The sequence below is a fragment of the Nerophis ophidion genome, linkage group LG20 (assembly GCF_033978795.1).
Source record: "Nerophis ophidion isolate RoL-2023_Sa linkage group LG20, RoL_Noph_v1.0, whole genome shotgun sequence".
NCBI lineage: Eukaryota > Metazoa > Chordata > Actinopteri > Syngnathiformes > Syngnathidae > Nerophis > Nerophis ophidion.
The window spans coordinates 31,543,280-31,666,596 of record NC_084630.1 but is presented as its reverse complement, the minus strand read 5'-3'; the positions used below and the strand labels follow the sequence as shown (position 1 = coordinate 31,666,596).

Below are 123,317 nucleotides of genomic sequence, written 5' to 3'. Positions count from 1 at the left end.
GTAAAAAAATGAAAATAAATAAAAATACGCCATTACAGTAAAATGATGGTGGCTGAGTTGCCAATTTAACTGTAACTTTCAGTGCACATAAAAAAAAAAATGCTTAGGCAAATTAATATATTATTTGCTGCAACAAGTGGCTCTCTCATGGTAGCTTTAACTGCAATGTGACCCTCAATGGAAACAATTTTGACACCCCTGTGTTAGGGTAACACCACAGAGTGAATTTAAACTTAAGTGTGATTTTGTTTAGACAATACTCTCCAAGTACAGTGGGAAAAAGGAGTAACAAAAATATTCACAAAACAAAACAATCCAAATAATTTAAATGTGTATTTTAGGTAGCTGGGACAGGGAACACATGTTAGTTTTCCAACGCTTAATGTAGTTGACATTACATCTGTTATTTTTTATTTATTAAACACACAATCAGATCTATGTATGTGCAGGACATTATTTTACAGTAAATTGAATTGTTATCTTCGGGACACAAATGGCATTCACCCTCCCCAGTGGACACAGACAAGAGCCAGGACTCCGAAAAGCACTCTCATTTTACATGTATATGCCTGTTTTAGTTGGACTAACATTAGGGGTGTAACGGTACACAAAAATTTTGGTTCGGTACGTAACTCAGTTTAGAGGTCACGGTTCGGTTCATTTTCGGTACAGTAAGAAAACAACAAAATATAAATTTTTGGGTTATTTGTTTACCAAATTTGTAAACAATGGCTTTATTCTTTTAACACTGGGAACACTATACGCTCATTAAACTCCCTCAAGTTGTTGCTTTGATGAAATAAAATAACAAAACCTTTCTTCTACAAATAAAAAGTGCAACATTAAACAGTTTCAAGTCAACTCATCATGCTTAATTTATTACAGCATTTGGGAAGCCTGTAGTTGATTTGTTATTATGTAAATGTTATATTTTTGTCAACATGATAGCAGGGACCCTGCCATTCAAAACTAGGCTGCTACATTACTAATGATTAATATAACTATAGCTGAAAAAATAGTACAATAGCAATAGGGGAGACTATTCATCCTTGAAATCTATGGAGTTCATGTGAAATAACAGACAGACAGGGCTTTGCTGCCCCTAACACACGCACACGCACTCACGCACACACAGCAAAATGAGCTAACGTTACGCAAAAAGCTAATTAGCCTTCACCTCAAGCCAGAACTGCGAGAAGTTTAAGTTTCTAAAAAGACAACAGGCTCATAGTGATGATAGCAGTAGTTGTGACTGAGAGGGGTTTTTTATAATTTGGGGAAAGTACAATGTCCGCTGCTAAACACATATCTGCTCGACGCTGAAGCATTGACTACATCGCTCCGAATACGCACTGCTGATTGGCTTTGTATATAACCAATTAGATGGCTGTGTGGGCGGGACAATGCTGGGTGCTCAGACAGAGGCAGAAAGCAGAGCAGCTTGTTAAGACTATAGGTTACAAACTCGTTCGATACACCTCCGCACCGGACCGAAACCCCCGTACCGAAACGGTTCAATACAAGTACACGTACCGTTACACCCCTAACTAACACGCAAACAACCATTCATCTCTAGAGCAGTGGTTCTCAAACTGTGGGCTCCATATAGTGGTACACCAAAGAATCCCTAATTGAAACATTCAAACAGTCTTACTGTTCAACCTGAGCGTAATGTTAGAGTAGCCAAACATATTACAAACACTTGTTAAAAAACATTTGCCTTGTTTTTAATGAATATTTAGGCCTACCATCCTACTGTATTTTAACGTTGGTCATTGTGATGGTACTTGGACAGCCAAGTGTTTTCTGGGTTGGTACTTGGTGAATTTAAAAACCAGAGTAAATTTTATAGGCAGGTTGAAAATGAGTTGAGGACTTTCTGAACCCACATTGCCCCCTTGAGGTGAGATTATACACCAGCCAAGTTTTCTTCCAATTCAACTTTATGAAAATAACAGTTGACTATTACAAGCCTTTTGATAAATTCCCCTTTCCAATCCCAACCAAACCAATCAAGTCATAATAGATGTGCATCATTAGAACATGTTTGAAAACGTTGGTTTAAAAAGTCAAGTGGTTTGGAACTTTCAGCAACCTTCCATCACTACAGTGAACAGACGGTTGGAAAAACAGCAACATTTTCATAAGTGAGACAAACGTATGATGAATTCATTTTAATCTATTGTGACAGAACGTAGAGATAATTTACTGTTCAGGGTTCTCAACCTCAACATAATTATTAAAACAGCTATTAACAGAACACACAGTCACATTTAATCAGTCATTGTAATAAATTATATCAGGCCCGTTTTCTTCTTAGAATCCCCTCCCTTACCCCAAAAAAAGAGAAAAAAAAATCAGTTAATGAAAAGCAGCCTTTCTGTGAAACCTGACAACTAAGGGGAGTGCATCTCAATGTTCAGTTTTTACGTCAGTCAAGTGTGAATATTAGGAATCATTTGTGGTAGGATTATTGAGATGGGTGTTAATTTAGTTGAGGCGTAAATTAGTTTAAATCATACAATGTATTCAACAACACCTTTGTATTCAATGAGTTCGAATCCAGCAGAGGACATGGCGGTCTGAGTGGATATTTGATCAATGGAGGTGCAAAACGTCCGGTCTATTAAGTTAAATGTAAGTGAATAACATATGCATATGTCCAAAAATTCCTTAACTAACGTTCTAATGGAAAGTTTTTACAAATCTCTAAACATATAATGAAATCTCATCTATCCTCCATGTCAAAACAGCCAATTATGTTCACTTGGACTGGTCAGATCCTGAAATGAGCACCACAGAGCCATTTATTTTTATTTTTTGCATTGGACAATCTGCAAAAATTCAGAAAAAAAATATTGTTTTGTTTAAGTTGACCCGTTTGCAGGTACAGTAAATGTATTCCAGTGTTTACAGATGACTTTTTTGAGTTGACTCATTCCATGATTAATATTTTCTTATAAAAAGTAGAAATTTGCCCCAGAACAACTGATGAAGTGTTTTTTTGGGTGGGGCACTTTAATTGAATAAACCCCACCAAGCTAAACAGCTATTGAGAATTACGGTTGAAAACTGCCAAATGATGTCATGTGGACATCAAGTGCTGTGACCAGGATTACCTCTGGACTATTGAACACATGACCATGTGGTGTGAGGCACGTCATGTGCGCCGGGCCTTCTGCCTCTTGGCCTGACGTTTGGCCTCGTCCAAGGCAGCACTATCACTGCTGGCTTGTGTAATGCTCCTCACACCCTGGATACGATTCCCCAATTGCAACAGGAAGGGGATGACCTGGAAGACAAGTCAGGAGGGACGTGCACAGGTGAACAGCTACGTTTAAGGTTATGGGAAGTTGAAGGTGGCATACCTTTTCGTGGTTGTACGCCGCTAACAGGAGCAGCAGAGTAAGGGGGAGAGCAATGTAGGAGCCCTGGGCGACATCTTGGTCAGGCACTTTGCGCTGCGGGGGAACACATGGCATTCGTCAATGGCTACAAAACTACTTCTTTATAGTCTAATATCTAACCTCCCGCAAAATATGGAAAAAGCCTTGCTTACAGTAGGATTGAAGGTAAGAGTGACGTGCTTATGGTAGCCCGTTGAAGTGAAGGAGACCTGAGGCAGCGTGAAGTCGTATTGCGTGCGGGACAAGGTGGAGTACAGCATCAGCACGTAGCCCTGAACCAGGAGAGGGCAACAACAGGACATCACATTAAAAAAAGTATATATCATCACACCCACAGAGATCACGGACGAGGAGTGAGGAAGAATATTTAACATAAGCACAAAAGCAAAGTAACAACCACGATTAATCAGATCAGACATCCTCTGTATTCCGATAGAGGATGAACATGCAATTTAAAAGTAGTTAAGAAATGTGGGTAAATTAGTGGTCAACACACACAAATGTCATACATTTACTGATTCTGAAAGAGAGTTTTTAATATCATTTACTTTATAATACACAAACATGTTTTGCATAAAACCCTGACTTTGTACTGCAAACAAATATTTCTATGATTGTTGAGCCTCAATAAAAATTGTGTTTTTTGGTGTAAAATAATAAATATAATTTGGCTAATGACTTTTAACTAAAGATGTCTGATAATAGCTTTTTTGGCGATTCTCCAACTCCTAATTACCGATATCAACCGATACCGATATATACAGTCGTGGAATTAACACATTATTTTGCCTAATTTTGTTGTGATGCATTAAACAATGTAACAATGTTTTCCAAAATAAATCAACTCAAGTTATGGAAAAAAATGCCAACATGGCACTGCAATATTTATTATTGAAGTCACAAAGTGCATTTTTTTTTAACATGCCTCAAAACAGCAGCTTGGAATGTGGGACATGCTCTACCTGAGAGAGCATAATGAGGTTGTGGGGGCAGGGTTTAGGTGTGTGCGTGTGTGTGTGTGTGTGTGGGGGGGGGGGGGGGGGGGAGTTAGTGCTGCGTTCTGTGTATTTGTTCTGTTGTGTTTATGTTGTGTTACAGTGCAGATCCATCCATCCATTTCCTACCGCTTATTCCCTTTGGGGTCGCTGGTGCCTATCTCAGCTACAATCGGGCGGAAGGCGGCGTACACCCTGGACAAGTCGCCATCTCATCACAGGGCCAACACAGATAGACGGACAACATTCACACTCACGTTCACACACTAGGGCCAATTTAGTGTTGCCAATCAACCTATCCCCAGGTGCATGTCTTTGGAAGTGGGAGAAAGCCGGAGTACCCAGAGGGAACCCACGCATTCACGGGGAGAACATGCAAACTCCACACAGAAAGATCCCGAGCCTGGGATTAAACCCAGGACTACTCGGGACCTTCGTATTGTGAGAAAGACGCACTAACCCCTCTTCCGTCGTGAAGCCTACGGTGCAGATGTTCTCCTGAAATGTGTTTGTCATTCTTGTTTGGTGTGGGTTCACAGTGTGGCGCATATTTGTAATAGTGTTAAAGTTGCATTCACGTGAGTGTGTGAAAAGCCGTAGATATTATGTCACTGGGCCGGCACGCAAAGGCTGTGCCTTTAAGGTTTATTGGCGCTCTGTACTTCTCCCCATGTCCGTGTACGCAGCGGTGTTTTGAAAAGTCATACATTTTACTTATTGAAACCGGTACCGATAATTTTGAAATCGGTACCGATAATTTTGAAATCGGTACCGATAATTTCCGATATTACATTTCAAAGCATTTATCCCTACTTTTAACCCAACATTACCTAAAGCCTTATGAATCGGGTTCCATTCGTACTGCTCATGGCTTAACAAAGCCATGAAAGTTTATAGACTCATTAAAAAACTAATTATATAAAGTTTAACACTTTATTACATATATGGGAATCTGTGGTGGACTCTCCTATTTCTGGGGCTGAGGTAGTTCAAAAGCTCCTCGGCGGCAAGGCCCACGGGGTGGACGAGACCCGCCCGGAGTTCCTTAAGGCTCTGGATGTTGTGGGGCTGTCTTGGTTGACAAGACTTTGCAGCATCGCGTGGACATCGGGGGCGGTACCACTGGATTGGCAGACCGGGGTGGTGGTTCCTCTCTTTAAGAAGGGGGACCGGAGGGTGTGTTCCAACTATCGTGGGATCAAACTCCTCAGCCTTCCCGGTAAGGTTTATTCAGGTGTACTGGAGAGGAGGCTACGCCGGATAGTCGAACCTCGGATTCAGGAGGAACAGTGTGGTTTTTGTCCTGGTCGTGGAACTGTGGACCAGCTCTATGCTCTCGGCAGGGTTCTTGAGGGTGCATGGGAGTTTGCCCAACCAGTCTACATGTGCTTTGTGGACTTGGAGAAGGCATTCGACCGTGTCCCTCGGGAAGTCCTGTGGGGAGTGCTCAGAGAGTATGGGGTATCGGACTGTCTTATTGTGGCGGTCCGCTCCCTGTACGATCAGTGTCAGAGCTTGGTCCGCATTGCCGGCAGTAAGTCGAACACATTTCCAGTGAAGGTTGGACTACGCCAAGGCTGTCCTTTGTCACCGATTCTGTTCATAACTTTTATGGACAGAATTTCTAGGCGCAGTCAAGGCGTTGAGGGGTTCCGGTTTGGTAACCGCAGGATTAGGTCTCTGCTTTTTGCAGATGATGTGGTCCTGATGGCTTCATATGACCGGGATCTTCAGCTCTCGCTGGATCGGTTCGCAGCAGAGTGTGAAGCGACCGGAATGAGAATCAGCACCTCCAAGTCCGAGTCCATGGTTCTCGCCCGGAAAAGGGTGGAATGCCATCTCCGGGTTGGGGAGGAGACCCTGCCCCAAGTGGAGGAGTTCAAGTACCTAGGAGTCTTGTTCACGAGTGAGGGAAGAGTGGATCGTGAGATCGACAGGCGGATCGGTGCGGCGTCTTCAGTAATGCGGACGTTGTATCGATCCGTTGTGGTGAAGAAGGAGCTGAGCCGGAAGGCAAAGCTCTCAATTTACCGGTCGATCTACGTTCCCATCCTCACCTATGGTCATGACCGAAAGGATAAGATCACGGGTACAAGCGGTCGAAATGAGTTTCCTCCGCCGTGTGGCGGGGCTCTCCCTTAGAGATAGGGTGAGAAGCTCTGCCATCCGGGAGGAACTCAAAGTAAAGCCGCTGCTCCTTCACATCGAGAGGAGCCAGATGAGGTGGTTCGGGCATCTGGTCAGGATGCCACCCGAACGCCTCCCTAGGGAGGTGTTTAGGGCACGTCCAACCGATAGGAGGCCACGGGGAAGACCCAGGACACGTTGGGAAGACTATGTCTCCCGGCTGGCCTGGGAACGCCTCGGGATCCCCCGGGAAGAGCTAGACGAAGTGGCTGGGGAGAGGGAAGTCTGGGTTTCCCTGCTTAGGCTGTTGCCCCCGCGACCCGACCTCGGATAAGCGGAAGATGATGGATGGATGGATGGATACATATATGAATACAAATCAATACACATAACCAATGACATACAATAATTAACCCTGAATGTTTCAAGGTTAGTTACAAATAGAGCCTAAACCGTAACCTCGTTATTACCAAACAATGTTGTAAGTTTGGACTGTTGCTGCAACAATAAACACATTTGAGTTCCTCTAATCAGTCCATGGAGGATTTTTGTTGTAATATGTATATGTTCAGTATATGTAAATAAGGAAGTTAGGATTTGGGTAAGCAATAAAGGGACATAATTGGGTTGTTTGGAAACATTTGAGTACTGCTCAAGGACACATTAGACGATGATTGGCTAAAATTTGCAAAGTCATTGCTGGGAATGAAAAAAAAAACGAGGTCACACATATTTTGTGGGGATTGGTAGAATTTTCATGAGTTGGCAGGACTGCAACATTGCATAATCCCGAAGGTTCTGTCTAATACGTTTCGAAACAAAGTGCATGGTGTTACCTCTCCATCTCTGTCCAGTGGAGGGAAATGGAAGAAGAGGGACTGGCCCAGACAAACACTATTGATGGGGTTGTCTAAATTGTCACTCTTATACAGCTTCACCTGAGCAGAGGAGAGAGAGAAATAAGTTGCTTAACCTTGCTTATCTCATACTTTCCTTCTATGTAAAGCCAAGGAAGTTTACATAATAATTAAATAACGGGCCTACCGATAGAGTTGCTAAATGTTCCGGAGATGTGATGACATTCCCGCTCAGGTCAAACTGATTGATTTGTCTGAAGGCGATGATGTTGATTCCTTCAATGTCACTGCTGCCGACCTGAAAAGAAGGGTGGACATGGTGCAGAATGTAGATCTGCAGGCTTGGACTCCAAATGTAGTTAAAGCTGGGAGCAAATCACACGGAGTGAGTGAATAACAGAGAATTAGCTAGAATTAAGGCCTTTTCAGTTTTGCAAATTAGATTAGGGGGCCTGCACATCTCAAAAGGAGGACACATTACAAAGTGAAAGGTTTTTAACTTGCAGTGGGATTATCTCTGCTTTTGTTTCCTGTTCAGAATGCACCCATGTGATTGGTCAAACTCTATGTTCCCACACTGACGATTTAAGAAGGAAAGAGTTCAGTCTTCCTGGCAGGAATGCGTCCAGAAAACATCGCTATGACAAAGGGACAAAAACAGCTTTTTATGTAAGAACTGGAATTTAACTGGGATTGATTTAGTCATCATAGTTACGAACAATAACATTTATTAAACTATTAGCGGCCACCTTTATTTATACAGACATATTTTCACAGTGATGATATAGAAAATAGTTCCCCACCCATTACAACAAATTATATTGGTCCAAATAGGTATACATCAAGCACAAGAGTGCTATAATACCTTCCTACAACATAAACTTGGACACACAAAACCTAGCGGAGCGAGCATATGAGTCTATGGGTCGCTAAATCCTGCTAAATGACTTTATACACGAAACGCATGATTCATGCAATGCAACATTCTGTACGTTATTTGACTTGAAAGGTGCTGCTTTTTTGGTTAGCAAGAAGTTTAAAGGCCTACTGAAACCCACTACTACCAACCACGCACTCTGATAGTTTATATATCAATGATGAAATATTAACACTGCAACACATTCCAATGTGCCCCGTTTAGTTTACTAAATTACAATTTTAAATTTACCGTGGAGTTTCTTGTTGAAAACGTCGCGGAATGATGACGCGTACGCGTGACGTCACGTGTTGGAGGGGACATATTAGCGCAGCACCTTTCGCTGTTAAAAGTTGTCTCTTTTCATCGCGCAATTAAACAGTATTCTGGACATCTGTGTTGCTGATTCTTTTGCAATTTGTTCAATTAATAATGGAGAAGGGACGGCGTGGCGCAGTGGGGAGAGTGGCCGTGCGCAACCCGAGCGTCCCTGGTTCAATTCCCACCTAGTACCAACCTCGTCACGTCCGTTGTGTCCTGAGCAAGACACTTCACCCTTGCTCCTGATGGGTGCTGGTTGGCGCCTTGCATGGCAGCTCCCTCCATCAGTGTGTGAATGTGTGTGTGAATGGGTAAATGTGGAAGTAGTGTCAAAGCGCTTTGAGTACCTTGAAGGTAGAAAAGCGCTACACAAGTGCAACCCATTTATCATTATTTTATCATTTAAGTCAAAGTAGAAAGATGTAGTTGGTAAGCTTTAGCCTTTAGCCACACAAACACAAGGTGTTTCCTTGTTTAAAATGCCCGGAGGTGAAGCTTTATTATGGATCCGAGTGGTCAAGCGAACATGGATCCCGACCACTTGTCAACCGGCAGGTTTCGGTGAGAAAATTGTGGTAAAACGTCGCCTCTTACCGGATATCGGCTGAGCATGCGCCGTCCATGCAGCTGCCGTCGACTTCCCTCAGAGACTGGCATCAAGACATCCGTGGACACACCCCTCCGACTATCAGGTACTATTTAATCTCACTAAAACACTAGCAACACAATAGAAAGATAAAGGATTTCCCAGAATTATCCTAGTAAATGTGTCTAAAAACATCTGAATCCGTCCCAATGCAATCGCCTTTTTTTTTTCTTTTCTAGTCCTTCGCTAGATATCTTTCCGTTCTCTCGGTCCGAATAGTTCTTGCTGCTGGAGGCTCCCATTAAAAACAATGTGAGGACGTGAGGAGCCCTCACCCTTGTGATGTCATCGTCTGCGACTTTCGGTACAGGCAAGGCTTTTTTATTAGCGACCAAAAGTTGCGAACTTTATCGTAAATGTTCTCTACTAAATCCTTTCAGCAAAAATATGGCAATAACGCGAAATGATCAAGTATGACCCATAGAATGGACCTGCTATCCCCGTTTAAATAAGAAAATCTCATTTCAGTAGGCCTTTAAATGACCTCTTTATTGTGAGTGCCAGGTAAGGACAGTTACAGCACTACTCCTGGTGATCAAAACATAGATTAGGATGCTCATAAAGCCCCCGTTCTTTGGAGATTAGATTAGCATGCTCTATTTATAGCAGGGGTAGGGAACCTGTGGCTCTTTTGATGACTGCATCGGGCTCTCGGATAAATCTTAGCTGACATTGCTTGACACGATAAGTAATGAATAATTCCGCTGGTAATCCATCCATTTTCTACCGCTTGTCCCATTCGGGTCGCGGGGGGTGATGGAGCCTATCTCAGCTGCATTCACAGTGTTAAAAATAGCGTTCAAAATATAAAACATTCTCATGCATTTTAATTCATCCATCCGTTTTCTATAAGTCACATTCATGGTAAGAAGTATTCAGAAGAATACACTTCAGAATAACAATGTTATCAAAAAGAACAAGAGACATTTTATAGTCTAAAAATGTTGGTCTTACTTAAAAATGCACGCATTTAGTTGTATTCAGTGTTGAAAAAAATACTGTATGGCTCTCACGGAAATACATTTTAAAATATTAGGCTCTCATGGCTCTCTCAGCCAAAAAGGTTCCCGACCCCTGATTTATAGCATGAACATGAACAAATATATTTTAAATGATCCTTTATTTTATGCATCCATAGAGTCAGCCATTGTGTCCTTGGAAAAAGAAGCATATAATAAATGTGTTGCTTACCTCTATGGCTCTTTGCTGAGGTAGAGCTCTCTCTATGTGGTCGTTGCCTTCAGCTCGCAGTTGAATCAGGTATTTGCAGTCAGGCTGTGGAAAAGTAGTGAATAATAGCCAATTCATTTTAGTGAATAACAGACAAAATACAAAACATAATTCAGAGCATCATGTGACACCTGATCTTGAGAGGTTGTGTTGATTTAAGTAAATTATTAATCACTGCACCTCTTCTCTGTCTAGGCATGGGTGATATGGCCTAAAATCTATAACACAATAATTATTGCAGCACCTACATACATACATACATATATATATATATATATATATATATATATATATATATATATATATATATATATATATATATATATATATATATATATATATATATATATATATATTGTGTCACATCCGGTTGTAATATTTTGTCAAAAATATTACTAATCTACTATTTAATTTATTGTTAATGGCTGATTACTTTCTGTTGTAACATGGTTCTACCTAGACTTATGTTAAAAAATACTAGGCACTTATTGATTTTATTATTTGGCTACTATATATCAGTTTTGGGAGACACTACAAATTTAAGTATTCAATACCAAATAATTAAGGGACCGTATTGGTCAAGCCAATGCTGATACTTAAAATTATCAAGAGCATTGAATGATAACAATTTGATCTCAATTATAATCCGACAAAAAGAAAGGATGGCGGTGTAAAAAAATGAATTATTGAATTTGTGTCCGACTTTTGGCTAGGATTTAAATCCTTTGGTATTTGCCATTAAAGTCCTCCTGTATCCAGGGACTTATTTCCTGAGTATGAAAACAATAACAAAAACAACAAAAGGTGTTTTGATATGAAAAATACATCAATCTAACCTCTGCAGTATTGACTATATACTGATACTGCACTTTGTATTGTTACAGTTGATATTTGTATCTATCCGTCCACCTCTGTTTACAATTCAAGAGCTCTAGCTTACAGTTAGCGTATCCTTCTAAACGGTTTAAAGGCCTACTGAAACCCACTACTACCCACCACGCAGTCTGATAGTTTATATATCAATGATGAAATATTAACATTGCAACACATGCCAATACGGCCTTTTTAGTTTACTAAATTGCAATTTTAAATTTCCCGGGAGTTTCTTCTTGAAAACGTGTAATGATGACGTGTACGTGTGACGTCACGGACAGTTAGGAAATATGAGCGCTGCACACACACACAGCTAAAAGTCGTCTGCTTTAATCACATAATTATACAGTATTTTGGAGATCTGTGTTGCTGAATCTTTTGCAATTTGTTCAATTAATATTGGAGGAGTCAAAGTAGAAAAATGGAGTTGGAAAGCTTTAGCCTTTGGCCACACAAACACACGGTGATTCCTTGTTTAAAATTCCCGGAGGTGAAGCTTTACTATGGATCACAGTGGTCAAGCGAACATGGATCCCGACTGAATGTCAAACAGCAGGTTTCGGTGAGTAAAAGTCGCTTCTTACCGGAGATCAGCTGAGCTTGCGCCGTCCATAAAGCTGCGTACGACTTCCCTGAGACACTGGCGTCAAGACACCCGTGGACACATTCCTCCGACTATCTGGTACTGTTAAACTCATTAAAACACTAGCAACACAATAGAACGATAAGGGATTTCCCAGAATTACCCTAGTAAATGTGTCTAAAAACATCTGAATCCGTCCCAACGCAATCGCCTTTTTTTTTTTCTAATCCGTCGCTATCAATATCCTCAAACATGAATCTTTCATCCTCGCTCAAATTAATGGGGAAATTGTCGTCATCTCGGTCCGAATAGCTCTTTTTGTTGGAGGCTCCCATTAAAAACAATGTAAGGACGTGAGGAGCCATCAACGAGTGACGTCATCGTCTGCGACTTCCGGTAAAGGCAGGGCTTTTCTGTTAGCGAACAAAAGTTGCGAACTTTATCGTCGATGTTCTCTACAAAATCCTTTCAGCTAAAATATGGCAATATTGCGAAATGATCAAGTATGACACATAGAATGGATCTGCTATCCTTGTTTGAATAAGAAAATCTAAATTTCAGTAGGCCTTTAATAAGGCTGTAGTGATATCAAAATCTTACGATATTATCACGGTATTAAGTCCACGATACTATATTATTGTGGAATTGTCCGAAAAAGAAACTTAGTAAAAAGGCCGTAGTGTGTAAAATGAAGTGGCAGGAATGTTTAGAATAAACATAATTACTGAAATTGAGCACAAACGTAATGCGCAAATGTATTAATCATATTTATTACTACAAACATGTATTTTTTTAATCAGTGCCTACTCTAAAACTACAAAATTGTCTCCCACCAGCAGACCCCTGAGCCTGAAGCGACCTTCCTCATCAGTGACAGTGTCCTCGCTGTAGAGGCTACAGTCTCCTTGGCCCACCGCTTCCACAGCAACATCCCTCTCAGCATCACCACTCAGAGACTGAACTGCCCCATAGCAGCTGGACATTAAAAGGTAGAGTTAGATTATAATATCTTTGGCATATCGACGACAAACAGAACTTTATAGTACCTGTATGCAGTCTTAATGCCAGTGATATCAATACTGAGGAGTTGACCCTCTTCTACTGTAATCATCTGGGATGACGGCTCAAAGCGAAACTCTTTCATCATAGGTTTGAAGTAGTACTGACCTGGACTCTGGAGGGAAGAAAAACATTGTTTAGATCACGCAGAAAGTTTGAAATCACAAAAGAAAACACTTAATGTGCCTCAAATGAATGCACCCCTGACGAGCAGTATGTAATTATAAATCAGTGGAGCTCTCGTTCTGATATTGAACAATAATTCTTGAATGTGTAACGGAGACAGGCGCAAATCTCAGGGTGCCTCACGATACGATACAACATGCAAAAAATGGCTTGCTATGGTAAGACTTTGACGGGGATGAAACAAAAAAAAAATCTGTCTAGATTTTGCATCATAATTTAGCACATTTATCAAATTTAAATCTAATCCTACATTCAACAACAAAATAAGGCACCGATGACTACATTTTTCTGGTTTGGTTACTATCACTTATATTAACAATGTTGCCTATATGAAACAGAGTTTTGATACCCATACCTACTTCTTGGTACATTGGCACATATGAGGGCTAATAAAGGATTGAACCGCCCAGAGTGTTGGCTGTTTAAAAAACACTTACTTTAGAATACTCTGATGAATAAATATAAGAGCTGTGGAATAAAACTACTTCTATTTTTCTAAATCAAAGTTTTATTACATCAGTAAAGCACATAAGTAAGCTAAAGTGCCTCAACTCACTAATGACGAACAAAATACGTTTATAGCAGAAAGAAAAAAAATGTTACATGGCCAGAGCGTATTATCCTTTTGTAATGCTAAATATTGAGATAATTTGACATATGGTGACACTTGAAATCATCATCGTGAAAAAATTTGCTCCCTACCAGGTTGTTGAAGTGGAGGATGCCAGTGTCCTGAGTCAACAGATTTGAGCGAAACTGTCCACCACTTAGAGACAGTAGGACACCTGACAGCGGATGGCCGTCCTCTGACTTGATCTACAACATGAGGAAATAAGGTTAACAGGTTTAGTGGTCCCATTTGATTACTTCATTTAGCACCACAGGTTGCAATTTAGTAGTTTTTAAACTCAGTGATGAACAGTAGACATAGCTAATATCAAGAGAGATCAAGATCAATAGAGAAGATAGTAACCTGCATTTAAGAGTCTGTCAACCAAATATCCACAAATAGTGTCACAATAATTTTCAACTGTTATCCACCAACTATTCAAGTAAATATTTAGTGATACCGTTGGTCAAAGTGAGACGTTTTTTCAGAGATGCTGTCACACAAAGCCACTAAAACAGGCGTGTCCAAAGTGCGGCCATTTGCGGCTCGCAGCTATTTTTTAACGGCCCGTAGCACATTGAAATAATACTATTAAAAATAACATGGAACAAAAAAACTAAGAATTTGAATAAAAGAGCAAACAGGTGAAAAGTAATGAGAAAAAGTTACAAACTGCCATGCAAGCTGTTTTTTTTATTTAAAACTGCCATTGCTAAAAAAAAAATCAATGTTATCAATATTTGAGATATTCAAAACTCACATCAAATATTCCACTTTAAAATTTCTCTTGGGTTTAACATATATAACAAACTTTTTCTTTGACTAAAAGAACTGTCTATGTCACTGTTTTAACTGGCATTATATTTGTTATTGACATCATAATTACACTTTGACATTTTTTGGGGGAAAACATATCGCATACTTTGTGTTTTTGCCATAAAAAAACAGTTTTCTTTGACAAAAGAGCATGAAACACACACACATATATATTATATATATATTATATATATATATATATATATATATATATACTGTATCCATATATATATATATATATATATATATTTTTTTACTCCAGAGATTTCAACATTGAATATTATTAATACAGAAAATAATATGGAACTCTTTTTTTTTTTTAACATTTGGTATGACTGAGACCAAACTTGACGGAAACCCTGCTTTGACCTTTTAGTTTGTGGCTGTCAGTGGGAAAATTTTGGACACACATTTACCTTAAATTGTGCATATATAAACAACACACAAGACTGTTTAAAACAATTTATCACAGTTAGAGAAAGAACACTGATTAATTAATGATGGCTAATTGCAGGTCTGACATCACTCTGCAGTAACAGAATGTTGTTTTTATTTACCAAAATTATAGGAAAAAAAACCCTAATGTGACCGACTATGATGATGAAGTTAATGTTAAAGTGCTCAGGATAAAAGCATCAGCTAAGTACAGCAAAAAAAAAAAAAAGCACGACAATAGTACCTTGAAGGTGATTCCAGCCAGAGCAAAGGCCTTGAAATCCCCCTGACTTCCTGCCACGTGACTAAGGACAAAACCTTCTCTGCTGGCACTTATGTCGTACTGTCGGTCGCTGTGGAGTGGACCAACACTGCACGGATATACAGAAGTGGTGGAAAAAAGGTGATTGGGATGTTCATATATCTTTACAAATTATAATGCAGAGGAGAGTGATATAGGTTGAAAGCTGGAAAGAGTTAAATATATTGAGACTTCCTGGATCAAATGTCTACTTTTTCTGACAAATGTAAATGTTAAAGAAGTATTGGTATATTTAATTAAATATCAGTCAAGAACCGTGACTGACAGAGGAACAACACATCTACAGTTCAGACCGATAATACAATTGTATATAATCCTAATGCAACTGAAAACATAGAAACACAAAATAATTCTAGAGCCCATGCATCCATCCATTTTCTACCACTTATTCACTTAAGGGTCACTGGTGCCTATCTCAGCTGCATTCGGGCGGAAGGTGGGGTACACCCTGGAGAAGTCACCACCTCATCACAGGGCCAACACAGATAGACAGACAACATTCACACTCACATTCACACACTAGGGCCAATTTAGTTTTGCCAATCAACCTATCCCCAGGTGCATGTCTTTGGAGGTGGGAGGAAGCCGGAGAACCCGGAGGGAACACACGCAGTCACGGGGAGGACATGCAAACTCCACACAGAAAGATCCTGAGCCTGGGATTGAACCCAGGACTATACTCTGAGCCATTTCACGCTAAAAAAAGGCTTTCAATTTATTGTCCACCGTCCAAAACACCACATGAAAGAGCCACTTAATTTAAGGCCTCAATATAACAACTGAACAGCTACATGTGATCAAAGCTTTATCAGGTGTGGATTCTGGATTTATTTTCTTCTTACTAGACATTTTGAAGACAAGTACATTTGTTAGGATGTAAACACATCCATCAGATGTAACATCAAAATGCTCACTGTCGGTGTATAACTGTCAACTATCACTAAGCAGTGTCTTGTGACAAAGGGAAGTCATGGACAAAAATGTTGATTGACTAAAATGTTTTGCTTCAATAAATTTCCTGCTTCATTTTTTATTTCTCTGACCACCAATATATTTGCTTATTTTTTCCAGTAGATAATAATGATGTGATTTCTAAAAAAAAAAATACTGAGGTTTTGATACATAGAAGCTAAAAAAAGTCCCAAAACATTTCCTCATTCATCAGGTAAACATTGGAAATGGGCTGATGTAAAATGACCAAAGATCACTGCAGTCACCACAACACGTCCCGGGAGGAGACTCGAATGGATGCTACAAATCTAATGAGGATCCTTTCAAACAAATGTCAAAGTTACTAATGTGATTAGGAAAGATCATTTGACCGCGTACACGTCTGTACAGAATGTTTATCCAATTCATCACATAGCTTCAGTATCCATCCATCCATTTTCTACTGCTTATTCCCTTTGGGGTTGCGGGGGGCGCTGGTGCCTATCTCAGCTACAATCGGGCGGAAGGCGGTGTACATCCTGGAAAAGTCGCCACCTCATCGCAGAGCTTCAGTATCTCAGTGATTACAAAGTTGGAAAAGACAGACACTATAAATCCCGTATCCTCTGGGAAGGAATTCGGAGCCAGTTTTGATGGTAATTTGTATGTGGTTAAAATACACACAACTAAGTTAACTATGCTTAAAATCAACTAAACATTGCCTTTGTCCATGGTTGTGACATGAAATGCTGCCAATGTCGTCATTTATATAACTGTATACCATGTACAGTACACTGAGTACAATATGGCTTATAGTGCCTTGTTTATGGAATAGAACAAAATGCTTTATTGTAATCAAACATGAGTCATTAATTTGAATAATATTGTAGTGTTGATGTTCCCATCATGCCTCAAAGCACATACTAATGAAGTAGATGTTATAGTTTAGTTCTAATTTGTTTGTGAGTGTATTTGTTGCACTAAGTTACTTCTTGTATGTCTTCCCTCATTCAGTAATGTAGCCTTTGTGTTTTTGTACCCTTTTTGATGATGTGCCTTGTGTGCTTGATTGATGTTCTGTGTCACGACCTACCTGCTGATTCTCCCTCTATGTAGAGCTAGCTCTTAGTAAGTCATTGTTTGTTTGTTTTTTGCTTATGCAATAAACAGCATTTCCATCCAAGCAAACAAAAGTACCTCCGAGCAATCTCTTGATGGCTCAAAATTGACACAATTTATTTGCACTTTTGAAACTGCATATCAACCAAAAAGTATGACTGTTGTTGACCATGTATGTATGTATGAATGTATGTACGTATAACTGTTGCCAACTGGAACATTTTTTACCTCACTCCCTGACCAAAGAAGAGTTCACAGCGGACAACGAGCTAACAGCTCAGGCTTAGGGCTTGTCGCCTTGCGTTCTTGATTTTAAAGCTACAGACCCTTGTTCCATCTTCAAATGCATGACTACGTCGACGTTAATGGGTTAATGAATGTGTCTTTATGGGAGCTCAAGTATGCCTTATCTGAGCCTGGCTCCCATATCACTCAGACCCTGAATCCAACAAACTTTTTTTGCTGGCTTGAAAAATTAGGTTGTTTCTTTCTCAAGTTAAGATTTGGGTTCCTGTACCTGTATGCTCCCATCTCATTAGTGGCCACAGTGATGAGTGGTGCAGCAGCTCCTCGCTCACTGATTGAGATCTCAACCCCTTGTAGCTCCGGAGATACTTTTCCTTCCAGGAAAAGCCCTGCACGGCCCATGATGTTCACCATGCGACCCGGACACGACTCTGCAGAATTAATGGAATAATGCAATAGCATGGGGATTTGAAAGTACACTAAATTGGAAAGTTTTAACGGTGCTTAAAAAAGTGACTTCAATCACTGTAGATTATTGGATTGCAATATGCATTAAGAAACATACCTCCTGTGATAGTGGCCTCTACTTCAGGGGGGTAGAAGAGCAGCTCTTTAGAGGAAGGAGTCACTGTAATCTTCTCCCCAGCCCTGTGGTTTGTTGAGAAAACACCAAACGGTAAAACTTCTTTAAACAAAGCTGTACTTTACAATTCTGTAAATTCAAAACAGTTGGAGGCCAAGAGGAGCTGATATAACCATGAAAATGATAACACTGAATTATTCAATTTTAAGAGGCAAATAACATTCATTATCAGACTATCAACATGAACGTCAATTGTAATTTACCTAGCCCAGTAAGAGAACTCATAGTGGAAAGGGCCGGTCAGGTCGTCAGCCTTCTCTTGAATAGGGGGACTATCACTCTTGGAAGCCCCGTCTTCTTCGGCAGCTCGCCGCTCTCGTTCCAGGCGGCGCAGCTGAATCTCCTGCAGCTGCTGCTCCTGCCTTTGCTCCTGCAGACTCCGCAAAGGGCCAAGAACCAATGCCGGTTCACTCTCAATGGATGATCTGACGGGCAACAGAGGTGAGAAGTAAAAGACGGACACTGACACAATGATGACGCATAGCACAATAGTCATTCTGACAACTCTTACAGTGTAAATATCCTCCATAAACATGTTTATAATATTTAAATGTATCTACTGTAAACGTTGACGTATACAATTTATTTATAATGTGAGTGTGAATGTTGTCTGTCTATCTGTGTTGGCCCTGCGATGAGTTGGCGACTTGTCCAGGGTGTACCCCGCCTTCCGCCCGATTGTAGCTGAGAGAGGCGCCAGCGCCCCCCGTGACCCCGAAAGGGAATAAGCGGTAGAAAATGGATGGATGGATGCTTTACACAGTCCCTACATAAGGCATACATGTACATCTAAATCCAAACCAAGAGATGCTATGTCTTTTTAAAATTATTAATTTGTTATGTAGTTTATTTAGGAAATCGCCACAATTTGTCGAAAATTCTAAAACATTAAAAAAGAAAATGTGCAAAATTCTAAAGTTGTTAATCCCATTGCATGTCTGTATTTTAAGTACCTTGTTGTTAAGTTGTTAACTCCACCCCTAAAATGGCTACTTTTCAAGAAAAAGGTAAATGTGTACCTCGGTTTATTGAAAGAAAATAGGAAAGTACAAACATCCACTATCACAGCCGTCATTTCGTGCAATTTGTGCAGTGTTGGATAATGGGGAGGAGTGGATGCGGAAGACTAAGAACACCTCAGGAAAACATTGAGTGTTTAAGACAACCAAAGTCTATAAAGTGAGACGGATAAACCTTCAATATTTACTCTTCATTTTCTTATGTTCATCTTTTCATTTGCTTTAGTTAAATAGTAAAAGTATTTCCCTGTAAAGAGAATTAATGGACAACCAGTCCAAGTATCATAAACCATTCATGCCGTTAGCCCTGCACTGTACTTGACGAGATGTTAATTATTGAAGAGCATGAAATGATACTTGAATTTAAATAAGTCCATTGTGATCCTACCCTTGCATAAATGAATGGGCCTTACTTGATGGTAACTGTGACGTCTAGAATCTTGTCAGTGGTGATGAGCCCTGTCATGTGATGGCGCACTGCAGTAAGAGTCAGGATACTCGGTGCTGAGCTGTTAGGGAAAAATAACTTAAAATGTCAAATGACTGAACTGTATGCAATAAAACCACATTTTGGTAGTTTTACTTACGTATCATAAGTGTAAAAATCCTGCTCAAACTGGTGGCAGGAGCGAGGGGTGACTTTGTAAACACCTGTAGGTGACATTCGTAGTTCATTACTTTGATTAAGTAATCATAGATGTGCAGCAGCAGTGTTTATGGATCTAACTAAAGCATTTGACACAATTAATCACAATATTTTAATACAAAAATTATAACAGTATGGGATCAGAGGGTTGGTCTTAAACTGGATTAGAAGCAATTTAACCAACAGGAAACAATACATGAAGCTAGAGAAACACATCTACAACGCTAAATATATCCTGTGGTGTGCCCCAGGGATCAATTTAGGATAAAAAAATGTTCAATCTTTATATAAATAACATCTGTAAAGTTACAAAAGATTTAAAGTTAGTGTTATACGCGGATATTAAAAATGTGTTTTGTTCAGAACACACAGAAGCTAATACAAATAACAAAATAAAAAGATGGTTGGACAAAAACAGACTATCCTTAAACCTCAGTAAAACTAAAATAATGTTATTCAGTAACAGTAGAAGGGAAGGTCAAACACAAATACAAATAGACAGAATAGAAATTAAAAGAGTAAATGAAATCAAGTTTCTAGGTATAATGATTGATGATAAAATGAACTGAAAATCTCAAATAAAAATATACAACAAGGTGGCAAGAAACACGTCAATAATAAATAAAGCTAAACATGCATTGGACCAAAAATTACTCCATATTCTCTACTGCTTGCTAGTGTTACCATATCTGAATTATTATGAAGCAACATGGGGAAATATTTACAAAAATACACTTCATTCATTAACCATGTTACAAAAAAATTCTGTTAGAATATTTTGGATATAGAAAACATTGAAACCCTTTAGTCATTGAATCGAAAATACAGAAATTCCACCACACAGTGAATTTGCAAACAGCTAAAATTATGCACAGAGCAAACTATAATCTGCTACCCAAGAATATACAACAACTCTTCTCAATAAAAGAGGAGAAATATAATCTTAGTGAAAAATGTAATTTAAAACATGTGTATGCATGTACGACACTTAAGTCCTTTAGTAGATCTGTATGTGGAATTAAATGAAGGAATGGACTAAGGGAAAAAATCAAACAACGTATTAATATGATCAAATTCAAGAAACTCTTCAAACTTAAAAGTGTTTACAAAGTACAAAGAAGACAAACCATGATAAACATTCTGAATGTATTCCATCCAAGCATTCAATTTCTAGATAATCTTATTTATCTCACCATATGAAATATAACTTGCTTCACCAATCATTATTTATGTATTTATTTTTAATGTTATTACTTATCGAGATTATTGTGAATAAATTGAGAACAGTAAGTGAACAAACGTGTTAGCAACTGCTATGTAAAATAAAAGCATGGGTGGGATTAAATGAGCTCTGTTTTTTCCTACTCCTTTTCGCACATGTTGAATAGAGAAACTGGAAATTGTGATGTATCATGTTGTATGCATGCATGTTCGAAATAAACTCAAACTTTTAATAAAACTGACCTCAATGGTACACGGCTTTCATCATTTCTCGATTATTACAATTTGAGTAATATGAGAAAAAATTAAATAATAATCTTACCAGGTTTGGACAGGCAGAAGCGGTTGACTCCCTTAGAGAGATTGTATATGCCTACATTCTCAGGTTTGCTGCCGTCTTGGAAGAACTCCTGCAAAGAAACACATTAAATGTAGAAGTAAAAATGTGTAATTGAAGAGGTTTACCTACAACACATCCAGCCACTATGAGTTAGTAGTTACTGACCAGAGTAATGGCGTGGGACAGGGAGCAGCGTAGAATGTAGCCGATCTGTCGGAATTCCACTCCCAATATGTCCGAGTCCAGGACCTCAACTTCTAGAGATTTATGTTTCCAACACCACTCTTCGTGAGAGATGCTCACTGCAGCAAGCAACAGATAAAAATATGTAAAAAAGCTAAAGCATAAAAGTACTGTGGGGCCAGTGAATTCGGAGCTTTAAAGGGGCTGTTTACTACTTTCCAATGTATTTTACACAGCTTATCCCGCCCTCTCGTGGCTTCTAGGACATAATGACGTAACTACGTACGTACATAACACATGCATTAGCTATGGGTGTTGTTAGCTAATAATATTGATTTGGATAGTTAGTGTTCACTGTCATTGAATCAGAATCAGAATCAGAATCGTTTTATTGCCATTGTTTGAGAACGGGTTCACAAACTAGGAATTTTTCTTGGTACAATCGTGCAACATAAAACATTGATTGATTGATTGAAACTTTTATTAGTAGATTGCACAGTTCAATACATATTCTGTACAATTGACCACTAAATGGTAACACCTAAATCATTTTTAAACTTGTATAAGTCGGGGTCCACGTTAATCAATTCATGGTAAACATAACAGGTAATAAAAATGAGCTGTAACTGGGCTATCAGATCTTGTATTGAATGTATATTCTATCATAACAGAACAACATGACAGCAAATTGCTCGCCGCTTCTTTTGGACTATTTTGTGCAAGCGCTCTCTGCGTGTATGCGTTGATGAGACAGGGTGAGTGACCACTCCCTAAAAAAAAAATCATTTTATTTGAGCCGGTAAAGAAATTTACTACACAAACTTAGTAATTTTGAAAAATATAGATTGTTTTAACACAAATGTCTTCTTTAAACCAGTAATGGTAAGGCAAGCTAGGCAATGGTGTTCTTGTTACATTTTTTGCTTTCAAAAATGTAACTGTGATCAAGTTACAAAAAGCCCTTTAAAAAAACAAAAACAATACATTTTTATAATAACTTGTAAAACATTGTAGCCAGTGCAGAGAGGCAATAATTGCAGTGATGCAGTCCTTTTTCTGGTTCCTTTTAAAAGCTGTACTGCAGAGTTATGAACTAACTGTAGGAGTGCATGGTGACCTATTCCACTATAAAGTGCATTACAGTGTTACACATTCGGACGCAATAAAGGCTTGCATGACTTATTTAAATGTCAAAAAGATAAAAATAATTAGATTTTATACGGAAGCCAAGGATGATAAAGAATTGATTTTGCAATAGTGTTAATTATAATATTCTCCCATCTTAAAATAGCTGTCTGTATCAATTCCAGGGCTGGTGGCTGCGGGACACATAATTCAAGTTCTGCAGGGTACCTGTGTGACTTAACATAACCTCAGTCACCCCCTCAATGATCTTGACTAAAAGGTTTTAGCCAACCAAGCATTGACGTGATTTAAACATTGTGTCAAGTATATTTAGCGGTCATCTGCATAAATATGATTTGAGAGAGAGAAGATAGAGCCACAGGTTGGGCCAAAGAATTGACCATTAGGGGACTCCACATGGGAGTAGGATAGTGGACAAAGTGTCGTCCTCAAGTTTAACAAAAAGGCACCCCTGACACCCACAGGGTATTCCAATCTAGATAAACAAAAAGTTGTGTCAGGTCTAAAACACTAAAATGGTTGCACCACAAGAATCAGTCTCAAAAACAAATCATTAAAAACCTTAAGAAATGCAGACTCACTTGTCATCCAGAATGTGTGTTTGGGCTAAGTATAATGTTGAAAGACTGCCCTGCAGCCTGTCTTCTTAAAATGTCACATTGAATGTTTGAATTCTCGTTTATGTCTCAAAAGACCACAGCTCCCCAGTGCCGGCAGTACTTATGCAGTCCCAAACTATGACGCTACCACAACAATGCTTGATTTTAGGCAAGCCACAAATGATCTTTGCGCTCACTTGCGTGGGAGTTATTTAGACAAAAATCCCTTTTTGGATAATTTTCATGAAAAAGTACATTTATACTGCTATACAAGCTGTACACTGACTACACCTAAGCATATCCAAGTTTAATTTCTATATTGTTGTTCCTTAAGAAGATAATAAAAGGTTACTGTTCTGTGGTTTATCAAGAAATAACCGCACGTCGATCACGTCTGATGATCGACATACAAGTAGTTTCTGACCTTTGTATTTCCCAGGTAGAACGTTGTCAAAAGAGAAGCTCAGGATGTCACTGCTGCCAGACAAAGGCACAACCCTTCTCTCTCCTTGACGGCTTACTGCTTGAAGTGTTACTGACAGGTCATCACAGGAAGCTACAGGTCAGAAAGACAACATATGGTCAAGTCGGGTCAAAACTCCAGTATAAAAGGCAGCCATTGCTTCAGATATTACAACAAGCAAATAGGCATACATTACCTAAACAGTAAACCTTTCCAGAGACAGAAGCCATGAATTGGATAAAGAGTAGGTCTGTGATGGGCTTGTCCACAACTGAAAACTCCAGAGAAGGAGGCTGCAAAGCCAGACCTGCTTTTACATCGGCCTCAGGGAGAGACACCTGCACAAACAGAGGTCTTATCAACAAGTGTAACGTATTTATTCATTGAATGAGATAAATCGGTGTCAAAAAAAATGTTTTCAAGTATTAATTTTCAACGGTTGTCGTACATGGACACTGTAGTCTCCAGGTTTAGCCGGAAAACAGAAAGCTCCCTGGATGTCCGAGTCAATGACACGTCCTGAAGTTTTGTCTTGGCCCTGGTGTGTCAAGGTGATCTTGTAGCGACCCTGCTGCTTCATGCCTTCAGGCAAGCGGCTAATGGCGATTTGTCCACAAACACTGAACCTGCATGAAAAACAACATACATTCATGAAGATCCACATGTACTCTACAAACAGAATTAGATGAACATACGCAATCTACAGTAACAAGATCTAATATAAACACAAAAAGGCCTCTGAAAAGAAAGTGAAGCGTAAGTTTGCCTCACATTGATAATCATGCATGTTAGTTAAAAAAAAAATCGGATTCACATGGGTTAGTTCAATAAAAAGTTGCATGCCTTGAGAAAAATGCAAATCAGGGAATTTTTTTGCTATTTTGAGTCATTATGTCCACTTCCAGATCAAAATGGTAGCATATGTTGGACTGTAGGAGAAATAGAATACAGCAAAGTAAATTTTTTGTGTACTGTGCAAGCAATCCCTTACATTGTAATTTTGCACCAAAGTAGAGAAAAAGCATCCTTGTTTGTGCATGTTCTCTCTTAAAGAGGATCAATTCTATGGATGCAGTACCAGGCCCTTACATAAGAGCTGGCCTGTCCAAGTCTGAGCATAAACTAATGAAGAATGCTCAGATAAGGTGAGAGGTTTAAGACAATCCAAACAGTCTAGTCGTGTGTGATTCAAAGCCCTCTGAAAATACAATGACCTGGATGAATGTGAATATTCACAGAAAATTGCATAAATGGTTTTGGCTTAGTTTTAACGCAGAAGGTCCTTCTTGACGCAACTTTAACAGAAAACAAACCAATGGCTTCTGCAATTAAAAGCAAATAGCCTGCTGTACAACAGACACATACTTTTTAGTAGTCCAAAATGGGGTGTCATGGTAGCGATTCCAATCATCCATGAGAGGTGGGCCGATACCAATAGCAATCCATCCATCCATTTCCTACCGCTTATTCCCTTTTGAGGTCGCGGGGGGCGCTGGCGCCTATCTCAAGTACAATCGGGCAGAAGGCGGGGTACACCCTGGACAAGTCGCCACATCATCGCAGGGCCCACACAGATAGACAGATACCATTCACACTCAAATTCACACTCTAGGGCCAATTTAGTGTTGCCAATCAACCTATCCCCATGTGCATGTCTTTGGAAGTGGGAGGAAGCCGGAGTACCCACGCATTCACGGGGAGAACATGCAAACTCCACACAGAAAGATCCCGAGCCTTGGATTGAACCCAGGACTGCAGGACCTTTGTATTGTGAGACAGACGCACTAACCCCTCTTCCACCGTGAAGCCCAATAGCAATACCGATTATATGTATTAACTGTAAATGTTTCTATTTATAGTGAGTGCTAAACAATATCAGCACAATATTTAAACCACTTTCGTAGTCTCTTTTATTACATACAATTGTTTGAGCAAAACAAAGTCAACAGTACACAATAAAGAAACAATTAAAAAACACTATCGACTACTTACAAAAACCCTTTGGTTTTTGCCCACAAAAGAGAACTCTGCGTTTGTGATCGGCATTGAAAGGCATTAATTGACAACGGCAAATTACTTGTTTCTTTGGATCTCATTAGATTGTGAGAGTGTACCTAATAAAGTGATTTAAAGCTACACTGCAATCACCTGTAAAAAGGGTAAGTGAAAATAAAAATATTTTAAAAAAGGAGCATTTCAGTAAAGTAACATTTGTTCAAGCAGACGGACGCACCCTGCTGTAATGATGTCAGGAAGTTGTGGCGTGTTGGGGGCGATTTTGACCGTTATTGGCTCGAAGAACATGAGCTCCTTGTGGACGCGGATTGTGTAAGTACCAGCTGTCATGTTCTCAAGCCTGTAAGAACCATCCTCTTTGCTGACAACTGTGGGGGAAAAAAAGGCGATGAAACACTTTATGCACAATAGCTTTTGAAAAAAAAAGTATGTAGCCATAACTATCTACTTGAGTCACCTTTGATCAGATTATTGAGGGAGACTGTGGCATCATTTACTCCCTCCCCATCCACACTGTTCAGAACTCGTCCAGTCACAGAGAAACCCATAACGCGAAAGATGGGCTATATAAATGACAAAGTGTTGTGTTGTTATTACTAATAGAACATTAATATGACATTGAAAAGTAGATATGTTATTAGACATTATACCTCCAGGGTCAAACTGCTGTGCTCCACCTTGAAATTCATTCTGGAAGGAGCAACATCAAAAGTGATCCTTTCTCCCCTGTAGAAGGGCACCTGAAGAAAATAGGTTATCTTATGAGAAGGAAGTAAAAATTTAAATGCTTTTAACAGGGATTGCTATACACAGCAAGCGTACCACAGTGTACTCGCCACTAGCCAGTGATGGAAAATTGAAGGTGCCGTCCTCTCTGGAGAGAGCACTGCATAGGTAGACAAGCGAGCTGTCCCCAGAATCAGCACCCTCCACAGGAGAAAAATTGCAGCCCTTTACATCCTGGGGAACCAAGGAAACATAGCAATTACATAGTTGTTAATCAACACATTATGCAAGCATGAACATGTTGACATCTGCCTGTTTCTGGAGAAATAATGTTGGTTTACCTCTCTTTTCACTGCGGCCGAATAAAGCAGGAAGGTGACCTCTTTCATGGGCTCTCCATCACTGCGGACCTCCCCTGAGACGTCGTAGCCTCCGACCACCAGATGGTCAGCGGCCGGCGCGTTGGCATTGGAAATGTGCACTGAGGTAGTGCTCTGTGAGGAGAAGGCAAAAGGTCACCAGCAACTACAAGGAAGGTCATAGTGATTAGGTATGTAGGTAAGTAGGTATTGCTGACCGGGAACCTTGTAGGCTGTTTTCACACTGAAAAACTGATGCCGGATAAAGCCTATGTGCTCATTCAAATAAGGGGTGCAGTGACATTGTCGACAACACGCTACAATAACATTTTTCCATGACATCAATGCTTGTGTATTTCCGAACGGAAACAAACATACCGTATTTCTTTGAATAGCAGCCGGGGCGCTAATTGATTTAAAACCTCTTCTCACTCCTGCGCTTATTCAAGGGATGCGGTAAAAGTAAGCAGGCGCGAATAATTTTAAAACCTCTTCTCGCCCCTGCGCTTACCAATGGCATGCAGTAAAAAATAGAGTGTGATGAAAATAAAAATTAATAAAAAGTTATCCTGCGGCCGCGGCCCGGTGGTTGGGGACCACTGCTCTACAACATGTCATCGCGCCCACCTTTACAGTATGCTATCTGTGTGACGGCCGGACACATGCATTTCGCTGCTTCTCATACGAGATTGCAATCCATACTTGGTCAACAGCCATACCTTTTACACTGATGGTTGTGATATAAACAACTTTAAAACTCTTACTAATATGCGCCACACTCTGTGAACCCTAACCAAACAAGAATAACAAACACATTTCTGGAGAACATTGGCTCTGTAACACATTATAAACCCAAAATAAGAATTACCCAGAATTCCAATGCATCCATGACTCTTGGCTATATTACACACGCGCCCCCAACCCCGCGCCTACCTCAACCGACGCACGGAGGGGCTGTGGGGGGGTTGGTGCTAGCGGGTGTATAATATAGCCAAGAGTCATGGATGCATTGGAATTCTGGCTAATTCTTATGTTGCATTTATAATATGTTACAGAGCCAATATTCTCCAGAAATGTGTTTGTTATTCTTGTTTGGTTAGGGTTCACAGAGTGTGGCACGTATTAGTAAGAGTTTTAAAATTGTTTTATACCACAACCATTAGTGTGATCTGTATGGCTGTGGAACAAGACCCCTGGTTTACGCACAGTTAAAGCAAAAAAAAACTCGTCTGCCATTTTGAAAATGACGGCAGGGGAAGAGTCACTCATGACGTCAAGAATTTGACCTGGCGGTAAAAGTACGCATGCGCTAATAAAATTGGTGAATGAATTTTACCCGGCAGTTATTCAAGGCAGGCGCATATTACATGCCCAGCGGCTATTCAAGGAAATACGGTATGCAAGTTAGTTTGAACCGTGACCCGCAACAACAGTACAGGAAGATCATTATCAACACAAAATGCACTTTCCTTATTGCAGAAGTTAGATAGCTTTGCTGTTGTTTTGTTTTGATTGCTGCTATTGACTGTCTTTTGTTTACATACAAATCGGTACTTTGTTTTTATCAGCATTTTGCCCGTCCTTGCTTCAAAATGGACAAAAGTTTAGAATTATTATGTTTTTAACAGCCTAATGACCAGCACAGTTATAGAATAGATTTATTAAAAGTCAAAGAAATTTGATTACCAATTTCACTGGGTATTTCAGTACCCAAGAGAACCATGAATTGATTAACGTGGACCCTGACTTAAACAAGTTGAAAAACTTATTCGGGTGTTACCATTTAGTGGTCAATTGTACGGAATATGTACTGTACTGTGCAATCTACTAATACAAGTCTCAATCAATCAATCAAAATAAACAAATTCCGTTTTCCAATCAGTGACTACAATGCAAGTAAAAACATGCATTAATTAGTATACAGTGGTCTTCCGCCACATCGCGCTTCAAATTTCTTTTTTTTTGCTTTATCACAGATTTGTTATAATTTTTTTAAAGCATACTCAACATTTTTGGCCCAAACCAGTGCTTCTAAATTATGTTCTGTTATACCCCAAAAGAAGAAGAAGATTATGCACCAGTCAATCTCCATCGCTACCATAAATTGTGAAATTTGTCTAAAATTGTTGCAAGTACAAATTTGCAAAACATTGCATAATTAACATTAACGACAACAACAGGAGGGGACTAAAAACAAGACTTACCACAAAGATACTGATAAAGCATGACCCCTGGCATTATGTGACCCCTAGGCCCCCCACAGGAGCCCGCTCTATTATTTGAGACGAGCTGGCCTAAATTAAAAATTTTCATGCATAAAATGGCTAAATAAAATTATAAAAATATCCATTCTACAACAGTATTGGCCACTAGAGGGGACCAAACCGATCCGAATGCGCTGTTTAGGATCATGGCCAGATATTGGCTTAACCTCAAGCAGCATTACTTTGTTGTAGTAGAATAATTATGAGTGTAAAGGTGACTTAAAAGTTTTATTTCATGTCTAGAGGACTATTGATAAATGCATTTTAAAAGTTTTAAACAGGTTTTAAATGATATAGCTGTGAAAATATTTAATTCATAACTCATTATTCATACTTTGCGAAAATGTGTCATGCCCGAAACCAATTAACATTTAAGGTAGGATAACTGTACATTATAGTAAAATACAAACATAGTAAACTAATAAATAGAACTTCTGAAAAGAACATAAGAATATTGCTGTATTCATTTTTATTGTTAGTACATAGCTAAAATATTTCAAGATGATTTTAAGAGAGCTAAATAATCATAATCTTTAAAATAGTCGTTGACTAGCTGACTACCAAAGTATGCTGTGGTTGCAGCCCTAATTTAAATAATGAAATATGGCTTGAAATAAGAAATTTCTAACTAAATAATTACAATTGACAAATTTCATAAATGAGGATTCTCAATCTCCGATGAAAATGTAATCTCTATTGGTGTTGACCATAATACAACATTTTTACTTGGACAATTCCCCAAAAATTAAAAAGTATGATGTAGGTTGGCTTTGGAAACACACTTTTTATGTTCCCGAGTCTTCACACACAGGAAATTTCGAATTTACGACAAAACGTAATTTCATTACAGACCTATAAATCGTAGATGAAGTGAGACATGTTTTATTGTCTGAATGCAATAGTTAAACATGCCTGAAAGATACAAACCTGTTCCAAGATCCAGGAAGGATGAGACGCAATGATGTCATAGGTTCCAGGGAGCACTTTGTGAAAGGTGTAGCTGTGTTATAAGGACGGGAACCCAAGGTGGAACAATTAAGATCCGTTCATGATCATCAGAATAAAAGCATGATTGGTCAAAAATGTCAAATCTACTTACGTTCCTCCGGGCTGTGTGATGACACTCAGGATTTTCTCGTCTGTTCCTGATCGGGTCAACTTCACTTCTACTCCAGCTGGGCCAAGGAGATGGCCTTTACTTAGAATCTGTAAATGAAAAGATCCCCAGAAGAATAAATTAGGATTATAATTATATTTTACAAGTAGTGAATTATGTTGTTGTTGATCGACACATCAACGTTGAAATATTGCCTTTATTTTTAAAAAGTGTAAAAAAATATTGCATGAAGAAAGAAAAGATAAAGAAATCTCACCGTCCCAGACACGGAAAAGCCAGTGAAAACAAAGTTGATGTCCTCTTCTTTTGTACATATGTCCGTGACTCCATCCACATGGAGATCTACACTGGTAGGCTCTGGCGAATTTTAAAGAAACCAAAACCATAATAAGATTTACAGTATGCATACAAAGATAAGTGTACAGTCGTCCCTCGCCATATCACGCTTCGAAGTTAGTGGCTTTACTCTGTTGCAGATTTTTTTAGGCATATTCTACATAACCATATATCCAGCTTCTACCGCTTGACCCTCTCGGAGTTGTGGGGGTGGCTGGAGCCTATCCCAACTGTATTCTGGCGGAAGGCACGGTACGCCCTGGACAAGTCGCCATCTCATCGCAGGGCCAATAGATAGACATACAAGCTTTCACACTCACATTCACACACTAGGGCTTATTTAGTGTTGCCTAACTATCTCCAAGTGCATGTATTTTGGACTAAATTGCGCATTGAAGTAATAAAAAAAAGCTAAATCAAATACAAATACCGTATTTTTCGGATTATAAGTCGCTCCGGAGTACACGTCGCACCAGCCGAAAATGCATAATAAAGAAGGAAAAAAACATATATAAGTCGCACTGGAGTATAAGTCACATTTTTGGGGGAAATTTATTTGAAAAAATCCAACACCAAGAATAGACATTTGAAAGGCAATTTAAAATAAATAAAGAATAGTGAACAACAGGCTGAATAAGTGTACGTTATATGAGGCATAAATAACCAACTGAGAAGGTGCCTGGTATGTTAACCTAACATATTATGGTAAGAGTCATTCAAATAACTATAACATATAGAACATGCTATAAATTTATCCGTCACTCCTAGTCGATAAATCCCATGAAATCTTCCTCCTCGATGTCGCTTCTAAACAACTCTGCCAACTCCAAAGGTATGTGCCGCTTCCTCTTGTTGTTTTCTGCTGCATATTTCACTACGTCCAGCTTGTAATCTGCAGTACATGATTCCCTTTTCGGCGCCATTTTTTTTCAGCCCTTTCCAGTTTTGTGGGGCGGTACAGCTCGGTTGGTAGAGTGGCCGTGCCAGCAACTTGAGGGTTGCAGGTTCGATTCCCGCTTCCGCCATCCTAGTCACTACCGTTGTGTCCTTGGGCAAGACACTTCACCCTTGCTCCTGATGGGCCACCTGCTCCCAGTGCCACCCACACTGGTTTAAATGCAACTTAGATATTGGGTTTCACTATGAAAAACGCTTTGAGTCACTAGAGAAAAGCGCTATATAAACATAATTCACTAATTCACTTCACTTATAAGTTATCGCCAACGTTGAAATTATCTATTTTAATAGCTACGGCAGTAGCATATAGCAGTTAGCATCCCATGACCCACAATGCACTCCTGCCATGACCCTCCCCTGCCGAATTCTATTTGGTTGACGTGTGTGTGACGATTGCTGAAGTGTGAGCGACGATTGCTGACATTTTCTTCGTCTCTTCCACGAATGAGATAAATATTATTATTTGATATTATACGGTAATGTGTAAATAATTTCACACATAAGTCGTTCCGGAGTATATGACGCACCCCCGACCAAACTATGAAAAAAATTGCGACTTATAGTCCGAAAAATACGGTATTAAACGGCAGTAGAGGTCGGGGAAATAATGCATTTTTAGATGCATCACAATTTGGACATGGACCATTATAGAATCGATTAGTAAACGTCAATAATCGATCATTTACTTATTGTAAACAAAGTAATGCAGACCATTCAAACATTTGTCTAAATTGCAGCGAGCCACCTAACCAGCTCCTTCAGTATAGGGCACTTATGTTCCAGTTTTACACACATTTCTGTTAATTCAATCACTGTGGGAATTAGTTTAACTGTTACTTATTACAAATAGTTTTTTTTAATCATGCAAGTGATAAACACGTATTTAGTGAAACGAAAAGAAATGTAAAACTGCATCCATCCATCCATCCATTTTCTACCGCTTATTCCCTTTCGGGGTCGCGGGGGGCGCTGGCGCCTATCTCAGCTACAATCGGGCGGAAGGCGGGGTACACCCTAGACAAGTCGCCACCTCATCACAGGGCCAACACAGATAGACGGACAACATTCACACTCACATTCACACACTAGGGCCAATTTAGTGTTGCCCAATCAACTTATCCCCAGGTGCATGTTTTTGGAAGTGGGAGGAAGCCGGAGTACCCGGAGGGAACCCACGCATTCACGGGGAGAACATGCAAACTCCACACAGAAAGATCCCGAGCCTGGATTTGAACCCAGGACTGCAGGACCTTCGTATTGTGAGGCAGACGCACTAACCCCTCTGCCACCGTGAAAACTGCATCAATATACTTAAATCAAAGATGCTTCAATAATCGATTCTTAATCGAATTGTAGCTCCTGATTCGTAATCGGGATCGAATCGTGAGGTGCCCAAAGATTTGCACCTCTACACAGCAGTATTGGCGACCAGATGAGACCAAACCAATCCAATTTGTGTCCAAGCAGTGTTGAAATGCGCACGTCAACAGTCTAATTAAAACATAGGTCTGTTTCTTGTTTCGGTACAAAGCGGGATCAGCAACATGCTACAATAACTCAACTCTTTATTCTTCAAACTACACAATTGTCGTTCTATAAAGCTTAGACTTCCTGTTCCTGTCTATGGCGTTAAGCCTTCTGGGTATTATAGTATGTAAACATTTACGTCCTAGTTTACATGTATTTATATAACCTTTAATTTATCCAGAGTAAGGCAATTATAAGAACATATTTTCTTTTGCAGCATTTACATGACAGAAATGTTGAAGGGTGACAGAAATATCTCATTATCTCTCATATACAAACAAAAAGGACCACTATAGCTTAATCCCACAAAAATCACAAATGCTTAGCTTTGTGCTGGAACACAAATGAATGTTTAAGATGGACAAACGTGGAAAATGTCTGCAACTTGTAAAATAAGAAAGCCTGTGGCAGTGTTTTAATTATTATACTGTTATTAGTTATTATTTGTATCATTATTTTTATTTGACAATAAGCTCTGACTGTGAGTATGTGATTTTACCATCTTGTGTTTACTTTTAACTTTAAAGCCTGTGTGGTATAAATACAGTATTTGTTATCCAAAGTTTGTTGTGATCCTGTACTTTTTGAGGGTAACGTCAAAAGGAATAAAATCAAAAAGTTGAATCAATGTTGTTAAAAAAAAAAGAAACCTCAAAACATTGCAACTTTTGCTGCAACTTTCTGAAAAGGGACTGTATCTTGGATTAAACAAGTGTTATTGTAAATTGTATATTGTTAGAAGGTCAAAAACAGTGGTTTTATGCTCTAGCTATTGAAATGTATTATTATTAAATCCAACTTCACGGAAATGATTTTACCACGGTCAGGCTGGGCACCAATAAAAAGTGATACAAGAGGGTTAACTCTAATAAAAAAAAATGCAGCTCATACCAAAGCTCCAGCCGAGGGGAGGTTCAATCTTTAAAACAAAGTCCCCCTGTACAGAGAAAAAAAGATGTGCACATTAGTATGATCGATAAAAAAATTAAATATTTCATATTTCATACCTTGTCATAAAGAGGGATCATAAAGTAGCCATTGATTGGAGCACAGTCAGTCTGATATTTTAAAGAGCCTTGCTTGGTGTAGAGTTTGATCTGTGAATAAAACACACAATTATAAAAAAAATTACTTTAAATCGATGTATGGTAATTTGTTAGAGTGATGTGGTTGAAAACAAATGTGTTGATGTTATTTGGTTATTCATAAATTCTGATCTTTTGCAGGAGTAGGAAAAATGTAGATGCCTCATTTATTGCCAAATGAGTTGAGATTCACAGAACAAGAGAGACTGCATTTTTGGGGTGTTATTACTGATGAAAATATGTCATGGGAAACAATCATTTGTACAAGGGTTAAAATATTGCTCTTTCACACAAGATAAAGGAATTGCCAAGTTAAAAAAAAAAAACATTGCATATTTTGAATAATTCAAAAATTGTTCCATATCTGACATAATGTATTGTAAAGTGAGGTAGTGCAAGCGAAACATATTTAAATCCAATCTTCCTTTTACAGAATAGTTATTTATGGAAATGGATACAGCGAACCAAACAACCCAATAACCATACATCCATCCATTTTTCTACCGCTTATTCCCTTTGGGGTTGCGGGGGGCGCTGGTGCCTATCTCAGCTACAATCGGGTGGAAGGCGGGTAACACCCTGGACAAGTCTGCATCTCATCACAGGGCCAACAGAGATAGACGGACAACATTCACACTCCCATTCACACACTAGGGCCAATTTAGTGTTGCCAATCAACCTATCCCCAGGTGCATGTCTTTGGAGGTGGGAGGAAGCCGGAGTACCCGGAGGGAACCCACACATTCACGGGGAGAACATGCAAACTCCACACAGAAAGGTCCCGAGCCCGGGATTGAACCCCAGACTACTCAGGACCTTCGTATTGTGAGGCAGACGCACGACCCCCTCTGCCTCCATGAAGCCTGTAAACAGTTAAATTTAAATAAGTTTTATGAACTGGCAAGAGTACAATATTCAAACAATTATGTGTAAAACACATAGAAAAATTAATAACCTAAAAGGAACATAGATTCTTTTTTTATGTTGTTTTAGAACACTGACAATGGAAAGATGCACCTCAACAAAGGGTGTTAAATAATTGAACAAACTTGACAGTGGAACAAAACATTTTAAAAATGGTTTTCTGTATCAAAAATATGTGAAAAGTCATGATGATGAAACAAGACTGAGTGAGATGTTTTTGTTCATTTTATCCTTAATAGTCTTCTGAGAGCTCATGTGTGCATAGATCAGGGGTGTCAAACTCATTTTAGATCGAGGGCCACATGGAGAAAAATCTACTCCCAAGTGGGCCGGACTGGTAAAATCACGGCACGATAACTTAAAAATGAAGACAACTTCGGATTTTGTTTAAAAATAGAACTAGCACATTCTGAACATGCACACATCATAATGTTTTTTTCTTATACTTACATGTTGCGGTTATTAGTATTCTATCTTTAATTGTCATTATTTATACTTTCTGAATAAAGTATCTGATGTATCAACTCATTGGTGTTTATTTTCAATCTATCAAGACCAAAAAAAATACCGTATTTTCCGCACTATAAGGCGCGCCTAAAAACCTCCAATTTTCTCAAAAGCTGACATTGGGCCTTATAATCCGGTGCGCCTTATATATGGACCAAAATTGAGCCACAGCAGGTCTCGCAACTACGGTATGCAGGCGCCGACTTAAGCGCGCGGTGCATGCTGGGATATATGACTGCCGCGAGGCGTGCCATTTCATTTCCATTTGTGTATTTATGTAAAGACCTCAACATGGCTATTATTAAGAGACACGCTTACGACGCAAAGTTTAAACTCAAGGCGATCAGTCACGCAGTAGAACACGGGAATAGAGCAGCAGCTAGAGAACACTGAAGAAGAAGAAGAATTCGAGGGATTCGTGGATGAGGAATAACTTCAGAAAGTTAGCTTTACATGTTTATTTTCTGTGTTGTGTTGTGTGACATCAACGTTTGAGCAGCGTTGAGTTATTGATATATTGTTATTGCTTTGCACTATTTCACGTGTTACTATATTGTGATTGCACTAACGTTTGATTTACCATAACAGTATCAGACTGTTTTTTACGTGTTTATTGAATCGAGGATAAGTTCCCCTCCACCATGTGATATAAATGTTGCACCTCATGTTATACCTTGGTGTTGTTAAAAGATAAATGAAATGCCACGTCGCTGACTTTACCTCGGGGAATATAATAAAACAGCTGTTTAATCATTTTGGGAGTGAACGGAGTTGTCAGAACGCTGGTTTGTAATCTATTAATAAAGTTCGACTGACCCGACTGTTTTGTTGACATTCCCTTTAGCGCAGCTCATCTAATGGATGCATAACGTAACCCCAGCCTCCAGTGTAGCGTCTATTCTATGCACCTCATAATGCAGTGCGCCTTATAATGCGGTGCACCTTATATATGAACAAAGTTTTAAAATAGGCCATTCATTGAAGGTGCACCATATAGTGCGGAAAATACGGTATATCAAAATCAAAATATAGGATTTTATTTATGTAGATTGCTCATTTTCCTCAACTGGGTGCACTAACAACATGTGGGGTTTACTTTGCAATTTTGTAGAATCATATACAACAGGGGTCACCAACCTTTTTGAAACCAAGAGCTACTTCTTGGGTACTGATTAATGCGAAGGGCTACCAGTTTGATACACACTTAAATACATTGCCATAAATAGCCAATTTGCTCAATTTAGCTTGAATAAATAAATCTATATATCAAAAAAAAAAAAATGGGTATTTCTGTCTGTCATTCCGTCGTACATTGTTTTTCCTTTTACGGAAGTTTTTTTGTAGAGAATAAATGATGAAAAAAACACTTAATCGAACGGTTAAAAGAGGAGAAAACAGGAAAAAAATAGAATTACATTTTGAAACATAGTTTATCTTCAATTTCGACTCTTTAAAATTCAAAATTCAACCGAAAAAAAGAAGAGAAAATTTGGCTAATTCGAATCTTTTTGAAAAAATGTATAAAATAATTTATGGAACATCATTAGTAATTTTTCCTGATTAAGATTAATTTTAGAATTTTGATGACATGTTTTAAATAGGTTAAAATCCAATCTGGACTTTGTTATAATATATAACAAATTGGACCAAGCTATATTTCTAACAAAGACAAATCATTATTTCTTCTTGATTTTCCAGAACATAAATTTTAAAAGAAAATTAAAAGGCTTTGAAATAAGATTTAAATTTGATTCTACAGATTTTCTAGATTTGCCAGAATAATATTTTTGAATTTTAATCATAAGTTTGAAGAAATATTTCACAAATATTCTTCGTCGAAAAAACAGAAGCTAAAATGAAGAATTAAATTAAAATGTATTTATTATTCTTTACAACAACAACAAAAAAATACTTGAACATTGATTTAAAAAGTTAGGAAAGAAGAGTAAGGAATTTAAAAGGTAAAAAGGTATATGTGTTTAAAATTGTCTTTCTGAAAGTTATAAGAAGCAAAGTAAAAAAATAAATGAATTCATTTAAACAAGTGAAGACCAAGTCTTTAAAATATTTTCTTTGATTTTCAAATTCTATTTGAGTTTTGTCTCTCTTAGAATTAAAAATGTCGAGCAAAGCGAGACCAGCTTGCTAGTAAATAAATACAATTGAAAAAATAGAGGCAGCTCACTGGTAAGTGCTGCTATTTTAGCTATTTTTAGAACAGGCCAGTGGGCGACTCATCTGGTCCTCACGGGCGACCTGGTGCCCGCGGGCACCGTGTTGGTGACCCCTGATCTACAAAGATACAAAGAATTGTTATTGTGACATCTAGTGGACACATTTAGGACAGCAGTTTCTTTCATTCAAACATTTCTGCTCATTTTTATAATTAGCAAACTCATCCCGCGGGCCGGATAAAGCCTGGCCCCAGGCCATACATTTGAAACTCCTGGCATAGATAGATAGATATAGACTAAATTGCCAAAATAATATGGCCACCCATCCAAATGATCATAATTAGGTGTCCTAATCACTTGGCCAGGTCACAGGTGTATAAAATCAAGCACTTAGGCATGAAGACTGTTTTCTACAGACATTTGTGAAAGAATGGGCTGCTCTCTGGAGCTCAGTGATTTCCAGCGTGGAACTGTCATAGGATGTCACCTGTTCAACAAATCCAGTCGTAAAATGTTGTCGCTCCTAAATATTCTAAAGTCAACTGTCGGCTTTATTATAAGAACATGTAAGAGTTTGGGAACAACAGCAACTCAGTCACCAAGTCATAGGCTACGTAAACTGACAGAGAGGGGTCAGCGGATGCTGAAGCGCATAGTGCAAAGAGGTCGCCGACTTTCTGCACAGTCAGTTGCTACAGAGCTCCAAACTTCATGTGACCTTCCAATTAGCCCACAGAGAGTATGCTGAGAGCTTCATGGAATGGGTTTCCATGGCCGAGCAGCTTCATCTAAGCCATACATCACCAAGTCTAATGCAAAGCGTGGGATGGGGTGGTGTAAAGCACATCGCCACTGGACTCTAGAGCAGTGGAGACGAGTTCTCTGGAGTGATGAATCACGCTTTTCCATCTGGCAATCTAATGGACGAGTCTGGGTTTGGAGGTTGCCAGGAGAACAGTACCTTTCGGACTGCATTGCGCCGAGTGTCAAATTTAGTGGAGGAGGAATTATGTTGTGCGGTTGTTTTTCAGGAGGTGAGCTTGGCCCTTTAGTTCCAGTGAAAGGAGCTTTAAATGCTCCATGATACCGAAACCGTTTGGACAATCACATGCTCCCAAGCTTGTAGGAACAGTTTGGAGTGGGCCCCTTCCTCTTCCAACATAACTGTGCACCAGTGCACAAAGCAAGGTCCATAAAAGACACGGATGACAGAGTCTGGTGTGGATGAACTTGATTGGTTTGCACAGAGTCCTGACTTGAACTTGATAAAACACCTTTGGAATGAACTACAACGGAGACTGCCCTGCGATGAGATGGCGACTTGTCCGGGGTGTACGCCGCCGTCCGCCCGATTGTAGATGAGATAGTCACCAGCGCCCCTCGTGACCCCAAGGGGAATACGCGGTAGAAAATGGATGGCTGGATGGATGGAACGGAGACTGAGAGCCAGGCCTTCTCGACCAATACCGTTTCGCTTTTGGAAGAATGGTGGAAAATTCCTATAAACGGGGACGGCGTGGCGAAGTTGGTAGAGTGGCTGTGCCAGCAACCTGAGGGTTACTGGTCCAATCCCCACCTTTTACCATCCTAGTCACGTCCGTTGTGTCCTTAGGCAAGACACTTTACCCTAGCTCCTGATGGGCCCTGGTGAGCGCCTTGCATGGCAGCTCCCGCCGTCAGTGCGTGAATGTGTGTGTGAATGGGCGAATGTGGAAATACTGTCAAAGCACTTTGGCCTCCTTTAAAAAGGGGTAGAAAAGCGCTATACAAGTACAACCCATTAAACACACTCCGCAACCTTGTGGACAGCCTTCCCAGAAGAGTTGACGCTGTACTAGCTGCATAAAGGTGGACTGACATCATATTGAAGCCTATGGGTTAGGAATGGGATAGCACTTCAAGTTCATATGTGAGTCAAGGCAGGTGGCCAATACATTTTGGCAATATAGTGTACTTCTCCCTGCTCATTTTCATTCATAAATCTTTGTTAATTTAATGAGTAAATTAAATTTAAAAAATACAAATGACACACACTGTCCATCAATGATGGCAACACTAGTGTTTTATGCACTGGATAACAGAACAGGAGCAGTACATTCATGTCACTAAAATGAGGCAAAAGATAATCTCATGGAGTGTGAATGAGCCAGGATTAAGACGATTGCCTCATGCCACACATGCATGGATTCTCACATAAGAATACAAATATGAGGTGTGCCGGGATGGAAAAACGTGTTTTAGCAGTTATAATATTAAGGTAGTTAAAATAGCAAAAATGAAAGGACATTTGCACTCTCACCTCAATCAGCGAGTAATTAATCTCAACGTCGGATTTGACGAACCCTCCGCAAGCCACCACGATGTCATCAGATGACACCACCAAAAACTGAGAATATGTGAACCAGAAGACGACCCAAAGAGTACTTATGTCGGCCCGGATTGTGATTCTCAACATTTTGGCTGAAAGCTCCGCTGTCTTGCCGATACCAGCACGCTGCTTCCGGTTCCGTATCACTATGAGCAACTAAATTCGACTGCAGCGCCCCCTCTTGACTTGGAGACATCATTGCAGTAATCTCCAAACAGAATGTTAAAGGAAACCCACTACTACCCACCACGCAGTCTGATAGTTTATATATCAATGATGAAATATTAACATTGCAATTGCCAATACGGCCTTTTTAGTTTACTAAATTACAATTTTAAATTTCCCGGGAGTTTCGTCTTGAAAACGTCGTGTAATGATGACGCGTACGCAGGACGTCACGGGTTTTAAGGAAGTATGAGCGCTGCACGCACACACACAGCTAAATGTCGTCTGCTTTAACCGCATAATCACACAGTATTTTGGAGATCTGTGTTGCTGAATCTTTTGCAATTTGTTCAATTAATATTGGAGAAGTCAAAGTAGAAAGATGGAGTTGGGAAGCTTTAGCCTTTAGCCACACAAACGCACGTTGATTCCTTGTTAGAAATTCCTGGAGGTGAAACTTTCCTATGGATCAGAGCGGTCAAGAGAACATGGATCCCGACCACATGTCAACCAGCAGGTTTCGGTGAGAAAATTGTGGTTAAAAAGTCAGTTCTTACTGGAGAAAAGCTGAGCTTGTGTCGTCCGTAGCTGCAGTCGACTCCCCTGAGACACTGCACGTCAAGACACACGTGAAGACACCCTTCCGACTATCAGGTAATATTTAACTCACTAAAACACTAGCAACACAATAGAAAGATAAGGGATTTCCCAGAATTGTCCTAGTAAATGTGTTTAAAAACATCTGAATCCGTCCCAATGCAATCACGTTTTTTTTTTCTTTTCTAGTCCGTCGCTATCAATATCCTCAAACATGAATCTTTCATCCTCGCTCAAATTAATGAGGAAATTGTCGTTTTCTCGGTCCGAATAGCACTTTTTGTTGGAGGCTCCCATTATAAACAATGTGAATATGTGAGGAGCCATCAAACATGTGACGTCATCGTCTGCGACTTCCGGTAGACGCAGGGCTTTTCTCTTAACACCGAAAGTTGCGAACTTTATCGTGGATGTTCTCTACTAAATCCTTTCAGCAAAATATGGCAATATCGCGAAATGATCAAGTATGACACATAGAATGGACCTGCTATCCCCGTTTGAATAAAAAAAATCTCATTTCAGTAGGCCTTTAAGACAGGGATGTCCAAACTTTTTCCACAGAGGGCAACACACTGATAAATCAAAGCAAGCTGGGGCCATATTGATATTTTTTTATTTTAAAAACCAATACAATTTATGTAATCAGGCTTAAATGTATATTTTTATGTATAAAAATATACATTTAAGCCTGATCCACTAAGGGTTGATCCCGGGGGACCAAAGGGTTTTGGTCAAGAAAATATTAAAATTGTGTCATTATTCAGTATTATTATTATTATAGGCTTGAATCTCTAGATCAACATTGGTACTATCTGTCAATATAACATTTAAACAAAAATTAAGTCCCACACAGGAAAAAGGTATCGCGCTTTCCGGAACGGACCCGCGAAACGGACCCGTATCGAGGTCTACCTGTCCTCAGGATTGATTGATACTTTTATTAGTAGATTGCACAGTTCAGTACATATTCCGTACAATTGACCACTAAATGGTAACACCCGAATAAGTTTTTCAACTTGTTTAAGTCGGGGTCCACGTTAATCAATTCATGGTAGGAAAGAATTCGCCACGAAGGCGGGTCGCGAACCAAGCTGGATCCGCTCCGCATCATGATCAGAACCTTACCTCGGTGGCGGGTATGCTTAGGACCCGCACATACACCGGCCGCGGACCAGCAACGGACTCATAAAAACCCTGGCTCATCTGGCCCGGGTCCATTTTGGACCCGTTTATCTTATTTTCAAAATAAGATAAACTAGTGTTAGTTTCCTATTTTATCCTAGTGATATATCACTAGGCCCTACTACAGCAATATAAGCCTAAACTTATGCTTAGGCAATGCATATTTACAAAATATGCATTGCCTTGTATTTTTAAACTAACAATATTGTCAATAGGCAGAAACAAAAAATGGACAATTCACTCTATAAAGTAAATACATAATATACAAATATATAAAGTGGGGGCAAAAAAGTATTTAGGCAGCCACCGATTGTGCAAGTTCTCCCACTTAAAATGATGACAGAAGTTAAAATGATGGCACAAGTCTGTAATTTTCATCATAGGTACACTTCAGCTGTGAGAGACAGAATGTGGAAAAAAGATACTGCTAGTACCCTCAATAGGCACATTGGTGTGAGATGAGTTGTAGTAATGTCTGTTTTGAATTTTGCAGCGCCCCCTTAAAAGCACCTGAGCATTAATCTCCATACAGAATGTACAGTACAAAAAGGGGTTTTAGAGGTTTATTTTCCCTTAAAACATTCACAGCACCCAGAAATACAAATATAACACAAAACATTATCAAAAACGTTAAATAAAATGCTGTCACTACCCCCAATAGACACATTGGTGTGAGATGAATTGTCTTAATGTCTGTTTTGAATTTTGCATTTTGTCAAATGTGACAAAACCACAGCGCGAATGACATTATCAACTGTTACAAAACATTAGCTTATGTACTTTAAAAACATGAGCTGATGCACTTTATTTTTCAGTGTATGACCCCGAACGGGACAAGCGGTATTAAATGGATGGATGGTTGTTTAATTTGTATTTGTACAGGTGCAAATTCTGCAACAACATATCCAGCCCTAATACAGCTAAAGTGCACAGTATTATAAGTATGACATAAAATATACTGTTTGGAGTTAAGTCCTTTTTAGAAAGAAAAAGTTAAAAGTACAATAGAAGTTTTTTTTTCAACCACCAATGTTTTAAATACAGTATTTTTACAATATGTAGTTGTCACTGAAACACTGACGAGGTAAGAAACACAGTAAATGTAATTTGAATACAGTTTGGTGCCATCCAACCGCAATGCACGTCAGTTCAGCGTAGTATTGGTTTGTTACTCCCTAACTTTTACACATGCGTAGACGTGTCTGGAGGTGGATGTGCCAAGAAAACACTTTCTGGGAAATTGTTAGAGAAGCTGGTGTGGTAACTGGGGCTGCTACAGCTGGAGTGGTGCCGGCCTTTGGAACCGGGAGATGTGATCGCTGAGAGCTTTTGGGCCTGGCATAACTTCTGGATCAGGAAATGCTTGTCTCGACCCTCCTGAACAGCAAAAGAGTAAAACTGATTATTCCAGTTGACATGGACTTTAACAGCGCTATGAATTAAAACAAGTATATCCACCATCCCTACACTGAATTCAGTACTCTTATAGGCACCATCTGAATTCCGTCGGTACTACATGTATTGATTCACGTAAAATCAAGCTCTGCCATATTTTGATAACTTTGTTTCTTGTGACGTCACGTCTGGTTGCAGACTAAACACCTTTGGCCAGAAAAAAAAAGGCACTCAAGCACCATTTGTTTGCTTGATAGAAAACATCCATCCATCCATTTTCTACCGCTTATTCCCTTTTGGGGTCGCAGGGGGGCGCTGGCGCCTATCTCAGCTACAATCGGGCGGAAGGCGGGGTACACCCTGGACAAGTCGCCACCTCATCGCAGGGCCAACACAGATAGACAGACAACATTCACGCTCACATTCACACACTAGGGCCAATTTAGTGTTGCCAATCAACCTATCCCCAGGTGCATGTCTTTGGAAGTGGGAGGAAGCCGGAGTACCCTGAGGGAACCCACGCATTCACGGGGAGAACATGCAAACTCCACACAGAAAGATCTCGAGCCTGGATTTGAACCCAGGATTGCAGGAACTTCGTATTGTGAGGCAGACGCACTAACCCCTCTTCCACCGTGAAGCCCATTGATAGAAAACAACTCAAATGTAAAGTGAGGCTTCACTACTCCACATTGTGCAGGCTTGATGCTAATTGGCTTTGCCATATACATGCTACTGATTAGGATTAGAGATTTCAACACCTCCAAAATTAGTTATGAAAAATACAACTAATTGTATTTTTGCCTACTTTGTCTTGTTATATTCTTAATTTACTGATATATTGTCATTCCCATTGTTTTTATTCTTTTTGTAATATTTCTCTATTTTGTTTCCTTTTAAACCCCCATTATTTACTTTTTTTTAATTTTTTTAATTGATCTCAACTCTGTACACTGCAGCTGGAATTTTAATTTTCCTGAAGGAACTCTCCTGAAGGAATCAATAAAGTACTATCTATCTATCTATCTATCTATCTATCTATCTAATTTGCACGTTACATTCAAACACCATGTGTGTAATAAATACTTTACTTACAGTATAAAGACTTTATAGGTCGCAACATGAGACTAGACTGGCACATTCAACTTAACAGCAAAGGCTAAGTCTATATACTACTGCCATCTAACGTCTTAGAATGGCAACTGCATGCAAAGTTTACTATCTAATATTTGCAAACAAGACAAACAAGACTGGACAGCACAGTCATCATCCATCCATCTATTTTCTACCGCTTGTCCTTCTTAAGGTGGTTGGGTGTGCTGGAGCCTATCCCAGCTGCACTGGAAGGTGGCGTACACCCGGGACAAGTCGCCACCTCATCGCCAACACAGATAGACAGACAACATTCACACTCACATTCACAAACTAAGGCCAATTTAGTGTTGCCAATCAACCTGTCCCCGGGTGCATGTTTTTGGAGGTTTGAGGAAGCTGGAGTACCAGGAGGGAACCCACGCAGTCACGGGGAGAACATGCAAACTCCACACAGAAAGATCCTGAGCGCAGGATCGAACCCAGGACCTTCGTATTGTGAGGCAGACGCACTAACCCCTGTTCCAACATGCTGCCCACAGTTAACATAATCGGCTTATTTTTAAATGTTATATTAAAAAAAAATATATTATTATTAAAATATTAGCATTAATTAACGCACACAGAAGTACCGACAATTGGCATTGTTTTGTACCGGTATCGATTCCCAGGTAACATATCGGCCTAAATGTGAAAGGTACCCATCTCTATTAATTACACATTGGCAATGGAGATCCAACAAAAATCAAATACAGAGGCACCTTGTTTCATGTACAGTATGTCCAACTTTTTATGTTTTTTGTTGCATATATTTGCAAAAATGTTACCCCGGGTTTTTGTATATTATCACACTTCAACAGCTCGGTCATGTAGATGCTGCCTCTTTGCTAGGTCAGCATTGCAAATGAAAAATCTGCAAGGATAAATAAAGGTTAAAGTTAAAGTACCAATAATTGTCTCAAACACATTAGGTGTGGTGAGATTGACCTCTGCATTTGACCCATCCCCCTTATCCACCCCCTGGTAAGTGAAATGAGCAATGAGCAGCAGCGGTGGCAACGCCCGGGAATCATTTTGGTGATTTAATTCCAACCCTTGATGCTGAGTACCAAGCAGGGAGGTAATGGGTCCCATTTTTATAGTCTTTGGTATGACTCAGCCGGGGTTTGAACTCACGACCTACCGATCTCAGAGCAGACACTCTAACCACAAGGCCACTGAGCAGGTTACTAGCATATGATTCTTTGAAATCGAGTACTCAAACAAACAACCCCAATGTAGGTGACTCAGTTTTGGTGCTATTGCTTATTTTAAAGCATATTTATCATGTTATTTTTGTAGCATTATAGATCTGTATTGACCTGCACCAAGCCAGCGTGGAAGGTGTAGGCTAATAACCAGCATGAAAAGTACGCCAAATGGCAGAAACATGCTGAGGCCTTCGTCCAGCAGTGGACTGACAACGGCTGATGATGATGAGATCTGTATTGAATCATGCTTTTAACTATTTTCTATTAATTTCTGTTTTGTCTTCCGCTTTTTTTTTTCAAATGAGATACGGACTTTTATATTGCAGTCCTACACCCAAGCAAACTACACCCACAATAACAAAAACATTTTAAAATATAAAATCTTGGTTTCTTATCAGTCTTATTCATGCATGATAAAACCAAGATGATTAACCCTCCAAATAACTCAAAGTACTCACCATAACAAGTTGTTCTCTTAGTTGCTCAATAACTCTCTTGTGAGCTCCAGCTAGAGCGATCACATAAAACATAGCCAAACTGTAGCAGAAGAGAGAAAAATATACACAATAACGTCACCAGCGTTGCAATTATTATACATTTAGACACATTCTGATGCGCCCACAAGTCCAACTTACCATGTACAAACAAAAAAGCTAACAGCAAAGGCCTCAGATGAAAGAATATAAAGTAGAGTTTGGAGCCCACTGGGTAGCTTAGAAACAGCACTCGGCAGAACCTCCCAAGAAGTGGTGTAGTTTACAAATGGTCCACACGCCTGGGAACAGTTTATCCTGTGCAAACATAGAAGGATGAATACAGTAGGTTTCCAAATCGTGACTAATAAATATTACTGTTCAAATAATGGATGGATGTATATATATACTGTATATACTGTGTATGTATGTATGTATGTATGTATATATATATATATATATATATGTATATATATATATATATATATATATATATATATACACATATATATATATATATATATATATAATTAATAATTAAAATTGTCTGCTTTTCCCTAGGACACAAATGACTTGATTATATTCAGTTAAGTGTTATTTGTGAAACAATTCATGCACTAATAACAAAGCAACATGAAGTCCCTCCAGGATTTCGCATTTTCGCGATCAGGCCAACTCACACAAATTCAACAAATCTCTAATAATTAAGAGCTTCCCCACAACTTTGTCCAATGCCCACAACTTCCCTGCATACTTTGCCTAATAATTTTTTTCCCTGACCTGAGCTTAAACATCTGTCTAATCAAAACGTAGTTAGTTTCTTCTGTGGACAATGTAGGAACACAAACAACAATGTCTAACAATACATTAACTCTTTGTTGCTCAACCAACAACATTGTTGTCCCTATTTGTAGCTTAAACGTACTTATTGTGCCTGTCTACAGCACTAAGCGTTTTGGAAAATCTATATAAACATATATTTCGACATTAACATGTGTTTGAATATTCCTTTGTGGTTAGAGTGTCCGCCCTGAGATCGGTAGGTTGTGAGTTCAAACCCTGGCCGAGTCATACCAAAGACTATAGAAATGGGACCCATTACCTCCCTGCTTGGCACTCAGAATCAAGGGTTACAACTGGGGGTTAAATCACCAAAAATGATTCCCGAGCGCAGTCACCGCTGCTGCTCACTGCTACCCTCACCTCCCAGGGGCTGAACAAGGGGATGGGTCAAATGCAGAGGACACATTTCACCACACATAGTATGTGTGTGACAATCATTGGCAATTAAACTTCAACCTTTATTTATCCTTGCAGATTTTTCATTTGCAATGCTGACCTAGCAAAGAGGCAGGATCTACATGACCGAGCTATTGAAGTGTGATAATCTTTCATTGAAACACCACAATTTTTGTTGGTGAATGAGCTCTCACTTACCAACAAAAATGGATGTGCTTCTTTCTGTACTCATACTGTATTATTGCTTGTGATGAATTAAAACAGTACAGGAACTTTACAACAAGCTCTGAGTGTGTGCTTTTACTACTATGTAGTGTTTATTTTTAATTATGTGCGGTATAAAACTAGTAAAACATCAATGCAGTACTTGATGTCCCATTTTTGTTGAAATCATGTGCTTTTTGAAGTTAAGGTTACTAGGAGCACTTTAAACATTGATACAAATGCATAAAATCACAAGTCAATTCAATGTTAAAAAATAAGCCTTAAAACATTGCAAGTTTTGCCGCAACTTCTGGAAAAAAACAGCTGCAAATTCAGGCATTTTAGGTTGCAACAAAATCCTGGAGGGACTGAAAATGAGAGTAAAAATATTTAAGCGCTCACTGTGCTACGCTAACAATGACGGGGACACAAGCCAAACTCAAGCCGATCAGGAGCACACCCAGGAAGAAAAAGTTAGAGCTGGAAGCTCTGAATGAACGTGTAGCTGGACGGCAATTTTTCATCAGTGACACCTGGTAAAAGAAAGAAATCAATACATTAACAACAGAAAAGCACAGGCTACAAAAATGTGACAACGAAAAAACAGGTTTTCTATCCGACTTATAAAAATAAAACATAAGTAAAACTAAATTACCTTCTTAATGTAAAACATAAAGAAGTACTTGATTGTGCAGATAGCAGGCAGCATAGGGGAGTAGAATGTACCAATCCAACAGATAGTCTGACCATAGACAATCTCAAGAACATTCTGAGGGATGCCAAACTCCTGCTGACCCCACCACTTTGCAAGGCCACAGTCACAAAACTTCACTATCAGCCTGAGCAGGATAAGTGCAGGATATGATTGACAATACCAATATAACAAACAAGTCTTGAAAAATAAATTTTGTCATTTGGATACAATTTTGAGATTCAGACTTTTGACGCACTTTCTGGGAAACTCCACAAAGATGGTGACTGCCACAATGATGATGAAGTCAAAGATGGTGAGCTTGTACATTTCCTGGCCAACACGTGTCTCCCAGCACTGTAATGATAGTTACGGCACTGTGACTTATGCAAAACATCGTTTTGAAATGTATTTTGTGACTTACTGAGTATAGATAATGGTTATAGCCGCAGATACAAGGCTCCTCTTGACATTTAGTGATCTGAGACCACAGCGAGAAGAGTAAAACTCCAATACTGGTCAGTCGCATGAACACACACCTAGGTAATAAAAGAACAGGTAAGAAATAATTGAATGCATTTGGTAAGGCCAGTATTTCACGTTACGACACACCAATGCTGCGAATGCCCACATACACTATAAATGCATGTTGGTACAAAAACCAAAAATAACCCACAATTGTCGCTGAAATTGATTGAAACTAGCAAAAATAAAAAAATGCACCAAAATTAAAATTTTTGCCCAAAATCGAACATAACAAAACAGTAGCCCAAAACCAAAACACCAAAATAAACTATTCTGCCAATTTTTGTTACCATTGCATTTATGGCTATAACTGTGTAGTAAACTAACTAAAATGAAATAAATGCAATTGCACAAATTACACAATATTTATTCTTTAAAGAATAAACAATTATATACCGATACAAAACTTAATTGACCACTGCTATCCCAACGTAATAAAATAAAAAAATAATTTAATGCATTTACATATATTTATAGTAATAAGATAAATATTAAATAAATAAAAAAATAAAATTAAAATAATGGATAGGCCGGAAACTGAATTGCGCCAGAGACCTAGTCAACAAGGAAGTATAATGTGTGTTCACACATTATCGGTTTTAATGGCGGTTCATTGCGTTTTTGAAAGCACCGTGAACCGTGTCCCAACAATGGTATCACAGATCTCTCCGAAAGGCGGTGGTGTCCTCCACCCTCTACTCCGCCACAACCGCAATACCACCGTGTCAGATCGTGATGCTTCTGTTTAACTCTGTCACCTCTGTGTGCTAACTGTAAAGTCCAGGATGAAAATGTGACTGGCTGAATATGCCGGTGTTAATACAGTATTATCACAACTCTTGCAGTGCCAACACAGAGGCTTCCGTTCTTTACACGGTATAAGCGTTTTGAACGAGATCCATTTCAAACTGCAAAGAAAAATGTAACATGTTTAATATTTTGAGCGGGTCGCTGCAGTTCTCAGGGTTTACGGCGAGTAAATTCCGGATGGCCAGGGTTTGGGTACGGTCTTTGGCAAAACATGGCGAACTGCCAAACCGCCATCTAAATTGGCAATGTGTGAATGCCACTTCACAACTCTTGCAGTGCCAACACAGAAGCTTCCGTTCTTTACACGGTATAAGCGTTTTGAACGCGATCCATTTCAAACTGCAAAGAAAAATGTAACATGTTTAATATTTTGGGCGGGTCGCTGCAGTTCTCAGGGTTTACGGCGAGTAAATTCCGGATGGCCAGGGTTTGGGTACGGTCTTTGGCAAAACATGGCGAACTGCCAAACCGCCATCTAAATTGGCAATGTGTGAATGCCACCGAGAGTGGGTTGTTTCACTGCAGCAAAACCAGATAGTCATTAAACATGGACAGCAGGGGCGGTACCTCTGGATTGGCAAACTGGGGTAATGGTTCCTCTATTTAAAAAGGGGAACTGGAGGGTGTGTTCCAACTATCTCAGGATCACAGTCCTCAGCCTTCCCGATAAGGTCTATTCAAGTGTGCTGGAGAGGAGGCTACGACGGATAGTCGAACCTTGGGTTCAGGAGGAGCAGTGTAGTTTTTGCCCTGGTCGTAGAACTGTGGACCAGGTCTTTATTGCCAAATTTGGCCAAGCAGTCTAGATGTGTTTTGCGGACTTGGAAAGGGCGTTCGACCGTGTCTCTCGGGAAGTCTTCAAAAAATATGGAGTATCGGACAGCCTGATTCTGGCCGTCCATTGCCTCTACGATCAATGTCAGAGCTTGGTCCGTATTAAAGGCAGTAAGTCGGACCCATTCCAGTGAGGGTTGAACTCTGCCAGGGTTTCCCTTTGCCACAGATTTTATTTACAACTTTTGTTAACAGAAATTCTAAGCACAGTCAGGGCATTGAGGGGATCCAGTTTGGTGGCTGCTTTTGGTGGAGGATGTGTTCTGGTTTGGTTAGCAGTTGAGGGTGAAGATACTGGAATGAGAATCAGCACTTTCAAGTCCTAGTCCATGGTTCTCAGCTGGAAAAAGGTGAAGTGCCATCTCCGGGTTGGGGATGAGATCCTGCCCCAGATAGAGGAGTTCAAGTGTTTTGTTGACGAGTTAGGGAAAAGTGGACTGACACTGACAGGTGGAAAAGTGCAGCGTCTGATGGGGCCTGCACCGTATATCGATCAGTCGTGGTGAAAAAGGAGCTGAGCCAGAAGGCAAAGCTCTCAATTTACCATTCGATTTTCATTTCCATCCTCACCTACGGTTATGAGGCTTGGGTTAAGACAGGAAGAACAGAATCACGGCTACATGTGGACAAAATTAGTTTCCTCCATCGGGTGACGGGGCTCTCCCTTAGAGATAAGGTGAGAAGCTCTGTCATTCGGGATGAGCTTAGAGTAAAGCCGCTGCTTCTCCACATCGAGAGGAGCCAGAAGTAATTCCAGCATCTGGTCAGAATGCCCCCTAGAAACCTCCTTCGGGAGGTGTTTAGGGCTCGTCTAACCGGTGGGAGGCCACAGGGAAGAGCCAGGACATGTTGGAGAGACTATACCTCTTAGCTGGCCTAAGAACGCCTCGGGATCCCCTGGGAAGAGCAGGAAAAAGTAGCTGGGGAGAGGGAAGTCTGAGCTTCTCTGCTCAGGCTGCTGCCCCAACGACTCAACTTCGGATAAGCGCAAGAAGATGGATGAATGGACTAGTTTCCTGGCACTGTGTCGTGCGTTTTTTACGGACATGTAGGGTAACTGCGTCCCAAGATTAAAAATTAGAAACATCAGTTTTGAAGTGTTTAATACCTGATGAGAGTGAAGCGGATCTCGAAGGCAGGTGAGTAGTCCTCGTAGTTAATGACGACTGAGAACAGGAGGGGCGTAATGAAGTTAGCCAAGGTAATAACAATTGATGGCAGATACTCATTGATGAGATCCACAATAAAATTATCCTGCAAACCAGAAAAATGGACAAATGTAAAGAGACATGCTCCAAAAGTTAAAGATATAACGAGAAGAAGCATGTATTTACCTTGACCTCATTCAACTGCGCTTCCTGGGAGAAGACCGTGGCAATGTAAATGCAGTAGAAGCAACCGGCCAGTACAGCAATGACAAACAGGTTTAGGATGAAGCGTAACAGATAAATGCGGCATTTCTCCTTGCGGGTGCGATCTGCTATTTTCTGTTTGATCCTCTCTTCCTCCAAATCTGTCTGAAGTTTAAAAAAAAAAAAGCATAAATTGAATATGTCTCACTCAACAAAATATGTCTTGGAAATTTGTCAATTAGATCAAACATAATGCTAACTAGCCTTTAGTTCATAAAGCAGACTGCTTCTCTTTAGCCTTGCAACATTCCCATTGGTAATACAAAAATCCCAACCGGCAAAGATTTTGTTGCAAAAACTCTGGAAGCGATCCTCGTCCTGAATCAGGCTACGTTTGAAACCAGTAGCAGACCTGGAAAAATAAAGTCTCAAAGTCACTTTGACCATTTTGAACACATGCCTTTTAACGCTTTTGATTACCTCTTGACAATCCAGATGAGACTAAGTAAGAGATATGTAATAGTGACCAGCAGGTAAGCAAGAGGCAAGTTATAGGTGATCCTGGGGAAGTGGATTTTGTCCGCCTTGTAATATCCATAAAAGAGATAGGTCTCCTCAAGAAAGCCCTGCAGAGAAAGCCGATTTAGGCCATGTCTATAACAACATGGATATTTGAAAAAACGCACATTTCCCTCAATCCGCTGTTAAAGAAATCTCTTTTCTCGCGACTGAAGTTTTAAAATAATCTCTATGCATCTCAAAACACTTTGACTGGCTGTCATGCACATTTTGGCCAATCAGTAGCCTGAAAAAGCAACCACAGCTAATTTGGTTGCATGTTGTAATGGGGGCCATTTGTGGATCGCAGCTAATTGTTTAACGGCCCGTAGCGCATTCTAAAAAAACTTTTAAAAAATAAAACATAAAAAAAACATTAAATGGTATGAAAAAGTTGCAGTGTTTCTTTTTCTCTAGTTATTGTTTTAAAAAAGAATAATAAATACAAATCTATTTTATAAATTATTGACTTGTTCAAGGTTCCAATTACATCACATCAAACATTTCACTTAGAAAAAATTTGGGGGGGGCAAATACTGCATATTTTGTGTTTTTGCCATAAAAAAACAGTGTTGTCGTTGACAACTTATAATCGACGGATAGATCTGAAGTTGATCTAAAGACTTGAGTGTTGAAAGTGAGAAATATATATCTATATATATAAATATATATATATATATATATATATATATAGATATATATTTGAAAACAATGTATGACTTACTTTTAACACTTTCAAATAATTTGATTGGGATTTTAAACTCAATGTTTTTATGAATTATTGACCTATTTAAGGCTGCAATTACGTCACATCACATATTCCACTTTCAAAAATATATTTGTGGAAAATTGTGTTTTTTGCCATAAAAACCAAAGTTGTGTCTTTGGCAATTTATAAGAGACGGATAGTTCTGAAGTTGATCTGAAGACTTAAGTGTTAAAGGTAAAAAACAAAAAAATAAAAAATGTACGACTTATATTTAACACTTTTATGAGTGGGGGGGCCCCTTTGGATCGCCAAGAATTTTAGGAAGATTTTCTTTTTTGATTGTTGCTCAAAAAAATAATGACTCAATGGGGTTATGAATTATTGACCTATGTAAAGCTACAATTATTTCACCTATCCCAGCTGTACTCTGGCGTAAGGCAAAGTACAACCTGGACAAGTTACCGCCTCATCACATAGCCACCATGGATAGACAGACTACCATTCACACACACATTCACACAGTAGGTCCAATTTAGTGTTGCCAAACCGTATAAAATATTTAAAAAAGATTACTTGTATCAGGGGTGTCAAACTAATTTGGGCTCTTTGCATTTTCTTTTGTATAATTATTTGAATGAATCAAGTAAGGTTTATGTGTTTTCCAAAACACCATATAGAATGTGAGATATAACAGGATAATGCATACATTTATCATTTCTTTTAAAAACGGTTACAAAAAAGTAGAACCCCAAAAATTTACTGTGGGACTCCATTTTTATGACTTAATGGGGTCCCTGGGACAATTCCTTGCACCAACACTAATGGAGTATTGATGCGCGCAAAACAGCAGCAGGCGGCTGTGGCCCGTGACCTGGTTCTAATACTAATCAAGTATCATCTCGGGGGTCAAAGTTAATTCATTTGCAGGCCGGATCTGGCCCACGAATGACACATAGGGTTTGTATCCACAGATAGACCTGAAGTTGATACAAAGGTTTGCTGTGAACGCTAAATAAAAAATTACAATTATCATATATTACTTATTTTTTTAATTTTTATGACTAAGACCCTTTTGGGTCCCGGGAACCAAACTTGAGTGGAGCCCTAGGGGTAAAAAAATAAATAAAATATATATATATACTTGAAAAATATCAATATGGCACCCGCATGCTTTTAATTTATCAGCGTGCAGCCCTCTGTGGAAAAAGTTAGGACCCCCCTGATATTTATTATAATATTTAGAATCTATTTTTCAGGGTAGTCATACTACAAACATTCAAACACCTGTGTGGGTGGGACTGGAAGCAAGGTGCATTTAGTGTCTTGCCCAAGGACACAACGGCAGTGACCTTATAAAGTGGGTCTACCTCTGCACAAAAAAAAAAAAATAAGTTGTGTTCTGTTGTTAACCAAGGTTGCACATGACACAAAACAAAAAGATGAAATCAAAGTTTTAGAAAATTTCAATTCTGTTTTTCAAAAGCTCTGTTTCAAGGCCTATGTTGACATCTAGATGAGAGGTCAAAAGGCAGAGGAAAATGTGTGTTTTTTTTTAAATACCCGTATTCATTTGAACATGGTCTTATGAACTCTGACAACAGCAGTATTCTGAGGATGAAAGTACTTACTCCACCGGACAACATATCAGTGATGTGCTCGTGAAAGATGACAAGACCTCGGCGAGCACTGCTTGGATAAAGACTACAAACACTACCTGTTGTCAAAGATGGTGACATGTAAGCATAACACCTTCTGGCATACATGTGTAATAACAGCAACACACTAATCTCGACAAAGTCAAAGTGATGGATGTGCTAACAAGCGTTTTCTCACCATCATCCAGGTCGTACGTGATGTTTCCTGAAGCGTTGGGGGAAATGATGATGGGCAACAAAACAAAGCTGAACATGAGGGTGAAGATGATCAGGTTGAGCATGACCAGGAAGCGCAAGAAAGAAAAGTAGGACACAATCCCGGGGCCAAACATCCCTTAACAAGACAAGAGAAGACACAATTACAGAGGTTACAGAAATCGGTTGGAATTAATAGTTGTTGTACCCAACCAATAAAGAGGCATGTTTGCAACTTGCTCAAAGTTAACATTTTTTAAACCAAAATGTATAAAAACTACACTACTAGCTAACTTATATTAAAGGCCTACTGAACCCCACTACTACCGACCACGCAGTCTGATAGTTTATACATCAATGATGAAATATTAACATTGCAGCACATGCCAATACGGCCGGTTTCAGTTTACTAAATTACAATTTTAATTTTCCAGCGGAGTTTCCTGTTGAAAACGTCGCGGAATGATGACGCGTGTTTGTGACGTTATTGGTTGGAGGGGACATATTAGCCCAGCACCACTTACGGCTAAAAGTAATCTCTTTTCATCACCACTTACACAGTATTTTGGACATCTGTGTTGATGAATCTTTTGCAAATTATTCAATTAATGATGGAGACGTCAAATAAGAATGCTGTTGGTGGAAAGCGGTGGATTGCAGCTGCCTTTAGCACCGAAACACAGACGGTGTTTCTTTGTTTGTTGTGAAGCTTTAACACAGAGCGGTCAAGCGAACATGTTTCTCTACGTCAACCAGCAAGTTTCTGGATGGGAAAATTGTGATATTAAGTCGGCTCTTACCGGAGACTTGAGTGGATTACGCGACCTCATCCTGCAGCTCAAAAAGGCAGGTGTGATCTTGGCTCCTCGACTTCTCTCAGAGACACTGGCCGTTCACCGCAGCCATCCGACTTTCAGGTATGACTTTATAATCTCACTAAAATACTAATAACAAAATAAGCAGATAAGGGATTTTCCAGAATTATCCTAGTAAATGTGTCTAATTACATCTGAAACTGTCCCGCTGCCGCCGCCAGGAGCCGTCGCCTTTTCTTTTTTTTAGTGCTTCACTCTAACTTTCCTCATCCACAAATCTTTCATCCTCGCTCAAATTAATGGGGAAATCGTAGCTGTCTCGGTCCGAATTGTTCTTACTGCTGATGGCTCACATTATAAACAATGTGAGGATCTGAGGAGCCCTCACACCGGTGACGCCACAATGACATCGTCTGCTACTTCCGGCACAGGCAAGGCTGTTTTATTAGCAACCAAAAGTGGCAAACTTTATTGTCGATGTTCTCTACTAAATCCTTTCAGCAAAAATATGGCAATATCGCGAAATGATCAAGTATGACACATAGAATGGACCTGCTATCCCTGTTTAAATAAGAAAATCTCATTTAAGTAGGCCTTTAAAATTGGTGGTTTAACAGCAGCCCAAGCAGGGAAGCCCAGACTTCCCTCTACCCAGCCATTTCGTCCAGCTCCTCCCGAAGGCCAGCCGAGAGACATAGTCTTCCTAATGTGTCCCGGGTCTTCCCGTGGCCTGCTACCGATTGGACGTGCCTGAAACTCTGAACCCTGGTGGTAGTGTTGTCCCGATAACAATATTTTGGTCCCGGTAGCAAAATTATTTTGATACTTTTCTGTACTTTTGTAAATATAGGGGACCATAAAAAATGGCATTATTGGCCTTATTTTAACAAAAAATCTTATGGTACATGAAACATTTGTTTCTTATTGTAAATATGTCCTTAATAAAATAGTGAACATACAAAACAACTTGTCTTTTAGTAGTAAGTAAGGGTCCTAATTTAGTCTGCTGACATACCGGTATGCAGTAACATATTGTGTCATTTTCCATTCTATTATTTTGTCAAAGTCATTAAGGCCATACACCCCAGGTTTCTTCAAAAAATACATACCGTATTTTTTGGACTATAAGTCGCAGTCTTCTCCACAGTGCAGCCGGGGGTGAGACCCGGCCAAACCAAAAAAAAAATAAATAAAAAAAAAAAAAATATATATATATATATATATATATATATATATATATACACATATATACATTTTTTTTTTTTTAGTTTGGCCAAGTCTCACCACCGGCCAAACTACAAAAAAAAAAAGTGACCTATAGTCCGAAAAATATGGTACTCATATGGTATCGGAGATTTAGTTGCAAGTACTCTCCGATACCAATACCCTCAAAAAGTGCCGTATTGGCATCAGAGCAATACCGATGAGTGAGTGATTTAACTGATTATTTGGCGTACCACTAGATGGAGCCTGCGAACCACTACCGTTTGAGAATTGCTGGGCTAGAAGAATAGCTGAATTCCGCTAAATAGAGTACATCTGGGATCCCTGGTAGGAAAATATGTAACCATGTCCTCACCTTCTATCTGGTGGATGTTTCCCCTCCAGAGCTTCAGGGAGCTCATCCACTCATGAATGTCATCTTGCAGCCTGCGGAGATATGTGTGGGTGCTTTGCCTCCACTGCATCCAGCTACTGAGCTCTGCATTTTCCTCCAGGCGTAGTGCTCTTACAGAAATCATACATCTTGGTTACTACTTACAACTTTTAAAACGCAAAGCATGTGATAAACGTAAAACTTAAGAGTAAAAAAAAGTGTTCTTACTTGTCTCTGCGTTTCTCAGCCATGGTCTTAGTAAGCTCTCTGATTGGCCTCTGTGCCATCTGACTCTTCTGTTTCTCTCCATGTCTACTTAGACTAGCCAAAGCCCATTTGCCACTGTTTGAGGAGTCAATCCGGGCTCGAGAGCTGTTCCTTCGCTTTGTGCTACCAGAGGACGACTTCCTGCGATAAAGCAAGGACTGGTAGCTGGGCAGCTCGTACAGCAAGGGGTTATTGGTGACTCTTCCACTTCGATCAGGGTAGAACACTGAAAAAAGGTGGTAGGTCATGGTTAAATGGTTTTCTCACCACAATGTAATCGATTATCTAAAACTACACGGACAAAGATAAGACCTTCTGGATGAAATTTTTGTGGCCAGATGAAACAAAAACTTTATGCTTTTTAGCCACAATATGCAGCAATATGTTTGGAGGAGAAAAGGTGAGACCTTTAATCCCATGCAAATTATCCCTACCGTTAAACATAGTGGTGGTAGTGTTATGCTCTGGGCTTGTTTTGATGCCAATGGAACTGGTGCTTTAAATGGGACAATGAAATAGGAGGATTACCTCCAAATTCTTCAGAAAAACCTAAAATCATCAGCACGGAGGTTGGGTATTGGGCGCAGTTTGGTGTTCCAACAGGACAATGACACCAAACACACATTAAAAGTGGTAAAGGAATGGCTAAATCAGACTAGAATTAATGTTTTAGAATGGCCTTCCCAAAGTCCTGAGTTAAACATATGGACAAAGATGAAAAAACAAGTCCATGTCAGAAAGCCAAATAATTTAGCTGAACTGTCCTGGGTTCAATCCTGGGCTCGGGATCTTTCTGTGTGGAGTTTGCATGTTCTCCCCGTGACTGCGTGGGTTCCCTCCCACTTCCAAAGACATGCACCTGAGATAGGTTGATTGGCAACACTAAAAATTGGCCCGAGTGTGTGAATGTGAGTGTGAATGTTGTCTGTCTATCTGTGTTGGCCCTGCGATGAGGTGGCGACTTGTCCAGGGTGTACACCGCCTTCCGCCCGATTGTAGCTGAGATAGGCACCAGCGCCCCCTGCAACCCCAAAGGGAATAAGTGGTAGAAAATGGATGGATGGATGGATGGATGGATGCACCAATTTTGTCAAGTGGAGTGGTCAACAATAAACCAGAAGCTAGCCAGAAGATTGTTGATGGCCACCAAAAGGCCTTATTGCAGTGAAACTTGCCAAGGGACATGTAACCAAATATTAACATTGCTGTATGTATACTTCTGGCCCAGCAAATTTGGTCACATTTTTAGTAGACCCATAATAAATTTATAAAAAAACAAAACTTCGTGAATGTTTTTTCTGACCAAAAAGTATGTGCTCTGTTCACTCTATTACAAACAAATAGTTGTAGAAAGTATTGGAAACTTAAGACAGCCATGACATTATGTTCTTTACAACTTGTGTATGTAAACTTTTGATCGGGACTGTATATAGTGAATTTTGGTAATCAAATTATCAAAAAAAACAAATACATTCCAATTTTGCTAAATAAATTTTTAAATGACAATCTCTTTTATTAAATTGTAGCAACCAAAATCGTGATTAATTGTGATCAAATTCGGAATAATTGTGCAGCCCTAGTCTGTTTATCCAGAGGGGTCATAATATGATGTTTTCTACATTTAAAAAACACTTTCTTGTGGTCTACATAACATATAATTGTGGTTATTTGTTAAATAATTTTGCATACAACATTTTACAGATGGTTTTCAAGCTGCTTTCTGATCATGTGCTGTTTTGTGGGCGGTCTTATTTATGTGGCTCCACTTCGACAGCATCTTCTCCCCGTCATCTTTGTTGTAGCTTTTAATCGCTTCAATCGTGAGTCTACTGACAGATATGAGTTAAAACTATACGCTACTTTGTATTAAAATGGGAACAGCACAGGACGCATGTGCATGTAGAAGCCAATCTGCCCCACAACAACAGGATAGGGTTGAGTCTTTTCTTGCCCTGATTTCGTTGTGGCTTGTGCAGCCCTTCTAGACCCTTGTGATTAAGGGCTATATAAATAAACTTTAATTTATTGATTGATAGAGGAAAAGAAGGAAATTATTGATGACAGCGTAGGGCTACAATGGCGGATTCGCGCAAATCACTTTGGGTAAATGTATACCACGTCACAGGTCAGAAAATGTCACAGGACAGAGCAAATTCAGAATAGCTCGTTTAAAGGACGTATGAAGGAAGACAAGAATGTTTCATAAATATCTCTGACGGCGCCATGCCTCCGTGGTTTGACATTTTTTGGATTTCCCCCACACCCCCGAAAGGGACAAGCGGTAGAAAATGGGTGGATGGATTTGTTTAAATCCCAAAGGCACAAGACTAGGTACTAATAGGTAAGAACAATTGGTTTGGTGTAACAGGGCCCCATTAAAATATTTGTTTAATAAAAATAATACAAAAGAATGTGTGTCCAGGTATTTTTGAACACATTCAACACTACCCTGAAAATGTTGGTCCAATAATGGTGAAATTACATGTTTATAGTGAAGTGAATTTAAATACATTTATATAAATTTTTTTCTCTGGAGACTCAAAACGCTTAACATAGTTAAACCCATTATCTACATCTTTAAGCTACATTTAAACCAGTGTGGGAGAAGGTGGGTCGAGTGGAAGTGGGAATCAAACCTCTAACCCTCAAGTTGCTGGCATGCAGCCCCAATAGCGTTATATCACTACCGGACATTGAGGAAGTGCCGTCTTTGGAGCGCGACGGAAAAACGTGTGTAAGTTTGCGAGTGCGGTGCAAGAGCTGAACCCTGCTGTTGGCGTGTTGGAATCAGACTAAAGTTAAAAAAGAGAGCATCCGACTCTGTGTGCCTCTGTTGGGACAAAACAATATTAGCAGACCTCATCGGACTGTAAGCCACAGATATAAACCGATACGTTGTGAAATGAAATATTTAATTTACATACCTTAATTTTTTTTCAAAATGGTGCCTGTAATGCGGCAGTAAAATGGCTGATCAATCAAAACAGAAAAATCATTGATGTCTTCCATCCATTTTCTACCGCTTATTCCCTTTGGGTTTGCGGGGGGCGCTGGTTCCTATCTCAGCTACAATCGGGGCGGAAGGCGGGGTACACCCTGGACAGGTCGCCACCTCATCGCAGGGCCAACACAGATAGACAGACAACATTCACACTCACATTCACACACTAGGGCCAATTTAGTGTTGCCAATCAACCTATCCCCAGGTGCATGTCTTTGGAAGTGGGACGAAGCCGGAGTACCCAGCGGGAACCCACACATTCATGGGGAGGACATGCAAACTACACACAGAAATATCCAGAGCCTGGGATCGAACCCTGACTACTCAGGACCTTCGTATTGTGAAGCAGACGCACTAACCCCTCTACCACCGTGAAGCCCGAGATGAAAACATATGGTATCCTTTTTTAATAAGGTTCAAAATATGTTTATTAGGATTCTTCTTCCTTTTACTTTGTAAACACTTTGAATTTGAGAAGTTTCTTAAAGTGGATCATTTTAGTAAATTTTTTGATTTTTTCGCTTAATCCATTCCATAATTTAGCCATTAGCGAGAAAAACAATCCATAGATCAGCCGCACCTTTGTATAAACTGCAGGGTTCAAATCTTTGTAATGTTACTGCCTTTTTAACATCATAGCCAGGGAACTACTGATGAAAGTAGCCTTCTGGCTAGGGCTGGGTGATATATCGATATATACGATATATCGCGGGTTTGTCTCTGTGCGATATAGAAAATGACTATATCGTAATATTCGAGTAGATGTTCTCACGCAGTTGCTTCTGGCGGCAGGCATTACACTACATGCTCTTCTTATTCTTTCCTGTCTTTCCTTCTCACAGACAAGCAGGCGCACATTTTTACATACGTCACACACTGTCACGTCATACGTCACATTAGTGTCCGCTCTCGCAGAGCAAAGACGTAGCAGACTGGGCTACGTTAGCTGCTAACGTAGCCGTACGAGTGGGAATAAGAAAGAAAGAAAGTGCGGATCTGGTAACAAATGAAGGAAGAATTAATTCCCAATAAAAACAGCAGGGTTTCCATCGTCAGGCTGTGTTTCTGCTTCAAGTGGGAATATGTCGAACAGACAACAGTAATTTGTCAAGAGCGGTGCTAAAGCGTTGCTATAAAAAGTAGCCTTACTGCTCATATGTGGCATCATTTGAAAAGGCACTCGCTAAAGAATGAAGAGAATTTCATAACCGTAGTAACATACCACATAGTGAAGGATAAATTCCATTTGATTTCTTATATTATGCAGCTCATTTTCATTTGACACTTAAAATGTCGCTGACAATCTTGCACTTTATGTTTTGGAAATGACTTGAATGTTTGTGCCATTACTTAATAACTTAAATAAATACACTTTTGGTCAATTGACTTAGTTGTGATTTCCCTCTCAGCATGAAAGTTTAAACGTAGCATATGTTAATGCAGTATGAACAAGAATGTTTTAATGTAGACACATAGAATCATCATACTGCTGTGATTATATGCATCAAGGGTTCATTCAAGGCCAAGGCAAGATATTGTAATATATATTGTATATAGGTATGACCTAAAAACATTGCGATATTTAAAGAAGGCAATATCGCCCAGCCCTACTTCTGGCTGTGTTTAATGATATTTCATTGTCCCCTTTGAAATAAACCAATCTCAATCTTAATCCAGAAAAACTCCACTAATGGACAATCATTCACTCCAATTTGGATGTTTTTAAAATTTAGTTTGAATTCAAAACAGTATGCCCATATGTTAACTATGCTCTTGCTGCTAATTAACTAAATCAAATTCAAATAAATTAATCAATCAAGTTTTTATTATTTACATTAAATTGATGTTTGGGAGGTTACTGAACTAATCCATTTGCTTTTTATAAAGGCATGTACGATCAAATAAAAGGGGAGCTATGATGTTTTGAAGTAAATTTTCCAAAATAAAGGTCACACATGTTTTATTGTCTTAATGGATAATCCATCCATCCATTTCTACCGCTTATTCTCTTTTGGGGTCGCTGGCGCCTATCTCAGCTACAATCGGGCGGAAGGCGGGGCGGGGTACACCCTGGACAAGTCGCCACCTCATCGCAGCTTAATGGATAATTCAAAACAAAAAAGCGACTGTTTCTCTTCCTTCAAATATTCATAGTCCACTTAATATTTGTCCTATCGCAATGTTTCAAGTACCACGGGAAAGCTTTTTTCTAATGTATTTCAAATGGTAAAGTAAAGTAAATAGCAAACAGAGCCGCCAGCATTTATTCATTTAACCGAAGGATGAAGATCATTTGATAAACTTGCATGTCACTTTGAGGCGGGCTAACATTAGCCGGTTAGCTGAAGTTAAAGGCAGCTAAGCAACGGTAACGACTAACGACAGGTACGACAGACGCAAACAAGCCTGCTGATTTAGGTTTACCTGAATCCACCTCCATTGTCCACTTTGATGATGTAGCAGTTGGCAAGTGTGATATATACCGAACACTACACTGTTTGGGTAAATATACAACTAATGTGGACGGTCCTGTCCGTCAGGAAGAAAACATTGCGACAACTTCCTGAACTCTGAAACTCACTAAAAAAAAAATTATTTTTTATTTTTGTATTTTGAAAATTTATATATTACATTTCATACCATGTTATGGTCCTATTATATATATAAAAAAGTAATAACGTAACAAAAAAAAATAGTCCATGTAAAATCATTAAATAAACCACATTTCCCACAATCCCCTGCGTTCAAACGCTGAACAGCATGCCGTGATTCTGCTTTTTTAATTAAATGTTTTACTCATAACTGCTGTCAGTTTATTTCAAACATCCATATTGTCCAAACAAACGATGCAACAAACATATATGTAATACGGATAAAAAAATTACAAGTCAATAGAAAGGCAATCTTAAAATACAAAATAAACATCGCATAACTGTCATTACTATTAATAAAAGGTACACATTATCCATCCATCCATTTTCTACAGTTTGTCCCATTCGGGGTCGCATGAGTTGTGCAAAATATATGAGAGCAGATACATGTTTGAGGAAAATCCTCTGGAAAGCAAAAAAAAAAAAAAAAAAAAAAAAACACACATAGGATTGCTTTTACAATTTTCCCCATAAAGGTTAGTTAGCTAAAAAAAATATTCAATTCACAGTAAAACAAGAGAATATTTGGAGGGCAGGAAATCATTCTGGATTTGTATAACATATATATATATATATATATATATATATATATATATATATATAGATATATATACATATATATATATATATATATATATATATATCTGTATATATGTATATATAGATATATATTATACAAATCTATATACATATATATATATGCATATGTATATATATATATATATATATATATATATATATATATATATATATATATATATATATATATGTATATATGTATATATATATATATATATATATATATATATATATATATATATACGTATATATATATACATATGTATATATATACATATATATATACATGTGTATATATATACATATATATACATATATATATATATATATATATATATACATACATACATATGTATATATATATACACATATATATATACATACACTACCGTTCAAAAGTTTGGGGTCACCCAAACAATTTTGTGTTTTCCATGAAAAGTCACACTTATTCACCACCATACGTTGTGAAATGAATAGAAAATAGAGTCAAGACATTGACAAAGTTATAAATAATTATTTGTATTTGAAATAAGATTTTTTTTACATCAAACTTTGCTTTTGTCAAAGAATCCTCCATTTGCAACAATTACAGGATTGCAAACCTTTGGCATTCTAGCTGTTAATTTGTTGAGGTGATCTGGAGAAATTGCACCCCACGCTTCTAGAAGCTGCTCCCACAAGTTGGATTGGTTGGATGGGCACTTCTTGCATACCATACGGTCAAGCTGCTCCCACAACAGCTCAATGGGGTTCAGATCTGGTGACTGCGCTGGCCACTCCATTACCGACAGAATACCAGCTGCCTGCTTCTTCTCGAAATAGTTCTTGCACAATTTGGAGGTGTGTTTTGGGTCATTGTTCTGTTGTAGGATGAAATTGGCTCCAATCAAGCGTTGTCCACTGGGTATGGCATGGCGTTGCAAAATGTAGTGATAGCCTTCCTTTTTCAGAATCCCTTTTACCCTTTATAAATCTCCCACCTTACCAGCACCAGAGCAACCCCAGACCATCACATTACCTCCACCATGCTTAACAGATGGCGTCAGGCATTATTCCAGCATCTTTTCAGTTGTTCTGCATCTCACAAACGATCTTCTTTGTGATCCAAACACCTCAGACTTGGATTCATCCGTCCACAACACTTTTTTCCAGTCTTCCTCTGTCCAATGTCTGTGTTCTTTTGCCCAACTTAATATTTTTCTTTTATTGGCCAGTCTCAGATACGGCTTTTTCTTTGCCACTCTGCCCTGAAGCCCAGAATCCCGCAGTCGCCTCTTCACTGTAGATGTTGACACTGGTGTTTTGAAGATGCCAGTTGGGGACCTGTGAGGCGTCTGTTTCTCAAACTAAAGACTCTAATGTACTTATCTTCTTGCTCAGTTGTGCAACGCGGCCTCCCACTTCTTTTTCTACTCTGGTTAGAGCCTGTTTGTGCTGTCCTCTGAAGTGAGTAGTACACACCGTTGTAGGAAATCTTCAATTTCTTAGCAATTTCTCGCATGGAATAGCCTTCATTTCTAAGAACAAGAATAGACTGTCGAGTTTCAGATTAAAGTTTTCTTTTTCTGGCCATTTTGAGCCCACAAATGTGATGCTCCAGAAACTCAATCTGCTCAAAGGAAGGTCAATTTTGTAGCTTCTGTAACGAGCTAAACTGTTTTCAGATGTGTGAACGTGATTGCACAAATGTTTTCTAATCATCAATTAGCCTTCTGAGCCAATGAGCAAACACATGGTACCATTAGAACACTGGAGTGATAGTTGCTGGAAATGGGCCTCTATACACCTATGTAGATATTGCACCAAAAACCAGACATTTGCAGCTAGAATAGTCATTTACCACATTAGCAATATATAGAGTGTATTTCTTTAAAGTTAAGACTGGTTTAAAGTTATCGTCATTGAAAAGTACAGTGCTTTTCCTTCAAAAATAAGGACATTTCAATGTGACCCCAAACTTTTGAACGGTAGTGTACATACATATATATATATATATATATATATATATATATATATATATATATATATATATATATATATATATATATATATATATATATATATATATATATATATTTATATATATATATATATATATATATATATACTGCGATGGCGACTTGTCCAAGGTGTACACCGCCTTCCGCCCGATTGTATCTGAGATAGGCACTAGCGCCCCCCGCAACCCCTAAGGGAATAAGCGGTAGAAAATGGATGTATATATATATATATATATATATATATATATATATATATATATATATATATATATATATATATATATATATATATATATATATATATATATATACATATATATATATACATACATACATTTTATATATATATATATATATATTATATGATATAAAAAATATATATAGTATATGTTATAGTAATGTATATATAATATGTAAATATTACATATATGTTATATTTTCTATTGCTGCTATGGTACATTTGTAGTCTACTTTATACCTGCATTATCCTTTCCATCCTTACCCTTTCCAACATTTGTAACTGAGCTACTGTGTAGAACAATTTCCCTTGTGGATCAATAAAGTTTGTGTAGGTCTAAATCTCAGAAATGACAGAGGTGAAATGCTCATCGATTTTGCTTCCAGAAACACACTCAAAAATAAGAACACCTGCTTCAAGAAGAAAATATCCAGAAGATGGACTCGGAGAAGCCCGGACCATAAAACCAGGAATGAAATTGACTTTATCTTGACTAACAAGCCAAAGATAATTCAAGATGTTACCATATTCAACAAAGTAAACACTGGCAGTGACCACTGTATGGTTATGTGCAAAGTGAAGGTAGATACCAGACTAGAAAGAATGAAATTAATAGCAAAATACAGAAAGCCCGATATGATCAATTTGGAAGCCAGAAAGCATGAATTTCAACTAGAACTACAAAACTGCTTTCAAGGACTGGAAGTAGAAGATACCTCCGACATTGATGAATGGAATGACAAATTCATTGACATAGTACATGAGAGCTCTATAAAAACAGCAGGGAAAGAAAAGAAAAAGCAAGAGTCCAAAATCTCAGACAGCACAAAGTGGTTAATGGAGAAAAGGAGGAATATGAAGAGAGATGGAGTTGGACTCCAGAATGTTGAATATACAGAAACATGCAAGACAATACGAAAGAAACTCCGACAAAACATGAGAAAATACAACACCCTTAAAATTCAAGAGACAATAGAAAACAATAGAAGTTTGAAGAAAACAAGGTATAAACTTGGAAGTGGAAAGCAGAAAATAACATCATTACTTGATAAAAAAAAAAGGGACAGAAATCACAGATCAAGACATGATTTTGATGAGGATTGAATAATTTTATGAAGAACTCTATCAAAGCAGTCAGTCATTGGACCTTCAATTATCCATAGACTCAGAAGAAATTCCAGACATCACATATTGGGAGGTGCAGTATGCAGTCAAAAACATGAAACAAGGCAAAGCACCAGGACCAGATAAAATTTTAATAGACACAATTAAAGAGGGGGAGGATGTCATTGATAAGGATCTGGCGAAGCTATACACAGCTTGCTTACATTAGGGGAAAGTGCCAGAGAAGTGAAAAGAAGCTAACATAATCATCCTTTTCAAGAAAGGGCACAAGAGGGACCTCAAGAACTACAGACCTATTAGCCTTCTTTCAAACATATACAAGTTGTTTACAAGAATCCTGACAAATTGAATGGAAAACACACTTAATAGCCACCAACCCAGAGAACAAGCAAGGTTTAGGAGTGTTTTTTCTACCATGGACCATATTCATACATTGAATCAGATCAAAGAAAAATGCCAAGAATACAACAAACCACTTTGTGTGGCCTTCATAGACTATGAAAAGGCATTTGATTCGGTGGAGACACAGTCGGTTCTAAAAGCTCTGCAAGATCAAGGAATTCATCATACTCAAGGACATCTACACAAACTGGACTACCTCAGTTACGATGCACAAACCAAGCGAGAAAATCCACATAAAGAAGGATGTCCGACAAGGCGATACAATTTCGCCTAAACTGTTTACAGCTTGTTTGGAAGGCATATTTCGCTCTCTGGAGTGGGAGGATAAAGGAGTTAATATCAACGGAGACAAATTTAATCATCTGAGGTTTGCAGATGACATTGTTGTCTTGGGAGAGCAATTCAGTGAAGTGGAAGATATGCTTAAAGACCTTGCAAATGCCAGCATATGTTGTGGATTGAAAATTAATATGAAGAAAAGAAAAGATTTGGCAAATTCCATGGTACCTCATGGACCTGTGACTGTTAATGGAAATGAAATTGATGAAGTTAATGAATATATCTATCTGGGGCAGAGATTTAGCCTAAAAAAAGAGTCAAGAACAGGAGATAGGGAGGAGAATTAGATTGGGCTGGTGCCAATATGGAAAACTGAGCAACATCATGAGAGGAGAAATACCGTTAAGCCTAAAGAGAAAGGTCTTTAATCAATGCGTGTTACCAACCATGACATATGGAGCTGAAACCTGGGCATTGTCAAATAAAATGGAAGAGAAAATAGCAGCAGCACAACACAACATGGAAAGAAATAGGCTCGGAATCACATATAATGACAGAAAAACAAATGAATGGTTGAGAAAACAAACGCAAGTCCAAGACATTATGAGAACTATCAAATTAAGTAAGTGGAAGTGGGCTGGACATATCAGTAGGAGAACAGATAGTAGATGGACTTCCCTAATGACATCATGGAGACCCATGGATGGGATCAGAAATAGAGGAAGACAGAGAGTGAGATAGTGAGATGAAATAGACAAATATTGGGGAACAGTGCAGTGGCAGGGAGCAGCTAGAGATCGTTCACTATGGCAGAAACATGCTGAGGCTTTCGTCCAGCAGTGGACTGACAACGGCTGAGTCTAAATATTAAATTTGCCTTTAAACACAAACATTTTACAGTCTTATCTAACTATTTTTAAATATTGCGTTGCAGAAACAATCATTTGTTTTTTTACATCACTTTTATATATTATTGTATTAAAAAGTAAAACAGACACCTAAACCCAGAGTAATTAGCACACCAGCAATCATGAGTCTAAAAATTAAAATAAGTCAGTAAGCGCTTGGTCAGATCTGTATTCTTGCCCTTATTTTATCGTTGTGGCTTGTGCAGCCCTTTGAGACAGTCGTGATTTAGGGATTTATAAGTAAACATTGATTGATTCATAGATGGATTTATGTACCTTTCAAGTAAAGTAACTAACAAGGGTGTTCAAAGTAACACCTCCAAATAGAGGAAATGAACCCATCTCTGCATTATCTACAGTTTGTATGTGAAAGCAGTATTTTAAAACACCTTTTTAACTTGCATCACGTGAGCTTATGCCAATGTACAGTATAGAGCGGCAATGATCAATCCATTAATTTATTTCAAGATTCACCCCCCCGCGACCCTGAGAGGGACAAGCAGTAATAAATGGATGAATGCTTCAATAATTGTTAAATTAGCGTAACTAACAGACATTTATAAAATCCTGACCAGATGGAGAGGCCAGAACATTAAATACACACTATCGTTGCAATAGAGCACACATTAGAGCGGTGGTGTTTGGTAGTTTTTTATTTTTTTTTATTTCTTATTGATGCATAGATGTTAAAAGTGCAACTTCAATGTTAATGATGTGCATTTTTTTAGAAAAAAGAATTAAGTTTATAGTAAGCAGAAAGATATTTCTTTATTACAACTCTTTATTAAAATATGCATTGGGGCTATAAGGTGTGTATTATCCGATTTCTCGATTAATTGAACAAACGAATAAATTGAATGCCGTCAATCAATCAATTTTCTTTATTTAACCAGGTAAATACTCACTGAGATTAAAATCTTTTATCAAGAGCGACCAGACGAAGAGGGTGGCACCAACAAAGTTACAATAACAATTACAACAAGACAATCCAACAGAACAACAGCAGTCATAACACAACAGGTCAAAAATAATTTCAAACGATTAAGTAACAATTCAATTTAAAAGCAATTACATTGCCCAAGAAAACTGGTTTCTCGATCTTTTAATTAAAAAAAACACATTTTTATGCATAAATAAATTTATTCAGTTACAAACATTCATTTACCTCTTCTTTCCTTCATGGATGTATACATTACCGCTGCCGGTATTGTTTGCTATATTTTTATTGTATTATTTTCAGAATGTTTTTGTTCTTTTTTTGGCCAAAGTAAAACAAAGAAAACAATTTGAAGTTGTCTTTATTTTTTTAGTTTTAATGCTATGATTTTAATAGTCCGGTCCGCGTGTGCAGAGATGTTCTTCCATGCGGCATTTGCTTTAGACCTTAGACCATAGGTGTCAAACTCTGGCCCGTGGGCCAAATATGGCCCGCCGTTTAATTTCATTTGGCTCTTGAGGCAATATCAAATTAACATTAGAGCTGGCCCGCCGGTAACACCACATTCACCGCTAATAGTCATACTTGACAACCCTCCCGATTTTCCCAGGAGACTCCCGAACTTTAGTGCCCTTCCCGAATATCTCCCTGGGCAGCCATTCTCCCGATTTCCGCCCGGACAACAATATTTTGCATATTGTTGGAGGAATATAAACAGCGTGCTGGCCAAGTTACATAATATATGCGGCTTTCACAAACACATACTTGGTCAACAGCCATACAGGTCACAATGAGGGTGGCCGTATAAAAAACTTTAACATTGTTACAAATATGCGCCACACTGTGAACCCACACCAAACAAGAATGACAATACACATTTCAGGAGAACACCCACACCGTGACACAACATAAACACGACAGAACAAATGCCCAGAACCCCTTGCAGCACTAACTCTCCCGGAACGCTACAATATACACCCCCCGCTACTACCAAACCCCGCCCACCTCGTTTTTATTTTATTTTTGAATTTATTAGCCTGTGGAAAAAGTTAATGTTGATATTTACCTCAGAAGGCTGCAAATAGAAAAGAGGAATTACTTTTTTTAATTACATTTTATTTAATATACAACTGATGTTTTTTGAAAGTTGATTTTGCACTATTATGTTATATAAATTCTGCCTGTTCCATGGGAAGAAGCCAAAATACCCAGAGGGAACCCACGCAGTCCCGGGGAGAACATGCAAACTCCACACAGAAAGATCCCGAGCTCAGGACCTTCGTATTGTGAGGCAGATGCACTAAACCCTTGTCCACCTTGCTGCCCTATATAAGCCTTGCTTGTTCAATATTCATTGCAAAACTTGTTTGGGTCCCTATTAATTGTCCCTGTTAATTTGTTCAACCTTGGCCCGCGGCTTTGTTCAGTTTTAAATGTTGGCCCACTCTGTATTTGAGTTCGACACCCCTGCCTTAGACCTTTGACTTTAAATCCACTTAACCCACACAAAATGTGGCGAATTAGATATTTTTCATTAGTTATTCCTAATGAAATTACAACTCACGGATTGCTCGTCAATATCTCAATTTCGATCAAAACGTGAAATGTTGATCTAAATTTGGTCTCAATAATTTACCTGTCTGTTTACAAAGATATCAATCATTTCAACCTTAGACATTATAATATACATGTCTTAAACCTGACATGTCCACAGATCCAATCGCACTACGTACTAAAAATTAAATGAATGATGGCTTAGCAATTCATTCTTTTTCTATAATAGCGTGCACATGGGACCCACCTTCTCTATTCACAAGCAATGGACTTTTACCTCTGACTACAGCACACTTCCTGGTTGCTGCTCTGTTTTGTGTGATGGTTGTTATTGGACACACCATTTTTTTTGTCTCTTAGTTTGTTCCGCACGGATTCCATGCGAGTGTTTGGTTGTTGTTATTTATTTATTTTGAATTATAAACCTGCCCATTTTTTTCCATTCTCACACCAACATACCAGGTAAGCGGGTCTTAAGAATACTTCACAACGTACGTGTCTATGATATTAGTTGTTTTTAAGGGGGTGCATAGTTGCATACAACCTGTGGTGTTAACACAAAATTACTACACACACTGGAAGCCAAACCCCTTTTATGAATTAATGATGAGCAGATACAGAAAGTACAGGTAGATTAAATGACACATGCTTCCCTCTCAAAATGTGACTTACCCCATGCAATTGACCCTCATTTTGTCTAATGTTTTCTTCACTTGGTTGTTTTCAACAGTACTGAATCAGATTATCAAAAGGATCAGCATTACTTTGAAGACGTCCATGTCAAGTTACAGCAGCAACGAAGGAGGATTTTTCAACTCTGCCTACCATGACACAGAGACTCTGGAATTGGATAGAAGGTGTGTTTGGTCGTATAAACGGTGAACCACTTCATTATGTATTCAAATATTGACACTTTAACTTTGAATTGACATTTATTGGTAACTATGTAATGTTTTCTTTTTGAGTACGTAACTAGGTGTGCTCCAAGATTTGCTTCTGAAAGAGAAACTTAATGAGATACTTTTTTTTTGGTAATCTTAACCTCTCGGGACAATGGATAATTTGAAAATGAAAATTGTACAATGTGCTTTGTAGATTTTTAGGCCATTACAAAATCTAACTTTTAACTAATTATATCGGAAGGATCAGATGTTTTTTGTACGTGTTGGTCGCCACCTGTCTTAAATTGAAATCTAAATCTAAATGTGAGCGCTATAAATATAAACCTAATTGTTAACTTAAACGTGGAATCTAAACCTAAATAAATCTAAACCTAAATGGTAAATTTAAATCTATATTAATGCTAGATGTTAAATCTAAACCTAAATGTTTAATCTAAACCTTTTTAAAAAAAAAAAATCGTATTTCTAAACCTACATCCTAAATCCAAGCCTAAAAGTTAAATATAAATCTTAAATCTCTATGTTAGCACTAAAAATGTTAAATCTAAAACTTAATCCAAACCTAAATCTTGAATCTAAACCTGAATCTTAAATAGTGAAGTGAATTATATTTATATAGCGCTTTTCTCTAGTGACTCAAAGCGCTTTTCATAGTGAAACCCAATATCTAAGTTACATTTCAACCAGTGTGGGTGGCACTGGGAGCAGGTGGGTAAAGTGTCTTGCCCAAGGACACAACGGCAGTGACTAGGATGGCTGAAGCGGGAATCGAACCTGCAACCCTCAAGTTGCTGGCACGGCCACTCTACCAACCGAGCTATACCGCCCCACAAATAAAATAATAATTAAAGAAACATCTGTCATATTTCCTTCTTCCGCAGTAAGATAGGTGCACTGAGAGGCAGGGATGTGGGCGCGGCTGAGAGGTGTCGGATTGGTGTAATATTGCCATCCTATAAATATTCATCTTTACACTTGGCGAGAGATTTAGCGCTCACATTTAGATTTAATTCCAATATTGACTCTTTAACTGCCATTTATTGGTAATTATGTAATGTTTGCTTCTGAGCACGTAACCAAGTGTGCTACAGGAAGCGATTTGCTTCTGAAAGAGTAACTTAATGATATACTTTTATTTTGGTAATCCTAACTTCTCGGAACAATGGATAATTTGAAAATGAAAACGATGCAATGTGCTTTGTAGATTTTTAGGCCATTGCTAAATCTTCTAACTTCTTCTACCAGAGAGATCAGTTGTTTTTGTGGATGGTGGTCGCCAGGATTGTGTTTAACTCAGGAGGGTTTTTGGTCCACTCTTCTTCACAGTTACTCTCTCATTCATTTTCATACTGTTTGGCGACTGGAAGTTTGAGGTCCATCCACTGCTTTTCTATGGATTTGGTCCCAATATTTGCTTGGCCACTTTTTTATCTTAATGTTTTGTCTTCTTGAACCATTCCCTGGCCATGTTTTAGGTCATTGTCATGATTATTCACGACCCTTCAATGTTCTGCATGAGAACATCTCTATCCAAGATCTGCAACATAAAATTCCTGTATACTTAAAAGCGAAACATAGTCACAAAGCAGAATGTTTGACAGTAGTGATGAAATAAAATCTAACTTTTATATATTAAAGCGCTTTTCATACATGAAAGAAATGCAACACAAAGTGCTTTACAGACTTTGATTACCCTTATGACCCACTTTCTCCCATCAATAGTCACACACCATACCATACCATACCAATTTTATTTATTAAGCCCTTTAAAAACAACTACATTCATGCACAGACACCGATGAATGCATGGCTGACAACAGAGGAGCCAGGTGAGGAAACACTATTACAGAACCCTTTTGCACCAGGTCGTCAGCAGACCACGGCCAACAGGATAGTACCCTGTGTCCAAGCACAGCACGTTAATTCGATGCCACAGAGCTAAATTTTGTTATAATCTGCCAATCCTTTTTATGAGTCTTTTGGGTATCAACAAGCAAGCTTTAGACAAGCCTGAACATTTTTCTTCTTGAGTAGAAGGGCCTTCTATCTTTACTTCATTACAACAATTTTTTTTTGTACTCAGTTTTCTTTGTTACTGTGGTACCAGCTCAATTGAGATCATTAACAAGCTCCTTCCGGGCTGATCCCTTTCCTGAGGCATCGGGTAAGATCTCGCTCCACAGTGGGGGTGATCGTCTGTTATCTTAAAATTGTTTTATTTTCTAATTATCATGCAAGCTGTAGTCTCGTTCCCACTAAGCTTAATGTCAAAGAGGCCAGGCTAATTTGTGCACCTCATGTCTGAAATTATTGCTTGCTGGTAGGGGATGAAATACCATACAGTACATGCATCTATTTTGTGTGTTGGTGAGTTTGAGCCTATCCCAGCTGACTCTAGGTAGTAGGCAGGCTACAACCAGTCACACATGCCGGCAACTTAGATCATAGCTATTAAACTGGGCGGCCAGGAGCCAATTCAGTTGCAAAAACTTGCAAGGGATTAACTTGTTTGCAGCAGATTCCTAAAAACACTAGATCACTGTCATATAGACTAGCTTTTTTGGTAGTAGGTCCTTAAAAACTACAGAGCGCTTATGTTGTGTAGACAGGTTTTTTATTTTCAAATGTAGTCACACTGACAAAATAAATCAGATGTTTACTGCAGGAGATGCTGGTTCTAAGGACTATACAAAATAGTTCTAAGGACCATACAAAATACGACAAATAGTGAAGGAAGACGTCCCTACCCCTGGTCCTTTCTGGAAATGTGGAGCCTAAAACAATTTAGTTAAATAGTCCTGATTTCGAGTTTTTAAATGAGTCTAATATGCACATTTTTAGAATGGGAGAAACCCCACAAACAAATAGGGGGAAACAGGCAAACTTCACACGAAAATGTTCCAATTCAAACCCAGATCTCCAAACTTTCATATGTTAGTACAAACTAATCTCATTCATTACTATAGCATGGGTCCTACTATCTCACTATAGGTGAGCTGAAGCCAATTCCAGCTGACTTTGGATGAGAGACGGGCTACATCCAGGACTGGTTGTCAACCACAAGACAAATATGGACAAACAACCAGTCACACTCATACTCACCTCACGGAACACTAGATGTGGTAACCAACCACTAGACTACTGTGCTGCTCCAATATGCCAAAAACACAGTACAGACAATTTTATATGGGATGCCGAATTTAAAAGGTCAGTCACACTTTTCTAGCAGATATATATATATATATATATATATATATATATATATATATATATATATATATATATATATATATATATATATATATATAGATTGGATTATCCAGAGAATAGTGCTCGATAACGAGGTAGAGCGCTATATTTAGGTGTGGGAAAAATCACAAGACTACTTCATCTCTACAGAACTGTTTCATGAGGGGTTCCCTCAATCATCAGGAGATTTTAATGGAAGCATTCACATACAATGGTTTATGTAGGGCACAGAGTGGGTGGGTACAGGCAGGCGTAGGGTATGGAGATTGGCTCATGTGTTACCAAGGAGGTGTTTATGTCTGTGGCGGCATGTGAAATCATTTCAACATGCCGCCACAGACGCCTTGACTGCGCCTAGAAATTCTGTCCATAAAAGTTATGAACAGAATCGGTGACAAAGGACAGCTTTTTTGGAGTCCAACCCTCACTGGAAACGTGTCCGACTTACTGCCGGCAATGCGGACCAAGCTCTGACACTGATCTTACAAGGAGCGAACCGCCACAATCAGACAGTCCGATACCCCATACTCTGAGCACTCCCCACAGGACTTTCTGGGGGACACGGTCGAAATCCTTCTCAAAGTGTAGCCTCCTCTCCAGTACACCTGAATAGACCTCACCGGGAAGGCTAAATGTTCAATCTAAATCTAAATTTGAGCGCTGAATGTTAAATGTGAGGGCTGAATATTGAATTAAAATCTAAATGCGAGTGCTAAATGTAAACTCTAAATGTTAAATCCAAATGTTAAAGATTGAACTTTAAATGTTCAATCTTACATTGAAATCTAAATATAAAGGTGAAAGCTAAATGTTAAATATAAACCTAATTGTCAAATCTAAACTTAAATGTTGAATCTAAATCTAAATCATAAATCAAACCTTTAAATGTTAAATATAAACCTAAATGTTAAATATAAACATCAATGTTAAATCTAAACCTATTCTTTATTTAAATCTTAACTCTAAACAAATGTTAAATCTAAAACTAAATGGTAAATATAAATCCAAAATCTTTGTTAGCGCTAAAAATTTTAAATTTAAAACTTAATCTTAACCTAAATCTTTAATGAATAAAAAAAGCATTTGTCATGTTTCCTTCACCTGTACGTAGTTGGAAAGGTGTAGGAGTGTCTGTCTTGAGAGGCAGAGATGTGGGCACAGATTTGCGGCTGAAAGGCATCAATCGGATTGACACATTTAGATTTAGGTCTGGATTTAATATTTAGCGCAAACATATAGATTAAGGATTTTTATTTAGATATAGATTTAAGTTTACAATTAAGATTTAGGTTTAGATAGAACAATTAGGTTTGGATTTAACAATTGGCACTTACATTTAGATTCAACATTTATATTTAATATTTAGGGCAATATATAACATTTAAGTTTAGATTCAGTATTTGGGTTTATATTTAACATTTAGGTTTGGATTCAACATTTAGCACCCACATTTAAATTTAAAGTTTAAACTTATCTTTAGATCAACATTTAGGTTTAGATGTGTCAGGCTTGGACTTGGTCTTAGGTTGTTTTCCCGAGGTGCAAAGCGAATGGAGTGGAAACGGCGTGAAGGTAAAGACATCTTTATTTTAACACTAAAATTAAAAGCAGGAACCAACAAAAAGCGCACACAATGGCAGTACAAAAAACTGGGCTATGAAACAAAAGACTAGCACAAAGGCAATTAACTAGAAACATGAAACAAAAACTTGCACTGTGGCATAAATAGCAAGAAAACTTACTGTGACAAGGGTATGAGAAAAGCAGCATGGATATCATCGGTGCAGGAGGTGAAGTTGCCAGACTGACTACCTGGTAACTGTGGCTTAAATAATGAACATGATAAGTGCAAACGGGTTTGAGACAAGACAGGTAAACTGATTGTTCGTCATGGTGACAAAACAGAGTGAAAAAAAATGAACTTTTAAAGAGTCCAAAGAGCACCTGGTATTCCTAGGCAGTCTCCCATTCAAGTACTAACTTGGCCAAACACAGCTTAGCTTTGAGAACAAACGAGATTGGGGATGCTAAGGGTAGTATGGCCATACAAACTAATGATCACACATGACAGATGAAAACTAATGAGTTGGCATGGTAACAAGACAAACAAGGAAATGCAAAACAGAACTAAATGTCCAAAAAACTAAACCGAACATGACCAAAACAAAAAATGAACCATAGGCGTGACAAGATGTAACATTTAGGGCTCACATTTAATTTAAATTTAACATTTAGCGCTTACATTTACATTCAACATTTATATTTAATATTTAGGTTTATATTTAACATTTAAGTTTAGATTTAATAGTTATTATTTAGGTTTAGATTCACCATTCAGCACTCACATACGGATTTAGATTTGAAATTTAGCTTTAGATTAACATTTAGCTTTAGATTTAACATTTAGCGCTCACATTTAGATAAATATTCAACATTTAGGTTTAGATTTAACATTTACATTTATATTTAACAAATAGATTTATATTCAAGATTTAGGTTTGGATTCAACTTTAGATATAATATTTAGAGTCAACATTAATTTAAACTTGAATGTGATGAAAACGAGCTTAATCTGACAAAAATTAGTTAAATGTTAGAAAAGTGAGTTAAATCTAAGAAATCTATCTGCTAGAAAAATGTGACTGAACCCTTAAATTTGGCTCCTCATATGCTTATGTATTTGAAAAGGGAAAATGACAAAGGTGATCAAATTGCCTCCAATGTAAATGTATTTTTTTTCTGTTCCGTGCATTATTTAGGTCTTCCAGAAACCCACAGCATACTAACCCCTACGGTCAAAAAGACCAGGCTCGGTTTAATGACAGGACAGATACATATGACTCCACGGCTGTTCGGAGTGTCAGTGATGATGGAAGAGTACCTTGGGCGGGCTGGCAAGAGGAAGGATGGAGGGGGAGAGAGAGTATCCCCATGGAACTACAGTCAAGACGTCCAGAGCGACCTGAGTTGCAGGACTTCAGTGAGTTGCCAAGAATTGATCCAAAAATTCTTGACTATTTAAAATTGTGTACTGTACCACTTCACTTTTTCTATTCAGACAGCAGTTCAATCCAAATTCAACATGACTTTCAGCATGATTGGTTGGCACCTATCCAATTTCCTTCTGCGTCATCAGGTAATGGTTTAGCCATTTTTGTGTTTGACTATTGATGGCTCTTGTATTATCTTGACCTTGGTTGTTAATCTGCTTGACAAATCAAACTAGTTAATTGTGAATGGAGGGCTGCAAAAAAAAATATGACTCAAGATAAATTTAATTTAGCTGCTGCATTCTCTCTCGCTATACAAGTATCAGTCAGTAATTTCAGTACACAGTGGTGGTTTCCATTAATAATCTGTTCCAAAGGATCCGTTGAAAACTGAGTCGTATGAAAACCAAAACAATTTTTGTTCGAAGAAGTATTGTAAATGCAATTACCAGTAATTTTTTCCGGACTGCCAAAAATGTTAACCCAAAACACTTTTTATAAAGAGTTAGTATTGTTTTACATGCACAAAACAAGCAAAATGCATGTAGATATGCATATAATAGAATACATGTGAGTCCAGATCAGGGGATAGTTTGTGAAGCCCTTTGAGGCACCTGTTTGGTCTTTACAAATAAATTCCATCCATCCATCCATCTTCTTCCGCTTATCCGAGGTCGGGTCGCGGGGGCAGCAGCCTAAGCAGGGAAGCCCAGACTTCCCTCTCCCCAGCCACTTCGTCTAGCTCTTCCCGGGGCATCCCGAGGCGTTCCCAGGCCAGCCGGGAGACATAGTCTTCCCAACGTGTCCTGGGTCTTCCCCGTGGCCTCCTACCGGTTGGACGTGCCCTAAACACCTCCCTCGGGAGGCGTTCGGGTGGCATCCTGACCAGATGCCCAAACCACCTCATCTGGCTCCTCTCGATGTGGAGGAGCAGCGGCTTTACTTTGAGTTCCTCCCGGATGACAGAGCTTCTCACCCTATCTCTAAGGGAGAGCCCCGCCACACGGCGGAGGAAACTAATTTCGGCCGCTTGTACCCGTGATCTTATCCTTTCGGTCATGACCCAAAGCTCATGACCATAGGTGAGGATGGGAACGTAGATCGACCGGTAAATTGAGAGCTTTGCCTTCCGGCTCAGCTCCTTCTTCACCACAACAGATCGGTACAACGTCCGCATTACTGAAGACGCCGCACCGATCCGCCTGTCGATCTCACGATCCACACTTCCCCCACTCGTGAACAAGACTCCTAGGTACTTGAACTCCTCCACTTGGGGCAGGGTCTCCTCCCCAACCCGGAGATGGCACTCCACCCTTTTCAAATAAATTGTGAATGATAAATATGAATACATCCATCCATCCATTTTCTACCATTTGTCACGTTCGGGGCCGCGGGGTGTGCTGGAGCTTATCTCAGCGGTAGGCGGGGTACACCCTGGACAAGTCGCCACCTCATCACAGGGCCAACACAGACAAACAACATTTACTCTCACCTTCACACACTAAGGCCAGTTTAGTGGTGTCAAATGAATACAATTGTGTTATGATTATATAATTGAACATCACTTTATAGACGGGTCTTGACAATGATTAGCCGTGATAGAGAAGGGGAGAGAAGATCCACATGGATGGCACCGCCTTACTTTGCCAAGAATTATTTCCGTAATTCCACAGCGTTTCTCACCTTTACTTGTGTTATATCCAACAATTAACGGACAACGGCTGCGTGCTCACACAACATTTGATTACATCAACTGATGCCATTACATGCATGCAGGGGACAGCTTCAGAGCGCAACACCTCACACTGTCGTGACTCCTTAAGTGTAGTCTTACCTGTTCTGGCAAACTACCTGGTCGCCCCTACTCCCGTACAAAGTGGAAATAATCTTTGAAGCAATCAGATTTAAAGTGGCTGACTGCAAGCAGTGTGTGTTGAATTTTTTAACGTAAGCAAATTCAAAGCTGATAGTTTAAGACCGGGTTCAATACAAAACCACGGAGGATGGCTATTAGGCACCTGAAAGGTATGGCTCGATTATGGTAGCCAATGTGGCTCATTTTCCCAAGATGGCGCCGCTGTAGTGGCTGCTGTTGGCAGGAGCTCTGTGCTCTTGTGTCATGCTTTTGTGTTTCCCTCTTGTTTTCATGTGTTATTGTATATATATATATATATATATATAATATTTTTTTTTGCCATTTGGTTCGGAACCCTTTGGGACTGTGTGACAAGGGGTGGCACTTTCGTGACTTCTGCGGTGCTTTTTTGTGGACCTCTGAATCTACCTCCTGGGAGCCTTTTAGCCATGGAGACCAGCTACTGGGTCTCTGCCACACCAGAGTCCGTTTGGAGAGACTGGAGGAGATGCAGATGAAGAGACAGGGCAGCGGAGCTGGCACTGAGCGCCAGGACGGACAAGCTTCCCAGTGTCTTGGCAAGTATCGGACACCTCAGTCTCCTTGGACGCATCCTTGCTCATCCATGCGGACTGGACACTGGCCGAGAGTGGAGTCGGCGCTCTTGGTTGCTTTGTTGGGTCTGCTCCTGTCTCTGACCATGCTCTCCCCAGCCCAGCAGACAATGGCGTGGAACACCGCAGAGGCCACCACAGTGTATATGTTTCCTTTACTTTTTATTCATAGCTGTGCGTAGAAGTGGCTGGTTACATCAACTCTGCTCTTTTAATGTCTTTAATGTCCGTTGTGTTCTTTGATGTTTCCCTCTTACATGTAAGAAGGACGTGTGCTATGGGTATGAGTTGTTTTATTTTTCCATTGGACTCAGTCCGGACCCCCTCTCCAGGGGCACAGGCTTAGACCGATTTATTATTTTTATTTTGTTTTATTTTATTTTATTGTGTAAGGGGTGCCGGAAGTTAGCAGGCCCGTCAGCGACCCTGTTCTGTCTCCCTGTAATGTTTGTCTGATCTTAAATGGGATTGTGCTGAAAATGTTAATTTCCCCTCAGGAATTAAAGTATGTCTGATTGTGATCCATTCAGTGGCACTCTGGAAACATGGACTCTAAGGCTCTTGTTGACTTTGATTAGACTTATTGCTGTATGCTACAACTGTATTAGTTCCATTGTGAGTTATTTTGTAGTCGCACTCAATGCAAAAAGTATAGAGACTGAGTGACAATATGGGTTTGATCATACTAAAACGAGACAATGTATGAAATTTGATTTTATATGTAATACTGTACATAAAACTAGGAGCAATAGGCATACTTATTACTTATACAACAGAATATATATGAATTAAAAAGCAATAGCTGACACCACTAATAACTGAACATTTAGGAAAACCTGTTTTAGAATGGCATTAATACTGTTAGTTAGTTCTGCATAGAACTATATCACTGTAGGTCTGCGCTAGCCTTCAATCATATGTTACACAATATATTTTCACCGGAAAGGGATTTTAACATTGGCAATACTGGAAATTACAGGCTAATAATTTTCCTTCAGTAACGCAATAATCTGTTTTTTTTGTTTTTGCACCTGTTTTTCAGGCACCATGTCAATGAGATTTAGGGGAGTTGGAATGAGGTTAAACATGTTTCCTAGTTCTGATCCTGGTCATATAGCGTTTGCAGAAGAAGCAATCATCAACGAGATAGAAAAAGGTAAGAGTCTGCATGTTAGTTTTGAGATAAATGACACTACTTTATGCACAATTCATGACAAAAAATGCATGTCTTATCGTTTCACTTCGCTTTCCGCCACATTCCCAAAACATGCATGTCATACAAATTGGATACTTCAATTAGTCTATGAGTAAAAATGATCAAGTATGACACATAGAATGGACCTGTTATCCCCGTTTAAATAAGAACATCTCATTTCTGTAGGCCTATAATGTATACTATTATATCAATATAGTATATTATATCTTTATATAATATATACAATATATAAAAAATCCCAATTACCTTTTACAAAATGACAGTATATGTAACAGCTGCAGCAAAAAAAGGACAGCATAAAATAGGGAGTAGATCCAGCAGAAAATATACATTATAAACAGAGAGGTAGCTAATATAGGAGCCGTCAGGTAATAGACAGGTATCATCTATTGCTGTATGGAGAGTGATTATATAGCGAGATGGAGTGCGGAATGAAGGAGTTCTTGAATCGAACACTGCGTGAACAAAGTTGAGGGAGCCTGTTTGAGTATGGGCTCCGCTGTCCCTCAATTGTCTGGTGGAGTGTTGTGGGCAAGATTGTCCACGATGGCGAGCAGTTTGTCCAGCGTGCTCCTGTCCCTCACTGACACAAACAATAATTTGGCCGGTTTTCTGGTTCAATTTGTCTGCTCCGACAAACCACTGCAAAGTACAGGGCACTGGCCACAATAGACTGAAAAAAGATCTCCAAAAGATGTCCAAAAATGATCTTACAGATTATATTCAAGCTTCTTCCTATCTGTCCTTTCAGAATGCCCTTTTTTATAGGTAGTCTTATTGATGTGCTAAATCCCTAATCCAGACAAAACCCCCTTGGACTGCGTCTCCACCCAGTCATCCATGTTGTAGTTTTTTAGCGCTTCCATATTGAGTTAACTGACATATATAAATTTGAACTATACGGTACTTTTTATTAGAAATGGCAACAGCTGTGGATACAGGTGCAGGAACTTATTGACTACAACTTTAGACTACAACTAATTAATAATGGCGGACTACCGGAAAGCTCTTTGGGAAATCTCTCCCACGTATCTATGGCAAAATACATCACTATTAAACATTTCAAATACCAAATTGCTTTTTAAGAGCAAGTTTTGAAGAAGGCAAGATTGTTTTCTAAACACCTTTGCTATGCCTCCGTGGTTTGATTTAAAATTTCCGGGACGTATGGAAACTCCATATAAACAAAAACTGGTGCCAACAGGTAAGAAAAGTTGGTTTTGCATAGTAAACACCGCTTTAGTTTTTTTTTAACTTTTACATGAATAGATTTTTACCAATAATATTCCTTATAGTTGGGTAAATTAAACATGTACTTTTACTAACTACTATATTCCAGTACTCCTTCCAACTCTCCCTCTCCCACTTTGATAACAGAAGAACGGAGCCTGGTCAAAGAACTTGTCGCCTTGTCAGCACAAGACAGAGTAAATGCCCTACGGGATCTTCCGATGAGCTTTAAAGAGAAAAAACACATCAGGTAAGAGTGCTAATTTTTTCTACCTCATTTTGATTGCCATTTTGTCACTGTCAGGACTTTGTTTAAGTGTCAGTTGAATAATACAGTCGCCAAAAAGTTACTGTTTGCACTCTGAGCACTGTAAAGGTGAGCTCATTGGCGTGCAGCTACCCTCACTCTGACATTCCTCCAACAATGCATGCCTAATTGCCATTGGATGATGTGTGGTTAACTACCTAACACTTAATGAAAATACTATGTTTGCAAATATGTAGCATACACTCACGGATTATTTAATTTGCTACTGCTTATTAGCTTAGGTGGGTATACCAGAGTAGTCAACCATTGCACTCAAATAAGAGTACCGTAGAGTAATTAAGTAAAAGTAAAAAGTAGCAATCCAAATAATGGAGTAAGACTGTGACCCCGAAAGGGAATAAGCGGTAGAAAATGGATGGATGTGTGCATGTGTGCGTGTGGGTGGCTGGTTGGTGATTTTTGATGGTAAAAGTAAAGTAGCGATTCTAAAGATACTCACCGTATCAGAGTAAAATGTTTTTTTCTTTTAAATTGTGTCTTAAAATATATTTTTACTTCCTGGATTTTGAACCAACATGAGAGTTGCGTGAGCTTAGTCTATTAAAGTATTTTATTTCATTAAATCATTTTATTTAAATTGTTATTTATATATATTTTTTGTATTTTGTATCAAAAAAATATTTTATTTTATTAATCAACATCATGGACCCAGATTTCCCTCGCCCGGACGCGGGTCACCGGGGCCCCCCTCTGGAGCCAGGCCCGGAGTTGGGGCACGATGGCGAGCGCCTGGTGGCCGGGCCTGTTCCCATGGGGCCCGGCCGGGCACAGCCCGAAGAGGCAACGTGGGTCACCCCTCCAAAGGGCTCACCACCCATAGCAGGGGCCATAGAGGTCGGGTGCATTGTGAGCTGGGCGACAGCCGAAGGCAGGGCACTTGGCGGTCCGATCCTCGGCTACAGAAGCTAGCTCTTGGGACGTGGAACGTCACGTCACTGGGGGGGAAAGAGCCTGAGCTAGTGCGCGAAGTCGAGAAATTCCGGCTGGATATAGTCGGACTCACTTCGACGCACAGCAAGGGCTCTGGAACCACTTCTCTCGAGAGGGACTGGACCCTCTTCCACTCTGGCGTTGCCGGCAGTGAGAGGCGACGGGCTGGGGTGGCAATTCTTGTTTCCCCCCGACTCAAAGCCTGTACGTTGGAGTTTAACCCGGTGGACGAAAGGGTAGCCTCCCTCCGCCTTCGGGTGGGGGGACGGGTCCTGACTGTTGTTTGTGCTTATGCACCAAACAGCAGTTCAGAGTACCCACCCTTTTTGGGAACGCTCGAGGGAGTACTGGAAAGTGCTCCCCCGGGTGATTCCCTTGTCCTACTGGGAGACTTCAACGCTCACGTTGGCAACGACAGTGAAACCTGGAGAGGCGTGATTGGGAAGAATGGCCGCCCGGATCTGAACCCGAGTGGTGTTTTGTTATTGGACTTTTGTGCTCGTCACAGTTTGTCCATAACGAACACCATGTTCAAACATAAGGGTGTCCATATGTGCACTTGGCACCAGGACACCCTAGGCCGCAGTTCCATGATCGACTTTGTAGTTGTGTCATCGGATTTGCGGCCTCATGTTATGGACACTCGGGTGAAGAGAGGGGCGGAGCTTTCTACCGATCACCACCTGGTGGTGAGTTGGCTGCGATGGTGGGGGAGGATGCCGGACAGACCTGGGAGGCCCAAACGCATTGTGAGGGTCTGCTGGGAACGTCTGGCAGAGTCTCCTGTCAGACAAAGTTTCAATTCCCACCTCCGGAAGAACTTTGAACATGTCACGAGGGAGGTGCTGGACATTGAGTCCGAGTGGACCATGTTCCGCACCTCTATTGTCGAGGCGGCAGATCGGAGCTGTGGCCGCAAGGTAGTTGGTGCCTGTCGGGGCGGCAATCCTAAAACCCCCTGGTGGACACCAGCGGTGAGGGATGCCGTCAAGCTGAAGAAGGAGTCCTATCGGGTCCTTTTGACTCATAGGACTCCGGAGGCAGTGGACAGGTACCGACAGGCCAAGCGGTGTGCAGCTTCAGCGGTCGCGGAGGCAAAAACTCGGACATGGGAAGAGTTCGGGGAAGCTATGGAAAACGACTTCCGGACGGCTTCGAAGCGATTCTGGACCACCGTCCGCCGCCTCAGGAAGGGGAAGCAGTGCACTATCAACACCGTGTATGGTGCGGATGGTGTTCTGCTGACCTCGACTGCGGATGTTGTGGACAGGTGGAAGGAATACTTCGAAGACCTCCTCAATCCCACCAACACGTCTTCCTATGAGGAAGCAGTGCCTGGGGAGTCTGTGGTGGACTCTCCTATTTCTGGGACTGAGGTCGCTGAGGTAGTTAAAAAGCTCCTCGGTGGCAAGGCCCCAGGGGTGGACGAGATCCGCCCGGAGTTCCTTAAGGCTCTGGATGCTGTGGGGCTGTCTTGGTTGACAAGACTTTGCAGCATCGCGTGGACATCGGGGGCTGTACCTCTGGATTGGCAGACCGGGGTGGTGGTTCCTCTCTTCAAAAAGGGGGACCGGAGGGTGTGTTCCAACTATCGTGGGATCACACTCCTCAGCCTTCCCGGTAAGGTTTATTCAGGTGTACTGGAGAGGAGGCTACGTCGGATAGTCGAACCTCGGATTCAGGAGGAACAGTGTGGTTTTCGTCCTGGTCGTGGAACTGTGGACCAGCTCTATACTCTCGGCAGGGTTCTTGAGGGTGCATGGGAGTTTGCCCAACCAGTCTACATGTGCTTTGTGGACTTGGAGAAGGCATTCGACCGTGTCCCTCGGGAAGTCCTGTGGGGAGTGCTCAGAGAGTATGGGGTATCGGACTGTCTTATTGTGGCGGTCCGTTCCCTGTACGATCAGTGCCAGAGCTTGGTCCGCATTGCCGGCAGTAAGTCGAACACATTTCCAGTGAGGGTTGGACTCCGCCAAGGCTGTCCTTTGTCACCGATTCTGTTCATAACTTTTATGGACAGAATTTCTAGGCGCAGTCAAGGCGTTGAGGGGTTCCGGTTTGGTAACCGCAGGATTAGGTCTCTGCTTTTTGCAGATGATGTGGTCCTGATGGCTTCATCTGACCGGGGTCTTCAGCTCTCGCTGGATCGGTTCGCAGCCGAGTGTGAAGCGACCCGAATGAGAATCAGCACCTCCAAGTCCGAGTCCATGGTTCTCGCCCGGAAAAGGGTGGAGTGCCATCTCCGGGTTGGGGAGGAGACCCTGCCCCAAGTGGAGGAGTTCAAGTACCTAGGAGTCTTGTTCACGAGTGAGGGAAGAGTGGATCGTGAGATCAACAGGCGGATCGGTGCGGCGTCTTCAGTAATGCGGACGTTATACCGGTCCGTTGTGGTGAAGAAGGAGCTGAGCCGGAAGGCAAAGCTCTCAATTTACCGGTCGATCTACGTTCCCATCCTCACCTATGGTCATGAGCTTTGGGTCATGACCGAAAGGATAAGATCACGGGTACAAGCGGCCGAAATGAGTTTCCTCCGCCGTGTGGCGGGGCTCTCCCTTAGAGATAGGGTGAGAAGCTCTGCCATCCGGGAGGAACTCAAAGTAAAGCCGCTGCTCCTTCACATCGAGAGGAGCCAGATGAGGTGGTTCGGGCATCTGGTCAGGATGCCACCCGAACGCCTCCCTAGGGAGGTGTTTAGGGCACGTCCAACCGGTAGGAGGCCACGGGGAAGACCCAGGACACGTTGGGAAGACTATGTCTCCCGGCTGGCCTGGGAACGCCTCGGGATCCCCCGGGAAGAGCTAGACGAAGTGGCTGGGGAGAGGGAAGTCTGGGTTTCCCTGCTTAGGCTGTTGCCCCCGCGACCCGACCTCGGATAAGCGGAAGATGATGGATGGATGGATGGATAATCAATATCTATTAAATGTTTCTTGCACTAGATTATTACTTTTTAAATATGTGCATTAACTACTGTGCAGCACTTTGTGAAACTTTAATTTCAATTGTAATGTATAAACAAAGTGGATTGGATTGGATTCTTCACAAAAATACTCAAGAAAAAGTAAAAGTATGTCGCATTAAAATTACTTTGACAAGTAGACTTTATCCGAAAAGTTACCTAAAAGGGCTCTTTTATGCAAAACCAACAAGTGGCAAAAAAACTGAGGAAGTAGAGGAATGCTTATCAAACCTTTTTTTGGAACATTTCACAGGTGAACAGGCTAATTGGGAACAGGTGGGTGCCATGATTGGGTATGAAAGCAGCTTCCATGAAATGCTCAGTCCTTGACGGACAAGAATGGGGCAAACAAATGCATGAGCATATTGTCAAACAGTTCAGGAACAACATTTCTAAACAAGCTATTGCAAGGAATTTAGGGATTTCACCGTCTACGGTCCAGAATATCATCAAAAGGTTCAGAGAATCTGGAGAAATCACTGCACATTAGCAGCAAGGACAAAAACCGATGTGACCTTCGATCCCTCAGGCGGTACTGCATCAAAAAGCGACAATCATTGTGTAAAGGATATCACCACATGGGCTCAGGAACTAATCCAACGTAACTGTTGCTTGTAGTAAATATGGAAGCCAGGTTGAGTGTGGTGGGAAACGGGAAACAAATCCAGGGGTGCACAGAACAGGAACTGAGGGAGTCCACAACTAAACAGAACATGATCCCAGCAACGGATCATGACAAAATACAACTTACTTCACATTTTATTTCTTTAAAATTGTATTTTTTATGGAATAAATTGTGTACAAATTCAGAACAGGAAGTGAACAAAAGTGTTAGTAATTGCTATGAAATGGTAAAAGGGTAGGATTAAGAAAGCTCTGATTCTTCCCACTCCTTTTCAAACATGTTGAAAAGAGGAACTGGAAATTGTGATGCATAATGATGTAATTGCTTGCATATTCAATTTAAACTTAATCCACAAACCACATCATTACAAATGCATTCAAGCTTATTTCTATGACCTACTAAAAACACAACCTGCAAGCTCATCAGTGACGCTCACTTTCAAGAATTTCATGTTTTAAGTTCAGTACATTACAATATTTTTTTCCCTGGGCCAGCATTTTTGCATTGGAATACCCAGGTTTACTAAAAATATGTTTTTAGTGAGTCATTGTTTCAAGGTCCACACAGAGTTATAATTACCAGGAAGTTCAATGCTTTTGCAGATTACATTATCTTGTAATTGCCCCAGACTGTGCAATCCAATGTGAAATTATTTACTTTTTAATGCAAATTGACCACGTTTGGCTGTGTCACACAAAATATTTTGTATGTATAACACCCACAGGAGTCAAGTTCTTGCAATTAAGTCTTCCAAGCAATCTCGGAGGTTCACATGTTTTGCAGATTGCTCAGAAACTGCGTCAGTGGTGAGTCTTTCAAAGCTGCATCGTCTAGTCAATACTGCTTTTCCCTGTATTTCACAAGCTGTTTTCTTGCAGTCCATTCGCAGGGCCGGCGACAATATCCGGTCAGCTAAACAGGCTTTGGGACTGTGGCAAGGCGTTATGAAAGAGATAGGCGGAAAGTTTGGCACGAGCGTACTTTCCTATTTTCTGTTTCTTAAGTGGTTGCTCATGGTCAACATATTCTCCTTCTTGGTCAACTTTGGATTCATCACAATCCCACTGCTAGTATCTGATCACTCCCCCAACTCACTCTCAAGCTTCAGAGGACTAGAGCTACTAACAGGGGCTGTAAGTGTAGTCTCTTATTCAGTCGAAGCATAAAGTGATACCATGTGGGGTGTGGGTGAAGGGATGTCGTCATGAGTTTGTAACACTCTTTGAAAAACATTAAGGTCTATATTAAAACATGTGGATTGATTAAGTGATCGATTGATTGATTCATTCATTCATTGACCATGTGCAATATATCCAGTACTGTGCAAAAGTTTTAAACTGGGACGACGTAGCGCAGTTGGTAGAGTAGCCATGCCAGCAACCTGAGGGTTCTTGGTTCAATCTCCACCTTCTACCAACCTTGTAACGTCCGTTATGTCCTTGAGCAAGACACTTCACCCTTGCTCCTGATGGGTCGTGGTTAGGGCCTTGCATGTCAGCTCCCGCCATCTGTGTGTGAATGGGTGAATGTGGAAATAGTGTCAAAGCGTTTTGAGTACCTTGAAAGTAGAAAAGCGCTATCCAAGTACAAATGTATAACCCATTTACCATTTAAACACCATAGTTAACTGTTATATAAGCAATACTTTAATGACCACATGTAACTGTGACTCAAATGTTATAATAATGTCCTAATAATGGATTATAGCCCTTTCCTAGACACTCAAAGCGCTTCACAGAGAACTGAGAACCCATCATTCATTCATTCCACATTCATGCCTTGATGGTGGTAAGCTACAATTGTAGGCACAGCTGCCCTGGGTAAACTGACTGCGAATTTGAGCCTACGGCCCCTCCAACCACACTTACACAACAGTGTGAGCGGCAATGGTAGCAAGGTGGGTGAGGTGTCTTGCCCTAGAACACCAGGGCCGTGACAAAGATGGCGGAAGCTGGATTAGAACCAGGAATCAAGTTGCTGGACGGCTGCTCCACCCTCTGAGCCACGGCAACCAATTGTATTATTATATTGTATTAATTGTATTGGCCCCTTATTCCAGATCCTCATCTAAATTTTAATGATTTGTCATTGGCTCTCTCTACCAAGTGTAGTATATTTAGTGTAACCCAATGAATAGTTTTAATATTTATATAAATCAGTGGGGGGCCAAGCGTTTCCCACCTAGGCCTTCAGTGATGTCCTACTTAGTCCGACTTGAATAAATAGCTCTCAAAATACCATCATTTATGTTGCCACATGACCACGGTTTGAAACACACTTACACACGACTGAGCATTGAATCACCTCAATTTGTCACTAGTGTAAAAAATAGTCTATTTTGTGGGGCCTTTAAAAAATCGATAAACTCGCATCGGACGCGGTACTGTCAAAACTAAAATAATTGTAAAAAACATTGAATGTGAACAAATGTAGTTGGTTGATTTAAGTGAAAGTGGCAAACCATTTCACCGCCAGGACAGCTTAACTTGTTTCCGGAGTCGGCCGATCTCATCTCACAATATCTGGTCTCTCTTTAAATATCCTTCTTGAAAATGCCCTTGCATGTATATATATCTACCACCTAACCAACGTTTTGCGCTGCTTCTTTGTTGGTTAAAAAAGTGAGTACTGCTGATTTCTCCGCTGGCCGGGTATGGCTCCGGTGCCACTTTCTGCTTTTGTAAATCACAACTTGTGATTGGATACTTGTTAGTGACAAGTGAGTATCCAATCACAGTCATATTCAACATAAGACTACTTAGATGGGCTACTGTCTTTAACCCGTGATCTGATTTGCTATCGCAACCGTCTGTTAACTGAATGTCTCCCGTTCGTTAAACTGCACAGCCGCCGCTAATGTTGGCTCAGAAGGCCTCCGGCAGAATTCACACAAGCTAACTGAATTTTGATTGGATAAAATATATAACTTAAAAACAACAATACTGCAGGCTAATATGACATGAAGAAAATTTGATGAATACTTTTGTATATTATTGAAAAGTTCATAAAAAACAAAATTAACTTTTATTAATTTATGATCATGATTTATGGTAGGCTAGCAGAGAAGGCTTTGCTGACCCTCACGGCACACCACTGATATGAATATGTTTCAACACCTTCAGGGTTACTTCACCTACACTGTCATGTACTACGGTGGCTACAGCAACAAAACCCTTGTGGATCCTGTGGAGTACAACATGCAGCTGGCCTACTTCTTCACTATCGCCATTTATATGGTGTTGTGTGGCATTGCACTCATCTATAGGTCAGTCAAGTTTGCACGATTCAACTATTGTCACCATTTGAATGTTTGCGGCAGGTAACGCTGCTTCTGTACTCCTGCAGCATGGCAAACTCATTTCAGGCAAACTACGTGCTTGGGGCTCAGGTGTCAAACATTGCATGGCAGCTTTTGTGCAGCTGGGATTTTAGCATAGTCAATGAGAAAGCAGTGAGACGGCGCAAGAACAACCTCAGTGTACAACTAAAGGTAAATGTTGAAACCCAAACTCTTGTATAAATATGACAACTTAGTATTTTCTTTGTACGGACTAATATGACTATGGACTATTAATGAAGATTTAACGGATACCAGCTGGTGCAGCTCTGCAATAGTACATTGTTAAACCTCCTTCCCTTCCTTCTAAAAGTTCTGCTCGACAACAAGATACTTGCCCGATCTTGTAGCTTGACTCACCGACTAGCACACTCAACTCTCAATCTGGGGATCCTGGTTTAATCCCCAGGCAGTGTGACAAGGGTGGATAGAAACAAAGCTCCCTTTAACATAAACTTGCAACTACGCACATAAAATGTTGTCTTTAATATGAAAGCTGCATAAATAATGTATATATCACAGTACTCTTCCTATGAACAGACCACAGCTGTGACATTTATTTAGCGATGGGACTCCAGAAGCAGAACACAGGCTGGAGTGCGGTTTAGGAGGCTATAATAAGTAGTCCAATAAGTATTTTTTTCCACCATTTTTTATTATTTAAAAGCAGCAATATCAGTGAGTTTTATTTTTATACCCACGAAAAATGCTAGAATGAAAACCCTCAGCATTCTGCCAAGGTGGCGACTTGTAACAATAACCCCAACTTTTCGTCTTATACCTCTAAAATTCTAAAATGTTGACACCTGGCCTCCTACCTGTTAATTTAATTTATTTTTGTGAAAGTTTAAAAGGTAATTGCCTTTTATTCACAATCCTTATGTAAGACGAGAACACGTTTTTCTTTTTTTTATGCATTCTAAGTAATAAAAAAAATGCGATCAAAATCCGCTTACAATGGAGTCTATGGGAGTCCCTCTATTCTGCTTATAACAGCCCTTAAAAACATCCAAACACTTCCATTAGGTTTTATATATGTGTATATAAGTAATGTAGTAACATAATAAAATATAACTTACTGTACAATGTCTGCTGTCATTAGGATGCTGACTGCTAGAATTGTGTTATAGTCTTCTTTAGATGAAAAATTACTCATAATTCTCACGAAGAAAAGGGGGGGTGGAACACAGCGTTTTTTTGTGTCATTCACGCCATTACGTGGTCTAAATTGGCTGGCAAGGGTTATCAACTTGTCTGATTACATCTTCGTCTTTTTACTATCCAGGTGAGAGGCATGATTTATGATCTACATAAAACGTCCACGAGCAATGGAAGCAAGGAAGCTGCTTACCACTCGATGATGTACACATAGGCACACACGGTATTGATCACGGGACCGCTATAGTGTGTCTGTGTTAGTGAAGTTAATTAATTAACTCCAGCACCCCCCGCAACCCTGAAAAGGCCAAGCGATAGAAAATGAATGGATGGATGTTTTGTATACCATGGTGTATGTTTGTATTCATCTTGGAGAAAGTAAACCACCAGTTTAAATAGTGGTATTTCAGTTTGAGCACATACTAGGCCCCTTAGTTTGATATTCACAGGTGGATTGGATCACTTCTCGTAGGAAAGAGGCCCTAATTGGGACTTTGGAACGCAAAAGTGATATCCCTATCCTTGTGAAGAGACTACATTTTCAGCTCAAGTAATGAAATGTGAATGGAGTATTGTAGGCACTTTTTGGATGTTTTTTTTAATAGATTTTTAAGGGGGGTATAGAGGACCTCCCATTGGCATATTTTTGTTTGAGTTAGAATGCAGTTTTTGAAAAATACATCCGTCGTCTTGTCTTTCATAATGATTGTAAACAATTGGCAAAATTACCCCCCAAAATTGCAGTTCCCCTTTAAAACATCTGTATAATACAATATTATTTCATCTGAAAATGTCCAATAAACAAAAAATGATAGTGTGATATAATATCATGTGTACAGGACGTTCTTAGTCATAATAATAATGTGAAATGGCCATGCATGGTATATACAGTACAGGGTGATTCTGGAATACACCAAAATTATCATTTGTAATTTTGTGGTTTTTCAATTCTGCGTCCTTCATTTCAGATTGTAATTGCATTTTTACCTTCACTCTGCAACCTCAATATTAATTCATTTTGAATTCATGGAATAGAATTCGTAATGTGGTATACATTCTTAATTCAGTATCCAGAAGCGAGGTTTGAATATTATTACTTGAAATGCCAAAGAAAGACATTCAGGACTATGTTGCTGACTAATATGTCACATTAGATTGTATTCATCCGGAGCCATGCAAATACTATATCACATACTGTCTGTAACGATCGTGATGCGGGTTTCGTTCTCCCAGGGATGCAGACGGGCTTCGGACACAGCGTGCAGGTAGGAAAAATGATTTATGAAGAAATAAATCAGGTAGAACAAAGATGTGCTCATAGCACTTAAGGCAGACAACTAAAAGAGCTAGCATGGGAGCTAGAAAACAAAAGGGCCTAGCGTGAAAGCTAGCAGGTAGCGAGCAGGAAAACAGAAGTCGTTACTTGTTGTATTAAAACAAATTAGAAAGCAAGACTGACTTACTGGAGAAGGCAGGCTTGAATAATGACAGTAATCACAAAACAGGTGCACGTCCGGAACAGGTGGCAGGTGAAAATAATGAGTAACTATGGAAACCAACTGAGAAGTGCACAAACACGAACCGAAGGAGTCCAAAACCAACAGAAAACACAAAAAGACTCAAAAATCTAAATCATAACATGATCCGGGCAGCGGATCATAACACTGTCTATAAAAAAAAATGTCTTTTACAACAGAAAAGATTGGATGCAATAGTTCTGTATTGTATCCAGTATTTTGGAACCTGTAACATAACACATTTGTTACATGACTGAGTTTAGATCCTCTGAGTCCTTGCAAATTATACAGTGGAAATTTTCAATATTCACCATTTTCATTGTGACCCCTTGCCAGCTCTGTATTTTTGTTACTAATTTGTAATAGAGAGAATAGATGCCTCCCAGGTTTTACGCAGTGATACACCAATACACTTTCATTGTTCAGATGTCATGTTTCACTGTTTTTCTGGCCCTTTTTTAACCTCTTTCATTTTCCAGGAGTCAATGTCAGAGAAGACACAAAGGGAGCAGTTAACCCTCATTGAAAAGATCAAGCAAATAGGGATTCATCTCGGCTCGTGGCTCCTCTCCACCGGCTTGGCTGTTGGCTGCGGAGCCAGCATATATTATCTATGCCAATACGAACAGCAGGTACTCAAGTCAGATGATAGCATGAATATCAATACATGGCACTCAGTAGAGCACAGACTTCTGCCAAGGTTGGATTGTTTAACATTGTTGAGCGCCATATTTATTTGTGGTTGTTGAATTATCAAAGAAAAGTGACAACATTATGATTTTTGGTTCGTAGAGAATTGCGTGGAACAGGCGAGCTGGGCTGGACATAATTTTGAAAATCAGGAAAAAAAAAATTGCGTTTTTTTCCCCCAAATTGACCAAACCTTAAAGGCTTACTGAAATGAGATTTTCTTTTTTAAACGGGGATAGCAGGTCCATTCTATGTGTCATACTTGATCATTTTGCGATATTGCCATATTTTTGCTGAAAGGATTTAGTAGAGAACATCCACGATAAAGTTTGCAACTTTCGGTGCCAAGAGAAAAGCCCTGCCTCTACCGGAAGTCGCAGACGATGACGTCACATGTTTGATGGCTCCTCACATCTTCACATTGTTTTTAATGGGAGCCTCCAACAAAATGCTATTCGGACCAAACAATTTCCTCATTAATTTGAGCGAGGATGAAAGATTTGTGTTTGAGGATATTGATAGCGACGGACTACAAAAAAAGAGAAAAAAACGCGATTGCATTGGGACAGATTCTGATGTTTTTAGACACATTTACTAGGTTAATTCTGGGAAATCCCTTATCTTTCTATTGTGCTGCTAGTGTTTTAGTGAGTTTAATATTACCTGATAGTCAGAAGGGTGTCTCCATGGGTGTCTTGACGCCAGTGTCTCAGGGGAGACGACGGCAGCTATGGACGGGATCCATGTTCTCTGATCCATAGGAAAGTTTCACCTCCAGGAATTTTAAACAAGGAATCACCATGTTTTCCAAGCTTCCCAACTCCATCTTTCTACTGTGATTTCTCCAATATTAATTGAACAAATTGCAAAAGATTCAGCAACACAGATGTCCAAAAAACTGTATAATTATGCCGTTAAAGCAGGCGACATTTAGCTGTGTGTGTGCGCAGCGCTCATACCTCCTAAAAACCTGTGACGTCCTGCGTACACGTCATCATTACACGACATTTCGAAGATGAAACTCCCGGGAAATTTAAAATTGTAATTTAGTAAACTAAAAAGGCCGTATTGGCATGTGTTGCAATGTTAATATTTCATCATTGATATATAAACTATCAGACTGTGTGGTGGGTAGTAGTGGGTTTCAGTAGGCCTTTAAAATCAGGGTACAGGGGGGAAGGGATTTCTATCGAGTTATTTCTGGGTGGATCTCCCGTAAGAGTAAAATGGGGAGGGGGTTAATCATTTTACAATTCAATACAGTTGACGCTGTGTTAAAAGTTGGAATTGCCACGAAACACATTCCAAGACACGGGGGTCAAACTCAAGGCCCTGGGGCCAGATGTGGCCCACCACTTCATTTTATTTGAAATCATATCCATCAGTAAAGTACTGTAACTTTTCTTACTAAATGTATTATTTATTTCTATTTTGGGGGAAAACAAATTTATGTACTTCATGTAATCGCAAATTATATTAACTTATATATTGGCTAAGTAGGCAAAAATATATTATCAAACATTAAATCAAATTTTTAAATATAAATAAATAATAATAATTATGATTTCAAAGCAAGATATCCCATAAATTGTGCAATGTAGAAGTAGCAATGGATTCCATGGTAAAATTGTGAAATTTACTGTGGTTTTTACAGTATTTTTCTCTAAATTAAAAAAAAGTACTTTTTTTTACTGTAATAAACTGGTGGTGCCGTTTTGGCATTAACAGTAATACACTGAAAAATCTACAGTTGTTGATTTGCGGTAACAAAAACAACAAACAAACTGGCGGCTCAGGTGCCAACATTTCACTGTAATTTTTTTTTAATTTTTTTATTTCCAATAAAAAACAAATGTACATTTAAAAATAAAATTGTGGAAACTGAGGTGCCTTTTTTCCCATAAAAACAGCAGTACTGTTTTTCCATATACAGTAACATACAGTCAATTTTGAGGTGAAATTATTGCAATTTAGCTTATTTTTTTTTTACATTTTAGTTTTTAAAAAATCTAATAAAAAATGCATTGAAAACGTGTGTAATAATAGCATTCACTGTTAGAAGCAGCCCTCTGGGGCCAAACATAACTGCGATGTGGCCCTCAGTGAATACGACTTTTGACACCTCTGTTCTAAGATATTCAACACTACTGCCATCGAGCGGGCAAAGTGAAAACTGTAACCCCGTAATCCGTCACGTTTCATGTGTCAGGTAAACCACAACAAATGGGGCCGTATGTATCCCCTCCCTACTGTACGTACCGTAATTATGGCGTTCCATTACATCCCATATGCAGCACTTATACCCCGGAAAGATGACTAAAATCCTCATCTGCATGCACCATGGACTGACTCAAGATTTATCAAGCACTCTTTGTGTGGCCTCCATCTTTTCAGAGGACAGTGGATGTGGCGGACTCATCGCTGCAACAGGAGGCAGAGACTCTTTTGGTCCCCTTTGTGGTGTCCTTGATGAACCTGGTGGTCCCACTCTTCTATTCCCTCTTCAATAAGTTTGAGCATTACTCCAGTAAACGCAAGCAGATCTACGCCTTGGTGCTCAGGTCTGATAAGAGGCGATCTGGGTCTCATCAAGCTGGAGTATATGTTACAGTAGAGCAGGGGTCCTCAATAGGCGGCTGGCTAAAGTCATTCAATCTTCACCCAAATATTGAAACCATCCAATTTTACAGAAATCTGCTCAATATTGGAGGATATCAGTGCATATCTTTTTGGGTAATGATGTTTGCTATCTGAGCAAGGTTGGGGTGAATGGCGACATCTACCATGGCTATTGTTTTTAAATACAGTAATACCTCAACTTATGAGCTTAATTGGTCCTGTGACGGAGCTCTTAACTTAAAACACTTGTATCTCAAATTAAGGTCTCCCATTGAAATTAATTTGAATTAATTTAACAGGTAAAAAGCAACATCACTTTAAAAAAATAACAAAAAAAACACTTTTAATTAATAAAATATTGGTAACACTTAAGTATGGGGAACATATTCACAATTAATTAGTTGCTTATTAACATGCAAATTAGTAACATATTGGCTCTTAATTAGTCATTATTAAGTACTTATTAATGCCTTATTCTGCATGGCCTTATTATACAACCAGTAAACCATTAACTAAGAGTCTTCCCTCAATAACCTCAGAATTATTGATTATTAGTAACCCTAACCCTTATATGTTCCCCTAGTGTCCAAATAACTCTAAATTAAGTGTTTGTTACTTAGAATATGTTCCCCATACTAAAGTATTACCGAAATATTGAACAAAAACAGTACAATACAGTTGTGATCAAAATTATTCAACACCCACACAATTTTGGTGTTTCAGCAAGTTGGACATTTATTCTGTATTTTGTTTATAGTTATATCAAATAAATATGTGTCAAATAGACAAATGCAACTTAAATTGTAACACTATTTTACAAAATACCAAAAAAGGACATTTTTTATACTTGCAATGTGTATAAAAAATGTTGATGTCTAGTACCCGCACTCTTTTTACTATGAAGCCACGCTGTTGTAACAGGTGGCTTGGCATTGTCTTGCTGAAATAAGCAGGGGCGTCCATGATAACGTTGCTTGGATGGCAACATAATGTTGCTTCAAAACCTGTATGTACCTTTTTAGCATTATTGGTGCCTCCACAAATGTGTAAGTTACCTATGACTAGGCCACTAATACACCCCCATACCATCACAGATGCTGGCTTTTTTAACTTTGTGCCCACAACAATCTGGATGGTTCTTTTCCTCTTAGTTCCAGAGGACAAGACTTGTTCCAAAAACAATCAGAAATGTGGACTCATCAGACCACGGAACACTTTTCCACTTTGCAGCAGTCCGTCTTAGATGAGCTCGGGCCCAGCAAAGCCGGTGGCGTTTCTGGGTGTTACTGATAAAATGGCTTCCGTTTTGAATAGTAGACTTACCTTGCAGTTACAGATGTAGCGACAAACTAGTTACTGACAGTCATTTTCTGAAGTGTTCCTGAGCCCATGTGGTGATATCCTTTACACACTGATGTCGATTTTTGATGCATTACCGCCTGTGGGATCGATGGGCCGCAATATCATTGCTTCTAGGCAGTGATTTCTCCAGATACTCTGAACCTTTTGATGATATTACGCACCATAGATGGGAGGGTTTTGAAATTGTTGTATTACAACAGTGACTCCTTTTAATCACATTTTAATTGTTTTTAGGATCCTAAAAAAAGGCATATGTTCTTGTCCCTCATAATAATTGTGAACAATGGACAAAATTCCAAAAAAAAGGGCAGTTCCCTTTTAAGTTGAGGTACCACTGTTATTATAATTTATATTACGTTCTGAATATATATATTTTTTTAATCATATTTACCTACTTAGCGATGCTGGCCCTTAAAGTGTACTAAAATATTCTGGCCCTTAGACCTATTAATTGAGGACCCCTGTGATTTATTTAAAATACATTAAGTGTATTAGTTCTAGTTAAAGATTGTTGTTTTTTTTATTTACAGGAATGTTATACTCAAGATGTTTATTTTGGGTGTTCTATGTTACTACTGGATGAATGTTGTGACTCAGACGTTTTTGGTATGTTGTAAAAAAAACTAAAAACTTTTCTGAACCCCTCTGTAATCACACAATACAAAATTTCTTCACATTTTGAAATGTGTTATCTGCAGTGTTGGGAATCCATTGTTGGACAGGCCTTATACCGCTTGGTCATCTTTGACTTTTTCTTTCTGATGTTAGGATCTTTCTTTGGAGAGTTCCTTGCCAAGTGAGTTATGTGTGTTTTTTTTAAATGTGTAATTTAAGTCAGATGTGATTTTTTTTTTTAAATCTCTTGCAGTTGGATTGGAACTAAATTCCTACCACGGCTTGGTGTTCCCGAGTTTGACGTAGCCAGGAATGTCCTTGAGCTCATCTATGCACAGACTCTGCTCTGGTAAACAAAACTGATGAAATTAATTACTTGAAATTAACATGGAGGTCAAACTAAATCTGTCCTTAATACTTTACTTTCATAATTTTTTGCTCTTTGCTTTTTCTGAACTGCAGGATTGGAATCTATTTCTCTCCGCTGCTGCCTGCCATCCAAATTGTAAAGTTTTTCACCTTGTTTTACGTGAAGAAGGTAAATATATACTGTATGTAAACAAACAATATGGATGTTATACTAGACAAACCATCATTGCTGCATGCATTTACAAACCCCCAAACCAGTGAAGTTGGCATGTTGTGTAAATCATAGATAAAAACAAAATACAATGATTTGCAAATCCTTATCAACCTACAATATATTTATGGTTCGCACTGGAAAACTTTTGTTATTTTTTGCAAATATTAGCTCATAAGGAATTTTATTCCCTGCAAAATGTTTCAAAAAAGCTGGCACAAGCGGCAAAAAAGACTGACAAAGTTGAGGAATGTGCTTGAAACACTTATTTGGAACATCGCACAGGTGAACAGGCTAATTGGGAACAGGTGGGTGCCATGATTGGGTATAAAAGCAGCTTTCACAAACAAGGACGGGGCGAGGGTCATCGCTTTGTGAACAAATGCTTGAGCAAATTGTCAAACAGTTTTAGAACAACATTTCTCAACGCACTATTGCAAGGAATTTAGGGATTTCACCATTTACGGTCCGTAATATCATCAAAAAATTCAGAGAATCTGAGAAATCACTGCACGTAAGCGATGATATCACGGACCTTTGATCCCTCAGGCAGTACTGCATCAAAAAGCGACATCAGTGTGTAAAGGATATCACCACATGGGCTCAGAAAACCACTGTCAGGAACTACAGTTAGTTGCTACATATGTAAGTACAAGTTAAAACTCTACTATGCAAAACGAAAGCTATTAATCAACAACACCCATAAACGCTGCCAGCTTCGCTGGGCCCGAGCTCATCTAAGATGGACTGATATAAAGTGGAAAAGTGTTCTTTGGTCTGACGAGTCCAGATTTAAAATTGTTTTTGGAAAGCTGTGGATGTCGTGGCCTCCAGACCAAAAAGGAAAATAATAATCCAGGTTGTTACAGGCGCAAAGTTCAAAAGCCAGCATCTCTGATGGTATGGGGGTGTATTAGTGCCCAAGGCATGGGCAACTTACACATCTGTGAAGGCACCATTAATGCTGAAAGGTGCATACAGATTTTGGAGAAACATATGTTGCCATCCAAGAAACGTTATGAAAAACACAATGCCAAGCCATGTGTTACAACAGCGTGGCTTCGGAGTAAAAGAGTGCAGGTACTAACTAGACTGGCCTGTCTGTAGTGCAGACCTGTCTCCCATTGAAAATGTGTGGAGCATTATGAAGCGTAAAATTCCACAAGGGAGACCCTGGACTGTTGAACAACTTAAGCTCTACATCAAGCAAGAATGGAAGAGAATTCAACCTGAGAAACTTGAAAAATTGAACTATTTAGTTCTCAAATGCTTATTAAGTGTTGTTAAAAGGAAAGCCAACTTTTTTGCAATGTGTTGCTGCCATTAAATTCTAAGTTAATGATTGTTTGCAACAACAAAAACATGTTTCTTAGTTTGAGCATTGAATATATTGTCTTTGCAGTCTATTCAATTGAATATAAGTTGAAAAGGATTTGCAAATTATTATATTCTGTTTTTATTTACGATTTACAAAGCATGCCAACTTCACTGGTTTTGGGTTTTGTATTAACTCTCATGCCTTATCTGACTCTACAAGTGGGGCTTAGACTAACTAACTAGTCAAACCCGTTCTTTATGTGTGATCCATCATCCATCCATCCATCATCTTCCGCTTATCCAAGGTCGGGTCGCGGGGGCAACAGCCTAAGCAGGGAAACCCAGACTTCCCTCTCCCCAGCCACTTCGTCTAGCTCTTCCCGGGGGATCCCGAGGCGTTCCCAGGCCAGCCGGGAGACATAGTCTTCCCAACGTGTCCTGGGTCTTCCCCGTGGCCTCCTACCGGTTGGACGTGCCCTAAACACCTCCCTAGGGAGGCGTTCGGGTGGCATCCTGACCAGATGCCCGAACCACCTCATCTGGCTCCTCTCGATGTGGAGGAGCAGCGGCTTTACTTTGAGTTCCTCCCAGATGGCAGAGCTTCTCACCCTATCTCTAAGGGAGAGCCCCGCCACACGGCGGAGGAAACTCATTTCGGCCGCTTGTACCCGTGATCTTATCCTTTCGGTCATGACCCAAAGCTCATGACCATAGGTGAGGATGGGAACGTAGATCGACCGGTAAATTGAGAGCTTTGCCTTCCGGCTCAGCTCCTTCTTCACCACAACGGATCGGTACAACGTCCGCATTACTGAAGACGCCGCACCGATCCGCCTGTCGATCTCACGATCCACTCTTCCCTCACTCGTGAACAAGACTCCTAGGTACTTGAACTCCTCCACTTGGGGCAGGGTCTCCTCCCCAACCCGGAGATGGCACTCCACCCTTTTCCGGGCGAGAACCATGGACTCGGATTTGGAGGTGCTGATTCTCATTCCGGTCGCTTCACACTCGGCTGCGAACCGATCCAGCGAGAGCTGAAGATCCCGGTCAGATGAAGCCATCAGGACCACATCATCTGCAAAAAGCAAAAAAACTCCTCTCTGAGCTGCAACCTTATCGTGGTAGAGGAGTTTGCGTGTCCCAATGATCCTAGGAGCTATGTTGTCCGGGGGCATAAAGCCCCCTGGTAGGGTCTCCCAAGGCAAACAGGTTCTAGGTGAGGGATCAGACAAAGAGCAGCTCGAAGACCTTTATGAAGATGAAAAACCATGGACCCAGATTTCCCTCGCCCGGACGCGGGTCACCGGGGCCCCCCTCTGGAGCCAGGCCCGGAGGTTTATGTGTGATGGAAATGGCAAATAGGGTTTTGACTTCATGAATGAAAACCCATTGTGTTGTGGGGTCAACCAATGGCCCAAAATAAATGAAGGCAGGATAATTGGTAATTGGACCCTGGCAATGCTGAATCTTTCATGAACGTTGTGAATGACCTTTGAAATAATGCCATTCAAAGTTCTCCATTGAAAGACTCCCTCATGTTTTTCCATTACTGGATGAACGTTTAATTAGTTAGTTTTTTTTAGCTGGCCTTCCGTTGTTGTTGGCAGTATTTATGCCGAAGATTCACTCAGTTGTGATATCGGCTGCAAAATACTGGACAAGGATACCATTGTTAAGCCAGTAAAATATTTATATAAAGATAGTATATAGTACAGCATATACAGGGCCAACCCATTGGAGCCCTAACCCCAACACAAAATTATTTTACACCTTTTTATTTAATCTATTTTTATTCTATTTGTCTCAAACTTTAAATGTATTTGATGTATGTTTTGGACTAAACGAAAAATAGTTTTAATGTAGATCTTGGTGTACAAATACAAGAAAATACAGGAGTAAACTTATACAATGTCTTTTTTTAATCAAAATCTCCTAACAAAACATCTATTTTAATCACATTCTTGGGTAATTTCTGATTGGGAGATACTTTTTCACCGTGTAAAAAAAAAGATGATCCGTGATATGAATAAATGTAATTGTTTCCAGGTGAGCTTGACCCACAACTGTCAGCCTCCACGTCGAACAGGCAGGGCAGCTCAGATGCAAACCATCTTCATTGCCCTCCTCTTCTTCCCTTTCTTTGTCGGAGCCCTGTCCATGGTTGCATACACTGCATGGAGGTACAGCGGGAAGAGTTTCAAAACTCCATGTTCCAGAATTAAAAGTAGTTTCATTGAAAAACTGAAATAACATCCTCAAATTCAAGTTTTGGGCATGTGGAAATTTTATAATTTATTGAAAATCAAGACGTGTCTACTTTCTGTGTAGACTGACCCCCTCTAAGCAGTGCGGCCCTTTTCGGGGTCTGAACAACACCTTCAGTGTGGTTGGGATCTGGATCGATGGTCTCGAACACATTCCTGGTTCTCAGGTGGCCATCTGGATCTATGAAAATGTCATCAGGAGTGAAATTGTTTACTTCCTCGGCACACTCATAATCTTGTAAGTGCCCAGAAGTGTTGTGTGTGTGCTAAATTGTTGATTACAATATGATTTTATACAAAACCCAAAACCAGTGAAGTTGGCACGTTGTTTAATTTGTAAATAAAAACAGAATACAATAATTTGCATATCCTTTTCAACTTATATGCAAAGACAAGTTAGAACAATGTTAGAACTGAGAAACTTATTTTTTTGTGTGCAAATAATCATTAACTTAGAATTTAATGGCAGCAACACATTGCAAAAAAGTTGGCACAGGGGCATTTTTACCACTGTTTTACATGGCCTTTCCTTTTAGCAACACTCAGTAAACGTTTGGAAACTGAAGGGACCAATTTTTGAAGCATTTCAGTTGAAGTACAGCTTAAGTTGTTCAAGAGTCCGGAGTCTCCGTTGTGGTATTTTAGGCTTCATAATGCGCCACACACTTTCAATGGGAGACAGGTCTGGACTACAGGCAGGCCAGTCTAGTACCCGCACTCTTTTTCTACGAAGCCACGCTGTTGTAACACGTGCAGAATGTGGTTTGGCATTGTCTAAAATAAACAGGGGCGTCCATGAAAAAAACGTTGCTTGGATGGCTCCAAAACCTGTATGTGCCTTTCAGCATGTGTAAGTTACCCATGCCTTGGGCACTAATACACCCCCATACCATCACAGATGCTTGCTTTTGAACATTGCGCTGAGAACAGTCCACAGTTTCCGAAAACAATTTGAATTGTGGACTCGTCAGACCACAGAACATTTTTCCAATTTGCATCAGTCCATCTCAGATGAGCTCGGGCCCACGAAGCCGGCGGCGTTTCTGGGTGTTGTTAATAAATGGCTTTGGCTTTGCATAGTAGAGTTTTAACTTACACTTAGAGATGTAGCGACAAACTGTCTACTGTTAGCGGTTTTCTGAAATAATCCCAAGCCAATGTGGTGATATCCTTTACACACTGATGTCACTTTTTGATGCGACATAATTTGATCAAATTATTCGGCCTTGCCGCTTACGTGCAGTGATATCCGGAGATTCTCTGATCTTTTTGATGATATTACAGACCATAAATGGTAAAATCCTTAAATTCCTTGCAATAGCTCGTTGAGAAATGTTGTTCTTAAACCGATGGACAATTTGCTCACGCATTTGTTCACAAAGTGGTGACCCTCGCCTCATCCTTCTTTGTGAATGACTGAGCATTTCATGGAAGCTGATTTTATACCCAATCCTGGTACCCACTTATTCCCAATTAGCCTGTCCACTTGTGGGATGTTCCAAATACATGTTTGATGAGTATTCCTGAACTTTTTCAGTCTTTTTTACCACATGTGCCAGCTTTTTTGAAACATGTTGCAGGCATCAAATTCCAAATGAGCTAATATTTTCAGTTTGAACATTAAGTATCTTGTCTTTGCAGTCTATTCAATTGAATATAGGTTGAAAAGGATTTCCAAATCATTGTATTGTTGTTATGATCCGCCACCTGGATCATATGTTGTTTTGTTTTTTGAGTCCTTTTGTGTTCTTTGATTATTTTTGGACTCTCCCTTTTCCGAGTTTTGCTCTTCCTGATTTATCTGGTTACCATGGTTTCATATTAGTTCCACCTGCTACTCGCTGTTGACGCGCACCTGTTATTTTTGATTACTGACAGTATTTAAGCCTGCCTTCTCCCTTTGTTCAGCCTTGATCCTTTGTTTGCGGTGATCAACTTTCACATGGGTACCTTCCAATGTCTAGTACTTGTGGTAAGTTTTACCTTAGCTTTCTGTGCGCTCGGCACGCTACCTTTTGGACTCTTGACTCCCTGCTAGTTCAGCTTTAGCTTCCCGTGCGTTCGGCACACGCTTTTTTTTTGTTCATTTTGTCAGTTTTGTACCAGTGTTATCTTTTTGCAAATTAAACCAAGCTCTTACCTGCTATTCCTGTCCGATCTGGTCCATTTGCATCTTGGGTTGGACAACACGCGCATCACTATGCGCGTTCCTCATGACAATTCTGTTTTTATTTACGATTTACACAACGTGATGACTTCACTGGTTTGGGTTTTTTCACGAGCCAAACATTACCAAATGTGTTGAAATTAAACCTATGCTGTTTTTTGTGGTCTGCATAATGTATTGTGAGCATTTCACTGATGTTGTGTGATGGGAACTCTTGTTGTCCATAATGTTTGCTCCATTTAACTGACATTTTTTGTATATGACCCTTGTCAGAATCATCATATATATCTTCTGGCAAGTCACTCAGGGCCGCAAGCAGCTTATTGGTCGACTGAGACAGCAAATAGTCAACGTGGGTGTGACACAGTTTGTGTGTTAATTTGCTTTGCACACCTCTTTGCTTCAAACTTTTAACATTGTTCTCACTAGGAGGGCAAAGACAAGTCATTTTTGCTGGAAAAACTGCAGAACCTCCAGAAACGTCATCCTAGTAAGAAACCCAAACAGAAGAATCCAAAAATGGTATGTTTATTGGAAGAATACTTTTAAAATGATATATACAGATCAGTTCATATTTTTCTCCATCAGAACCCTAAATATCCATCGGATCGGAGTTTTCCGGGCGGTCAATTCAACTCCAACGGAATGGTTCAGGCATTGATTCTTCACCAACGTCTTGAGGAAGACGAAGCAGGACGCGGACCCGCTGGAGACGCTTTTCCCTCAGATATCTTCCGTTCTGACGCTTCGGAGCAGACCGCAATGGTCTTTCAGAGAGCCCAGGATCAAAACAGAGAATTTCACCCAATGGACCAGCTGTTCTTCCCTCCACACCTAAGTCAAGACGAGGAAAATGAGACAGATGTCCGCTACAGGGCAGCGGAGTTTCCTGAGAGCCCTCTCAATGGGTCCATCGCTCTGATGCAGGCGAGACAAAGAGAAAATGACGGAGCACAAGGAGACGACTCACCATCTTCGTTCTCCAATGCTATGATGCAAGTCATGCAGGCAAGGCAAAATGCCGAGATAGAAGAGAGTCTCCATTGGGGAACCACCGCAGCCCCAGAAAATACACCTCCTGCTAGGTCGAGCGCTCTCATACAAGCAATGTTGGCCCGGCAACAGGCCCAGAATGAGTTTGATGATGGCTACTGAACTGAAAGTAAGCAGGTAATCAACAGCAAGAATGGGAATTATTAATCAAAACCTGAATTTCTACTGGCATCCAGATTAATTAAAGGGGAACATTATCACCAGACCTATGTAAGCGTCAATATTGACCAGATGTTTTTTTAACCGATTTCTGAACTCTAAAAGGTTGAATTTGGCGATTTAAACGCCTTTCAAATTTTCACCTGTCGGAACGATGACCTTTCACCCGTGACGTCAATCAATCAAATCAATCAATCAATGTTTACTTATATAGCCCTATATCACTAGTGTCTCAAAGGGCCGCACAAACCACAACACAAACCACTATGACCTCCTCGGTAGGCCCACATGAGGACAAGGAAAACTCACACCCAGTGGGACGTCGGTGACCATGATGACTATGAGAACCTTGGAGAGGACGCAAGCAATGGATGTCGAGCGGGTCTAACATGATACTGTGAAAGTTCAATCCATAGTGGATCCAACACACCCGCGAGAGTCCAGTCCAAAGCGGATCCAACTTGACGTCACGTCGTGAAGCGACCCGCCATTTTCTCAAAACACATTACACACACCAAGTCAAATCAGCTCTGTTATTTTCCTTTTTTTCGACCCTTTTCTGGCACCTTGGAGACATCATGACTCGTCAGTGTATTGTCCGAGGTTGTAACAACAAGAACAGAGACGGTTTCAAGTTGCACCAGTGGTCAAAAGATGGGAAAGTCCCTCGTTTGTTCCGCACACTGTACCAACGACAGCTATGCTACGACAGAGATGGCAAGAATGTGTGGATATCCTGCAACACTCAAAGCAGATGCATTTCCAACGATAGTCAACGAAATCACAAAAGTGAGTTTTGTTGATGTTTTTGACTTATGTCACTCCACATATTTGGTCACGGCATGACTGCAAGCTATTCGATGCTACCATGCTATTTAGGCTAGCTGTGTGTACATATTGCATCATTATGCCTCATTTGTGGTGATATGTGCATCCAGCCTTTCCTTTCACCCACATTTAATGCCAAACAAACACATACCAATCGTTGGTTGGAAGGCAATCGCCAAATTCGTCCACACTTCCTCCCGTGCCGCTGTCTTGTCATGATATGGCTCAAAAGCTTCTGTTTCTTTAATTTAGTTTTCGGTATCTGCCTCCACACTCCAACCATCCGTTTCAATACATGCGTAATCTGTTGAATCGCTTGCGCCGCTGAAATCCGAGTCTGTATCCGAGCTACTATGCTATACCTTTCTGTACTATCCGCCATGTTTGTTTCTGGTGGCTTCACGCAGTGACGTCACAGGACAATAGACCGGTGGATATAGCACTTTGAAGCCCATTTTCGGGATATTCCATGATGGGTAAAATTTTTAGAAAAACTTCGAAAAATAAAATAAGCCATTGGGAACTGATTTTTATTGGTTTTAACACTTCAGAAATTGTGATAATGTTTCCCTTTAACTAAATTTGCATAAACTAAAATAGCCACTGGGAACTGATTTTTATTGGTTTCAACCCTTCAGAAATTGTGATAATGTTTAACAAAATTTGCATAAACTGCAAACATTTATTTGTGAGAGTGCAGGTTCACCTCAGTATTCACTATGTTTCATTAAAATAATATATTACAAATATGGACGTATATGTTTAATATATAAAAAAATACAGTACCGTATCATTGTATGGGAATTGTATCCCTATAGCATAAATTGGTATTGCATCGCTACTAATGGCTTAGTTTTTTTAAATTGTCCGTATGCATATTCTAAAAACAAAATTAAAGGACCCATAGCGTCCTGATGACCAACATTTCACCTGAAAGTTTTCTTTATGTATTTTTTGCTCCTGAAAATTAATCTGGCAGTTATTTCCCATCAATTAATTGTTTTGAAAAATACCCTTCACATCGCCAAACTTGATATGCCGCACTCTTGATTTGACGTCATCAACTAAACTGCAGACAGAATGGATACAAGCATGTAAAACTGTTATTTTTGATCACTTAGTTGCATGTTTGTGTGGCCCTGGTCCACGATGACTTCAAACTGATATGGTTAACATTATGAGCAGAGAAGAAATACAACATATTATTTCTGGACTTCCCGTAGACAACACAGCCTGTGAGTCTCCATAGTCTTTTTGTTTTTTTCTCAAGCATCTTGAGAAAAACATCAGTAGAAGAGGACACATAAATAAATTACTAGCGGGTTACCTCTTCAGTTTTCCCCAGGTTCTGACTCAGTCTTTCTCCTAATTTTCTGGATCATGTTGAGCTTGAGTCTTTTCATGTTTTCCAACCAAACTCAGACCAAAACCCTTCCTTGAAGTCAGACTCATTGAAAAGATGGCTGCAAATTACACTCCTCTGGCTTGGTCCGTCCCATTTTTCACCATACTTTCCTCATATTCCATCCATCCATCCATTTTGCTTGTCCGATCATTTTGAAAATGTATGCAGGTTTACCCCTTTTTAAGTTTTGTTTTCAACTTGCAACAATGAATCCGGCAGACATATTTGATATTTCATAAAAATTCTGCGTGAAAATGAACAACATACTCTGCATTAGAAAAATGCCTGCAGTCTTCTGTAGGTGACGTCAGTAGGCTGATTCAGCCCCGCACCCCATTTTGGGGCTGAAAGTGGCCGTTCCAAAATTTGTTGAAAAATAAAAAAATAAGCCTACAATTCCTAGAGTCTATTTTTGTTACAATAATTGTATCTAAGATATCACAAAACTTTGTGTTACATTGAGTTCAGCTCACCCAGTGAGAAAACAAAAGCTGTCTTTGATCCTACCAAGAAGGCCTGTAAAACTTCACTGTGTAGAATGGGAAGCAACATGAAAGTGTTCAGTTTCTTTGATGTATCGTAATCCACAGAAACATTTAGTTTTGACCTGAGAACAACAAAGAGGTGAGGAAGCAGGACCAGACTGCCCTCCAGGCACCGCTTCTTTAAACTGTTTTACGACCTTTTCTTTGAACTTTTCTGTAACTAAAGGTGATGGCTGTTTACGACCCCCTCCCTTAAAAACAGCTGTTGCCATGTAATCAGGGAAAGCCCAAATAAAAGAGAAGTTGTACAATCTATTGTCAGGAGCGTGGTGAGACTGAATAAGAGTACAGCCCGGACGTTTCTCCTCAATTGAGCCAAATTTAATTCTGTCTGTTTAATTCCTTGCTTCTTGTCTTGTTCAATAGATGTCATCAGTGTTTGAACCTGACAATTTTGGGTGTGGATTTTACCTGTCGACATAATTTTTAAGCTCAGAACTATTGAATAAGTACCGTTGTTGTCAGCATTGGTGGGGTCTGTTATTAGTTAAAAATGTATGTATTATATTACACCAATTTGCTTTTTCACCAATAAGGGGTGTTTTGTTTTGATGTTAAACATACAGTACAGCCGGACGGGAAGACCGCCCCCGGCCCACCACCACCCGGGCCCCCCGACCCCACCCCTACCCCCGTCAGGCTGTGGGGAGTCTCTGGGTGCCCCCGGGCGGTGCGTCCCGTCTTTCTGCCCTTGTCGGGGGTTCTCTCGCTGGCTTGGGGTCTGACCGTCTCTCATGCCCTGTCCTCTGCCGGGCGCGTCTGTCTGCGGCCTGCTGCCGGCATTTCCGGGCGGCGCGGTGGGCCGGGCTCTGGGGTTCTCGCCGCCGGCCGGCCTGTGCGTGGGGCCGGTGGTCCCTGGTTTCCTGGGCGCCACACCTTCTGTTTGGGTTGGGCTCTCTGGGCGGCTGGGGCCGCACTCTGGCTCCCACGCACACTAGGGGTCAAAGATATTGTACATACAAACACACATATACTCACACACACACACACACACACACACACACACACACACACACACACACACACACACCGTTATTCATACATACAAACATACATACATTGGTAGCTACGCTCCCACATACATACACAAATACATTACATACCTACATACTCCAAGTCTGTCCATCTACACGCACATTTACTGTACAAACATTCATATACACATTGTGTTCATATACAAGTACATATACATACATACACTCATGCACATAATCATGTTTCATCAAACATATATCAACATTGTTGCCCTAGGGTAAACTGGGTAACACAAGGCATATTGACAGAGCTTAACCCATTGTTACTATAACAATCTACAAGATGAATATAGATTGCCTCTCTCTTACCTTCCATCTTTCGGTATTCCTTTTTTTTTGTTTCCATCCATCTTTCGCTTATCCGAGGTTGGGTCGCGGGGGCAACAGCCTAAGCAGGGAAACCCAGACTTCCCTCTCCCCAGCCACTTCGTCTAGCTCTTCCTGGGGGATCCTGAGGCGTTCCCAGGCCAGCCGGGAGACATAGTCTTCCCAACGTGTCCTTGGTCTTCCCCGTGGCCTCCTACCGGTTGGACGTGCCCTAAACACCTCCCTAGGGAGGCGTTGGGGTGGCATCCTGACCAGATGCCCGAACCACCTCATCTGGCTCCTCTCGATGTGAAGGAGCAGCGGCTCTACTTTGAGTTCCTCCCGGATGGCAGAGCTTCTCACCCTATCTCTAAGGGAGAGCCAGGCCACACGGCGGAGGAAACTCATTTTGGCCGCTTGTACCCGGGATCTTATCCTTTCGGTCATGACCCAAAGCTCATGACCATAGGTGAGGATGGGAACGTAGATCGACCGGTAAATTGAGAGCTTTGCCTTCCGGCTCAGCTCCTTCTTCACCACAACGGATCGGTACAACGTCCGCATTACTGAAGACGCCGCACCGATCCGCCTGTCGATCTCACGATCCACTCTTCCCCCACTCGTGAACAAGACTCCTAGGTACTTGAACTCCTCCACTTGGGGCAGGGTCTCCTCCCCAACCCTGAGATGGCATTCCACCCTTTTCCGGGCGAGAACCATGGACTCGGACTTGGAGGTGCTGATTCTCATTCCGGTCGCTTCACACTCGGCTGCGAACCGATTTTTTTTGTTTAATTAAATTTATTTTTATTTATTATGTTTCTAGCTATCATGTATATGTATTGTTGCATTTGAACAACTGTATTGTTGATAATAGAGGTAAACTATTGGTTTTGTTCATGATCAATGGCGCTTTTTCTATTGGTATTTGTATTGCTCCAGTTTTAGTGTAAAAATTCTCATTGTCATTACCATATTATTTATTTCACTGCTTATTTGCTATCACTTTTACGATCATATTTGTACATATTGTATGTGCTGGTGTTCTATTGTTGTTGTTATTGTTGTATTTACTGTTGTTGTTTTTGTCTCTATGTCTAATCCCCCTCTTATCCCCACAATTCCACCCTCTGTCTTCCTTTTTTTTTTCTCTTTCTATCCCCTCCTGCTCCTGCCCGGCTGCACCAGATGATAATATAAATACATTTAATAAAGTCAAATTCAAAGAAGGCAACAAGTATCCTACACTTCTCTTTTGCAAAGTAAATCTGAACAGCCAATATGGGCATCTACATCAACTATAGGATTTGCCTGAGAAGCTGGACAGGACAAAAAAAAACCAAAAAAAAAAACATACAGTACAGGCCAAAGGTTTGGACACACCTTCTCATTCAATACATTTTTTAAAATTTCATTACTATTTAGTGAAGTGAAGTATATTTATATAGCGCTTTTCTCAAGTGACTCAAAGCGCTTTTACATTCATTTTCTACCGCTTATTCCCTTTCGGGGTCGCGGGGGGCGCTGGTGCCTATCTCAGCTACAATCGGGCGGAAGGCAGGGTACACCCTGGACAAGTCGCCACCTCATCGCAGGGCCAACACAGATAGACAGACAACATTCACACTCACATTCACACACTAGGGCCAATTTAGTGTTGCCAATCAACCTATCCCCAGGTGCATGTCTTTGGAAGTGGGAGGAGTGAAACCCAATATCTAAGTTACATTTAAACCGGTGTGGGTGGCACTGGAAGCAGGTGGGTAAAGTGTCTTGCCCAAGGACACAACGGCAGTGACTAGGAAGGCGGAAGCGGGAATCGAACCTGCAACCCTCAAGTTGCTGGCACGGCCACTCTACCAACTGAGCTATGCCGCCCCATTGTAGAATGTCACCGAAGGCATCAAGACTAAATGAACACACGTGGAATTATGTTCTTAACAAAAAAAGATGAAATAACTAAAAAAGTGTCTGGAACCCGCATGGCTGCGGTGGTTGGGACACCCAAGATGCAGATAACATGAGGACGACAGGCAGGTAAGAGTTATTTTACTCAAAACAAGGAATTGAAGTCATGCGTCATGCATAAAGTCCCTAACATAGTCAATCCTCGAGCACTGAGGAACAGGTGAGGCAGGCATAAATAGCCGCCTGATTGGCAACTGCAACCAGGTGTGCCCGGCTGCCAATCAGGGACAGGTGAGGGAAACGAGCGCTTAGTGAGACAAGCAGGATACGGAACCAAAATAAGAGCACTGAAGGGGGAAACAAACACCAACCCAGGAATCAAAACCGGGTGTGAATGTGACAGATCGTCACAAAAATGTTTTATATTTGAGTTCCTTCAAAATAGCCTGATTACTGCTTTGCTTACTGCTTTGCACACTTTGCTCATTCTCCCAATGAGCTTCAAGAGGGAGTCACCTGAAATGGTTTTCACTTCACAGGTGTGCTTAAATTGGCTTCAGCATCTTTAATGCACAAATTGTATCAATTTGGCCCTACTTTCTTAAAATCTTCTGCTCAATACCGTGGTAGAGCAGAATATACATTAAGTCAGGAAAAAACACCAAACTTTCCTCTCTAAAAGGTCTTCGTCCATGTGATGTCAGATGAAACAAAAATTGAGCTGTTTGACTAAAATACCCAGCAATATGTTTGGAGGAGAAAAAGTGAGGCCTTTAATCCCAGGAACACCACACCTACCGTCATTCATGGTGGTGGTAGTATTATACTCTGGGCCTGTTTTGCTGCCAATAGAACTGGTGCTTTACAGAGAGTAAATGGGACTATGAAAAATGAGAATTATCTCTAAATTCTTCGGTACAACCTAAAATCATCAGGCCAAAGCATAGGTCTCGGGCGCAGTTGGGTGTTCCAACAGGACAATGACCCCAATCACACGCCAAAAGTGGTAAAGAAATGGCTAAATCAGGCTAGAATTAAGGTTTTAGAATGGCCTTCCCAAAGTCCTCACTTAAACGTGTGGACAATGCTGAAGAAACAAGTCCATGTAAGAAAACCAACAAATTTAGCTGAATTTAGTCAAAAGGAGTGGTCAAAGATTCAACCAAAAGCTTGTAGATGGCTATCAAAAGCGCCTTATTGCAGTGAAACTTGCCAAGGGACATGTAAGCAAATATGAACATTGCTGTATGTATACTTTTGACCCAGCAGATTTGGTCACAATTTAAGTAGACCCATAATAAATTTAATAAAGAACCAAACTTCATGAATGTTTTTTGTGACCAACAAGTATGTGCTCCATTCACTCTATAAATGATAAATGGGTTGTACTTGTATAGCGCTTTTCTACCTTCAAGGTATTTAAGGCGCTTTGACACTACTTCCACATTTACACTATTCTCTGGATAATCCAATCAAGACATACATACATATATATATATATATATATATATATATATATATATATATATATATATATACACACAGTGGGGCAAAAAAGCATTTAGTCAGCCACCGATTGTGCAAGTTCTCCCACTTAAAATGATGAAAAAGGTTTGTAATTTTCATCATAGGTACACTTCAACTCTGAGAGACAGAATGGGAAAAAAAATCCAGGAATTCACAATTTAGGAATTTTAAAGAATTTATTTGTAAATGGGCTTCACGGTGGCAGAGGGGGGCTTCACGGTGGCAGAGGGGTTAGTGCGTCTGCCTCACAATACGAAGGTCCTGCAGTCCTGGGTTCAAATCCAGGCTCGGATCTTTCTGTGTGGAGTTTGCATGTTCTCCCCGTGAATGTGTGGGTTCCCTCCGGGTACTCCGGCTTCCTCCCACTTCCAAAGACATGCACCTGGGGATAGGTTGATTGGCAACACTAAATTGGCCCTAGTGTGTGAATGTGAGTGTGAATGTTGTCTGTCTATCTGTGTTGGCCCTGCGATGAGGTGGCGACTTGTCCAGGGTGTACCCCGCCTTCCGCCCGATTGTAGCTGAGATAGGCGCCAGCGCCCCCCGCGACCCCGAAAGGGAATAAGCGGTAGAAAATGGATTATTTGTAAATTATGGTGGAAAATAAGTATTTGGTCAACCATTCAAAGCTCTCACTGATGGAAGGAGGTTTTGGCTCAAAATCTCACGATACATGGCCCCATTTATTCTTTCCTTAACAAGGATCAATCATCCTGTCCCCTTAGCAGATAAAACAGCCCCAAAGCATGATGTTTCCACCCCCATGCTTCACAGTAGGTGTGCTGTTCTTGGGATGCAACTCAGTATTCTTCTTCCTCCAAACACGACAAGTTGAGTTTATACCAAAAAGTTCTATTTTGGTTTCATCTGACCACATGACATTCTCCCAATCCTCTGCTGTATCATCCATGTGCTCTCTGGCAAACTTCTGACGGGCCTGGACATGCACTGGCTTAAGCGAGGGTACACGTCTGGCACTGCAGGATTTGATTCCCTATCGGCGTAGTGTGTTCCTGATGGTAACCTTTGTTACTTTGGTCCCAGCTCTCTGCAGGTCATTCACCAGGTTCACCCATGTGGTTCTGGGATTTTTTCTCACCGTTCTCATGATCACTTTGACCCCACGGGATGAGATCTTGCGTGGAGTCTCAGATCGAGGGCGATTATTGGTGGTCTTGTATGTCTTCCATTTTCTGATAATTGCTCCCACAGTTGATTTTTTTCACACCAAGCTGCTTGCCTATTGTAGATTCACTCTTCCCAGTCTGGTGCAGGTCTACAATTCTTTTCCTGGTGTCCTTCGACAGCTCTTTGGTCTTGGCCATAGTGAAGTTTGGACTGTTTGAGGCTGTGGACAGGTGTCTTTTATACAGATAACGAGTTTAAACAAGTGCCATTAGCACAGGTAACAAGTGAAGGACAAAAGAGCTTCTTAAAGAAGAAGTTACAGGTCTGTGAGAGAGAGATATCTTCTTTGTTTGAAGTGACCAAATACTTATTTTCCACCATAATTTACAAATTAATTATTTGAAATTCCTACAATGCGAACTCCTGGATTTTGTTTTCACATTCTGTCTCTCATAGTTGAAGTGTACCTATGATGAAAATTACAGACCTCTGTCATCATTTTAAGTGGCTGACTAAATTCTTTTTTGCCCCACTGTATACACATATCACTTGACAGTAAACAGTAAAAGGTACCTGCCATTTTTCCACAACACAACACTGCCCTCTCCTGGTAGAATGTCCAACCACTACAAGAACATTTGGTAAAACCATTAAAAAAAAATGACACATTTTCTCAACACACAATTTTATTGTCTTCAAATTGAAGCAGAAAACACCAAACATAAACATTACAAACTGCAAGACTATACATGTTGTCGCCCTTCACAATGCTGCTTACGTTTCGTGATTGGGTGTTTTACACCACCAAACAACACCCAGATGGTGAAGTAGAAAACATTTTCACGTACAATCCACATCTGACAACATCACAATTTAATGTCTGTAGGCACAGTCTCTAAGTTGAAATGCATAGTAACTATATTGAGGGTTTATTGATTTCTTTTCAAAATAAAAGCAACTTCAATAAGGCTAGATACACCCAAGAGACCTTCACTGAAATAATGGGGGTTCACCTTACAGCACTTCATTATTTATTAAAAAAAACTCTGCTGGTTCACTTGCTTTGTTCAACAACCAGTGGCGGTTGTAGCTTAGAGAACATGACAATAAGGGTTGCCAACTCCCTGGAAAATAAATAAGGGACAGCTTGTTGGCAGGCTCTAGCAACACACGTGTTTTCACCCCCATTTTTTTGTGTGTGAAATTTATTTAACATGAACCTGAATTTTATTGAATGACACATACTGCCTGAAAAGGCCGACCATTACACAACCAAGGATTGAGAAAGACTTAAAGGCCTACTGAAAGGAGATTTTCTTATTTAAACGGAGATAGCAGGTCCATTCTATGTGTCATACTTGATCATTTCGCGATATTGCCATATTTTTGCTGAAAGGATTTAGTAGAGAACATCCATGATAAAGTTCGCAACTGGAGAAAAGCTCTGCCTCTACCGGAAGTCGCAGACGATGACGTCACATGTTGATGGCTCCTCACATATTCACATTGTTTTTAATGGGAGCCTCCAAAAAAAACAGCTATTCGGACCGAGAAAACGACAATTTCCCAATTAATTTGAGCGAAGACGAACGATTCGTGTTTGAGGATATTGATAGCGACAGGCTAGAAAAAAAAAAAACGCGATTGCATTGAGACGGATTCAGATATGTTTTTAGAGACATTTACTAGGATCATTCTGGGAAATCCCTTATCTTTCTATTGTGTTGCTAGTGTTTTAGTGAGTTTAACAGTACCTGATAGTCGGAAGTGTACGTCCACGGCCGGGTGTTGACGCGCAGTGTCTCAGGGAAGTTGACAGCAGCTGTGTGGGCGGCACAAGCTCAGCTGATATCCAGTAAGAAGCGACTTTTTAACCACAATTTTCTCACCAAAACCTGCTGGTTGATATTTGATTGGGATCCATGACCGCTCTGATCCATAGTAAAGTTTCTTTAATATGAATTTTAAACAAGGAATCACCGTGTGTTTGTGTGGATAAACGCTAAAGCTTCCCAACTCCATCTTTCTACTTTGAATTCTCCAATATTAATTGAACAAATTGCAAAAGATTCAGCAACACAGATCTCCAAAATACTGCGTAATTATGCTGTTAAAGCAGACGACTTTTAGCTGTGTGTGTGCGCAGCGCTCATACTTCCTAAAAACTGTAAGCGTACACGTCATCATTACACGACGTTTTCAAGAAAAAACTCGTAGGAAATTTAAAATTGCAATTTAGTAAACTAAAAAGGCCGTATTGGCATGTGTTGCAATGTTAATATTTCATCATTGATATATAAACTATCAGACTGCGTGGTCGGTAGTAGTGGGTTTCAGTAGGCCTTTAGGGCCCTATTCTATGATGGGCTAAAAGCGAGAAAAAAAGGTGCGCAACTGTGCAGATTTTGGTTGTCTTCCAATCAACTGTCAGTGCGCGCCTGCGTCCGCTTCAGGTGACGTCAACCTTACATGTAAATATAAACCCCAAAACCAGTGAAGTTGGCACGTCGTGTAAATCAGAAATAAAAACAGAATACAATGATTTGCAAATCCTTTTCGACCTAAATTCAATTGAATAGACTGCGAAGACAAGATATTTAATATTCAAACTGAAAAACGTTTTTAAAAAAATAATTATTAAATTCATATTTAATGATAGCAACACATTGCAAACAAGTTGGCACAGAGGCATTTTTACCACTGTGTTACATGGCCTCTCCTTTTAACAACACTAAAAAAACGTTTGGGAACTGAGGACACCAATTTTTTAAGCTTTTCAGGTGAATTTTTTTTCCCATTCTTGCTTGATGTACAACTTAAGTTGTTCAACAGTCCGGGGTCCCCGTTGTGGTATTTTAGGCTTCATAAGTAGAGGATTATAAATACCTCGGTGTACACATCGACAACAAGCTGAATGGGTCAAAACCCGCTGAGGCCCTCTAGAAGAAAGGACAGAGCCTCTTCTACTTCCTCAGGAGGCTGGGATCCTTCAACGTCTGTACAAAGATGTTGAGGATGTTCTACGAGTCGGTGGTGGCGAGCGCTTTCTTGTACGCCGTGGCCTGCTGGGGCAGCGGGCTGAGAGTGAGGGACACAAACAGACTGGACAAGTTGGTAGAGAAGGCCAGTAACGTGGTGGGAGTGGAGCTGGACTCTCTGGCGGTGGTGTCAGAGAGGAGAAGTCTAGCAAAACTCCTAGCCATTATGGACACCACCACCCACCCACTACACTCGGACCTTGTGGAGAGAATGAGCACATTCAGTGGAAGGCTCAGACCCCCAAAATGCAACACGGAACGACACAGGAGGTCTTTCATACTGACAGCAATCAGATTGACTGCACTTAAATGTAGATTATATGTATACTATTCATATATTATGTATTATATATATAATATTTGTTATATATTATTTATTATTATTATTGTCTATTGTGAGCGAACTGTGGGCGCTGAATTTTCCCCAGGGATCAATAAAGTACTTTCTATTCTATTCTTTTCTATAATGCGCCACCTATTTTCAATGAGAGACAGATCTGGACTACAGGTAGGCCAGTCTAGTACCCGCACTCCTTTACTATGAAGCCACGCTGTTGTAACACATGGCTTGGCATTGTGTTGCTGAAATAAGCAGGGGCGTCCCTGACAACTTTGCTTGGATGGCAACATATGTTGCTCCAAAACCTGTATGTACCTTTCAGTATTAATGGTGCCTACACAGATGTGTAAGTTATGCATGGCTTGGGCACTAATACACCCCCATACCATCACAGATGCTGGCTTTTCAATTTTGCGCCTGTAACAGTCCGGATGATTTGTTTTCTCTTTGGTGCTGAGGACCTCACGTCCACAGTTTCCAAAACACATTTGAAATGTGGGCTCGTCAGGCCACTGAACACTTGTCCACTTTGCAACAGTCCATCTTAGATGAGCTTGTGCCCATCGAAGCAGGCAGCGTTTATGGGTGTTCTTGATAAATGGCTTTTGCTTTGGATAGTAGAGTTTTAACTCGCACTAACAGACGTAGCGACAAAATGTAGTTACCGACAGTGGTTTTCTGAAGTGTTTCTGAGCCCATGTGGTGATATCCTTTACAACTGATGTTGCTTTTTGATGCAGTACCGCCTGAGGGTTTGAAGGTCCGTAATATCATCGCTTACGTGCAGTGATTTCTCCAGATTCTCTGAACCTTTTGATGATATTACGGACTGTCGATGGTGAATTCCCTACATTCTTTGCAATAGCTTGTTGAGAAATGTTAAACAATTTTGTCAAGTATTTTGCTCACAAAGTGGTGGGCCCTCGCCCCATCCTTGTTTGTAAATGACTGAGCATTTCATTGAAGCTGCTTTCATACCCAATCATGGCACCCACCTGTTCCCAATTAGCCTGTTCACCTGCGGGATGTTCCAAATAAGTGTTTGATGAGCATTCCTCAACTTTTTTTCATCTTTTTTGCCACTTGTGCCAGCTCTTTTGAAACATGTTGCAGGCATCAAATTCCAAATGAGCTAATATTTTTATAGTTTTCAAGTTCGAACATTAAGAATCCCGTCTTTGCAGTCTATTAAATGGAATATAAGTTAAAAAGGATTTACTAGTCATTGTATTTTGTTTTTATTTATGATTTACACATCGTGCCAACTTCACTGGTTTGGGGTTTTGTAAATGCGACCATTTTCTTTTGAGTGCAAATATAGCTTGTTTAAACAGCCTGGTAGTAACAGATGTTCAATATGTTTCCATCTGGACCTTAATGATTTAATTGATAGAAAATGCATACATTGTAGCGAATATCAATTGATTCCATTGCTTTTTTGACAGAAAATGGAATGGTTACCTCACCCTTTACACACACAAACAGCTGTCACGACTTCACAAACATTTGTATTAAACCTCATTCTTTACATCATAATGGATACATGGATGATACAGCAGAGGATTGGGAGAATGTCATGTGGTCAGATGAAACCAAAATATAACTTTTTGGTATAAACTCAACTCGTCGTGTTTGGAGCAAGAAGAAAACTGAGTTGCATCCCAAGAACACCAAACCTACTGTGAAGCATGGAGGTGGAAAATTCATGCTTTGGGGCTGTTTTTCTGCTAAGTGGACAGGACGATTGATCCGTGTTAAGGAAAGAATGAATGGGGCCATGTATTGTGAGATTTTGAGTGAGAGCGTTCAATGGTTCAATCAATCAATCAATCAATCAATCAATTGACCAAATACTTACTTTCCACCATAATTTACATGAAAGTACTTTAAAATTCCTACAATGTGAATTCCTGGATTTTTTTTTCACATTCTGTCTCTCACAGTTGAAGTGTACCTATGATGAAAATTACAGACCTCTGCACAATCGGTGGCTGACTAAGTACTGTTTTGCTCCACTCTAAGTAAGTAAACAAAGGCTCCTAATTTAGTCTGCTGACATATGCAGTAACATATTGTGTCATTTTCCATTCTATTATTTTGTCAACATTATTAAGGACAAGTGGTAGAAAGTGAATTTTTAATCTACTTGTTCATTTACTGTTAATATCTGCTTACTTTCCCTTTTAACATGTTCTATCTACATTTTGGTATAAACTCAACTCATCGTGTTTGGAGAAAGAAGAATACTGAGTTGCATCCCAAGAACACCTTACCTACTGTGAAGCATGGGGGTGGAAACGTCATGCTTTGGGGCTGTTTTTCTGCTAAGGGGACAGGACGATTGATCCGTGTTAAGGAAAGAATGAATGGGGCCATGTATCGTGAGACTTTGAGCCAAAACCTCCTTCCATCAGTGAGAGCTCTGAATGGTTGACCAAATACTTATTTTCCACCATAATTTACAAATAAATTCTTTAAAATTCCTACAATGTGAATTCCTGGATATTTTTTTTCACATTCTGTTTCCCACAGTTGAAGTGTACCTATGATGAAAATTACAGACCTCTGTCATCATTTTAAGTGGGAGAACTTGCACAATCGGTGGCTGACTAAATACTTTTTTGCCCCACTGTATATATGTATATATATATATATGAAATACTTAAATTTAGTGGATTCTAGCTATAAATATACTCCCCCCTTAGCCCCAACCCCGGGCAGACCCCCACCCCCCCCCAACTCCTGAATTCGGAGGTTTCAAGGTTGGCAAGTATGCTCGAATCCCTCTACAGTGAGAGCTGAGAACCCTTGATTTATTCACCTCACATTCACACATTTTGGTGGTAAGCTAAATCTGTAGCCAAAGTTGCCCAGTGGTAGACTGACAGAAGTCCATCCATCCATCCATTTTCTACTGCTTATTCCCCTTTGAGGGTCGCGGGGGGCGCTGGTGCCTATCTCAGCTAAAATCGGGCGGAAGGCGGGGTACACCCTGGACAAGTCGCCACCTCATCGCAGGGCCAACACAGATAGACAGACAAAATTCACACTCACATTCACACAACTGACTGCCAAACATTCCTTCACGTTTATACGCCAGTGTGAGCACCACTGGAAGCAAGGGTGAAGTGTCGGACTAGAACCTGGAACCCTCACGTTGATGGCAAGGCCACTATACCCTCCACGCCACGGCGTCCGATGAACACTGCGATATATATAGAGACATCCCGGATGAAAACCTGCTCCAGAGCACTCCTGATCTCAGACTGGGTGAACGGTTCATCTTTCAGCAGGTCAAAGACCCCGAACCACACAACCAAGATATCAAAGGCTTCAGGACAACTCTGTAAATGCCAGAGCCCAGATTTGAATCTGATTACAAATCTCTGGCGAGATCTGAAAATGTCTGTGCACCGACGCTTCCAACCCGATGGAGCTTGAGAGGTGCTGCAAAGAGGAATGGGCAAACATGTTCAAAGATAGGTGTGCCAAGATTGTGACATCGAATTCAAATAGACTTGAGGCTGTAATTCCTGCCAAAGGTGCATCAACAAAGTATTGAGCAAAGACTGTGTATACTTCTACAAGTGATTCCTTAGTTTTTTATTTTTAATATGTTTGCCAAAATTATTTTAAAAAACTGTTTCACATTGTCTTTATAAGGACGTGTCTGTAGAATTTTTGAAAAAAAAAAAATTGTACCTATTCCATTTTGGAATAAAGCTGTGACATATCAAAATGTGGAAAAAGTGACTACTTCCCGGATGCAGCGTGGGTATATGTTTGCTGTAAAATGTTAACTAGAATGCCCTGTCGTTGAAGAATTCTGTTGATATTTTACAAATAATTTCTGACTCTGACTTGTCCAGGACGTACCCTGCCTTCGGGTTCAGCTGAGATAGTCCCCAGTCCCAAAAAGGACATGCGGTAGAAAACGGTTGGATG

General features: G+C 39.9%; 3 protein-coding genes across 3 annotated transcripts; 1 reads left to right on the top strand and 2 right to left on the bottom strand.

Moving 5' to 3' along the window:
• Nucleotides 1-1,925: 1,925 nt before the first annotated feature.
• Nucleotides 1,926-40,440, bottom strand: nomo (nodal modulator). The gene is made up of 31 exons (XM_061880989.1): nt 40,230-40,440; nt 34,248-34,337; nt 34,132-34,177; nt 30,677-30,777; nt 30,403-30,509; nt 30,231-30,303; nt 27,022-27,174; nt 26,777-26,914; nt 26,605-26,694; nt 26,412-26,517; nt 26,172-26,322; nt 24,387-24,564; nt 24,135-24,276; nt 23,900-24,031; nt 21,713-21,849; nt 21,530-21,617; nt 19,928-19,991; nt 19,754-19,849; nt 18,525-18,746; nt 18,244-18,326; nt 17,950-18,109; nt 15,306-15,432; nt 13,903-14,016; nt 13,002-13,129; nt 12,789-12,930; nt 10,461-10,544; nt 7,574-7,684; nt 7,366-7,467; nt 3,560-3,679; nt 3,369-3,461; nt 1,926-3,292 (listed from the first exon to the last, which is right to left on the bottom strand). The coding sequence occupies exons 1-31, from the start codon at nt 40,383-40,385 to the stop codon at nt 3,161-3,163; spliced, it is 3,666 nt and encodes a 1,221-aa protein (XP_061736973.1). The 5' UTR covers nt 40,386-40,440; the 3' UTR covers nt 1,926-3,160.
• A 2,352-nt stretch (nt 40,441-42,792) lies between these two features.
• On the bottom strand, nt 42,793-63,467 carry LOC133539002 (transmembrane channel-like protein 7). Its single transcript, XM_061880990.1, has 16 exons — nt 63,329-63,467; nt 57,865-58,129; nt 57,619-57,767; nt 55,208-55,363; nt 55,003-55,088; nt 52,588-52,733; nt 52,368-52,519; nt 52,090-52,268; nt 51,864-52,009; nt 49,011-49,125; nt 48,846-48,943; nt 48,551-48,734; nt 48,298-48,428; nt 46,615-46,770; nt 46,438-46,516; nt 42,793-43,619 (listed from the first exon to the last, which is right to left on the bottom strand). The coding sequence occupies exons 1-16, from the start codon at nt 63,342-63,344 to the stop codon at nt 43,425-43,427; spliced, it is 2,253 nt and encodes a 750-aa protein (XP_061736974.1). The 5' UTR covers nt 63,345-63,467; the 3' UTR covers nt 42,793-43,424.
• An 8,887-nt stretch (nt 63,468-72,354) lies between these two features.
• tmc5 (transmembrane channel like 5) lies at nt 72,355-110,589 on the top strand. Its single transcript, XM_061881424.1, has 20 exons — nt 72,355-72,434; nt 78,488-78,708; nt 78,787-78,864; nt 82,230-82,343; nt 83,781-83,883; nt 89,197-89,278; nt 89,351-89,605; nt 91,595-91,737; nt 91,818-91,962; nt 94,964-95,116; nt 97,569-97,735; nt 99,686-99,761; nt 99,854-99,951; nt 100,024-100,119; nt 100,233-100,308; nt 103,717-103,850; nt 103,999-104,172; nt 106,375-106,453; nt 106,531-106,623; nt 106,690-110,589. Exons 1-20 carry the CDS (start codon nt 72,355-72,357, stop codon nt 107,254-107,256), a joined length of 2,934 nt encoding a protein of 977 aa, XP_061737408.1. The 3' UTR covers nt 107,257-110,589.
• The last annotated feature ends 12,728 nt before the right edge of the window (nt 110,590-123,317 follow it).

Coding starts and splice junctions, on each gene's coding strand:
- LOC133539002 (XM_061880990.1), bottom strand. Junction 55,089..55,207: donor CACGTACGACCTGGATGATG/GTGAGAAAACGC, acceptor CTTTGACAACAG/GTAGTGTTTGTAGTCTTTAT. Junction 46,771..48,297: donor GTCATTGTTAGCGTAGCACA/GTGAGCGCTTAA, acceptor ATGTTTGCACAG/GATAAACTGTTCCCAGGCGT.
- tmc5 (XM_061881424.1), top strand. CDS start 72,355: ATGTCAAGTTACAGCAGCAACGAAGGAGGATTTTTCAACTCTGCCTAC. Junction 89,606..91,594: donor TAGAGCTACTAACAGGGGCT/GTAAGTGTAGTC, acceptor CAACACCTTCAG/GGTTACTTCACCTACACTGT. Junction 104,173..106,374: donor CTCGGCACACTCATAATCTT/GTAAGTGCCCAG, acceptor GACCCTTGTCAG/AATCATCATATATATCTTCT.
- nomo (XM_061880989.1), bottom strand. CDS start 40,385: ATGTTGAGAATCACAATCCGGGCCGACATAAGTACTCTTTGGGTCGTC. Junction 26,915..27,021: donor CGGCCGCAGTGAAAAGAGAG/GTAAACCAACAT, acceptor TTGGTTCCCCAG/GATGTAAAGGGCTGCAATTT. Junction 26,695..26,776: donor CTAGTGGCGAGTACACTGTG/GTACGCTTGCTG, acceptor TATTTTCTTCAG/GTGCCCTTCTACAGGGGAGA.